The sequence below is a fragment of the Triticum aestivum genome, chromosome 6A (genome assembly GCF_018294505.1).
Source record: "Triticum aestivum cultivar Chinese Spring chromosome 6A, IWGSC CS RefSeq v2.1, whole genome shotgun sequence".
Taxonomy (NCBI): domain Eukaryota; kingdom Viridiplantae; phylum Streptophyta; class Magnoliopsida; order Poales; family Poaceae; genus Triticum; species Triticum aestivum.
In genome coordinates this window covers 598,959,749-599,102,597 of record NC_057809.1, presented here as the reverse complement: position 1 = coordinate 599,102,597, position 142,849 = coordinate 598,959,749, and the positions used below count along the sequence as shown (strand labels likewise).

At 44.6% G+C, this 142,849-nt stretch overlaps 5 protein-coding genes, 17 non-coding genes and 3 pseudogenes across 34 annotated transcripts; 22 read left to right on the top strand and 3 right to left on the bottom strand.

Moving 5' to 3' along the window:
- Nucleotides 1-88,170: 88,170 nt before the first annotated feature.
- LOC123129784 (poly [ADP-ribose] polymerase 2-like) lies at nt 88,171-95,108 on the top strand. Its single transcript, XM_044549811.1, has 16 exons — nt 88,171-88,530; nt 88,628-88,697; nt 89,057-89,286; nt 89,376-89,502; nt 92,114-92,169; nt 92,442-92,515; nt 92,678-92,724; nt 92,792-92,841; nt 93,131-93,193; nt 93,272-93,352; nt 93,555-93,665; nt 93,769-93,844; nt 93,935-94,077; nt 94,206-94,279; nt 94,503-94,608; nt 94,733-95,108. The coding sequence occupies exons 1-16, from the start codon at nt 88,171-88,173 to the stop codon at nt 94,823-94,825; spliced, it is 1,761 nt and encodes a 586-aa protein (XP_044405746.1). The 3' UTR covers nt 94,826-95,108.
- A 1,001-nt stretch (nt 95,109-96,109) lies between these two features.
- LOC123128861 (uncharacterized) lies at nt 96,110-103,366 on the bottom strand. Of its 13 annotated transcripts, none has more exons than XR_006463478.1 (15): nt 100,229-100,333; nt 99,421-99,566; nt 99,158-99,299; nt 98,968-99,060; nt 98,539-98,602; nt 98,310-98,414; nt 98,071-98,234; nt 97,912-97,969; nt 97,699-97,829; nt 97,460-97,518; nt 97,268-97,307; nt 97,079-97,170; nt 96,918-96,987; nt 96,572-96,811; nt 96,110-96,454 (listed from the first exon to the last, which is right to left on the bottom strand). XR_006463478.1 is itself a non-coding variant. In XM_044548970.1 (14 exons), the coding sequence occupies exons 7-14, from the start codon at nt 98,073-98,075 to the stop codon at nt 96,772-96,774; spliced, it is 495 nt and encodes a 164-aa protein (XP_044404905.1). In that variant the 5' UTR covers nt 98,076-98,234; nt 98,310-98,414; nt 98,539-98,602; nt 98,968-99,060; nt 99,158-99,299; nt 99,421-99,566; nt 100,229-100,333; the 3' UTR covers nt 96,110-96,771. The 13 variants fall into 13 exon arrangements, 3 of the variants coding, with proteins under 3 accessions (XP_044404905.1, XP_044404906.1, XP_044404908.1); XR_006463477.1 differs by having other exon boundaries at nt 96,599-96,811; XM_044548970.1 differs by having other exon boundaries at nt 96,110-96,811.
- A 2,703-nt stretch (nt 103,367-106,069) lies between these two features.
- On the bottom strand, nt 106,070-108,982 carry LOC123128859 (18S rRNA (guanine-N(7))-methyltransferase RID2). The gene is made up of 9 exons (XM_044548968.1): nt 108,705-108,982; nt 108,527-108,602; nt 108,311-108,394; nt 108,160-108,215; nt 107,623-107,679; nt 107,479-107,528; nt 107,249-107,401; nt 107,012-107,153; nt 106,070-106,508 (listed from the first exon to the last, which is right to left on the bottom strand). The coding sequence occupies exons 1-9, from the start codon at nt 108,798-108,800 to the stop codon at nt 106,341-106,343; spliced, it is 882 nt and encodes a 293-aa protein (XP_044404903.1). The 5' UTR covers nt 108,801-108,982; the 3' UTR covers nt 106,070-106,340.
- An 18-nt stretch (nt 108,983-109,000) lies between these two features.
- LOC123128860 (40S ribosomal protein S30) lies at nt 109,001-109,571 on the top strand. The gene is made up of 2 exons (XM_044548969.1): nt 109,001-109,132; nt 109,231-109,571. Exons 1-2 carry the CDS (start codon nt 109,129-109,131, stop codon nt 109,413-109,415), a joined length of 189 nt encoding a protein of 62 aa, XP_044404904.1. The 5' UTR covers nt 109,001-109,128; the 3' UTR covers nt 109,416-109,571.
- A 259-nt stretch (nt 109,572-109,830) lies between these two features.
- Nucleotides 109,831-109,935, top strand: LOC123132846 (small nucleolar RNA Z107/R87). The gene has a single exon (XR_006465074.1). It is a non-coding gene; the product is annotated as a small nucleolar RNA Z107/R87 (small nucleolar RNA).
- Nucleotides 109,936-110,068: 133 nt separating this feature from the next.
- On the top strand, nt 110,069-110,165 carry LOC123132845 (small nucleolar RNA snoR31/Z110/Z27). Its single transcript, XR_006465073.1, has one exon. It is a non-coding gene; the product is annotated as a small nucleolar RNA snoR31/Z110/Z27 (small nucleolar RNA).
- Nucleotides 110,166-110,361: 196 nt separating this feature from the next.
- On the top strand, nt 110,362-110,500 carry LOC123132858 (small nucleolar RNA snoR2/U65). Its single transcript, XR_006465085.1, has one exon. It is a non-coding gene; the product is annotated as a small nucleolar RNA snoR2/U65 (small nucleolar RNA).
- Nucleotides 110,501-110,538: 38 nt separating this feature from the next.
- LOC123132700 (small nucleolar RNA SNORD14) lies at nt 110,539-110,659 on the top strand. Its single transcript, XR_006464982.1, has one exon. It is a non-coding gene; the product is annotated as a small nucleolar RNA SNORD14 (small nucleolar RNA).
- Nucleotides 110,660-110,803: 144 nt separating this feature from the next.
- LOC123132696 (small nucleolar RNA SNORD14) lies at nt 110,804-110,924 on the top strand. Its single transcript, XR_006464978.1, has one exon. It is a non-coding gene; the product is annotated as a small nucleolar RNA SNORD14 (small nucleolar RNA).
- A 43-nt stretch (nt 110,925-110,967) lies between these two features.
- Nucleotides 110,968-111,087, top strand: LOC123132704 (small nucleolar RNA SNORD14). Its single transcript, XR_006464986.1, has one exon. It is a non-coding gene; the product is annotated as a small nucleolar RNA SNORD14 (small nucleolar RNA).
- A 184-nt stretch (nt 111,088-111,271) lies between these two features.
- On the top strand, nt 111,272-111,363 carry LOC123132722 (small nucleolar RNA SNORD96 family). Its single transcript, XR_006464994.1, has one exon. It is a non-coding gene; the product is annotated as a small nucleolar RNA SNORD96 family (small nucleolar RNA).
- A 101-nt stretch (nt 111,364-111,464) lies between these two features.
- On the top strand, nt 111,465-111,561 carry LOC123132724 (small nucleolar RNA SNORD96 family). Its single transcript, XR_006464996.1, has one exon. It is a non-coding gene; the product is annotated as a small nucleolar RNA SNORD96 family (small nucleolar RNA).
- Nucleotides 111,562-111,774: 213 nt separating this feature from the next.
- On the top strand, nt 111,775-111,846 carry LOC123132773 (small nucleolar RNA R66). Its single transcript, XR_006465035.1, has one exon. It is a non-coding gene; the product is annotated as a small nucleolar RNA R66 (small nucleolar RNA).
- A 112-nt stretch (nt 111,847-111,958) lies between these two features.
- On the top strand, nt 111,959-112,046 carry LOC123132866 (small nucleolar RNA snoR118). The gene has a single exon (XR_006465093.1). It is a non-coding gene; the product is annotated as a small nucleolar RNA snoR118 (small nucleolar RNA).
- A 627-nt stretch (nt 112,047-112,673) lies between these two features.
- Nucleotides 112,674-112,761, top strand: LOC123132792 (small nucleolar RNA R16). Its single transcript, XR_006465056.1, has one exon. It is a non-coding gene; the product is annotated as a small nucleolar RNA R16 (small nucleolar RNA).
- A 56-nt stretch (nt 112,762-112,817) lies between these two features.
- Nucleotides 112,818-112,901, top strand: LOC123132789 (small nucleolar RNA R16). The gene has a single exon (XR_006465052.1). It is a non-coding gene; the product is annotated as a small nucleolar RNA R16 (small nucleolar RNA).
- A 78-nt stretch (nt 112,902-112,979) lies between these two features.
- On the top strand, nt 112,980-113,064 carry LOC123132862 (small nucleolar RNA U36a). Its single transcript, XR_006465089.1, has one exon. It is a non-coding gene; the product is annotated as a small nucleolar RNA U36a (small nucleolar RNA).
- Nucleotides 113,065-113,117: 53 nt separating this feature from the next.
- LOC123132742 (small nucleolar RNA Z223) lies at nt 113,118-113,212 on the top strand. The gene has a single exon (XR_006465012.1). It is a non-coding gene; the product is annotated as a small nucleolar RNA Z223 (small nucleolar RNA).
- Nucleotides 113,213-113,303: 91 nt separating this feature from the next.
- On the top strand, nt 113,304-113,394 carry LOC123132762 (uncharacterized; annotated as a pseudogene).
- A 119-nt stretch (nt 113,395-113,513) lies between these two features.
- Nucleotides 113,514-113,612, top strand: LOC123132744 (uncharacterized; annotated as a pseudogene).
- Nucleotides 113,613-113,697: 85 nt separating this feature from the next.
- LOC123132761 (uncharacterized) lies at nt 113,698-113,788 on the top strand (annotated as a pseudogene).
- A 73-nt stretch (nt 113,789-113,861) lies between these two features.
- On the top strand, nt 113,862-114,007 carry LOC123132874 (small nucleolar RNA snoR137). Its single transcript, XR_006465100.1, has one exon. It is a non-coding gene; the product is annotated as a small nucleolar RNA snoR137 (small nucleolar RNA).
- A 130-nt stretch (nt 114,008-114,137) lies between these two features.
- Nucleotides 114,138-114,236, top strand: LOC123132759 (small nucleolar RNA Z103). The gene has a single exon (XR_006465026.1). It is a non-coding gene; the product is annotated as a small nucleolar RNA Z103 (small nucleolar RNA).
- An 87-nt stretch (nt 114,237-114,323) lies between these two features.
- LOC123132760 (small nucleolar RNA Z103) lies at nt 114,324-114,421 on the top strand. The gene has a single exon (XR_006465027.1). It is a non-coding gene; the product is annotated as a small nucleolar RNA Z103 (small nucleolar RNA).
- A 26,651-nt stretch (nt 114,422-141,072) lies between these two features.
- On the bottom strand, nt 141,073-142,363 carry LOC123128858 (thioredoxin-like protein CDSP32, chloroplastic). The gene has a single exon (XM_044548967.1). The coding sequence runs from the start codon at nt 142,232-142,234 to the stop codon at nt 141,338-141,340; it is 897 nt and encodes a 298-aa protein (XP_044404902.1). The 5' UTR covers nt 142,235-142,363; the 3' UTR covers nt 141,073-141,337.
- Nucleotides 142,364-142,849: the final 486 nt, after the last annotated feature.

Genomic DNA, 142,849 nt, shown 5'->3' with positions numbered 1-142,849 from the left:
ACAAAGTGGTATCTTGTCATCATCTCGAAAATAGCGATACATGCAAGTCTCGAATACTTGCAACTACAACGTCATCCATCTAAACAAAGGTATACGTGAGAAGAGCTGTCACTATGAGTGAGAGCGGAACTATGCAGTACATGAGGTGGCAGTTATGAGTCCTCTCTCGCGCTAGCGTGAACCTCAAGTAACTAGCTTCTCCTTCTTGTCTGCTTTTGAAGCCTTTATGGCTGGCGCCCGAGAACCCATTCACCTGCGCCTGACACTCATGTCACTCGGTGTACACCCCCGGAACCTTCCCTTTGTACACGACATAGCACTTCCATCTCACCATCAAGAAACTAGGTACCCGTTAGAGATGCATGTTCATGAAGAGGATGTACAATCATATATATGCAGCAAAATATACCAGAGCAACACCGAAAAAGAAAGGGTTAGCAACTAGATGCAACATACAATACGCAAATTAATTAACTAGAGGTACGCAGGTCATCGTACGCAAACTAACAAAGTAGCGTTACGCAAGTTCGGCAGGGACCGTGGACATCACAAAGTTTCATCGCTACAAAAAGTATACAAGTTCAACCGACACATATCATCATCATCGGCATCATAAATCACTAGAAGTTCCATCCTTCCATATCATCGAGGATGGACCCTAGCTTCTTGAACGGCGTGAGGTCTAGACGTTGCATGCCTATGCGAGTTCGGACGTCAGCTCGCGATATAGGGCCGTGGTGGAACATCCCCTTCTCATCGACGACTTCTTTCATGATGATCGTCGCAATGTCGCTTTGGATGCGAAAGAAGTCATCTCTAAGTTTATAATCCGCTTCTCCATGAGATTCTAGCCACTTGTGGATATGATCATCATTTCTGCTTCTCATGCGAAGCTTTTGGTGATCCGTGTTGAACTGAATCATGAGATGGACGATGTAGAATCCATCCTTCTTGCTTGGTTTTGGGACATGGATGCAGGAGAAGTTAGTTTTATGCGCGAAACCCATCTTCTTGTTCCTTTGTTTCCTGATCTGCATGTGGCCACCTCTAATGCTGAAGCCTTGGAGAGCATCATCTAGAATATTCATTATGTGGGTGTAGTCTTTTTTCTCGTAGTCTTTGGAAGGGTCAAAATACACGGCGTGGGAGACTTGCGGGTAAAGAACGATAAGGACGGCGCGCCCGTTGCTGCAGGGAAAAGACACCTCAAATTATTCCCCATAGAGAGAGAAGGAATGATTGAAATGTATGAAAGGGTTGTCCGGAACTGACTTACTTTGGATGATAAGGCACGAGGACAATTTCCCGGTCCTTATTCTGTACCATGAAGTTTTGGAGGTACTCCCTAGCAGTTTCACGCTCAAAGTCGCCGAGACTCAAGAAAGACTCGTGCATGTAGTACGGATCCGCCACACAGATTTGCGAGACTTCTTCACTCTTCATGACGGAGCTCATATGTAGCGCAAAAAGGCGGACGATTGTAAAATCGAGCCGCCTTGTCAGAAACATCTCAAAGATATGGTCAAACCGCAGGAAGAACACCTCCGCGGGCCGTGTCTCGACGTAGCACTTCCCCTCAGGCACACGAGCCGCGTATGTCGGATATCCTGGATCCTTTGAGGCTAGTAGGCTTTTCTCAGTCGACAGCACATGGTCGTGCAGTCTCCTGAGATCCCCTGATAGTGCCTCCAGCGGTTTCGGCGGTAGCATCGGCTCGCCCGTGAGATGGAACATGGCCGCACCTTTCACGGGTACACGCTCTTCAGAATGCATCGTCTGGCTGCTATGTGCTCTGGCTTGTTTGGAGGCAGCTATCTTCCCCGATCTCTTTCTCTCCTTTTTCTTGGGCACACCTTCTAGACCCTTCCTTAACCCCTGCCCCAGTGTTCCCGGGCTAAGTACTGTACGACCCTCGCGCCCGGCTAGTTGAGCCTGTGTTGAGGCGGCATCTTCAGGCGTGTCCTGTGAGGATTTCATGAAGAGAGACTTTTGCAATCCCTGCTACGACCTTCCTGCCCGGGCATATCATCCATATCCTCATTAGCAAGCTGATAGCCTGATTCGTCATATGGTTGACTAATCAATTCTATGTCACAGTCATACGCGTTTGTATTGAGGAAATCCATAGGGTCGACCTCCGTCTCATCATCCATTCTCTGTTCTACAGGACAAATTACATCAGCCAGTACTATTGCACCCCCTTCATCATGTCGTCCGCCGCTCTCACCCGGCACTACAGGAGCTGGTAATTGCGTAGGCGGGGTGGTGGTCTCCGCACATGCTTGTTGATGTGTAGTTATTGGTGTGCTCACGGCCGGCTCCAGACGAATAAGATTCTTCGGCCATAGCAGCACCCAACCCTTGCAGCTTCCAATCCGCGGCGGGGTCTCGTCGTCCGCTCCCACATGCTGTACTGGAGGAGGCAAATCCTCGTGCCCCGATTTCACACTGGACAAGCTAACCCTTAAGTGCCCAGCGGGGATTGGCTGGTTGTGGAACGTGGGTTGCAAGGGGTCCATTATCATCCCCTTTCCCATGTCCACCTTCTGGCCTTTGATCAAGTAGAATATGATGCACGGGGTTTCTTTCGCCTGCAAACACATATGTCAGTGGCGTAAAACATCCGAAAGGCAACAAAAATGGAATATTATATATATATATGTTGGTGCGACATGTAATTACCGTGATGGCGTCGAGCTCAGCCAAAGACGAAGGCCCACCGAGCGCGCCAGAGACTGAGGACGGGCTGCTATGAGCGGGAGCGGCTGCGAGAGGAGGCCCAGTTGTGTGGGCAAGTGATGGTGCGATGGTGTTGTTGTTCATGGAGTTGCTCCCGATGAAACTGGGCAACGGGAAATCATGTACCGTCTTGTCTGGATTTTCCTTCGTCCAGTTGATGATAACTGGAACCAAGTTAGTAGCGAAATCATTTCTGCAGGCAGTTACAACTGCATTGACTGCCTGCTGTAGCAAATCATATTTGTCCTCGGCTACTTTTTTCGTGTCCTCAACTGCTTTTTTCTCGACCGCAAGCTTCACCTTCGCGTCGATGTCCGCCTGACTAAACTTCTTTTTCTGCTTCTTGGCCTCCGGGCCCTCGTTGTAAAACACCTTCCACATGGCGCCGTCTCCAGCACCATGCACACGACCATATTGTGGCCGCTGGCCCAAAGGGAGTCCCTTAAGTTCGTTCAAGGCCCGGTTGAGAGGGGTGTCCCACTTGGGCCTCATTGGAGAAGTAGGGCTTTCGGCTGCAAGCTGGTGTTGCTTCTCCAGTAGTCTAATCAATTTCCTCGTGATCTGGTCCGTGTAAAAAACCTTTTTCTCCTTGTCCCACTTGTAGCGGGCCCTGATGAAGTCACGCTCCAAGGGGTTGGTGAACTTTGCGAAGGGGTCTGGGAGACCCGCGGCTTCACGTTCCGCGTCCTCCTTATCCCATATGGGCCTTTTACCGAGGTAGCCACGGCTTCTGAGGCGATGCTTCCCCGTGTTCCTTTGCTGAAGGCTCTTGAATTTCGCAGCCTTAGCCTTGGCGTCCTCGGTAGCGCAAGTGTCCTTGAACTTTTTGAACTCCTCTTCCGTAAGTGTCGGATTTTCCTCCATAATCTTGGCCAGGGGTTCCTCAGCCTCAATAGCTCGTTTCACCCTCCCTTTCCAGGAGGCCAAATCATTGCTGAACATGCCCATGGCGTGATTGTTAATCTTTTTCATCTTCGGATCATCCCACGGTTGTTCGATGTTATCATCCCGGTCGGGGAACTTGAATCTCTTGTGCAACTTCGTTAGGAGCAACTGCGTCAAATGTTCTTTACTCCTTAAGTCATCGTCGTTGATGCTCACGCATTCCCGTAGGATGCATCCTACTTGGTTCCCATAGCACTTGCGAGGTTCTTCCGGCTCTAACAGCTCAAACTTGCCAGGTGCCATCTTTGTGATCACAAGTCGTCCAATCCCTAGTTTGTTAGGTTTTCGTATCCTCTGCTTCTTATGCTTCCTCTTTTCGGTAGCGGCATCGGCGTCGGTACCTTCCCCGCTGGTATCTTCCCTGCCGGTACCTTCCCCACCGGTCTCGGCGCCGCCATCGGTGTCGGCGCCGTCGGTGTCGATGTCGGCGTCAGTACCATCATCAAGGCGGACCTGCAAACCTTGCTTAGCAGTCAAAAAGTCGAGGTAGTCTTGTTCACCCTGATAATCCATCTCGTATGCATCTTGGTCAGAAGGCCCAGTTTATTCGTTGTTTGACATGTTTCCTATGATTAAGTGTCCTCATTTATTTCTAGAAGTATGAATAAATGAGAAATGACATAAAAAAGAAATCTATGTGCCAGCACTCGATATGCCAACTATGTAGCAAAAATCGTGTCTTTATTCACGGGAAATTTCGGCATGACCTTTGCTAAAAAAATGGACATATCGAGCGCCTGAAATTCACCGGAACGGAAATGAATCAACATTCTGGCGTAACATAGGCCACTCGGATCATTTACCAAAACATGACATGTCCAAAACATGACATATCCACATATCACATGTCCAGTTCAAATTTGCATATAAATTCAGCTAATTTTGAAACCTATCTAAATTCATAACTAAATAGATAACCTAATTAACATAACTAAACCTAAGTAAATTAACCGAAGAACCCTAGCTAGCAGAGAGAGGGCGGTGGTTTACAGAGGGTGCAGGGGCGAGGAGGCAAGCCCGACGACGGCCGTGGTTGGGAGGGGAGGAAGCAGAGGAGGGAGGCGAGGGCCGACGGGTCGGGGGCGAGCGCGCCGGGGTCGGGGGCGAGCGCCGGCGCCGGAGGCGAGCGCCTGGGTCGGGGGCGAGCGTCGGGGCCGGGTCGGGCGCGGCGGTGCGACAGGGGGAAGAGAGTGGAGATTTGGGGGAAAAGAGGCGGGATGAAGCAGGGAGAGTGAGAATTTTGGGTTAAGTGGACGTAGCAGTAGCGCGTTTAGACAAAACACGCTACTACTATTAAAGGCAGCTATAGCGGTTTTATACAGAAACCGCTACTGCTACCTTGACTAGCTGTAGCTCTTTTTCAGAAAAGCGCTACTGCTATAACCAGTTTCCCTTTTTCTTTTCCTTTATTTTTCTCACTTTTTTTTTCCGAGAGCAGTGAATGAAGGGAAGGCGATATATATTGCATCATTTGATGGTTAAATATGTATGCAAAATAGGAACATATATATATGCGATAGCGTTCACGCTAGCGCTCTTGGCGTCGGGTATAGTCATGGTAGTGAAAATCCGGTTTTCTATTTCGACATTCTTAGCCCATCTGACACGGAACATCGTCGTGTTGTGCAGTCCAGAGTAGTCAAGCTCCCAGATCTCCTCGACCCTTCCATAGAATCGTTCAGTTGTGCCGTTGTCGCTGCCAGTCATGCATTCCATCGTCACCCCTGAGTTCTGATCATCACTGTCCATATCTTTGGCCTCCGTGTAGAACGTGTATCCATTGATATCATATGCCTGATAGGTTACGAGGTTGGGCGAGGGGCCATGTGCTAAGGCGTATATGAGCAATCCATCCTTGGAGCCCTCCTCCGAGGGATTAGCAATAATATGCTCTTTGAACCAATGCAGGAAAGTGGAGTTGTGCTCTCTAGTAACTTCGGCGTCTGTCTTGCATACCCCCCGGTCACGATACTTCTTTGCGATAATTTCTTTGTGCAGTGCCACGAAAGGATCTACCTCGTCTAGATGTTGTAGCAGTACCAAGTTTGCTCTGTCAAAGTCGCTGCGTCGATCTGAGTATGCCACATGCAATTCCCTGCGACCGTTGCAGTGACCTTCTCCTTCGAGCCTCCCATCGTGCTTGTTAACGGGCAAACCAACACTAACACCAGGCGGCTGGTCTGCGCCATATAGAAAATTCTCACAGAAAGAGATGCACTCTTGTGTCAAATAGCCCTGGACGATGCTTCCATCCGGACGGGACATGTTACGAATGAATCCTTTGATGATCCCATTCATCCTCTCAAACGGCATCATGTTGTGCAGGAATGACGGCCCCAGGTCTATTATGTCATCCACAATATGGACACACAGATGCACCATGACGTCAAAGAACGCGGGCAGGAAGTACATCTCAAGCTCATTCAGTATCACAACAATCTCTTCCTGTAGCCTTCGGAGCTGCTTCACACTGATCGACTTTCGAGAGATGACGTCGAAAAAGTTGCAGAGACCAATAAGCGTGTTACGGACGTGCTTGTCCATTATCCCTCTAAGGGCAACAGGTAGTATCTGCATCATCATCACATGACAGTCATGGGACTTCATCCCGTTGAACCTTTTCTTGTCCGTGTCTAGATATTTGCTTATCTTGCCACAGTAACCGAAACTAACTTTGACTCTAGTAAGGCACTTAAAGAATTGATGGATCTCAGCCTGACTTAAGGTGAAGCAAGAAGGGGGCAATAATCATCTTTCTTTATTTTCTTGCCCTTCTTCTCCCGTGCCTCTGTCTCCGTCTCTGTCTCGTCTAACATTTTACGGGGCGGCATGTGCAGATCTTCCCTGATTTTCAAATCTTGCAAGTCTTTTCTTGCCTTCGGCCCATCCTTGGTCTTATCCGGCATGTTCATCAATGTTGCGAGCAAGCTCTCAAGGACATTCTTATAGATATGCATTTGATCAAGGCAATGAGGTGTATCGAGTTTGTGCCAGTACTCCAAGTCCCAGAACACAGACCTCGTCTTCCATACCTTTAGCAGCGGCTCCGGCGCCTTTCTCATCGCCTTTCCCGACGCGGGGCACTCCTTCCAGTTTTTCAACAGCTCATCGATTTCAGCACCGCTCCGCTTACGTGGAGGTCCTCGATGCTCAGCGTGACCATTGAATAGATCTCCACGGTTTCTCCACGGGTCGTCTTGTTCGAGCCATCTTCGATGCCCCATGTACACGATTTTCCCAGACCCGCCATCTTTCCTTGACGTTAGCTGCTGAGACATCGTATCATCCATGCACCACGTGCATTTGCAATATCCATGGCGCATCTGGCCTGCCACATATCCGTAACCGAGGTAGTCCTGCACTGTCGTGATCAGCGCGGCTCTCATGTTGAAATACTCGCCTTTGCTGGCGTCCCATGTCTTGGCCGGTGTTTTCCATAACGTGTCTAACTCCTCTTGAAGTAGCCCCAGATACAAATTAATATTATTTCCTGGTTGTTTCGGCCCTTGAATAAGCATACTCATGTGAATATACTTCGATTTCATGCACAACCAGGGGAAGGTTGTACATCCATACAAACACTGGCCATGTGCTATGGTTGGTTTTATGATTGCCAAACGGATTCATGCCATCGGTACACGCGCCGAGCACGATGTTCCTTGCATCACATCCAAAATACCGATAGAAGCTGTTCAACGCTCTCCACTGGCTTCCATCCTTGACGTGTCTCAGCTTCGGATCATCTCCATCGTCGGGCTTCTTCCTCTCCGCGTGCCAGCGCATTAGCTTTGCTTCCTTGGGATCTACAAAATACCTCTGGAGATGGGAGTGATCGGTTAGTACCATACCACTTTCTGGGGACATTTCTTCCCAGCCTTCTTGTATCGAGAAGCATTGCACACCGGACAGCTTGTTTTTTCCGCGTGCTCCTACCGATAAATTATGCAATCATTGATGCATGCATGGTATCTAACGTGTGGCAGATCAAGAGGGCACACGATCTTCTTGGCCTCATCAAAACTACTAGGACATAGATTACCCGCGGGAAGAACATCCTTTAGGTACTTGAGATACTCATCGAGGCTAGTGTTGGTCCATTTGTTTTTAGCCTTCGTCTTAAGGAGTTGGAGCGTGAAACTCAAGCGGGTCACCTCAGGATTGCAACCATTATACAATGGAGTGTTCGAGTCTACCACCAGTTGCTCCAGCTTAGCCTCCTCTCTAGAAGCAGCTCTCTCAGTACTCGTCTCCTTGCGAAGCAATGCTTGAACATGAGGGTCCCGCACGATTAAACTTAGTACCGACGAACTCTGCCGCATGGAGTCCATGTCATTCTCTCCGCCGCCATGTCCGGCCCCTTCTCTGCTGCCATGTCCGGCCTCTTCCCCGCCGCCATTATCGATCATCTCTTCGTCTTGCCCCGTGTCATCATTGCCTGCCCCGTCGGCATCCTCAACATTGTCATCCTCATCTTCAATTATCCACCGAGTATAGCCATCCATGAAACCAGTCATGAGCAGGTGCGCTTCGACACGACCATCGTCATGGGGGTTGAGCCAAACTATTCCTTTGCATTTTCGACACGGACATAAAACCTATGTCAGGTTATTTTCCTTCATGTCCTGCACCGCCGACCGCAACCACCTGTCCACCATCGTTCCACTGACCATCGTCAACTCTATACGGTAATAATAAACAAATTGATTATTGCTACTTCTCGAGCTAGCGTTGGTTTTCCCCGAAGAGGCGGGGGTGATGCAGCACAGTAGCGTAAGTATTTCCCTCAGTTTTTGAGAACCAAGGTATCAATCCAGTAGGAGGTCACGCGCAAGTCCCTCGTACCTGCACAAAACGGTAGCAACTCGCAACCAACACTTAGGGGTTGTCAATCCCTTCACGGTCACTTACGAGAGTGGGATCTGATAGAGATAATATTTTTGGTATTTTTGATATAAAGATGCAAAGTAAAAAGTAAAAGCAAAACAAGTAAAATAAAGTAATGGAGATTGATATGATGAGAATAGACCCGGGGGCCATAGGTTTCACTAGTGGCTTCTCTCAAGAGCATAGATATTCTACGGTGGGTGAACAAATTACTGTTGAGCAATTGATAGAATTGAGCATAGGTATGAGGTTATCTAGGTATGATCATGTATATAGGCATCACGTCCGTGACAAGTAGACCGACTCCTGCCTGCATCTACTACTATTACTCCACTCATCGACCGCTATCCAGCATGCATCTAGAGTATTAAGTTAAAAACAGAGTAACGCCTTAAGCAAGATGACATGATGTAGAGGAATAAATTCATGCAATATGATAAATACCCCATCTTGTTATCCTCAATGGAAACAATACAATACGTGCCTTGCAACTCTTTCTGTCACTGAGTAAGGACACCGCAAGATTGAACCCAAAGCTAAGCACTTCTCCCATTGCAAGAACTACCAATCTAGTTGGCCAAACCAAACGGATAATTCGAAGAGACTTGCAAAGGTAACTCAATCATACATAAAAGAATTCAGAGAAGATTCAAATATTATTCATAGATAAGTTGGATCATAAACCCACAATTCATCGATCTCAACAAACACACCGCAAAAAGAAGATTACATCGAATAGATCTCCATGAGAGAGGGGGAGAACATTGTATTGAGATCCAAAAAGAGAGAAGAAGCCATCTAGCTACTAGCTATGGACCCGAAGGTCTGAAGTAAACTACTCACACTTCATCGGATAGGCTATGGTGTTGATGTAGAAGCCCTCCGTGATGGATGCCCTCTCCGGCGGAGCTCCGGAACAGGCCCCAAGATGGGATCTCGTGGATACAGGAAGTTGCGGCGGTGGAATTAGGTTTTTTGGCTCCCCCAGGTCTAATGGGGGTATGTAGGTATATATAGGAGGAAGGAGCACGTCGGTGGAGCTCCGAGGGGCCCACGAGGCAGGGGGCGCGCCCTCCACCCTCGTGACCTCCCTAGAAACTTCTTGGAGTAGGGTCCAAGTCTCCTGGATCACGTTCAGTGAGAAGATCACGTTCCCGAAGGTTTCATTCCGTTTGGACTCCGTTTGATATTCTGTTTCCTCGAAATACTGAAACAGGCAAAAAAACAGCAATTCTGGGCTGGGCCTCCGGTTAATAGGTTAGTCCCAAAAATAATATAAAACTGGAAAATAAAGCCCAATGTAGTCCAAAACAGTAGATAAAGTAGCATGGAGCAATCAAAAATTATAGATACGTTGGAGACGTATCAGGCATCCCCAAGCTTAATTCATGCTCGTCCTCGAGTAGGCAAATGATAAAAAGAGAATTTTTGATGCGGACTGATACTTTGGCATAATTTCAATGTAAATCTTTTTAATCATGGTATGAATATTCAGATCCGAAAGGTTCAAGACAAAAGTTCATATTGACATAAAAATGATAATACTTCAAGCATACTAATCAAACAATTATGTCATCTCAAAATAACATGGCCAAAGGAAGTTCATCCCTACAAAATCATATAGTTAGGCTATGCTTCATTTTCATCACACAAAGATGTTCCCAACTTCTATACCCCCGATGACAAGCCAAGCAATTGTTTCATACTCAAATAATCTCAAACTTTTTCAACCTTCACGCAATACATGAGCGCGAGCCATGGACATAGCACTATGGGTGGTATAGAATATGATGATGGGGATTGTGTGGAGAAGACAAAAAGGAGAAAGTCTCACATCAACGAGGCTAATCAATGAGCTATGGAGATGCCCATCAATTGATGTTAATGCAAGGAGTAGGGATTGCCATGCAACGGATGCACTAGAGCTAAGAATGCTCAACAAAAGAAAACTAGTGGGTGTGCATCCAACTTGCTTGCTCATGAAGACCTAGGGCATTTTGAGGAAGCCCATCGTTGGAATATACAAGCCAAGTTCTGTAATGAAAAATTGCCACTAGTATGAACAAGACAACTTATGAGACTCACTATATGAAATCATGGTGCTACTTTGAAGCACAATATATGAGACTCACTACATGAAGAACAAGGTGCTACTTTGAAGCACAAGTGTGGAAAAAGAGATAGTAGCATTGCCCTTTTTATTTTCTCCTTCTTTTTTTGGGCCTTTCTTTTTTTCTTTTGGGCCTTTCTCTCTCTTTTTTTTGATTGGGCAATGCTCTAATAATGATGATCATCACACTTCTATTGATTACAACATAATGATTACAACTCGATACTAGAACAAGATATGACTCTATATGAATGCCTTCGGTGGTGTACCGGGATGGTGCAATGAATCAAGAGTGACATGTATGAAAAATAATGCATGGTGGCTTTGCCACAAATACGATGTCAACTACAAGATCATGCAATGGCAATATGACAAAAGTAAAGCATGTCATGATGATGATGATGATGATGATGGAAGTTGCATGGCAATATATCTCGGAATGGCTATGGAAATGCCATGATAGGTAGGTATGGTGGCTGTTTTGAGGAAGATATAGGGAGGTTTATGTGTGAAAGAGCGTATCTTATCACGGGGTTTGGATGCACCGGCAAAGTTTGCACCAACTCTCAATGTGAGAAAGGGCAATGCACGGTACCGAAGAGGCTAGCAAATGGCGGAAAGGTAAAAGTGCGTATAATCCATGGACTCAACATTAGTCAAAAGAACTCATATACTTATTGCAAAAAGAAGTCATCAAAAAATCAAGTACTACGCGCATGCTCCTAGGGGGATAGATTGGTAGGAAAAGACCATCGCTCGTCCCCGACCGCCACTCATAAGGATGCACAAGCCAGGTACACTTCATGTTTCAAATTTGTTACACAACTTTAACCATACGTGCAAGCTACGGGACTTGCTAACTTCAACACAAGTATTTCTCAAATTCACAACTACTCAACTAGCACGACTATGATATTATCACCTCCATATCTCAAAACAATTATCAAGCATCAAACTTATCTTAGTATTCAACCCACTAAAAAGAAAGTTTCACATATCTTGAATACCAAGTATATTAACATTAAGAAAATTACCATGCTATTAACGACTCTCAAAATAATCTAAGTGAAGCATGAGAGATCAAGTTTCTTTAAAACAAACCACCACCGTGCTCTAAAAGATCTAAGTGAAGCACTAGAGAAAAAATTATCACGCTCAAAAATATATAAGTGAAGCACATAGAGTAAACTATCAAACTCAAAAGATATAAGTGAAGCACATAGAGTATTCTAACAAATTTCAATTCATACATGGCTCTCTCAAAAGGTGTGTACAGCAAGGATGATTGTGGTAGACTAACAATCAAAGACACAAATAATACAAGACGCTCCAAGCAAAACACATATCATGTGGTGAATAAAAATATAGCTCCAAGTAAATTACCGATGGAAGTGGACGAAAGAGGGGATGCCTTCCGGGGCATCCCCAAGCTTTGACTTTTTGGTGTCCTTGGATTATCTTGGGGGTGCCATGGGCATCCCCAAGCTTAGGCTCTTGCCACTCCTTGTTCCATAATCCATCAAAAGAGTTCACCCAAAACTTGAAAACTTCACAACACAAAACTCAATAGAAATCTCGTGAGCTCCGTTAGAGAAAGAAAACAAAAGACTACTTTAAGGTACTTTAGTGAACTTGTTCTTTATTTGTATTTGTGTTAAACCTACTGTATTTCAACTTCTCTATGGTTTATAAACTATTTTACTAGCCATAGATTCATCAAAATAAGCAAACAACACACGCAAAACAGAATCTGTCAAAAACAGAACAGTCTGTAGTAATCTGTTACTAACGCAAACTTCTGGAACCCAAACAATTATAACAAAATTAGAAGACCTGGGAAATATTTCTATTGATCAGCAGCAATTTGAATCACTATTTTATCACGTTCTGGTGATTTTTGACAATTCGGGCACTGAGTGCAAAGATTCTGGAAATTACAGCAAGATCAAATAACTATCTTCCAAGAAGATCTAATAGGTTTAACTTGGCACAAACACTAATTAAAAGATAAAACCACATCTAAACAGAATCTAGATGGATTATTTATTCCTAAACAGAACCAAAAACAAAAACACAAAATAAAATTGGGTTGCCTCCCAACAAGCGCTATCGTTTAACGCCCCTAGCTAGGCATAAAAGCAAGGATAGATCTAGGTATTGCCATCTTTAGTAGGCAATCCATAAGTGGCTCTCATGATAGATTCATATGGTAATTTTATTTTCATTCCAGGAAAGTGTTCCATGCCCTTCTTTAAGGGAAATTGGAATTTAATACTCCCTTCCTTCATATCAATAATTGCACCAATCGTTCTAAGGAAAGGTCTACCAAGAATAATAGGACATGAAGGATTGCAATCTATATCAAGAACGATAAAATCTATGGGCACATAATTCCTATTTGCAACAATAGAAAAATCATTAATTCTTCCCATAGGCTTTTTAATAGTGGAATCCGCAAGATGCAAGTTTAGAGAGCAATCATCAAAGTCACGGAAATCTAGCAAATCACACAAAGCTTTGGGGATAGTAGAGACACTAGCACCCAAATCACACAAAGCATAAAACTCGTAATTTTTAATTTTAATCTTAATTGTAGGTTCCCACTCATCATGGAGTTATCTAGGGATAGAAACTTTCAACTCAAGCTTTTCTTCTAAGATTGCATTAAGGCGTCAACAATGTGTTCGGTAAAGGCCTTATTTCGACTATAAGCATGAGGAGAATTTAACATGGATTGCAACAAGGAAATACAATCAATTAAAGAGCAATTTTCATAGTTAAATTCCTTGAGATCCAAAATAGTGGGTTTAGCAATATCTAGATTTTTATTTCTTTCAATCCCTTTTTTATCAATTTCATCATCAGGATCTAAAAACTTAGAATTCTTAGAACGCCTTCTAGGTAAGGGAAGATCATAATCAGATTCATCAAGATTCATATTGCAAAACAAAGATTTAATAGGGGACACATCAATAACTTTTAGATCTTCATCTTGATTATCATAGGATTTAGAAGAACACGCTTTAATAAAGGCATCTTTGTAAGCACGCATCCTAGTGGTTCTTTCTTTGCACTCATCAATGGAAATTCTCATGGCTTTGAGAGACTCATTGATATCATGCTTAGGAGGAATAGATCTAAGCTTTAAAGAATCAACCTCAAGAGAAATTCTATCAACGTTCCTAGCCAAATCATCAACTTTAAGCAATTTCTCTTCAAGCAAAGCATTGAAATTCTTTTGTGAATTCATAAACTCTTTAACACTACTCTCAAATAGAGAGGGCATCTTGTTAAAATTTCCATAAGAGTTGTTGTAGGAATTTCCATAATTATTAGAAGGATTACTAGGATAAGGCCTAGAATTAAAATTCCCTCTATACGCGCTGTTACCAAAACTATTCCTACCAACAAAATTCACATCCATAGATTCATTATTATTCTCAAGCAAAGTAGATAAAGGCATATTATTGGGATCAGAAGAAACACTCTTAACAAATAAATTCCTAAGTTCATCCATCTTTTCACTCAAAACATTGATTTCTTCTATAGCATGCACTTTTTTATTAGTAGATCTTTCAGTATGCCATTGAGAATAATTGACCATAATATTATCTAGGAGTTTAGTAGCATCTCCTAAAGTGATTTCCATAAAAGTGCCTCCCGCGGCCGAATCTAAAAGATTTCTAGAAGCAAAATTCAATCCAGCATAAAAAATTTGTATCATCATCCATAAGTTCAAACCATGAGTAGGACAATTACGTAGCATTAATTTCATTCTCTCCCAAGCTTGTGCAACATGTTCATGATCAAGTTGCTTAAAATTCATAATATTGTTCCTAAGAGAGATAATCTTAGCGGGAGGAAAATACTTAGAGATAAAAGCATATTTGCACTTGTTCCAAGAATCAATACTACTTTTAGGCAAAGATGAAAACCAAGCTTTAGCACGATCTCTAAGCGAAAAAGGAAATAGCTTCAATTTAACGACATCATTATCGACATCCTTTTTCTTTTGCATATCACTTAAATCAACAAAGCCATTTAGATGAGTAGCGGCATCTTCACTAGGAAGGCCGGCGAATTGATCTTTTATAACAAGATTCAACAAAGCAGTATTGATTTCATAAGATTCAGTATTGGCAAGAGGAGCAATCGGAGTGCTAAGGAAATCATTGTTATTGGTATTGGTGAAGTCACACAATTTGGTAGCATCTTGGGCCATCACGACAAGCAAGCAAACTAACACACGAGCAAACAAAAGGCAAAGGGAAAGAGAGGGCGAATAAAACGGCAAGGATGAAGTGGGGGAGAGGAACACGGGAGGCAAATGGCAAATAATGTAATGCGAGAGATAGAGATTGTGATGGGTACTTGGTATGTTGACTTTTGCGTAGGCTTCCCCGGCAACGGCGCCAGAAATGGCTCGTTGATGGGAGAGTAAATCTTGACTTGACTTGGCGTAGGCCTCCCCGACAACGGCGCCAGAAATGGCTCGTTGACGGGAGAGTAAATCTTGACTTGACTTGGCGCAGGCCTCCCCGGCAACGGCGCCAGAAATCCTTCTTGCTACGTCTCGAGCTAGCATTGGTTTTCCCTGAAGAGGAGGGGGTGATGCAGCACAGTAGCGTAAGTATTCCCCTCAGTTTTTGAGAACCAAGGTATCAATCCAGTAGGAGGTCACGCGCAAGTCCCTCGTACCTGCACAAAACGGTAGCAACTCGCAACCAACGCTTAGGGGTTGTCAATTCCTTCACGGTCACTTACGAGAGTGAGATCTGATAGAGATAATATTTTTGGTATGTTTGGTATAAAGATGCAAAGTAAAAAGTAAAAGCAAAACAAGTAAAATAAAGTAATGGAGATTGATATGATGAGAATAGACCCGGGGGCCATAGGTTTCACTACTGGCTTATCTCAAGACCATAGATATTCTATGGTGGGTGAACAAATTACTATTGAGCAATTGATAGAATTGAGCATAGTTATGAGGTTATCTTGGTATGATCATGTATATAGGCATCACGTCCGTCACAAGTAGACCGACTCCTGCCTGCATCTACTACTATTACTCCACTCATCGACCGCTATCCAGCATGCATCTAGAGTATTAAGTTAAAAACAGAGTAACGCCTTAAGCAAGATGACATGATGTAGAGGAATAAATTCATGCAATATGATAAATACCCCGTCTTGTTATCCTTGATGGCAACAATACAATACGTGCCTTGCAACTCTTTCTGTCACTGAGTAAGGACACCGCAAGATTGAACCCAAAGCTAAGCACTTCTCCCATTGCAAGAACTACCAATCTAGTTGGCCAAACCAAATGGATAATTCGAAGAGACTTGCAAAGATAACTCAATCATACATAAAAGAATTCAGAGAAGATTCAAATATTATTCATAGATAAGTTGGATCATAAACCCACAATTCATCGGTCTCAACAAACACACCGCAAAAAGAAGATTACATCGAATAGATCTCCACGAGAGAGGGGTAGAACATTGTATTGAGATCCAAAAAGAGAGAAGAAGCCATCTAGCTACTAGCCATGGACCCGAAGGTCTGAAGTAAACTACTCACACTTCATCAGAAGGGCTATGGTGTTGATGTAGAAGCCCTCCGTGATGGATGCCCTCTCCGGCGGAGCTCCGGAACAGGCCCCAAGATGGGATCTCATGGATACAGGAAGTTGCGGCGGTGAAATTAGGTTTTTTGGCTCCCCCTGGTCTAATGGGGGTACGTAGGTATATATAGGAGGAAGGAGCACGTCGGTGGAGCTCCGAGGGGCCCACGAGGCAGGGGGGCACGCCCAGGGGGGGCGCGCCCTCCACCCTCGTGACCTCCCCGGAAACTTCTTGGAGTAGGGTCCAAGTCTCCTAGATCACGTTCGGTGAGAAGATCATGTTCCCAAAGGTTTCATTCCGTTTGGACTCCGTTTGATATTTTGTTTCCTCGAAATACTGAAATAGGCAAAAAAACAGCAATTCTGGGCTGGGCCTCCGGTTAATAGGTTAGTCCCAAAAATAATATAAAAGTGGAAAATAAAGCCCAATATAGTCCAAAACAGTAGATAAAGTAGCATGGAGCAATCAAAAATTATAGATATGTTGGAGACGTATCAATTATAAAAATGCATGCATTCATCAAAGTCAAACAAAAATTCGGCATGACCTTCCTTAAAAATAGGACATATATAGATCTAGAGTTTGCCCGGAATTCGCCGAAACGGAAATAAATCGACATTTCGGAAAAACATAGGAAACTCAAAAGCACAATTTGGCGTCAACTCATGCCACACACAAAATTTCCATAAACATATCACACACACATAAACATATTTCCATTTTGCAAAAGCATGAAATTTTAATCACCTCTATCTCGAGATCGAGCACACGTTGGAGATGATGTAGTAGGGAGATCAAAAGTGCACAAATCTCTTCTTGACAAAGATAGATCTAGTTAGGGGCAAATAGGTCACTTAACTAAATGCTACATCTACCTAGCTACGTAATTTGGGAGGAGACAACTTCAAATAGTGGAGGGGGAAGGAAAAAGAGAAAGGAGATGCATTAATGGAGGTGGTGTAGTTATAGCTAGGAGTAATGAAGAGAGAGAAAGGTAGGTAGAAGAGGGAGAGTAATGGGGGAGAAGTATTGAGGAAGAAAAAGAGCGAGAGAGGGAGGATGTGGGAGGTAGGGGAAAGGGAGGAGAGGGGATGGGGAGGGGGAGGTGGAAAAAGGTGGTGGGTGCTACGTCTTAGCAGTAGCGCGGGAGCAAAAGTGCGCTGCTGCTAAGAGTGTAGCAGCAGCGCACTTTCCTATCACGCGCTACTGCTAAACAGGCCAACCGTGTGGACAATTTCAAAATTAGCAGCAACGACGTGACTAAAAAGAGCGCTACTACTATGGCATTAGCAGCAGCGCGCTTCCTGACGCCACGCTACTGGTAAACATAGGTCGTTGTGTATTGTCAGTGGATTTTTGTAGCAGCGCGGTTTAAACATCACACGCTTTCCGTAACCGCGCTGCTACTAATTAGCAGCAGCGCCTCTTTTTATGCCACGCTACTGCTAAGATTCTGTGTATAAGGTTTTCCCTAGTAGTGACACCAAAACGATTATGCATCTACTGCTATTACTCCACTCATCGACCGCTATCCAGCATGCATCTAGAGTATTAAGTTAAAAACAGAGTAACGCCTTAAGCAAGATGACATGATGTAGAGAGAAATTCATGCAATATGAAATAAACCCCATCTTGTTATCCTCGATGGCAATGATACAATACGTGCCTTTCTGCCCCTTCTGTCACTGGGTAAGGACACCGCAAGATCGAACCCAAAGCTAAGCACTTCTCCCATGGCAAAAACTACCAATCTAGTTGGCCAAACCAAATGGATAATTCAAAGAGACTTGCAAAGAAAATCAATCATACATAAAAGAATTCAGAGAAGATTCAAATATTATTCATAGATAGACTTGATCATAAACCCACAACTCATCGGTCTCAACAAACACACCGCAAAAAGAAGATTACATCGAATAGATCTCCACAAGAGAGGGGGAGAAATTTGTATTGAGATCCAAAAAGAGAGAAGAAGCCATCTAGCTACTAACTATGGACCCGAAGGTCTGAGGTAAACTACTCACACTTCATCGGAGGGGCTAGGATGATGTAGAAGCCCTCCATGATGACGACCCTCTTCCGGCGGAGCTCCGGAACAGGCCCCAAGATGGGATCTCGTGGATACATAAAGTTGCGGCGGTGGAATTAGGTTTTTGGCTCCTGTTCTGATCGTTTGGGGGTACGTAGGTATATATAGGAGGAAGGAGTACGTCGGTGGAGCACCGAGGGGCCCATGAGGAAGGGGGCGCGCCCTAGGGGGGCGCCTCCCACCCTCGTAACCTCCTCTTTGACACCCTGGAGTAGGGTCCAAGTCTCCTGGATCACGTTCGGTGAGAAAATCACGTTCCCGAAGATTTTATTCCGTTTGGACTCCGTTTGATAGTCTGTTCCTCCGAAACACTGAAATAGGCAAAAAACAGCAATTCTGGGCTGGGCCTCCGGTTAATAGGTTAGTCCCAAAAATAATATAAAAGTGGAAAATAAAGCCCAATATAGTCCAAAACAGTAGATAATATAGCATGGAGCAATCAAAAATTATAGATATGTTGGAGACGTATCAGGCATCCCCAAGCTTAATTCCTGCTCGTCCTCGAGTAGGTAAATGATAAAAAGAGATTTTTTGATGCGGAGTGCTACTTGGCATAATTTCAATGCAAATCTTCTTAATTGTGGTATGAATATTTAGATTAGAAAGATTCAAGACAAAAGTTTATATTGACATAAAAATAATAATACTTCAAGCATACTAACAAAGCAATTATGTCTTCTCAAAATAACATGGCTAAAGAAAGTTATCCCTACAAAATCATATAGTCTGGCTATGCTCCATCTTCACCACACAAAGTATTTAAATCATGCACAACCCCGATGACAAGCCAAGCAATTGTTTCATACTCTTAACTTTTTCAAAACTTTTTCAATCTTCACGCAATACATGAGCGTGAGCCATGGATATAGCACTATAGGTGGAATAGAATGGTGGTTGTGGAGAAGACAAAAAGGTGGGGAAGATAGTCTCACATCAACTAGGTGTATCAACGGGCTATGGAGATGCACATCAATAGATATCAATGTGAGTGAGTAGGGATTGCCATGCAACGGATGCACTAGAGCTATAAATGTATGAAAGCTCAACAAAAGAAACTAGTGGGTGTGCATCCAACTTGCTTGCTCACGAAGACCCGGGACACTTGAGGAGGCCCATCATTGGAATATACAAGCCAAGTTCTATAATGTAAAATTCCCACTAGTATATGAAAGTGACAACATATGAGACTCTCTATATGAAGAACATGGTGCTACTTTGTAGCACAAGTGTGGAAAAAAGGATAGTAGCATTGCCCCTTTTTATTTTTTTTATTTTTTGGGCCTTCTTTTTTTCTTTGGCCTTTCTCCCTTTTTTGACTTTTTTTGGGACAATGCTCTATTGAATGATGATCATAACACTTTTATTTATTTACAACTCGATTCTAAAACGAAGTATGACTCTATATGGATGCCTCCGGCGGTGTACCGGGATATGCAATGAATCAAGAGTGACAAGTATGAAAAAAAATTATGAGCGGTGGCTTTGCCACAAATACTATGTCAACTACATGATCATGCTAAGCAATATGATAATGATGAATGTGTCATGATGAACTAGATGGTGGAAAGTTGCATGGCAATATATCTCAGAATGGCTATGGAAATGCCATAATAGGTAGGTATGGTGGTTGTTTTGAGGAAGGTATATGGTAGGTGTATGATACCGGCAAAAGGTGCGCGGTATTAGAGAGGCTAGCAAAGGTGGAAGGGTGAGAGTGCGTATAATCCATGGACTCAACATTAGTCATAACGAACTCATATACTTAGTGCAAAAATCTAGAAGTTATCAAAGCAAAGTATTACGTGCATGCTCCTAGGGGGATAGATTGGTAGGAAAAGACCATCGCTCGTCCCCGACCGCCACTCATAAGGAAGACAATCAATAAATAAATCATGCTCCGACTTCATCACATAACGGTTCACCATACGTGCATGCTACGGGAATCACAAACTTTAACACAAGTATTCTTTAAATTCACAACTACTCAACTAGCATGACTTTAATATTATCACCTCCATATCTCAAAACAATTATCATGCTTCAGTCTTTTCTTAGTATTCAACACACTCAAAAGAAAGTTTCACAAATCTTGAACACCAAGCATATTATTATTAAGCAAATTACCATGCTATTAAGAGACTCTCAAAATAATTTAAGTGAAGCATGAGAGATCAATAGTTTCTTTAAAACAAATCCACCACCGTGCTCTAAAAGATCTAAGTGAAGCACATAGAGCAAAATTATAACGCTCAAAAGATATAAGTGAAGCACATAGAGAAAAATTAACTAGCTCAAAAGATATAAGTGAAGCACATAGAGCAAAACTAAGCTCAAAAGATATAAGTGAAGCACATAGAGCAAAACTACATAGCTCAAAAGATATAAGTGAAGCACATAGAGTATTCTATCAAATTTTAATTCATGTATGGCTCTTTCAAAAGGTGTGTACAACAAGGATGATTGTGGCATACTAAGACACAAAGACACAAATAATACAAGACGCTCCAAGCAAAACACATATCATGTTGGTGAATAAAAAATATAGCTCCAAGCAAATTACCGATGGAAGTGGACGAAAGAGGGGATGCCTTCCGGGGCATCCCCAAGCTTTGACTTTTTGGTGTCCTTGGATTATCTTGGGGGTGACATGGGAATCCCCAAGCTTAGGCTCTTGCCACTCCTTGTTCCATGAACCATCAAAAGAATTCACCCAAAACTTGAAAACTTCACAACACAAAACTCAAAATAGAAAACTCGTGAGCTCCGTTAGCGAAAGAAAACAAAAGACCACTTCAAGGTACTGTAATGAAATCATTATTTATTTATATTGGTGTTAAACCTACTTTATTCCAACTTCTCTATCGATTACAAACTATTTTACTAGCCATAGATTCATCAAAATAAGCAAACAACACACAAAAAACAGAATCTGTCAAAAACAGAACAGTCTGTAGTAATCTGTAGCTAGCGCAAGATATGGAACCCCAAAAATTTTAAAATAAATTTCTGGACGTGAGTAATTTATCTATTAATCATCTGCAAAAATAATTAACTAAATAGCACTCTTCAAATATAAATGAGAGCATTTCTCGTGAGCACTAAAGTTTCTGTTTTTTACAGCAAGTTCAACAAGACTTTCCCCAAGTCTTCCCAACGGTTCTACTTGGCACAAACACTAATTAAACACAAATAACACAACCAAAACAGAGGCTAAATAATTTATTTATTACTAAACAGGAGCAAAAGGCAAGGAATAAAAATAAAATTGGGTTGCCTCCCAACAAGCGCTATCGTTTAACGCCCCTAGCTAGGCATAAAAGCGAGGATAGATCTAGGTATTGCCATCTTTGGTAGGCAATCCATAAGTGGCTCTCATGATAGTTTCATATGGTAATTTTATTTTCTTTCCTGGAAAGTGTTCCATGCCCTTTTTTAATGGAAATTTAAATCTAATATTCACTTCCTTCATATCAATAATCGCACCAACCGTTCTAAGGAAAGGTCTACCAAGAATAATAGGGCAAGAAGGATTGCAAACTATATCAAGAACAATCAAATCTACGGGCACATAATTCCTATTTGCAACAATAAGAACATCATTAATCCTTCCCATAGGTTTCTTAATAGTGGAATCCGCAAGATGCAAGTTTGGAGAGCAATCATCAAAATCGCAGAAATCTAGCAAATCACACAAAGTCTTGGGAATAGTAGAGACACTAGCACCCAGATCACACAAAGCATAAAACTCATGATCTTTAATTTTAATTTTAATAGTTGGTTCCCACTCATCATAGAGTTTTCTAGGGATAGAAACTTTAAACTCAAGTTTTTCTTCATAAGATTGCATCAAGGCATCAACAATATGTTTGGTGAAGGCTTTATTTTGACTATAAGCATGTGGAGACTTTAGCACGGATTGCAACAAGGAAATACAATCAATTAAAGAGCAACTTTCATAATTAAATTCCTTGAAATCTAATATAGTGGGTTTAGCAACATCTAGATTTTTATTTCTTTCAATCCCACTTTCATCAATTTTATCATTAAGATCTAAATACTCCGAATTTTTAGAACGCCTTCTAGGTAAAGGAAGATCATATTCAGTTTCATCAAGATTCATATTGCAAAACAAAGATTTAATAGGGGACACATCAATAACTTTTAGATCTTCATCTTGATTTTCATAGGAATTGGAGGAACACGCTTTAATAAAGGCATCTTTGGAAGCACGCATCCTAGCGGTTCTTTCCTTGCACTCATCAATGGAAATTCTCATGGCTTTGAGAGACTCATTGATATCATGTTTATGAGGAATAGATCTAAGCTTTAAAGAATCAACCTCAAGAGAAATTCTATCAACGTTTCTAGCCAAATCATCAACTTTAAGCAATTTCTCCTCAAGCAAAGCATTAAAATTCTTTTGTGAATTCATAAACTCTTTAACACTATTCTCAAATTCAGAGGGAATCTTATTATAATTTCCATAAGAGTTGTTGTAGGAATTCCCATAATTATTAGAAGGATTACTAGGATATGTCCTAGGATTAAAATTCCCTCTATAAGCGTTGTTACCAAAATTATTCCTACCAACAAAATTCACATCCATAGATTCATTGTTATTCTCAATCAAAGTAGACAAAGGCATATCATTAGGATCAAAAGAAACACTCTTAGTAGCAAATAATTTCATAAGTTCATCCATCTTTCCACTCAAAACATTGATTTCTTCTATCGCATGCACTTTTTTATTAGAAGATCTTTCAGTATGCCATTGAGAATAATTAACCATAATATTATCTAGGAGTTTAGTAGCATCTTCTAAAGTGATTTCCATAAAAGTGCCTCCCGCGGCCAAATTAAAAGATTTCTAGAAGCAAAATTCAATCCGGCATAAAAATTTTGTATGATCATCCACAAATTCAAACCATGAGTAGGGCAATTACGTATCATTAATTTCATTCTCTCCCAAGCTTGTGCAACATGTTCATGATCAAGTTGCTTAAAATTCATAATATTGTTTCTAAGAGAGATGATCTTAGCGGGAGGAAAATACTTAGAGATAAAAGCATCTTTGCACTTGTTCCATGAATCAATACTATTCTTAGGCAAAGACGAAAACCAAGCTTTAGCACGATCTCTAAGCGAAAAAGGAAATAGCTTCAATTTAACGACATCATTATTGACATCTTTTTTCTTTTGCATATCACATAAATCAACGAAGCTATTCAGATGAGTAGCGACATCTTCACTAGGAAGGCCGGCGAATTGATCTTTCATAAGAAGATTCAACAAAGCAGTATTAATTTCACAAGATTCAGCATCGGTAAGAGGAGCAATCGGAGTGCTAAGGAAATCATTATTATTGGTATTGGTGAAGTCACACGATTTAGTATTATCTTGAGCCATCGCGACAAACAAGCAATCTAACACACAAGCAAACAAAAAGGAAAGCGGGCAAAAAGATGCAAATAGAGAGGGAGGATAGAGAGAGAGAGGGCGAATAAAATGGCAAGGGTGAATTGGGGGGAGAGGAAAACGAGAGGCAAATGGCAAATAATGTAATGCGAGAGATAGGGATTGCGATGCATACTTGGTATGTTGACTTTTTGCGTAGACTCCCCGGCAACGGCGCCAGAAATGGCTCGTTGTCGGGAGTCAAATCTTGACTTGCGCGAACCTTCCCGGCAACGGCGCCAGAAATCCTTCTTGCTACGTCTTGAGCTTGCGTTGGTTTTCCCCGAAGAGGAAGGGATGATGCAGCAAAGTAGCGTAAGTATTTCCCTCAGTTTTTGAGAACCAAGGTATCAATCCAGTAGGAGGCCACACTCAAGTCCCTCGTACCTGCACAAAATGATAGCTACTCGCAACTAACGCGATTAGGGGTTGTTAATCCCTTCACGGTCACTTACGAGAGTGAGATCTGATAGATATAATATTTTTGGTATTTTTGGTATAAAGATGCAAAGTAAAAAGTAAAAGCAAAGTAAAAAAGCAAAGCAAGATTAAAGTGATGGAGATTGATATGATGAGAATAGACCCGGGGGCCATAGGTTTCACTAGTGGCTTCTCTCAAGAGCATAAGTATTCTACGGTGGGTGAACAAATTACTGTTGAGCAATTGACAGAATTGAGCATAGTTATGAGAATATCTAGGCATGATCATGTATATAGGCATCACGTCCATGACAAGTAGACCGAAACGATTCTGCATCTACTACTATTACTCCACTCATCGACCGCTATCCAGCATGCATCTAGAGTATTAAGTTAAAAACAGAGTAACGCCTTAAGCAAGATGACATGATGTAGAGAGATAAATTCATGCAATATAAAATAAACCCCATCTTGTTATCCTCGATGGCAACGATACAATGCGTGCCTTGCTGCCCCTTCTGTCACTTGGTAAGGACACCGCAAGGTCGAACCCAAAGCTAAGCACTTCTCCCATGGCAAGAACTACCAATCTAGTTGGCCAAACCAAACGGATAATTCAAAGAGACTTGCAAAGATAACCAATCATACATAAAAGAATTCAGAGAAGATTCAAATATTATTCATAGATAGACTTGATCATAAACCCACAATTCATCGGTCTCAGCAAACACACCGCAAAAAGAAGATTACATCGAATAGATCTCCACAAGAGAGGGCGAGAACTTTGTATTGAGATCGAAAAAGAGAGAAGAAGCCATCTAGCTACTAACTATGGACCCGAAGGTCTAAGGTAAACTACTCACACTTCATCGGAGGGGCTAGGATGATGTAGAAGCCCTCCGTGATGACGACCCTCTTCCGGCGGAGCTCCGGAACAGGCCCCAAGATGGGATCTCGTGGATACAGAAAGTTGCGGCGGTGGAATTAGGTTTTTGGCTCTTGTTCTGATCGTTTGGGGGTACGTAGGTATATATAGGAGGAAGGAGTATCTGAGTGGAGCACCGAGGGGCCCACGAGGCAGGGGGCGCGCCCTAGGGGGGTGCCCCCCACCCTCGTGACCTCCTCTTTGACTCCCTGGAGTAGGGTCCAAGTCTCCTGGATCACGTCCGGTGAGAAAATCACGTTCCCGAAGATTTTATTTCGTTTGGACTCCGTTTGATATTATGTTTCTCCGAAACACTGAAATAGGCAAAAAAAACAGCAATTCTGGGCTGGGCCTCTGGTTAATAGGTTAGTCCCAAAAATAATATAAAAGTGGGAAATAAAGCCCAATATAGTCCAAAACAGTAGATAATATAGCATGGAGCAATCAAAAATTATAGATACGTTGGAGACGTATCACTAAGTATAGGCCATTACGGATTGCCGCTGTCTCCACTGAGTCAACAGTGCTAACCTGAGGTATGTACCAAGTTGCAGCAGCAATAAACTTCCCTCGACTGTCGCGGGCGATCGCATCTGTTGCTCCTGACAAAGTTTGATCTTGGAAGGCCGCATCGACTTTGATTTTAGTCACATCACTGAGCGGACGCTTCCACATGTGATCATGGCTTCTACCTGGCTGCTTGTTCGTGTATGCTCTAATGAAATTTGTAGCTAACTCTGATCGATGTAGCAGCTCTGTCCGTAGTTTGGATCGCTTCCCCCTTCACGTGTTGGCAGCGCTGCCACCACAAGTACTAAGCAGCCACCATAATAAATTCTGCAGTGGGTAGACCCCCCTGACTGTTTTAATTTGTCTAAGAACCTCGACTGTAATCAAACCTGAGAGATCCTGGGCAACTACATCCGAGATGATTTCCTGCAAACCCAATTCAGTCCATACTTCCTTCGTCGTTTGCATGTAAACAAGCAATCTTGGATGTCTTCGTCGAGAAAGAAATTTCTGTGCGGGTGGACCCCACCCATCCCTGGTCTAAAGAGTAAATTGCAGAAAACCACTAGTTTGAAGGTTAGGTTTGCGAAAAACACTACAATACTTTTTTCCGGAAAACACCATGTCTTCAGTAATCTTTTTGCAAATAACACTGATCGGCAGATTTGGCTCCACTGAGGACGCTTATGACAGTTGGGGCCCTTTTTGCCTACTTGGCGTAACATTTCATGCCAGATCACTTTTATTCTGAATTTACAAACTAGCCCTTAGTTTTTACACTGAAACCCCTGAAACAAAAAGAAAAAACGCAATTAGCCCACTCCCTTCGCTCCCTTCAATCCCCATCTCTCCCGCCAGATCCTCCCTCCGGCGCCGACACACAGGAGCCCGGGCAGCCGCTCCCTCGCCTGAGACACCACATCTTCCTCTATCTCCTTCTCCGTCTTCGGTGGCCGCGGAGCGCAGCCTCCTCTCTCCATCTCCCTCCTTGAAGCGCGTCGGCGGGGAGCAGAGCAGGGCGGCGGCGCGGCTGGCAGGGCGGCGGGCACGGGCGGAAGCAGACGCGGGCGGAGCAGGGCAGTGGTGGCGTGGCTAGCATGGCGGCGGGCGCGGCCGGGCAGAGGAGGGAGCGCTGCAGGGCAGGGAGGTGAGCACAGCGGCGGTTGGCACGGCCGAGCAGAGGCGGGCGCGGCCGGGCACAGTCGGGAGCGCTGCAGGGCAGGGAGGTGAGCACGACGGCGGTTGGCGCGTGGTTGTGACCGGCGCCATCGAGGCCGAGGAAGGCGGCAGCCGGCATGCAGTTCACTGGCTTTGTCTTCTCCTAGCAACCCTTGCCCGGAGGAGGGAGGTGGCGGCACTGAGAGAGAGAGAGGGGGGAGGAGGAGGAGGAAGAGGAGGGCAGGCGAGGTCGAGGGTTGGAGTTTCGGCGGGCTGCTACGTGCGATGGCACGCGGGATGGCGGCTCCTCTCCTATGGCGGCTCACTATGATGGCAGGACTAGGAAGGGCTCGGGCAGCACAGGGGAAAAAACTTGCGAGTGTTTTCGTTTTTTTACACGTTTAGCGCTGTCTTTGGTAAAACGTTATGCCATGTCAGCGAAAAATAGGACCCATCTATCATACTCTCACTTAACAAAGCAGGATCCGTCGATCAGTTGTCTTTGCAAAAAAGATTACACAAGATGTGGTGTTTTCTAAAGAAGAAAATGTAACGTAGTATTTTCTGCAAACCTAATCTTTAAAGAAAACTTGGCCCTCATCAAATCTGGCGTGCACCCAGAATCTCCTTTCAACCCGATCCCTTGTTCCATTATCTCGATCCTGCCTTACTAGATTTTGTCCCTAAAAAAGAATCAACTTACTAGATTTTGAGCAGGAAATTGAGGAATTATTATTACTCCGATCTTGCCATGGCATCCTGAATTCCTAATGTGTGTGATGCGAGCATGCTGCATGCATGCATCAAGATCAAGCAGATCATGGCCTCTTTGCCTGGCCCCTGTAGGTATACACTAATAGAAAAAGGGTCAAATGTTTAGCTCATTAGTCTTAGTTTGTATTTGAGCCGACACTAATATAACCAATAATGTCGGTTCCAACGGTTAGGTGGGCGGCGCTCATTAGTACTGATTTGTGATGAACCTTTAGTAGCGGTTCGTGCCACAAACCGGTACTAAAGAGGTGGTGGCCTTTAATACGGGTTGGTGGCTCCAACCGGCACTAAAGACCCCCCTTTTAGTACCGGTTGGAGCCACCAACCGGTACTAAAGGTGGTGGCCTTTAGTACGGGTTGGTGGCTCCAACCGGTACTAAAGACCCTCCCTTTAGTATCGGTTGGAGCCACCAACCGGTATTAAAGGTGGTGCGCTGCCACCCGCAGTGCACAATGTTTAGTCCCACATCGCTAGTTGAGAGGAGTTCGCACCGGTTTATAAGCCCCGCCGCGGTTACCGTGTCGAGCTCCTCTCTAAGCAGGCCTTTGTGGGCCTATTGCAAGTCTTCTACCCTGTGGGGCCTACTGGGCCGTACGGGCCTGCATCCTGGCCCAACTAGAGGTTGGGTTTCTAGTCATATGCAGGCCGTGCCGGCCCAGTAGGCAGGTTGTTTTACTTTATTTCAAAAAAATAAAAAAAAACGGGACTAAAGATCCCCAGACCACGGCGCGCCTCGCGCCACGGGCTTTGGTCCCGGTTCATGTTGAACCGGGACTAAGGGGGACCTTTTTAGTCCCCACCCTTTAATGCCGGTTCCAGAGCCGATACTAAAGGTCCTTATGAACCGATACTTACTAAAAGTAATTTTTCTACTAGTGGTAGCTCCATCTGGTCCGTATACGTAATTACGTATAGGTGTGTCTGGTAAGCACGCCTCAACGATGACCGCGCATCTCCATGCGATCCTGCGCACGATGCTCAGGTGCCGCCTGACTCTGCACCCCGGCACCGTCCCGCAGATGAGGAGCCCCCCTCCTCCTACTCATCATGCCAGCTTCTTCATGCCGGCACGGGGGCTCTCCACGAGAGCGAGCAAGATGAATAAGGACGCCGCTGCTACCATAGGCGTCACGCCGCTCCCGACGGCCCCTGATGCCGCGAGAGTCGACGGCGACGGTGATGGGAAGAAGGCCAAGGAGGCGAAGATGGTGACGACCATGAAGAAGGGTGCAGCGGTGCTCACTAGTAGAAAAAGGGTCAAACGTGAAGCACATTAGTGCCGGTTTGTATTTGAGATGGCACTAATGTATACATTAGTGCCGGTTCCAACGGCTAGCTGGGCCGCTTTCATTAGTACCGGTTCGTGGCGAACCTTTAGCACCGGTTCGTGCCACGAACCGGTACTAATGTGAGTGGTGGCAGGATGTTGTCAGACTGGGGCCCCTCCAGCCCCTTTAGTACCGGTTCTTGACACGAACCGGTACTAAAGGTCGTCCTACATAAACCCTTCATCCACCCGAGCTCGCTCTGTTCTTCCCCTTTCCCCTCTCCTCTCTGTTCTTCCCCTCTTCCTCTCGAGCTCATCACACATTTTGCCCAAAATTTGTCAAGATTTGAAGGCCCCCATCCATTCAAATGATCACAAAGGTTAGCAACTTTGTCCTTTCATCTCTCATTGCTAGATTAGCTCTTGCAATGCTTTATATAGTGATTAATTTGTGAGTTTAGTAATTTGGGAGGATATATATATGTGCTAGTATTTGATTTATATGCAATTTGAGGTCAAAAATAACACTTAGTTTGCATATGTAGGTGTGGTTTACTTAGTGCCTTCTAAATCTCCGTCGTAACCACCGTCGATCGCCCGCACCGTCCCGTCGCCGGCACCACCTTGTGGTGAGCCTCTTGTTCATGAAATTTTATATAAAAATTGATGTTTGTGTGATTTGGATATATAGTTACTCGTATAATTATCTTACCCGTACGTTGTTTGTTATACATATAGTGCCATGGTTTTGATATCCGTCCCTGTCGGTCCTCGTCCTTGTTATGATTCGGATGTGGTATATATACTCTCTTTTAAAACTAGTTGCATTTCGTGTTTATGACAAATTATGCCCATCAAGTTGACATAGAAATTTTTTCTAGGAGGTATGTGAACCGGAAATTCCAACCGACCCTATTGTCGAGAGGTTAAATTTAGTTGAAAGAGAAAACGAGTACTTGAAAGAAAAATTGAAAAGAATTGAGGGGGAGAAGATGGAATTGGAGTTGCATGTTGCCGATGTCGTCGATGATCACAAGATCAAGATGGAGAAAATGCGCTTGAAGATTAGAAAGATTAGAAAATATGCCATCGATAGTGAGGCTTGGTATCATTATGCTGTTGGATCCATTGTTACCTTAGTTGTGATCTTGATCGTATTTGTTGTTGCATTTAAATGCTTTAGCTAGAGAGTTATTTGTTTGTTGCATTTAAGTGTTGTATGAACTTGTATTAATTTGGTCTATTCGGTGTTGTGTAATGAAGATGAGCCGGCAATGGATGTACGATGACCGATGCTCTCCCCAGTTCGTTGAGGGCGTGCATACTTTTCTGCTTGCGGCTGAGGCAAACAAGCGGGCGGATGGTTTTATGCCTTGTCCATGTGCTCGCTGTAAGAATGGTCACAATTACTCTACGTCAAGAACCATTCACGTCCACCTGTTTAAGTCCGGTTTCATGCCCCACTATAATGTTTGGACCAAGCACGGAGAAAGAGGGGTTATGATGGAAGACAATGAAGAAGAAGAGGACGACGACAGCTATCCTGGCCATGGGTTCCCTGAATACGATGATACAACAATGGGGGAAGAAGCTGAGCCGGTAATGCGGGAAGAAGCTGAGCCGGCAATGCGGGAAGAAGCTGAAGAAGAGGCATCAGATGAGCCCGTTGATGATCTAGGTCGGGCCATTGCCGATGCAAAGAGAAACTGCGCAAGTGATTTGGAGAAGAAGAAGTTGCAGCGCATGTTAGAGGATCACAAAAAATTGTTGTACCCGAATTGCGTAGGTGACAAGAAAAAGCTGGGCACCACACTGGAATTGCTGCAATGGAAGGCAGAGAATGGTGTATCTGACAAGGGATTTGGAAAGTTGCTGGTAATGATAAAGGATATGCTTCCAAAGGACAACGAATTGCCCGAGAGTACGTACGAAGCAAAGAAGGCTGTCTGCCCTCTAGGGTTAGAGGTGCAGAAGATACATGCATGCCCTAATGATTGCATCCTCTACCGCGGTGAGTACGAGGATTTGAACGCTTGCCCGGTATGTGGTGCATTGCGCTATAAGATCAGCCGCGATGACCCTGGTGATGTCGAGGGCGAGCGCCCCAGGAAGAAGATTCCTGCCAAGGTGATGTGGTATGCTCCTATAATACCACGGTTGAAACGTTTGTTCCAAAACAAAGAGCATGCCAAGGCGATGCGATGGCACAGAGAAGACCGTAAGAAAGACGGAAAGTTGAGAGTACCCGCTGACGGGTCGCAGTGGAGAAAAATCGAAAGAAAGTACGGGAAGGAGTTTGCAGATGACGCAAGGAGCGTATGGTTTGGTCTAAGCGCAGATGGCATTAATCCTTTTGGGGAGCAGAGCAGCAACCATAGCACCTGGCCTGTGACTCTATGTTTGTATAACCTTCCTCCTTGGTTGTGCATGAAGCGGAAGTTCATTATGATGCCAGTGCTCATCCAAGGCCCTAAGCAACCCGGCAACGACATTGATGTGTACCTAAGGCCATTAGTTGAAGAACTCTTACAACTATGGAATGGAACAGGTGTACGTGCGTGGGATGAGCACATGGGGGAAGAATTTGACCTAAAGGCGTTGCTGTTCGTGACCATCAATGATTGGCCTGCTCTCAGTAACCTTTCAGGACAGACAAACAAGGGATACCGCGCATGCACGCACTGTTTGGACGATACCGACAGTATATATTTGGATAATTGTAAGAAGAATGTGTACCTGGGACATCGTCGATTTCTTCCGAGCAGGCATCCCGTAAGAAAGAAAGGCAAGCATTTCAAAGGTGAGGCGGATCACCGGACGAAGCCTCGCCACCGTACTGGTGCTGATGTACATGATATGGTCAAGGATTTGAAGGTGGTCTTTGGAAAGGGTCCTGGTGGACAACCTGTTCCGAATGACGCTGACGGACGCGCACCCATGTGGAAGAAGAAATCTATATTTTGGGACCTGCCCTATTGGAAAGACCTAGAGGTCCGCTCCGCAATCGACGTGATGCACGTGACGAAGAATCTTTGTGTGACCCTGCTTGGCTTCTTGGGCGTGTATGGGAAGACAAAAGATACACCTGAGGCACGAGAGGACCAGCAACGTATGCACGGAAAAGACGGCATACATCAGGGTCATGCAAGCTACGCTCTTACCAAAGAAGAGAAGGAAATCTTCTTTGAATGCCTGCTCAGTATTAAGGTACCGTCTGGCTTCTCGTCGAATATAAAGGGAATAATAAACATGGCAGAGAAAAATTCCAGAACCTAAAGTCTCATGGCTGCCACGTGATTATGACGCAACTGCTTCCGGTTGCATTGAGGGGGCTTCTACCGGAAAACGTTCGATTAGCCATTGTGAAGCTATGTGCATTTCTCAATGCAATCTCTCAGAAGGTAATCGATCCAGAAATCATACCAAGGTTAGAGAATGATTTGGTGCAATGTCTTGTCAGTTTCGAGTTGGTGTTCCCACCATCCTTCTTCAACATCATGACGCACGTCCTAGTTCACCTATGCGAAGAGATTAACGTTTTGGGTCCTGTATTTCTACACAATATGTTCCCCTTTGAGAGGTTCATGGGAGTCTTAAAGAAATATGTTCATAACCGTGCTAGGCCAGAAGGAAGCATCTCCAAGGGCCGTCAAAATGAGGAGGTCATTGAGTTTTGTATTGACTTTATTCCTGACCTTAAGCCGATTGGTGTTCCTGAATCGCGGCATAAGGGCAGACTGGATGGAAAAGGCACGCTAGGAGGGGAACAAATAATATGTATGGACGGACATTCTCTCACTGAAGCACACTACACAGTTCTACAGAATTCCGCCTTGGTGGCTCCGTATATGGATGAACACAAGAATTTGCTACGCTCCAAACACCCGGAGCGGTCTGATGACTGGATTACACGTGAACAAACCAGGAGTTTCGCCAGCTGGTTGCAGACACGTACCATGCATGACACCTCTATTGAAGATGACCTGTACTTGCTGTCCCAGTTACCATCTTCGAATATAATGACTTTCAAAGGGTACGAGATAAATGGTAATACATTTTACACGATCGCCCAAGATAAGAAGAGCACCAACCAAAACAGTGGTGTCCGCTTTGATGCAGAAACCAAGACGGGAAAGGAAACATATTATGGTTATATACAGGACATATGGGAACTTGACTATCGACGTGGTTTGAAGGTCCCTTTGTTTCGGTGCAAATGGGTCAATATGACACGAGGCGGGGTAACGGAAGACCCGCAGTACGGAATGACAACAGTGGATCTCAACAATCTTGCGTATGCAGACGAACCATTCGTCCTAGCCAATGATGTGGCACAGGTTTTCTATGTGAAGGACATGTCTACCAAGCCAAGAAAAAGAAAAGATAAGGAAGCGAATGCATCGTACGATGAGCCAAAGCGGCACATAGTTCTTTCTGGGAAGAGAAACATCGTGGGAGTGGATGACAAGACAGACAAGTCAGAAGATTATGAAAAGTTTGATGAAATTGCTCCATTCACAGTGAATATTGACCCGAGCATCCCGTTAAATGATGAAGATTTTCCATGGTTACGGCGCAAAGGGACACACGCGAAGAAAAAGTTTCACACCCAAAGATCTGGGATGTGATCGGCTTCACTATCATCACTTTCTTCTGTGTTTCACACCCAGAAGGGAATCTCTGTAATAGTTAGGGTAGTTAATTATGTGTTTTGGCATTTGAAACGCGAAGAAATTTTATGTGCAAACAAATTCTTTCATGCCTTTACTGATTTTTAAAGTTAAGTTATTCACAAACTAGTGATTCACACTAATTTCAAATAATTCAAAATTTAAACTATTCAAATTTGAAAACTACGGGCACTAACAGAAAGTTTGTAATTTTTTGTACCTAAAGCAAAAATATTCACAAAGAAACTCTAAATACACAAAAAAACAACTCAAAAATAAATAAAGCAAAAAAATAAAAAAAGCCCGCCTACTAGGCCAAAGCGGCCGGCATACGACTAGAAACCCAACCTGTTGTTGGGCCAGGATGCAGGCCCGCAAAGGCCCAGTAGGCCAACAGGGCAGCACAGAACATGTAGGCCCAGTAGGCCTGCTTTGGAGAGGAGCTCGAGAGAGCTACCGCACGGGGGTTTATAAACCAGTGCGGTCGCCCCTCGGCTAGCGAGGTGGGACTAAACTTGCCGCACCGCACCTGCGCCAGCGCACCCCCTTTAGTACCGGGTCGTGGCACCAACCGGTACTAAAGGGGGGGCCTTTAGTACCGGTTGGAGCCACCACCCGGTACTAAAGGGGGTCGCTTCCCGCCGCTTGGCCTGGCCAAAACAGGCCTTTAGTACTGGTTGGTGGCTCCAACCGGTACTAAAGGCCCTTCCTATATAAACAACACTTACGAAAATTTCAGTTCCTCATCTGCTTCTTCCCCTCTGCACCGTCACCCGCCGCCCCCGTACGTCTCCATCCCTCGTCGCCGCCCCGTCCCCGTCGTCGCCGCCCCGTCATCCCCGTCCCCGTCGTCCCCGTCGTCACCGCCGCCCCGTCCCGGCCCGTCCCGCGTCGTCCCCGTCCTCGTCGTCGCCGCCCCGTACGTCCCCTCGTCGTCGCCGCCCCGGCCCGTACGTTCACGTCCCCGTCATCGCCACCCCGTCCCTGTCCCCGTCGTCGTCATCCCCGTCGTCGCCGCGCCCGTCGCCGTCCCCGTCGCCGCCCCCCGTCGCCTCTCACCTCGCCGGTGAGCGCGCGCACACACACACATACATTTTTTGTTTTTTAGTTATAAAAATAGTTAGAAATTTTTCTGTTTTTTAGAAATTGTTAGAAATTTTTCTGTTTTTTAGAAATAGTTAGAAACGTTAGAATTGTTAGAATAGTTAGAAATGTTATAATTGTTAGAATAGTTAGAAATGTTAGAATTGTTAGAAATTTTTCTGTTTTTTAGTTATAGAAATAGTTATAAAAAAAGTTAGAATTGTTAGAAATTTTTCTGTTTTTTAGAAATTGTTAGAATGTTAGAGTTGTTAGAAATTTTTCTGTTTTTTAGTTATAGAAATAGTTATAAAGAAGTTAGAATTGTTAGAAATTTTTCTGTTTTTTAGTTATAGAAATAGTTATAAAAAAGTTAGAAATTTTTCTTTTTTTTTAGTTCTAGAAATATTAGAAATGTTATAGAAATGTTAGTTATATAGAAATGTTAGAAATTTTAGTTATCAAAATCCAATCATTAAAAAAATATTACTTTTTGCGGGCATATAGCTAGTATTTGTTCTCGACGATGCCCGGCCCGCATCCTCGCCGTCGACCCGTCCGCGACGACGTCCGACTGACCCATGTCCGGGACTGGGCTCCGCCGGGCTGGCACTGGGAGGTGCTGCCTGGAGGGGCGCGCCGCTTGATGAGGAACCCGGCCCCGGGTCCCGTCGTCGACCCTGATCTCATTTGGTGGCGTTCGCGTGGGCCAGTTTCGGTGCGGAGGGAGCCGGCCCCGCCGGAGGTGGTACGTCGCCGTGTCAGGGAGGAGGACGAGCACGTCCATCGCTACATGGTTGCGTTAGAGGGCGGCAGGTTCTCCAATACCTGGCAGTTTCTTCAGGGATCTCACTTCAGCTATGATCCTGTGAGGGTTCCTTCTCTTTGGGTGTCCACCGCCCGCGCCGCAGGAACCGCGAGTGTCCTAGATTCTTCTGTAGTATTCGATCTTTATTAGCTACCTAGCCAGTGATGTACTCGATATATAATATTCAAGACGATGTATTCGAGATTATATATTATTCGAGACGATGTATTCGAGATTATATCTATTATTCGAGACGATGTATTCGAGATTATATCTATTATTCGAGACGATGTATTCGAGATTATATCTATTATTCGAGACGATGTAATTTGAATACTAAATTGTTTTATATTTCTTTTGGCATAGTTAAATAAAAGCTATGGCGGACAATACCGACAGAGAGGGAGAACAGACCATGTTCGATATAATACGCGGGCCAGATGATGATCAGAATGAAGAAGATTATGACGGCTCCGAATTTCTAAACAACACCGGAGAGGGTGATATGATATTCGATCGCGACGACCGAATTGATGAAGTCATGAACTACGATTATGACAACACCGGAGAGGTATATATATTTATATAAGCAGGCATCTGGTGATCATCACATGTTTTAAATGAGTTGAAGATATATTAACGAATCGATCTTTCTTCTTTCAGCCATCCGGATCGAGCAAATCTTCAGGCAACAGGACGAAACGAGGCCCGAACAAAAAGTTGAAGGAGGGCGTAAAGTATAATATCGAGGCAATCAAACCTAATGGCGAACCATTAGCGCCTAAGAAGATTGCGGACAAGTTCGTTCGTCAGTGCGCAGTTCTTGTGAAGGACCAACTCCCGATCTCCCTTCAAGAATGGAGAGAGCCAGCAAAGCCACGTCCAGATCTTACTTTTGTCGACGACAGACAAAAAAGTCTGCTTTGGGATACTCTCATGGAACATTTCACCCTACCAGATCATTTCACAGAAGCAGATGTGCAGAAAGTCAAGGACGCTGCTCTTAGGAAGATGGCGGTTGCATTCAAGAACCACAAGAATCGTGAATGGGACAAGTACGTCAAGGGAGGAAGGAAGACTCCAGTATTCGAGGGAACACTAGAGAATCAAAGTGCTCATTGGGACGATTTCGTGAAATTCAAGGATTCAGAATTATCTAAGGAACGGTCAAGAATAAACAAGGCCAATGCCGCAAAAAAGGATAAGTTCCATAAGCTGGGGCCAGGTGGCTATGCGGTGGGAATGCCTAAGTGGGATAAGTCTGAGAAAGAGATGCTGGATGCAAGTGTCACTCCAGAAACATTGAGCTGGCCCCCCAGGTGCAGGACTTGGTTCTATGCGCATGGGGGGAGTTGGACCCGAAGACAGGCAAAGTTTCCAAGAAGGCATGTCTGGACGGAGCCGAAGATAAGCTACTTGTTGCAATAGAAGAGGCTCGATCCGGGTTGTTCGAGCCCAACAGAGAGAACGACGAGCTTACGCGTGCCCTGGGAAATCCTGAACACCCGGGAAGAACACGAGGCATGGGCGCTATTCCGTGGTATGAGGGGTTTTCGGACTGGAACGCCGACTACAGAACCCGTGCGAGAAAGAAGATTGCGGAGGAGAAGAAGAGGAAGATGGAGGAGGAGCAGAGGAAGCTCGACTATGAACGCCTTCAAGGCCTAGAATCAGCGCACGCGGACTTGGCAATCAAATTCCAGCGGCAGCAGGAGCAGATCGACTCACTTAGCCAGCAAAGGGGGTCTCAGCAGCTGCAGCAGCTAGCGGATGATCCAGCATTGGATACCACCGCCCCATCCATGCCGAGAAGCAGCATGGGTTCCGCCCCGTTTGACGCAATGCTGGATAGATACCCCGTGGATGATATCGCGGAGAACACTAACTGCGAGCTACACTTCAAAATTAAGAACATATCCTTGAAGGTGGCGGACGGCGTTGCTTATACAAATTCCCCGATGCAACCTTCCATTGCAACCCGATTCCAGCAGGCTATGCTCGTGTCGTGGTTGATGAGGTGGTGGACCAATATTCGGGGCTAGAGCTTGACATTCCTGGAGGTGACGAGGAGCACACACTCGGAGATGCCAAACATCGTATCATCCTATGGAGAAAGGATTGCATCATCTTTCGAAGGCCACCGACACCGCGTCACCCGACTCCTCGTCGAAGTCCGCCACCGAGTCAGCAGACTCCCGCTCCTCCAAGTCCACCAACGCGTGAGGCCACTCCTCCTCCTCCAAGTCCGGCAAAGTGTCAGGCCACTCCTCCTCCAAGTCCGACACAGCGTCAGACGTCCACTCCTCCTCCAAGTCCGGCACAACCTCAGGCCACTGCAAGTCCGACACAGCTTCAGGCCACTCCTCCTCGTCCAACTCAGCCCCGTCAGCCGTCTCCGCCGCCTCAGCAATCGCAGAAGAGACACCCCGCAGCTATGGTGCGTAGCGGTACGAGTCGAGGTCATAGTACAGGAAGTACAGGCGGAGGCAAGCGATATAAATATGGTCCAAACCTCACTACTCCTCTTCCTGAGAGGGCTTACGACAGGACCGAGGAGCAAACCAATGCCATAGTGCGAGCACAAGTCGACGCCCATTTTGGACCGAAACCGCCACCGCCGCCAAGGGTGAAAGTGCCTGTGGAAGTAGTTGGCCACTTCATTCATATGGTTCAACCACCAGCTCCTAAGCCTGTTGACACAGACTATGAGCGCCACATCAGGAAGTTACATCGACAACGTCTACAGAAGAAGGCGAGCTCGAGCTCGAGCAAACAACAAGCAGCTGTCAAAAAATGCGGGAAAACCGTTGCCCAGCTGGGAGAACAGGCGGCGCAATCGACCCCCCCCCCGCTTGTTGTGCCGCGAATAACACGTGACAGTACGTGCACCCAATATTATTGTGGGCAAACAGTTTACGTTCCTGAGGTGGGCGATGTGGTAATAACCCAGGAGCATATAATGCAGGCTGAAACTCTCAACATCACTGTTGGACAACTCCTCGAGATCGAGGGCATGCCTGTGCTTACAGAGGAGGAAATAAAACGGAAATATGCCCGGGGCCAACCTTTGGTCAAGCCAGAAGAGGTCAAGAAGCTCCCAACGAGAATGTATGAATTGCATCAATGGTACATGGACATTACCAAGAGATCCGATCGAGAGTCCCTCATGGTGCAAGTCAAGAAGGATCATTACTACCATGAGAATGTTGTGACCGTTGAGTATTCTGAACTGTTTCAGTTATACAATCAAGACGCACTCGACAAATCTATCGTCAGTTGCTATTGTCTGTAAGTGATTTCTTTCTGTAATTTAAGTCTCAAGCTAGCTGTAGTGATCCTTTTGATCAATCATTACCTGTAATTATCCTCACTATATTCTTTTCTGTGGTATTATGCAGGATGAAGATGTATGAAATGAGAAAAGGTGGACGCTATGGCATTGGGTTCATTGACCCAAACACCGTTAATGAATACACATGGAAAATAAACAAGCATTATGAAAAGCAGGTAGAGGACAGCATGCTAGAGTTCTTGAAGCGCCTCAAATACAATGAAGATATACTACTTCCTTACAACTTCCAGTGAGTCACACTTTCTTGTACTACAAATTCTCTGTTTTTGCCTACTAGCTAGCTACATGTTTTTGCTTACATATGCCCGCTTAATTAAGACATGCAAACGTGTGTGCATGCAGATTTCACTGGATCTTGTGTATCATTAAAGTTGACGCCGGAACAGTTCAAATACTGGACTCACTACTCAAAGCAAATAGTGACTATAACATCTTGTTTGGGATAGTCAACAGGTAATTTCAATCATTATTAACTATATATCTCGGCCTATTTAGTTCGTCATTTCATGATATGAACTATTTAATAACCCCTTTATTCATTTTCTTTGTCGGCGGGCAGGGCTTGGGCAAGGTTCATCAGCGTCACGGAAGGCGAATGGAAACGACAGCTGAAATGGTTTCGACCCAAGGTAAGTAATTAAGTAGTACTAGCTAGCTAGCTAGCTGCCATCTCTTTAATTATCATGCTTGATTAATTATTATCTGATCAAATTAAATTCCATTCTCGTAATAAAGGCCCTGAAGCAGGCGCAGGGGACTGATCTGTGTGCATTCTGCGTTTGCGAGAACATTCGCATGATGGCGTCCGAAAGGAGCAGATCTCAAAGACAGGAATGGGTACGCTTGTCAGAACACTATTCACAATTTTTACACCATTATCGATATCTAGTCACACAACTAATACACATGCATATTGATCTCCTTCTTAACAGTTCAAAGAGGTGCGGGACAAGCTCCTAGAAACGGAGCGCGTAGAAGCACTTCAAGAGGAAATAGCGGGATTTTTGCTCGACCAGGTCATAAATTCGAAGGAAGAATACTATTACCCGCTACCGCCCCCATCGACCAGGTCATGAACCACTTCCAATTGTCATTGTGCTCCGAAGGCATCAATTAGGCTAATGCCACTGACTCCGAAGGCAACATGCATATGTAGGAGAAATTGTATATAGCTATACATGTGTGTATGTGTGAATTAATATGGTGGTTTGTGAGACATTGATGATATATATATATATATATATATATATATATATATATATATATATATATATATATACATATATATATATATATATATATATGATTGGTTCTACTAGAAATTCTATATATATAACGTGTACAATGTGTAGTATCGTAAAATACCAGCAAACGAAAAAGAATTAAAATGAAAAACATAAAATTAAATAAAAAAGAAATCATAAAACCAAAAAACCCCCAAACATTTTAGTACCGGTTGGTGTTACCAACCGGTACTAAAGGGCTCCCGGCCCCCGGAGCTGCCTTGTGCCACGTGGTTGCCCTTTAGCACCGGTTCGTGCTGAACCGGTACTAAAGGGGGGGGGGGGGTTAGTGACCACACTTTAGTGCCGGTTATGGAACCGGCACTAAAGGGCCTTACGAACCGGTGCTATTGCACATCCCCGACGACATGAAGGAGTCCTGGCACGTCCTGCAACTGGTACGCATCCATCATGCATCCTGCTTGAGCTTGGAGCAGAAGCATGTACCGAACCATGAACATACGTATGCTACTACTTCTGTTGCACGCAGGAAGATGAGATCTACGATGCGACCTTGAACCAAACAAACGTTGGAGCCAACAACAATAAGTTCTTCATCATCCAAGCCTTAGATTTGTTTTCTCCTCCTGCCTGCAACTCCATGCATGTTTTTATTTTTGCTTCCTCTTGTTTTCTTTGAAAATGTCCTCCGAGTTTCAATTTTTAAGCTATATGTTCTTTAGTTTAACAGGGGCACAAGTCCACTACGCACGTGCACAAATTTGAGTTTATATGAATTTATGTACTTTCTTGATATGTTGGATCGCATTCGGGTTTATATGAATTTGATCCACAAGAATGTCATCCTTTCTTGGACACTACACTACTCTTTGCTATCATGTTTGTGAAGCTGTTTTTGCATGCTGTCATGTAATTCAGTGCTATCTTTTTGAAACATACCTACATCGAGTTAATGTACCTTCCCCAACTCAGCTTCCTGTGCTCGGTTTACGATTGGTCGCCAATTCTTAATATACTAAATCTGGCCAGGTTTGATTTACCTGCTTTTTTTGACTTTTTTCAATCAGTAAAAAACCTGACCAATGGGGTGATGACACATTAATTAGTGGGGGATCTGGGCATGTAGACATTGGGGTGGATCTAGCGATTCAGTAGGAGTATACAGCATTCTCTTTGCTGTGTCAGTTTGTACATGTTTGATTTGACCACGTCTCTTGGTTGGAAAAAATCTGCATGCCCAGCTCTTGTGATTTGCGTGGCTTTTGTTGGCACGTGGTTGTTCTCCTACGTACGTGTCCATCTTCTAATTTTGACAGCGTAATTTGTGTGGTATTCTTTTTTTTAGCATCAGTACAGACATAAGCGCTCATATACACGCGCATACATTCATCCCTATGAACGCACACACGCACACCCTACCCCTATAAGCACCTCCGAGAGACTGAGCCGGCATATCATCTTGAGATTTACGAAGTCACCGTAGGCGCCTCGTCGTCGACGGGAACGTCTCCTCCCACTGAAAGTGCATCGCCGGAAATCCTGAAATAAATCCAGGAATAATGCGAGCACCAAGATTTGAACCCTGATGGGTTGGGGATACCACTGTCCACCTAACCAACTCAACCCATCGCTTTACTTTCCAACTCTCGATTCCCAATGCAGCGCCGCCTTGCCGCCCTCGATGGAGCCCTCTTGAAGGCATGGAAAGAAGGTTCCCGTCAGATCCTCCACCGCCTTTATACACCTATAAAAAGCCCCCTGCCTTCGATCAAGGGCATTCGGCGCGCCTCCATTGATGCAGCTGCATCTCGATCTTTCTCAATTCTCCACCAGTTCCACCAGCAACAATTTGCCGAGAGCGACAGCGGGATGGGCAGGGTGCAGGCCAAGCAGCAAGAGTTCGGTGGCGGCATGTACGTACTGGTCGTGTCGTCCAGCCAGGCGCGCCCGAACGCGGAGACGATGGCGCCGTGGTGCTCGGCGGTGTTGACGGCGACGCAACACGTAAGAAGCTCCTCGAGGACCCGTGACGACGCCCGGACGTTGTCCTTGTCGTCCTTCGCCGCGATTATCTCTGCCATGCTTTCCAGAATTGTCCTCCTCTCGGTCCGCCGATCGACTCCATCACCACCAGGCCGCTCTCCCGCAGCCAGCGACGCCGCCTCTGTAGCATGGTGGTCGCCATCGGAGGCTGCTCCTACGCTGTCCTTCTTCCCTTTAGCCAGCCGCTCGGCTTCACCTGTAGCAGTGCAGTGGTCGTCGCTGTCACGTCCTGGCCGTCAACGACGCGCTGCCGCTGCTCGAGGCCTCCTTCTCCCCATCGACCTTCTTTGGGGCGCCGGTCGGGGCCTGGACGCTTGGTATGGATCGGCCGTAGCTTCAGCCCATGGAGCCGGTCGGCTGCGGCCCTAGGCTTCGATGGTGGGGTGGATTCCGAGCGCGGGCCACAGTGGTGGCTGGCTTCGTGGTCGTGGAAGCTACGACCTCCACCTTCAGCCGGCGATGGAAGATGCAAGCACATGCGCCCTAGCGCGCGAGGCAGCCTACCATGGTGCCGTGGACGGCGTCCTCCTTGGTCCTCGCCTCCTCGGTCGGTTAATCGGCCAAGCTCATCATTGATACATGTGAGGCTACGTCCAGTCTCCAGTGTTGCCGCCCTGAGGAGCTGCAGTGCAGGCCCCCTCAGGCGCGAACGTCCACGGCGGATGAAACCAGCTTGCTTGCTGGCGGGCATCCGATGCGATAGTGGACGACGCGCGCAGCCTTGCAAGACGGCGGTGGTTTGTGGGACGAATCCGATGGCGAGTGGGCGATGTGCGCCAGCGCGGCGGCAGCGATTTTAGGGAGGGAGGTTGGGAAGGTACTTTCGGAGGACGTGCCGTGGATGGCGCGGCTCGCCGTCGTCGCCTGCATGGTGGAGGAGCTCCCGATGTGCTTCGCTATGAGTATGACCATCGCCTCCGAGCGCGCGGTGCACGCGTTAGCTGGGCGACTACTTTGGCGTGGCTATCTACATCATCACCAGCACGCAAGTGTGCGGGGCCCGTGACATGGCAGATGCCAGCCTCCTCGCGGTGGCTACGGCAACGGCAACGGGATTGGTGGTGAACGCCTCCCTGCCCAACGCCGACCGCCTCGCCTCCGACCTGCGTTCCATCGCCGCAAGAACGTCAACCGCTGGTGGAACAAGGTCTTCCAGCTGGAGGCCTGGGCGTACGTTAAGAACCTGCAGCGCCCGCCGAAGTCCGACGCGGCGCAGAACCACCACCAGTCGCGGTCCGGCGAGCAACAGCAACGACTACCAGCGCGGCCAGTACACCGACACGAGAGACGGCAGCAACAACAACAACAACAAGCACAGCGACGACCAACGGAGCTGGTCGGGCAACGTGCGGTACTGATTGATGACGAGTGAGAGCTTGGAACTGAGAACGCACTGATGGGCGCATGTTGTGTGCTTCTTTTGTGGCTGCAGGGGTTTAGAAGTGCGAGTCCGCAGCCTACATGTGTGATGGCATGTGTAATTATCCCAATTACTGGTATATATGCTGCGTAAGTTTCCTCTGTGCATTGAGCGGTTATTGTTTTGTGCATGCATGGAGTGCGGACGGTTGTTCTTGCTCCTTTCGTCATTTAATTCGCTCTTTCTCGACCTCGAATGGATTCTCTGCTAGACAAGATTCTGTTGATAACTCAAATAGCTGCTAATTACTACTCCCTTCGTCCGGAAATACTTGTTGTAGAAATTGATGAAAATGGATGCATCTAAAACAAAAATACATCTAGATACATCCATCTCCCCAACAAGTATTTTCGGACGGAGGGAGTAATTAGTAACTTGGACCCATCCTTTTTGGGCTTCCTATTCGGCGAGTAGGCATAGGTAGGCATCCCTTTGCAGCATCCTTCCTGGCTCCATGCTTAACTATCTTGTATGTTCAGTAACAACACTTCACTCTTGCAAGGTCAGTTCAAATTGAAAGGTCAGCAAGGCTCCAGTCTCAATTTATCGAAATTTAGCTATATATATTCAATTAGTTGGATATATGTAGTAAATGCTCAGATATATGTGTGTACGTTTTTCTTCTATCTATTGTTTGACATGATTTAGTATTTCTAAGCTGGGAATTAAACAGGTGTCACGGGTTTTAGCCAAGATCTAATATGTCGGAATTATGATTTTTTGGTTAGTCAGCAATCACAAGATTTTGAACATGGCATGTAGGAATGTGCCACCGCCAATGCAGAATTTCAGCATAACAAATGGACACGGATATTTCTACTATTCAATTTCAACTGATGATCTATGAGAAGAAAACCAGCCGAGTAGCAATTATTAAGAGTGTATTTTCATGACAACAACTGATTGAACTTTTTCTATCAGACAAGGTTACGTTTTATAGATACCGACACCAGAAAAGAAGCCATGCTTTCCATATTTTTTATACTGTATTTTGGCATCAAACGTAACATATCCATGCTTAACAATGAATCCAATACTTCTCTTGATTCGCCTGCATTCCTTCCAGCCAGCAATGTCCTCCCCTCTGCGTATTCCTTCAACTAGGCTTGGGCTATCCAAACCTGAAAAGTTCAATGAAGAGTCGAGGTACATGTAGATTACCATTATGTACCCGATATGGTGGGGTTCAGTGCATCAATCTGGCCGATGCTGTTATCCTCGACCGTCGGTCGCCGACTCTACCGCGAACCCCTACGCCGCCCCAAACACGCCATGGCCCTCCCCGTTGGCTACGACTTCTCACGGTTTGGGCAGGGCAGCGGAGACTACGACGGGAGGGTTAGAGGTGGCGGTGGCGGTTGAGAGGCTAAATCAATGTCTCGTTGCTTAATCCATCTATTTTTTTCCACGCTGGTTGCTACCGCTCTCGTGGTAGAGGAAGCGGGAAAGGGAAGGATGGGCTGGGCCGGGCATGCCTTAGAATGTATCTGTGCCGAAAATCCTACACTTACGGATAGAAAGACATGGAGGGAATGCACGGGATTACGTGTCCCGACTAATTTACCTCCCCTTCCCCCTGTTTTCAACTGTGGACCCCTCTGATTTCCAATGAAATGTCGCCAGGTCAGCTCGTAGGTTGTCATCCGTGAATTTGTATCAGTAAGTCTAGCAAAACTCTATCTGTGCAGATTATAATGTTTCCATCAATGACCATAATTACTATGCTCTTGAAGTTACAAAGGAAAGACTATTCACAGCCAGAGAAAACGCAGAAGCAAAGCAATGGCTATCAATATGGCCCGTCAGCAAGTAGCTACACAGCAAAACGAGTTTACAAGACAAACGCTGATTCTAGCAGAAATGTGCAACAACTTTTTTGATATATTGTCACTCCGTATGTACCCTCAGCGCCCAGACAGCGATGATCCTATCATCACGTACACAGGCGCGTATCCTCGTGTTGGACGTGTGTAAGAATTTACAGAAGCTCTATACCACTTCATCACCGGCACCAATCCTGTAGGTGGATACACCAGGATGATCTAATCCATCACAGACTGCTTCTAGCTTACTTATATGTAACGCCCTCGATGCGGCTATATCTCCCACGTGTCGAAGCACGACTTAGAGGCATAATCGCATTGAAAGCAATGTCGCAAGTGAGGTAATCTTCACACAACTCATGTAATACAATAGGGGGAAAAGATACATAGTTGGCTTACAATCGCCACTTCACACAATTACATAAATAAAACATTACATCATCCAGATACAATCAAGGTCCGACTACGGAACCAAAATAAAAGAATAACCCCAAATGCGACAAGGTCCCCGATCGACCCCAACTGGGCTCCACTACTGATCAACTAGAACGAAACAACACAAAGGACAAGATCTTCATTGAGCTCCTCCTGAGCTTGGTTGTGTCATCTGCACGGTCTCATCGGCACCTGCAAGCTGGTTTTGGAAGTATCTGTGAGCCACGGGGACTCAGCAATCTCGCACCCTCGCGATCAAGACTATTTAAACTTATGGGTAAGGTAAAGGTATGAGGTGGTGTTGCAGCAAGCGACTAGCATATATGGTGGCTAACATACGCAAATGAGAGCGAGAAGAGAAGGCAAAGCACAGTCGATAAAAGTATGATCAAGAAGTGATCCCATAGCAACCTACGTCAAGCATAACTCCAACAACCGTGTTCACTTCCCGGACTCCACCGGAAAGAGACCATCACGGTTACACACGCTGTTGATATATTTTAATTAAGGTCAACTTCAGGTTTTCTACAACCGGGCGTTAACAAATTCCCATCTGCCCATAACCGCGGGCACGGCTTTCGAAAGTTCAAATCCCTGCAGGGGTGTCCCAACTTAGCCCATCACAAGCTCTCACGGTCAACGAAGGAATAGACCTTCTAGCGAGAAGACCCGATCAGACTCGGAATCCCGGTTACAAGACATTTCGACAGGGTAAAACTGAACCAGCAACACCGCCCGAATGTGCCGACAAATCCCGATAGGAGCTGCACATATCTCTTTCTCAGGGCACACTCAGATTGTCTTAGGTACGGGTAGGCCAGCCCAGAGTTGCCCCTGGTGGCCACCGGCAGCTGACAGGTGGACCAACACTCAGAGGAGCACTGGCCCGGGGGGGTAAATAATGATGACCCTTGGGCGCGCGACCCCCAAGGGAAAAGAAAAGGCTAGGCGGCGAATGGTAAAACCAATGTTGGGCATTGCTGGAAGAGTTTTACTCAAGGCGAACTGTCAAGGGGTTCCCATTATTATCCAACCGCGTAAGGAACGCAAAATCCGGGAACATAACACCGATATGACGGAAACTAGGGCGGCAAGAGTGGAACAAAGCACCAGGCATAAGGCCGAGCCTTCCATCCTTTACCAAGTATATAGATGCATTAATTAAATAAGATATATAGTGATATCCCAACAAGTAAACCTGTTCCAACAAGGAACAACAACTCCATGTTCCAACAAGGAACATACTTCAATCTTTACCTGCAACTAACAACACTATAAGAGGGGCTGAGCAAAGCGGTAACATAGCCAATCAACGGTTTGCTAGGACAAGGTGGGTTAGGGGCTTGATTCAACAATATGGGAGGCATGATAAGCAAGTGATAGGTATCGCAACATAGGCATAGCAAAAGAACGAGCAACTAGCAAGCAAAGATAGAAGTGATTTCGAGGGTATGGTCATCTTGCCTGAAATCCCGCAAGGAAGAAGAACGAGTCCATGAAGAAGAACAAACGGACGTAGTCGAACGGATCCTCACAAATGCGACGTTACCGGAACCAACCCGAAGAAACAAACACCGGAAAGAAGCACACAACATAGTAAACAACCAACACATGAACATGGGATGATATGCGGGATGCGGTATGCGATGCATATGCATGATTCGACAAGGAATGCATGAACCTGGCCTCAACTTGGAAATCCAAGTGTGCCACTGGAAAGGTGAGATGAAATCGCTTGAAAACGATATAAAGATCACCGGAATCGGAGTTACGGTTTGAAAATGGCAAGCAATTCAAATATGACACCGGTCTGCGATATACAGCAAGTAGCCATCTAAATACAACAAGATGAGCATGCTACGGCACTCAAACATGACAACAAAATACATGGAAGGGATCCATTCAAGATGCTTAACAAAAGTCTAGCACTGAGCTACGGCCAAATCATCCATTAACAGGTTCAAACAAGCATGGCAAAAATGCATATGGTAAACAAATTTCAGACTTAGTGAAATTAACACTTGTCTGAAATTTCAGATCAGATAGCACTCTTTGAAGCAAGAAAACTATATGCTACAGGAACTTAACATGGAAAAGAAAAGCATGGCATGGAGCTACTCAAAGAGCTTAACAAAAACCCCTTAGTGACCTTGAGCCAAAAGAGATCAGAAAATACAATTGCAAACATGTGAACATGGCAAAAACATAATCAGTTCTCAGACTTAGTGAAAACTGGAGCATGCTGAAAACAGATATCAAGTAGGCATGTTTACGAGCTCGATGCACTCACTATAGAGCAAGTCATGACAATTTAAGCATACAACCATCAAGAATACACATAATACAAGCTAGACATGGCAAAAACAATAACATGGCACGCACGGATCAACTACAACATCCTCGGCAAAATTGCTAACAAGTAGACAATCTGCCCAGATTCACGAAATAGCAAAAGTAGAGATCGATTGACTCAAGCTAGGGTGCTCCATAATTGCAAACAAAGACATGGATGGATAGAGCACTACAAGATTAACAAAACATCCTTACTGATCATTCTTAAAAGAGGCACGGATCACTAGAAAACAACATGAACATATGGCAATATAAGATAAACAGGTCAAGGACTTAGTGGAAATGCTAAGTCCCTGAAATCAGCATTACCAAGTGCCTCACTTTGCAAGCTTGTGCTAGTCACCATACACATCACAAAAATACATAGGTTGCACCTCTGGAAAGATGGCAAAACCCTTAATAAAACATATGGTAGAGCTCATGGGCATAATATGCACACAATAATCATGGCAAAAATGACAAATATCCAATTGGAGTAGCAGATCTGACCATTAACTCAAATAGCACTCTTCTAACAGCATTTCGAACATCAAGATGAACTCAAATGAAAATGATGCAATGGAATGAAATGATGTGCTCTCTGAGGCGAACATTTTGATATGCTATATGCTTAAAACGGAGCTACGGATGAGGAGTTACGATGCGATGAACATGAGCATATGAATCTGGGAATTTCGAGGACTTAGTAGAAATTTTAACCTCGCAAAAGTCAACCCGGGATGAGGAGAAGCGGGACGAGGTGGATCCGGTTCGGGATGGTCGTTTGGTTCATCTCCCGGTGGATCTCATCCACCGGGGCAGATCTGGCCGGGATGAGCTCCGACGAACCTCCGGCGAGGCGCGGAAGCCGAGGCGAGGCACGAACGGCGAGGCGAGGCGGTGCGGCGAGGCAGCACTCTTCGCGGGCGGCGGCGCACGGGGAAACGGGGCGGCGGCGGCCGAACGGCGCGGCGGCGCGGAGCCGCGCCGGCGAGGCGGCGAACTTCGGTGGGCGGCGGAGCATCCCAGCGGCGCGGAGCCGCGCTGGCGAGGCGGCAAACTCCGGTGGGCGGCGGAGCATCCCAGCGGTGGCGGCGCGCGGAGAGGCAGGCGGGCGGCGGTCGAACAGGCGGCGGCGCGAGGGAACGGGCCTCGCGGGCCGGTGGAAGGCGAGGGTGGCGGGGCGCCAAGTGGCATGGCGCAATTGGGCGTGGGAGCGGCGGCGTTGAGGTGGCGCTCCCTCATTGGACGGGGTGAGGTGGCCGGCTGGATGGACGCGTCCGGCCGCCGGGCGGACATGTCCGGCGGCGCGAAGAGAGGTAAGATCTAGGGTTCATCCGCGAATTTCGGGATGGGAGCACCTATTTATAGGTAGAGGGAGCTAGGAGAGTCCAGATGAGGTGCGGTTTTCGGCCACGCGATCGTGATCGAACGATCGAGAGGATGGAAGGGGTTTAGTGGGTTTTGGGCCACTTTGGAAGGGTGTTGGGCTGCAACACACATGAGGCCTTTTCGGTCCCTCAGTTAACCGTTGGAGCATCAAACGAAGTCCAAACGGTACGAAACTTGACAGGCGGTTTACGGGTAGTAAACCAAGGCTGCTTGGCAAGTCTCGGTCCAATCCAGAAATGTTTAATCCCCACATATGAAAGAAAGGTAGAAATGATCACCGAAGGAGAACGGAGCGCCGGATTGCAAAACGGACAACGGGGAAAATGCTCGGATGCGTGAGATGAATATGTATGCAAATAAAATGCACATGATGACATAATATGCAATGCATGACACGCAAGCAATGACAAGACAACAACAGCAAATAACTGAACGACACTTGGCACATCGGTCACGGGGCGTTACATTATACAGCGTGGTTGTGTCTCTATATACAATTCACCACGTAGAGTGGACTGCATATAGTTTGAAAATTTAGTTTATCTTAGAAGCGTGCCACTTCTAAATACTCTCTTTGTATCCACGCATTTGGAAGATTTTAATAACTTCACATGTCCAGTGTCTTCAATGGCTCTATATATCCTTCTGACTTGCTTGAATTAAAAAGTAAATGAGTATGCATTGATTTATTCTGAAATCAATAGACTACATATATTCGCAAGTAATCACCAAGCGCGGCGTGCCGCCGCGCGGGTTAGGCTAGTCCTAATCTATGGCCGGCCATTTAGTAGTGGCCCATCCGGCCAGAAACACAAAGCACGCACACACAACAAGCAATCGGCCATGGCCAGTGGTGGCTCTATACACACACACAATGCTAGGTGTAAGAGAAGATGGCATTTTGTGATTTTTGTAGGATTTAATCCATGCATCAAAAGGATTTGGTCCAGTGGAATAAAATGGAGTTTGTCAAGTATACTTTCTACTCATATTATTTTTAGTCATGTTAATAACTGTTTAACCGCAGTTTAGGGACTGTCTAGGGGGTTACTCATTGTGGAAACACAAAAGCTAGCCAGCGTAGCTATAGTACTAAGCAGAGCGTTTGCAGTGGCGTGGCGTGCGCGAGGCAGTGCACCAACACCGCGACGCGAGCGAGCGGCCCACGTACGTAGCAAGCGCGCGACGCCAGGGGTGGCCAAGGCGCGAACGCGGGCGGGCGCAAGGGAAGGCGCGGGGCCGCCGACGCAAGGGAGCGGCGTCGGGCGGCGCGAGCGGCGGCAGGCGCTGCTGCTGTTCGAGCACGCGCACGCGTGCAGCAGTGACAACAGCAGCATAGCAAGCGAGCAGCACGGGCAGAGGCGGCATCAGTGGCAGAGACAACAGGGCAGCAGCGGCATCGGCAGCCCACGGCGGCGACGGCAGCAAGCAGCGACGGGCAGTAGAGCTACACTTAGCGGCCACAGCAAGTAGAGCAGCAGGCGGACGGCTCGCGGAGCGTAGGTAGCAGCAGTAGCAGTGGCTATCGGCGGGAGCAACACCAGCAACGGCAAACGGCGAGCAGGGCGACGGCGGGGCTGCGGGATGAGACGGACGGACGGTGCGAGCGGCTCAGGGTCCGGGGGCTAGCAGGGCGGCCGGGAGCGGGGCAACGCGTCCGGTCGAGGCGCGACCCGTCGTGGGGCGCGGCGCAAGCAGCAGCAAAATGGCAGAAGCGAGGCCACGAGCGCGCGGGGGTTCACGGGGGTGCGGCCACGGCCGGGGTGAGCACGACGCGGGCAAAAGCAAAAGCAACAGCAACGGTGGCGCGGCGAGATGCGGGGACGGAGATGCGTGGGGAAGAGAGGGGTTTCAACGAAGAGCTCACCTAGAAGGCTCAAGGGGGCCCGGCGAAAGCTTAGTAGCAGCAGGGCAGACGGGATCGAAGAAGATCCCCGACGGGCAGAGGAAGAGGACGACGACGATGCGCTCGTTGTTGGGGATCCCAACTCGACCTGGTGGGAGTAGACGACGTAGCAGACGATGCCGGTTCTTCTGGACAAGGTCCTAGGGCCCGAGGTTGACGGTGGGTGCGTGAATTCGTCGACGGCCATGGTGACGGTGGCTCGGGCGTCGAAGAAATCGAAAGGAGCGAGAGAGGGAGGTGAGGAGTGGCGGCTAGGGTTCGACCAAGGAAGAGAGGGGGGCTTGGGGGTTGCCCTTGTAGCCATCGGGGAGGCGGTGGATGGCCTCCACGCATGGCATGGCCGGCGCGGATGGGCGCCACGATCCCCTGTTGTCTCCTGTAGCGAGAGGAACGGGATGAATCGGTGGAGGTGGGCTGCTGGGCCACCAGGCCAACTGGGCCATGTGGTCCAGGGGGAGGGGAGGGGCCTTTCGTTATGTTTTGTTTATTTTTCTTTTTTTATTTTAGGTTTTATAAAACACAAACTTAGTCCCTAAATTAGTATTAATAGTTAGACCACTGCCACAATTATTTTGGCACCCTAAAAAATAGTTTTGTATTTGTTTATTAACTAAAGCCATTAAATAATTGTGTTAGCCACTGTTTTAAATAGTTTAGGGCATGAAGCAACTTTGAAAAAAATGTTGGTCCACCACCATAATTAGTTATGGAATATTTTCAACCCTTTGAACATTTTAATTTTGCATGTTTGAAACTTTTGTTGTTTGCCTCTAATTCAATTTGAATTTGAATCGTTTTTAGAATGAACGCGGGATTATCGACTGTAACCGAGGTGACGTGGCATCTTTAGCAGAGGTTTATTGTAGCTTGATTATCCGGACGTCACAATTCTCCTCCACTATAAGAAATCTCGTCCCGAGATTTAAGAGGTGTGGTAAGGATGAAAGTTCTGGTTACGAAATTCTAATGAGTCTTCTCGAAGAAGTTGATCCCTTTCATTGGTGTCTTCATTTTTCCACTTTTGTTCATCATGATGAAGCCGACATCCTTTCTTCGGGATCTCCATCGTACTTATGGAAAAGATAAGGGGGGAGACTCGGGAAGGACGGAGCTCAACACATGTTAGGTACCTGGGGCTATCACAGTGAATGAGGTATAGAGGCATCTTTCAAGTTGAAATTCCAGAAAGTCATCGAGAGAAAGGTAAGAAGGTGCAATAAGAAATTTCAAGCGGATAGGCAATCGTTCATTGCCTGTAACAGTGTGTGAAAGGGTTCAAAGCGATGGGAATAAGTATTGTGTCTGATGCCAGAATAGATCATCTCTAGAAAGGTGGCTCGTGAATTATGTACGAGGCCAAGTGCGAGGAATTAACTTTGGAAACCGGGGGTGTATAGGAGAGTCAGGTTTCGATCCTGTGGAACTGTGGGTTATGGGCTCACCATGTGGTTAAAGTAGGAAGAGCGTTGACATCTTGCATGGTCATGATAGCAAGACATGTCAGAGGGTAGCCTATCAGTTATGTCGGCAAGAATGTCGGTACCAAGGGCGAGGGACGAAGAGAACCATTTTCCTGCTCGTTGAACGAGACGGACCAATAGGCAAAGTTCTCGTCCATCGGTGGTTACCGGAATGTCAACAACAATAGTAGCAGGGTCTTAATGACATAATTGTACACCGAGGTGATTACATAAGCAAGAGAAAATTACTGCTTAGATCACATAGGTCACAAGAAATATCAAACCAACCAATGGGAAGGAAAATATGATTATCATATTAAACAGAATAATTGAAAGGAAAATGTGTTTAAACACATATTTCTGGGGTATATCCTTCCCAAGGGCAAGCAGAGCATGATATCCATGATGGGGTATAACGTAGAAGACCCTTTAGGTAAGGGGAGAGGAATTTCATGACATTATCCAAACAACAGTGTTTGAATAATTGATAAGAAAATTTAGCATTGTGCTCCAAATGTTCTTATTGAAAATCGGAGTACCACATACATGCTTCGAGATAGCATTGACATGGTTATCAAGTAAGGGTTGGAATTTGGATGCACAAAGGATCCATCAGGAACAACTTATAGAATAAGTCTTACAATTTCCTCATGGAAGAATGGTTAAACTTGCTAAACAGGAATCTATAACAACAAGTCCTCTGGCCAGGGGTGATAGGCATGACATCACCTTACCGATATATAAGGATCAATGTTATAACTCTTGGAAATATGTCCCAACCATCATATCCGACCAAGATTCAGATTTGATTGATGTTAGGAATCGGGATACCTCAGACTTAGGATGCCTGAGAAGAGAAGGTGCGACACAAATTGACGATATGACATTGTAAGATTCTCGAGAAATGAACTATGGAAGTGAGTTCTGAAACAAGAATTCATCATTAAACCAAGGAGATGAGGGGGTGGCTGATAGACTCAGCGACAATTCCTCGAGATTTCCAAAATATGGATTTCCACAACTATGTGAACAAGGAGATAACATTTGTCAGATCAGATGACATAATGAGGTATTCTCGAGGAAAACATACACAATTAAACATTGGTTGAAAAGTGCACCCGAACTATGGGGTTAGGTTGCATGATCAACGCTAGAATGGTGATTCAATAACCAATAGTCTAAGAATGAACTATCGACCATTAACTTCAAAGCAATAGGGTTGCTAGAAGTTTTGAATTCGCACGTCATAGTTCAATTGTGGGTTTTCCAGTTAGATACAACACAGGGACCAAGGAACGAACGAAGATGGCAAGAGGTGGTGAAATTCTCATGACATTCCTGACATCAAAGATGGAAATACTCCAATGTAAAGAAGAACAAAGGCTGGATAGCAAGGAACTCAAGGTACAACACAAACCGTGAACCAGTCTTGTGTTGCGGAAATGCAAGAATGTTGTCGATGTTAATACAATCATCATGGGGGCAAGGATGGTATTTCCCATCATGAATTCGATTAATATCCTAGAAGAGCTCAGAATGTTGATGATGATCATCACACAATTGTCTAGAGATTTCATGAAGGTGTAATCGATCGGCGATGACATCAAATCAAAGGAATGATGAAGCGAAAGGTTATTAGAACCACGGGTACGTCAAAAACTCAGAATCAAGCTTTTTGTTCAATGTGAAACGATATGACGAGGAAAGTCGATGTATGCTTAGCTCATCGTCAAAAATTGTGCTCCGGGAAGATGGACCGGGTAGCCCAGTTAAAAATTGCATGATAATGATATGGCCGATGAGGCTAGGAATAACTTGAAGGGTTAATAGACTCATAAGCAACGAAGATTACTTAGAGTTATTGAATCGGAGTGCGGAATTGATCACTTATCGGTGTCCTTGAGTGTCTAACAACCCAGAACCCGTGGAAAATTTGATCGGTGAGAAATAATACTTGAAGAAGAACTCATAAGAAGTAATGTGGTTCTGCGATATTATCAAGATACCACGGTGTAATACTCGACGGTAGATCAAAGTAAAGGTTGGACGGGTGTATTGATTCATAGAAGACAAGTGCTTAAACTTGCCCTTGAAATGGGATCAGAGAAGAACATATGGTCGGAAACACGATTGCAAAGGATAATTTCACCGATATCAGATGATACTATACCAAGGAAGTAGTTATTATTACAAGAAGCTTCCATGATAGGATCTACATCGTGTCTATGGGCATGAACGCAAAGTTCAAGGTCGACTCCCACTTCTCCAATGCATAACCTTTCATTCACTTCACATTTTCAAAGAAGTTGTAGTGTTGAAATTTTATCTAGTGAAGCACTAGGAGAGTATGACTCGTGAAAACTTTCGAGTTCACACAGTTTAGAAAAAGGCATAGATTCAACCCATCAGGGTATCTTAGAAACATATACCACAAGCTTCAAGAGTAAATATCACCAGCTCGAAAGTAGAGCAAGGTTGAGAAAGTAGAGGATACGATTTACCAAAGGCATTATGTATCCGAGGGAAGGCTCACAAGGTTATTGGATATGAAGGACACTGTCTGATAAAATCAATTAAAGGATCTGCCGATCCATAATAGAGCTAATGCGACCATCGGCACACAACCAGAGGAAGTAACAATGCAGAGGCATTGGATTATAGAAACAACTAACTAATACAGAGCTTAAATGCAAAGGAATTGTGATTTTCAAATCAAGGGATCAGAAACAATGTTTTGATTAGGGATGGATAAGTTGAATAGCCTTAGGGGTACAATCGACGGCAATTGGATTGGTTGAGAACCAGCTCAGCCTGAGCCGGAAAGATAATTTAACAGGATCAACTGATGATTGCGTGCATTCGCACTCATGTTGAATCAATGGGATCAAAATCACGGTGTCTAAGGATACTAACGAATATTACCAGACATATGGAAAGCATCCATAATGCAAGCAGACAAGTATTGCAGAGCAATAAGCTACTGAGGAATTTTTGGGAGATCAAATAGTATTTCGAAGACTTTGGTGAAACACATGAACAATTGGGGATGAATGGATACTCAGTAAGTGCAAGAATTATCCGTAGGGGTGTTCAGGTGGCTTAGAACTGCAAGGCAGTAGGCACAAAGTTTTCTCGGAGCAATAGAGAGAATATCAGGGTATCTTGTAATAACAAGATCAATTCGGAGTAATAGTATAAACAACAAGTGCATGTCGTTATCCATATGAATATATCGGTATTAGGGAATTGAAAAATCAGAGGGCACAAGGGTCTCGGGAATGATCGAAGAGTATCTTCAATATCCTCTGGGAAAGCAGTCGATCATCTGCAACGAAGGGGATCTTCGGGTGGATGTGATCGCGAGATCCTAAAGTTAGATTTTTAGCAAAATCATTTAACCCGAATAGTAGAGAGATCAGATTCCCAGAGCATAGATCAAGGAGTAAAAGATCCTAATACCACCCAATGACGAAGTGGGCCCCTAAGCCGCACAGCCATGTTAGTAAAAACTTTTTCAATGACTAGACCCGACTTCGGCCAAGGAGTTGGAAAGGGGGATTCCTACAGGCAGTCGGCTCTGATACCAACTTGTGACGTCCTCGATAAAATCGTACACTAATCATACACGCAAACGTGTACGATCAAGATCAGGGACTCACGGGAAGATATCACAACACAACTCTAAAAATAAAATAAGTCATACAAGCATCATATTACAAGTCAGGGCCTCGAGGGCTCGAATACAAGAGCTCGATCATAGACGAGTCAGCGGAAGCAACAAAATCTGAGTACAGACAAAATTAAACAAGTTTGCCTTCAGAAGGCTAGCACAAACTGGGATACAGATCGAAAGAGGCGCAGGCCTCCTGCCTGGGATCCTCCTAAACTACTCCTGGTCGTCATCAGCGGGCTGCACGTAGTAGTAGGCACCTCCTGAGTAGTAGTAGTCGTCATCGACAGTGGCGTCTGGCTCCTGGACTCCAACGTCTGGTCGCAGCAATCGAGTAGAGAAAGGGAAAAAGGGGGAAGCAAAGCAACCGTGAGTACTCATCCAAAGTACTCGCAAGCAAGGAGCTACACTACATATGTATGCAATGGTATCAAATGGAAAAAGGGTATCATAGGTGGACTAAACTGCAGAATGCCGGAATAAGGGGGATAGCTAGTCCTTTCGAAGACTACGCTTCTGATAACCTCCATCTTGCAGCAGGAGAAGAGAGTAGATGGTAAGTTCACCAAGTAGCATCGCATAGCATAATCCTAACCTTGATCCTCCCCTCGTCGCCCTGTGAGAGTGTAACGCCCGGGTAATCAAGCTACAGTAAAACTCTCCTGATGATGCCATGTCATCTACGATTACTGTTACTAATCTCGGGATAATTCGAAACCGCGTCAAATTCAAACTTAAAATTAAAGTCGACAATAAAAGTTTTCAAAATTGAAACAAAAATGTTCGGTGGACGCCAAATATTACAAAGGTAATTATGGTGCAGAAAACACATTTTTAGTAAAAGACTAAATACTTTAAAATGAAATAAAACAGAAAAGAAAAAAAATAAAGAAAAGAAAGAAAGAAAGAGAAAGGAAAACCCCCCAAACCCCCCCTGGGCCATCTGGCCCAGCTAGCCCAACCGGCCCAGCTGGCCACTTCCGCCGGCCCGGTCGAACCGGCCGAACCGGCCACCCCTTATCCCCACGACCAAACCCTAACCCCACCCCGTCGCCCCACTCGCCCCCCCCCCACTCGCGCTCCCCCTCCTCCCTGATCCAGATCGGATCGAGGGGAGCGAACCACTGACGCCACACGCCGGCGCCCGGAGCTTGGCGACCCCGCCACCAGGAGCCCTCCCCACCGGCCTGCTTCCTCCTCTCCGCCGGCCTGCCTCCTCCTCGTCGACACCGTCCCCGCCACCCTCCACCACGGTCCTCCTCGACCTCCTCCTCGAGCACCGCTGCCCGAACCCCTGCAACCCCTTGTGAGCCCCCTCCTTCTCCTCTGCCCGCAGCCCGCCGTCCGCCACCCGCACGCGCCTACCGCCGCGCTGCTGCAGACCGGCCGCAGCCTCCGCTCGCAGACCCTGCCGCCCACCACTGCCAGCGCCGCCCTATCCCCTTGCCTTGCCTCGCCGCGTCGCGGCTGCGGCCACGGCCACGGGCCACACGCCGGCCCTGCTCCCTCCCCCCTGCCGATGCACCCTCCCCATGCGCAGCTCGCGCCCGTCCGCGCTCCTGCTTGCTGGCCGCGTCCGTCCCAGGTCCTGCTCGACCACGCCCCGCGAGCCTCCTCCCTGCGCGCCCCGTGCCGCTATTCCCGCCGGCCACGGCCCGCGCGCCCACGCCCTCCCACTGCTGCAGCTACCGTGGCCTCGCCCCTCACGCCAGCCCGTCCGCGCGGCCCCACTCCGGCGGCGCCTCCTGCTGCCGCCGCGGCCACGCCGGCGCCGTCCCTTGCCCGCAGCCGCTGCTCCACTCGAAGCAGCGCCTCTGCCGAGCCCACCCACCATTCCAGCCATCGCCGGAGATGGCCGCGCCGGCTTGCCCCGCTCGGGTGCCCACCCGCGCCCGTGTGCCCGCAAGGCCCTGGACCACTTACACGCGGGCCCCAGCGCCCAGAACGTTTATAAAAAAATTAATTAAAAAAACTAAAACTAAATAAAAATAAAAATATTAATTAATTAATTAACTTAATTAATCCTAATGAGATTAGCCTAATTAACTAGTTTCACCTAATTAACTTTGATTAATTAACATAACTAATCTGATTAACTAAACTAATAAACCTGGTTAATTAGATAACAGACAATGACATGTGGGTCCCACTGGACCCACATGTCTGTTTGACTGGTCAACCGACCAGTTGACCTGCTGACATCACTCTGATGTCATGCTTGCATCATCATTCATTGTTCTGGATAATGTTGGGTTTAAATAAATAATTAAAATCAGAAAATGATTTAAATCTTTAGAAAATCATATCTATTAATCCATAATTCGGATGGAAATACTTTATACATGAAAGTTGCTCAGAACGACGAGACGAATTTGAATACGCAGCCCGTTTATCCGCCACGCATCCCTAGCATAGCGAACACGCAACTTTCCCCCTCGGTTCGTTTGTCCGAAAACGCGAAACACTGGGGATACTTTCCCGGATGTTATCCCCCTTCACTGGTATCACCTAATACCGCGTTAGGGCACCCCTAGCACCGTTACTTGTCTTGTCATGCATCGTTATGCATCTGTTTGCATTATATTCATTGTTTCTTCCCCCCTCTTCTTCCGCTAGACACTGAGACCGACGCCGCTGCTACCCAGTACGACTACGGAGTTGACGACCCCTCTCTCTTGCCAGAGCAACCAGGCAAGCCCCCCCTTTGATCACCAGATATCGCCTACTCTTCTCTATACTGCTTGCATTAGAGTAGTGTAGCATGTTACTGCTTTCCGTTAATCCTATTCTGATGCATAGCCTGTCCTTGCTACTACTGTTGTTACCATTACCTGCTATCCTAATGCTTAGTATAGGATGCTAGTGTTCCATCAGTGGCCCTACACTCTTGTCCGTCTGCCATGCTATACTACTGGGCCGTGATCACTTCGGGAGGTGATCACGGGCATATACAATATACTTTACACAGTTACATTACCTGTGATACTGTTCGGAGATGGGGGCTGAAGGGGCAGGTGGCTCCATCCCGGTAGAGGTGGGCCTGGGTTCCCGACGGCCCCCGACTGTTACTTTGAGGTGGAGCGACAGGTCAGGTTGAGACCACCTAGGAGAGAGGTGGTCCTGGCCCTGGTCGGCGTTCGCGGATACTTAACACGTTTAACGAGATCTTGGTATTTGATCTGAGTCTGGCTATTGACCTATACGCACTAACCATCTACGCGGGGACAGTTATGGGCACTCGACGTCGTGGTATCAGCCGAAGCCTTCGTGACATCAGCAATGGAGCGGCGCGCGCTGGATTGGACTGGAACGCCTACTAGGCTAGGTCTGCTTCTGGCCGCCCACGCAACGTGCAGGTGTGCTAAGGGCGATGGGCCCAAACCCCTGGGCGCTTAGGTTTAGACCGGCGTGCTGACCTCTCTGTTGGTCTAGGTGGGGTTGCGACGTGTTGATCTTCCGAGGCCGGGCATGACCCAGGAAAGTGTGTCCGGCCAAATGGGATCGAGCGTGTTGGGTTATGTGGTGCACCCCTGCAGGGAAGTTAATCTATTCGAATAGCCATGATCTTCGGTAACAGGACGACTTGGAGTTGTACGTTGACCTTATGACAACTAGAACCGGATACTTAATAAAACACACCCTTCCAAGTGCCAGATACAACCGGTGATCGCTCTCTCACAGGGCGACGAGGGGAGGATCATCGGTTAGGATTATGCTATGTGATGCTACTTGGTGAACTTACCATCTACTCTCTTCTTCTGCTGCAAGATGGAGGTTACCAGAAGCGTAGTCTTCGATAGGACTAGCTATCCCCCTCTTATTCTGGCATTCTGCAGTTCAGTCCACATATGATACCCTTATTCCATTTGATACCAATGCATACATATGTAGTGTAGCTCCTTGCTTGCGAGTACTTTGGATGAGTACTCACGGTTGCTTTCTCCTTCTTTTCCCCTATCCCTTCTACCTGGTTGTCGCAACCAGATGTTGGAGCCCAGGAGCCAGACGCCACCGTCGATGACGACTCCTACTACACCGGAGGTGCCTACTACTACGTGATGTCCGCTAACGACGACCAGGAGTAGTTAGGAGGATCCCAGGCAGGAGGCCTGCGCCTCTTTCGATCTGTATCCCAGTTTGTGCTAGCCATCTTATGGCAACCTGTTTAACTTATGTCTGTACTCAGATATTGTTGCTACCGCTGACTCGTCTATGATCGAGCTCTTGTATTCGAGCCCTCGAGGCCCCTGGCTTGTAATATGATGCTTGTATGACTTATTTTATTTGTAGAGTTGTGTTGTGATATCTTCCCATGAGTCCCTGATCTTGATCGTACACGTTTGCGTGTATGATTAGTGTATGATTGAATCGGGGGCGTCACAGAGAGAGCGACCACCGGTTGTATCTGGCACTTGGAAGGGTGTGTTTTATTAAGTATCCGGTTCTAGTTGTCATAAGGTCAAGGTACAACTCCAAGTCGTCCTGTTACCGAAGATCACGGCTATTCGAATAGATAAACTTCCTTGCAGGGGTGCACCACATAACCCAACACGCTCGATCCCCTTTGGCCGGACACACTTTCTTGGGTCATGCCCGGCCTCGGAAGATCAACACGTCGCAACCCTACCTAGGCACAACAGAGAGGTTAGCACGCCGGTCTAAATCCTATGGCGCAGGGGTCTGGGCTCATTGCCCATTGCACACCTGCACGTTGTGTACGCGGCCGGCGAGCAGACCTAGCCTCCCTTATACAAGAGTAGGCGTTCCAGTCCAACCCGACGCGCGCCGCTCAGTCGCTGACGTCACGAAAGCTTCGGCTGATACCACGACGTCAAGTGCCCATAACTGTCCCCGCGTAGATGGTTAGTGCGTATAGGCCAGTAGCCAGACTCAGATCAAATACCAAGATCTCGTTAAGCATGTTAAGTATCCGCGAACGCCGACCAGGGCCAGGCCCACCTCTCTCTTAGGTGGTCTCAACCTGCCCTGTCGCTCCGCCTCAAAGTAACAGTCGGGGGCCGTCGGGAACCCAGGCCCACCTCTACCGAGATGGAGCCACCTGCCCCTTCAGCCCCCATCTCCGAACAGTATCACAGGTAATGTAACAGTGTAAAGTATATAGTATATGCCCGTGATCACCTCCCGAAGTGATCACGGCCCAGTAGTATAGCATGGCAGACGGACAAGAGTGTAGGGCCACTGATGGAACACTAGTATCCTATACTAAGCAGTAGGATAGCAGGTAAAGGTAACAACAGTAGTAGCAAGGACAGGCTATGCAGCAGTATAGGATTAACTGAAAGCAGTAACATGCTACACTAATCTAATGCAAGCAGTAGAGAGAAGAATATGCGATATCTGGTGATCAAAGGGGGGGGCTTGCCTGGTTGCTCTGGCAAGAGAGAGCGGTCCTCAACACCGTAGTCGTACTGGGTAGCAGCGGCGTCGGTCTCGGTGTCTAGCGAGAGTAAAAGGGGAAGAAACAATAAATATAGTGCAAACAAACGCATAACGATGCATGACATGACAAAGCGTGATGCTAGGTGTGCCCTAACGCGGTACGATGTGGTACCGGTGAAGGGGAAAACTTTCGGGAAATTATCCCCGGTGTTTCGCGTTTTCGGACAGATGAATCGGAGGGGGAAAGCTGTGTGTTCGCTATGCTAGGGATGTGAGGCGGACGAACGGGTTGCGTATTCGAATTCGTCTCGTCGTTCTGAGCAACTTTCCCGTGTGCGCCGCGCCGGCGGTCGCCTTTCTGCTGTGGATTCGTCGTCGGCGATGGCTGCCGTTGATGGGTTTGCCCGGCCAGCTGCAGTTGATTCGGGTTGTCGCCGTCGGTCTGCTACTCGCCGGCCATCGCCGTTTCGTTCTTCTCGGCCTGGTCAGTTCCTTTGCCTTTCTCTGTTTGTGCCTTTTTTTGTTTTGATTTTGTGCTTCTTCGTCTAGGTTGTCGTCGTTTTAATTGCTTGATTCATGCTGTAGGTGACCACCGACTTGACCCGCGGCAATATGTTAATGTGGACGTTGATAGTCGCCGTCGGGAGATTTCGTTAGGGAAGCGACCTGTAGATTGTACTGTTGGTAAGTGCGTTCAATTATTTCTACATGTATGTCAATGGATGTCCGTGTTTTTGATTGTTTCCTTGCTTTTCTTCTTGTTGTTGTTGGTGTTGTGGGTACTGATTTCTTGTTTTTTTTTTCTGTAGGTTCTGCTATTAGTGTGGGTTCTTCTTCAGCGGTCGACAGGATTGCTTCGGCTGTCCGGCCTGTCAGTGTGCGACCTGGTTGGTTTTTTGTTCTATCAGTTTGTGGTGCTGCTTAATCTAGCTGTTCAATGTCATGCTCATTTTCAGGATCCTAATGTGATCCGTCCAATGTTTGATTCAGATAGTTGGCCTGTCGAAGTTTTCGACGGCTCGACTGTTTGTTCTTCCGGTTTTTCTGCTGGTGTTCATCCTGATGGTTCTTTGATTGGCAGTACGTCTTTCCGCTGTCGTCCGAGAGTTGTGCCCTTATGTGCTGCCGGTGCGTTCGGTCGGCCTACTCCTCTTGGTAAGTTCAGTTTTGTAAATATGCCTGTGCTTTTCTTGGGTTTTGTGGCCCTCTTTCAAAATTGGTTCTAATTTGTGTACGTGTTTCCATTTGAGTGTTGCCTACTCCTGTAATGGAGCACTTCCGTGTTTTGGATGGCCGTCGTAAGCGGACGTTGGTGCGACGTACTGGTCGGGTCGGAAAAGAGGTGTTCTTCATGCTTTACTTTTTTCCAGCTGTTGATGTATGTGTTCATGTATTTTCTCCTTTTGTTTCCAGTATGTGGGATGCAGCCTCCTTTTCCTAAGGATTATATTCAACTTCTTAAGGGTCAGTGTACATAGTGTATGGTTTATGGGCACATCTTGTTTTCTATCTGTCTTGCCAACTCGGTGTTCTGTTTTGCAGCTACTTCTAGGGGGCGTTCATATTATGGCGGGCCAGATTTGTGTTGTCGTTACTGTGGGGCTTTCTTTTGGTTCCGTGAAGGATCTATTCATCATGCCGACGCGACTTCTCGTTCTCCTATTTACACGGGTTGCTGTCGGGCGGGCAGGATTTCGTTGCCAAAATTTGGTGATTGGCCTTTTCCTTTGGACAGGCTGATGCGTTTTGATGGAGACACGGTTTCCTCTTGGTTCATGCGATTAATACGGCAGTATAATTCTATGTTCTGTTTTACGTCGTTGGGTGCACAAGTTGACCACACTATCAATGTTGGAGGTGCTCCATACGTTTTCAAGATGAACGGGGTTGTCTATCATCGTATTGGTTCATTGCTGCCGGCTGAGGGTGCAACTCCCAAGTTCGCGCAATTGTACATGGTAGACTCTGCTGACGAGTTGGACTGCAGGTTGAATGTGTTTGACAGAGAAGAAACTTCTTCGCTTGATCCCGATCCTGAGATTGTTTCTTCATTGATAGCCTGATCCTGAGATCGTTTCAACTATGGTCTACATAGTTGTGATTTACCAATAGGCGCGGCGTGCCGCCGCGCGGGTAAAGCTAGTATTATTATATGAACCACTAACCGGTGCCTGTTAATTTTAGAATCTGACGATGGTCGAAGCTTCCGGGTTTACTGTAGATTTGGGAGAGTAGGTTCCCGAGGTCGGACCGAGCTACTCGGCCCCATGCCACGGCACGAAGCGATTCGTGCATTTAAATTCAAGTTTTGGCAGAAAACTAATAATGAATAGTCCAATCGCAAGAACTTCAGGTGTCACTCAAAGAAATACACCTGGCTTGAAATGAACCATGGTAGAGGTGACAAGGAAACAATAAGATATATTCACTAACTTAAGTTCACATCTCAGTGACTTCATTGCAATTAATTTAGCACCTTCCTAAATCTTCTTAATGCTTTGGTCTTGTATTTTTTAATTCTTTTCAGAAGAAAGAATTTGTTGCCAATCAAGAGAAAAAGCTAGAGACTCGAACTGCGCATTCCATATTTGTCATCCGCGATATTAGCATGATGAAGCAGCAAATGGTGGAAACCGGTAAGCTACTTACTTCATGTCGCTTTTTCAACTGATTTGAGCATCATAGTATTAGCATATTCAAAGTCTACGCGTGGATTTTGTGAGCATTTTGAAATAAAATTTAATTTGAAAAACACAAAAGGTCTTTTGTGCACATGTAATATGTGTGAATTATATTTGTTGTGTCCTGCAAAAAAATACAAGAATTAAGAGTGTCTATAGCAACTTTATGTGTGCCATTTTTGTTTTTGCATAGAAGTACACCCAGTATTCAAACATGAACATGGATGAAGTTTTTTAAATAAACTGAAATGCAATATTTTGATATAGAGATCGTATAATGTGGTTATTGTGGGACTTAATTATATAAGGAAATTGAGACTACACCAAGGGACTGAACATAGTTCATGGCCAAAGAGGCAGATACTCACGATCTGCTCAAATAAAGAACTTGGATTAAGTCACTTCAAAAGTATATTTAGATTGTTTAGTGCTATCCTACGGGTTCTTTTTGTAAATTCCTGTTGACTACTCATGTATCATTTACTTTTGTACTAATTCATTCATCTTTGGCTATCAATTAGGTTATGATGCTGATAAACTTCATCTTGGAAAGATAAGCAAATCTACCATACTAAAGGTGAGTTATGTTGGCGCTTCTCTGTTGAGGCTTATTTATCTAGCAAGCTAGCAAACAATTTACGCTGCATTTTACTCTGCAATCTAAAAGTTATGTTGGATGCATATCCAGTTTTTATGCAGTTAAAGCTTGGATATCGAGGTTTTGGTTTCATATTCCATTCGTCCTATCTTTCTCTCTTATGATGATGACTTTTCTATCTTTCCATAGGGCTATGACATTTTAAAGAGGATTTCTAATGCTATTTCAAAGGGTGAAAGTCACAGGATACAGCTAGAACAATTGAGTGGGTGAGTCCAAACTTTTCCTTTTATGTGCCTTCGAATATAGTTTTACTTGCTGGGATATTCCTCGATTACTCGGTTTCAGGGAATTCTACACTGTGATTCCTCACAACTTTGGTTTCAAAAAGATGCGTAAGTTTCAAACTTTCTGCTTAATTCACCCCACAGTCATGATCTTCTAACAAAATTTATCTGGCAGGTGAATTTATCATCGACACTCCTGAGAAACTAAAAGCTAAGCTAGAAATGGTAATAGGCTACTATCTTTGGATTTACTGTAGCGCTGATATGTTATGAAATTGTGTACGTGAAAGGGAATACTAGCTTTTGTCCACTGATCTTTGGCAAAATGGCAAGGATAATGTAGAACAATGATTGTTCTGAAGAGATTCAGAACCAGAGTCTCCTTTTGTCCAGTGTAATATGTGCTTGTCCTTCCTATAAAAGTTTGAAGTGCATTGAATATTCACATTTTTTTCAAGAACATTCATATCCATAATTTCATATTCCCTGTACTAATTCACCTTCATAATTTCATATTGCCTGTACTAATTCCACCTTCATATCTAATATTACCACTTGTCTTGCTCTTTCGAAGGTCGAAGCCCTTGGTAAGATTGAGACTGCGACCAGGCTTTTGGAAGACGATTCAAACGATTAGCAAGACATCGGTAAAGAAATGTGGTGTACACACATGAAAACTCTGGACTTATAAGTTTGTTTCATTTTGTGATCCAAGGACGATCTTTTTTATGCTCGATACAAGCAGCAGCTTCGGCATGGGAGATTTGGTGCGAGAGAAATGCCCGGGTCTTTAGAAATTGTTCATCCATGTCGTTCAATTTTAGAAAAAAAAATCAGCACCAACCGAAATCATCGAAAATCAGTGCATCTGAGTGATTTCAGTTTGTATTTTGGGCAAAGGGCCGAAATATTCACTTGAATTCAATTAAATATTTAAGTTTTGAATACTATCTGAATTCATGTGTATTACTGAAATTGTTGAAATATTTTGGACAAAAGGTAAATATTTCATTATCTACTGATATTACTAAATTCAATGAATTCCATTAAAATCTCATTGAAAGTGAAAAACATTGGTGTTTAATACGATCAAAGAAAGGCTCTTTTTTGGGAGAAGGCATGGGCCAAATGCTTAGGATCTTTGATGCCGCGAGATCAGTTCATTGTAGCGTCGGGCCATTTGGTCGATTATTACCTATAAACTCTTCTTAATTAATGCGACGAGGCAAAAATTTTGCCTCCATTTCAAAAAAAAATTGATTCCCAAGCGCACCCCTGCCAAAAATCAGATGTAATTCTGCTAATGCGTCAAATACTCACAAATAGACATGTTGGTACCAATGGCTCATGTCCAATTTGTTACCAGGACGCGGAAGATATACGTCATTTGCTTTTTGACTGTACACATGCAAAGGAATTGTGGCTCTGACTGGTATACTGGACATTGTTGAAGAAGCGAAGTTAATTGATCGCTCTGGTTCAATCATACTCGACCTGATCCTAGCAGATTCCAGACCGATCCCTATAAAGTCTAATTTGGATGTCAAACAGGTGGTACTTATGGTGGGTGCGCCGTGAGCTCAACCATGATGGATCACCGCCACCTCCCTCGAGATGGCCTATTTCGGTCCTGGAAATTGCAAACAATTTTCATCAAGCCAACTTAAAAATTTGTGGTGTACAGGAACATAAATGGAGCAAGCCGGAACCCAAGTTTGTGAAGCTAAACGTGAATGCCTCTTTCCATATGGATGAGGGAGCAGGAGCCATTGCAGCTGTTCTTAGAGACAGTAATGGTAATTTTTTGGCAGCACAATGTCGATTTATATCTTACGCAGCTGATGTGGTGACAACGAAGGCTATGGCTATGCGCGATGGAGTAATCTCTGCAAACTCTCTGGGGTTCCCTCGAGTGGAAGCTGAGTCTGACTCCTTGACGGTAATTGATTATTGTATGGTGGGATGTTGCGGCGGCGATCTTTGCAGAATGTGTGGACTTGTCTTCGTCAATCGGGAAGGTCAAATTTAAACATTGTTATCGTTCTTCTAATCAAGCGGCGCATGTGCTAACTAATCATGATTTTTATAATAAGATTTCTAGTAGTTGGACGGGGGAGCCTCCGAGCTACCTAGTTCCAAACCTTGTGGATGATATAATCACTGTTTAATTTTAATAAAACTAGCTATGATGACCTTCTTAAAAAAAGACCCAAAACTGATACAGCCAGCCGCACGAAGATGAACGGGTGGGCGTACGTGTTCTGGGACTCCATTTTCTTCACTGAAAACGATTGGTGCTGTGTGGCAGTGTGGCCCCTGTACAAAATAAATACTGAAATATAGTGCCAACCGATTCTAGTCACGGATGAAATCTTTTTCAGCAAAAAAAACAAAAAAGGAATTCAGCCGTCTACTGCCAAGCCACTTTTGCGCCTGTATTTTTTTCTCGAATATGCATGAGTGTGCATATTATATATTAAAGAAGAAAGACAAAGAATGTCTCCACCATATTTACAAGGGTCACATTACAACACTACTACTCCTCACTACTCGCCCACCGTTCAAGCCGAAGGGAGAAGGGGTCCATGTTCCCTATAAACTTGCCGGCAATAGACCACATTCTTCCTTCCGACCTGATTCTACCTAGGAGTACACCTAACGAAGGAGATGCCCTATTAAAGACAATAGCATTTCGATGCTTCCACAACTCCCACGTTGTTAGTAAGAAAACCGTATGAAGATCCTTCTTGTGCCCGTCGTTGATTCCATGCTTTCCCTCCAGCCACAGGGCTAGGGAATCCTGTGCAGTCGGCGTCCAATCGAGCTTGCCCAGAGCATCGCAAACTACGGCCCATGCTGACCTGGCAAAGACACACGTCAGTAGCACATGATCAACAGTTTCGTCCTCTTGGTCACACAAGGGGCATGCCTCTTGGTGTGGGAGGCCTCTTCTTGCCAGTCGGTCTGAGGTCCAACACCTGTTTCTTAAGGCAAGCCAAGCAAACAACTTGCAGGTAGATGGGGCCCGAGACTTCCACGTCAGCTCAGCCAATGGCTCCACCGTCCGGCCCCAGAACTTTGTCGTGTATGCTGAACGCACCGAGAAGCGGCCATTGGTCTCCCATGACCAAGAGACCAAGTCCGACACATCCACTTGTGGCTCCCACGTGCTCACTTTCATCCAAAGCTCCAGGTATTCCTGCAGTGCGGCCACACCGATATTCGGGCCAACATCTATTGCCCAAGACCCATGCTCCACGGCCTGAGCGACTGATCTCGTCGATCTGATCCGCCTCGGGATCATGTCATATATCGTTGGAGCAATCTCTTGCACCCGCATACCGTCGATCCAACGATCCTCCCAGAAAAGCGTATGAAGACCACAATGTGCTTCACTCCTCGTAGCCGCCTGGACAAATAGCTTAGCTTCTTTTGGGATCTTTATTTTAAACTCGCTGCAAGGTCTACTCGTGTCCACTCTTGCGAGCCATGACCACCTGGCTTGCATGGCCACATTCAGCCATCTGAGGTTAGGTATCCCTAGGCCACCAGCCCATTTCGGCGCACACACCGAATCCCAAGATACCGCAGAGTTGCCTCCGTTTGCTTCCACTCTTCTGCACCATAAGAATCATCTGCACACCTTGTTCATCGCCGCTATCGTCTTCTTTGGTAGGTTAAGCGCCATCATGGCATGGATGGGCATGGCACAGAGCACAGACTGCACCAGTGTAAGGCGTCCACTCTTCGGCATTAGAGCCGCTTTCCACTTTGGCAGACAATTTGCCATCTGATCTACTAGGAACTGCAACTGTGCCGCTGACTGCTTCCTCAAGGACAACGACAGTCCAAGGTACTTGATTGGGAAGTCCCCTCTCGGGCATCCCAGCCCCTCAGACACCATAGCTGCTTCCTGATCATTGCATCTTATCGGTAGTGCCGCCGATTTGACCATGTTTATCCGCAAGCCCGAAGCCTCACCAAACATTTCCAGTATGTTCTTGCATATGTGTAGCTCCATATGCTTTGGTTTGATGAACACCACCACGTCATCCGCAAAGATGGATAGACTCTGCCGCATACCTATATGTGCCAAAGGCTCCAACACGCCTCTAGCCGTGACTCGCTCAAACAACCTCTGCAACGGTTCCATAGTAAGAATGAATAGCATCGGCAATATCGGATCCCCTTGTCGTAGCCCCTTGCAATTATATATAGTATCTCCGGGGTCTCCATTCACCATGACTTTGGTGTTGGATGTCGCAAGGATTCCACAGATCCAAGATCTCCAGTGAGGTCCAAACCCCATTTGTTGCATCACCTCAAGCAGGAACGGCCACTATACAGAGTCGAACGCCTTTGAAATATCTAGCTTTAATAGCACCGTGGGCATCCTCAGGGTGTTCAGCCTTCGAGCCATACTTTGAACCAGCATGAAATTGTCATGTAACGATCGGCCTTTCACGAAGGCGCTCTGGTGGTTTCCAACCAACAGCGGAAGTTGCACCACCAAGTGGCAAGCAAGAACCTTCTCAAATATTTTGATAGCCCCATGCACAAGGTTGATCGGCCTAAAGTCGCCCACCTCCAAGGCACCATCCATCTTGGGCAATAATGTGGCCAAAGATTTATTGATAGCAGCCATGCCCCTTGATACGTCTCCAACATATCTATAATTTTTGATTGCTCCATGCTACTTTATCTACTGTTTTGGACTATATTGGGCTTTATTTTCCACTTTTATATTATTTTTGGGACTAACCTATTAACCGGAGGCCCAGCCCAGAATTGCTGTTTTTTTGCCTATTTCTGTATTTTGAGGAAAAAAATATCAAACGGAGTCCAAACGGAATGAAACCTTCGGGAACGTGATCTTCTCACCGAACGTGATCCAGGAGACTTGGACCCTACTCCAAGAAGTTTCCGGGGAGGTCACGAGGGTGGAGGGCGCCCCCCCCCCCTGGGCGCGCCCCCCTGCCTCGTGGGCCCCTCGGAGCTCCACCGACGTGCTCCTTCCGCCTATATATCTCCATATACCCTAAAAACATCAGAGAGCAACATAGATCGGGAGTTCCGCCGCCAGAAGCCTCCGTAGCCACCGAAAGCCAATCTAGACCCGTTCCGGCACCCTGCCGGAGGGGGCAATCCCTCTCCGGTGTCCATCTTCATCATCCCGGTGCTCTCCATGACGAGAAGGGAGTAGTTCTCCTTCGGGGCTGAGGGTATGTACCAGTAGCTATGTGTTTGATCTCTCTCTCTCGTGTTCTTGAGATGATACAATCTTGATGTATCGCGAGCTTTGCTATTATATTTGGATCCTATGATGTTTCTTCCCCCCTCTACTCTCTTGTAATGAATTGAGTTTCCCCTTTGAAGTTATCTTATCGGATTGAGTCTTTAAAGATTTGAGAACACTTGATGTATGTCTTGCCGTGGATATCTGTGGTGACAATGGGATATCACGTGATTCACTTGATGTATGTTTTGGTGATCAACTTGTGGGTTCCACCCATGAACCTATTGAAGGAAATATGCCCTAGAGGCAATAATAAAGTTATTATTTATTTCCTTATAATCATGATAAAAGGTTTATTATTCATGCTAGAATTGTATTAACCGGAAACATAATACATGTGTGAATACATAGACAAACAAAGTGTCACTAGTATGCCTCTACTTGACTAGCTCGTTAATCAAAGATGGTTATGTTTCCTAACCATGAACAATGAGTTGTTATTTGATTAACGGGATCACATCATTAAGAGAATGATCTGATTGACATGACCCATTCCATTAGCTTAGCACCCGATCGTTTAGTATGTTGCTATTGCTTTCTTCATGACTTATACATGTTCCTGTAACTACGAGATTATGCAACTCCCGTTTACCGGAGGAACACTTTGGGTACTACCAAACGTCACAACGTAACTGGGTGATTATAAAGGAGTACTAGAGGTGTCTCCAAAGGTACATGTTGGGTTGGCGTATTTCGAGATTAGGTTTTGTCACTCCGATTGTCGGAGAGGTATCTCTGGGCCCTCTCGGTAATGCACATCACATAAGCCTTGCAAGCATTGCAACTAATGAGTTAGTTGCGGGATGATGTATTACAGAACGAGTAAAGAGACTTGCCGGTAACAAGATTGAACTAGGTATTGGATACCGACGATCGAATCTCAGGCAAGTAACATACTGATGACAAAGGGAACAACGTATGTTGTTATGCGGTCTGACCGATAAAGATCTTCATAGAATATGTAGGAGCCAATATGGGCATCCAGGTCCCGCTATTGGTTATTGACCGGAGACATGTCTCGGTCATGTCTACATTGTTCTCGAACCCGTAGGGTCCGCACGCTTAAGGTTACGATGACAGTTATATTATGAGTTTATGAATTTTGATGTACCAAAGGTTGTTCGGAGTCCCGGATGTGATCACGGACATGACGAGGAGTCTCGAAATGGTCGAGACGTAAAGATTGATATATTGGAAGCCTATGTTTGGATATCGGAAGTGTTCCGGGTGAAATCGGGATTTTACCGGAGTACCGGGAAGGTTACCGGAACCCCCCGGGAGCTAAATGGGCCATGATGGGCCTTAGTGGAAAAGAGAAGAGGCAGCCCTACATGGGCTACACGCCTCCCCCTTCCCCTAGTCCTATTAGGACTAGGAGAGGTGGCCGGCCCCCTCTCTCTCTTTTCCCCCTCCGCGAATCCTATTCCAACTAGGATTGGGGGGGGGGGGAATCCTACTCCCAGAGGGAGTAGGACTCTCCTGGCGCGCCACACCTTGGCCGGCCAGCCTCCCCCCCTCTAGTCCTTTATATACTGAGGCAGAGGCACGGCACCCTAGAACACACAAGTTGATCCACGTGATCTATTCCTTAGCCGTGTGCGGTGCCCCCAGCCACCATAGTCCTCAATAATACTGTAGCGGAGTTTAGGTGAAGCCCTGCTGCTGTAGTACATCAAGATCGTCACCACGCTGTCGTGCTGACGGAACTCTTCCCCGACACTTTGCTGGATCGGAGTCCGGGGATCGTCATCGAGCTGAACATGTGCTCGAACTCGGAGGTGCCGTAGTTTCGGTGCTAGATCGATTGGATCATGAAGACATACGACTACTTCCTCTACGTTGTGTCAACGCTTCCGCAGTCGGTCTGCGTGGGTACGTAGACAACACTCTCCCCTCTCGTTGCTATGCATCACATGATCTTGCGTCTGCGTAGGAAATTTTTTGAAATTACTACGAAACCCAACAGTGGCATCCGAGCCTAGGTTATTTATGTTGATGTTATATGCACGAGTAGAACACAAGTGAGTTGTGGGCGATATAAGTCATACTGCCTACCAGCATGTCATACTTTGGTTCGGCGGCATTGTTGGACGAGACGACCTGGACCAACATTACGTGTACGCTTACGCGAGACCGGTTCCCCCGACGTGCTTTGCACACAGGTGGCTTGCGGGCGACTGTCTCTCCAACTTTAGTTGAACCAAGTGTGGCTACACCCGGTCCTTGCGAAGGTTAAAACGGAGTCTATTTGACAAACTATCGTTGTGGTTTTGATGCGTAGGTGAGATTGGTTCTTGCTTAAGCCCGTAGCAGCCACGTAAAACTTGCAACAACAAAGTAGAGGACGTCTAACTTGTTTTTGCAGTGCATGTTGTGATGTGATATGGTCAAGACATGATGCTGAATTTTATTGTATGAGATGATCATGTTTTGTAACCGAGTTATCGGCAACTGGCAGGAGCCATATGGTTGTCGCTTTGTTGTATGCAATGCAATCGCGATGTAATGCTTTACTTTATTACTAAGCGGTAGTGATAGTCGTAGAAGCATAAGCTTGGCGAGACGACAACGATGCTACGATGGTGATCACGACGGTGCTTCGGAGATGGAGATCACAAGCACAAGATGATGATGGCCATATCATATCACTTATATTGATTGCATGTGATGTTTATCCTTTTATGCATCTTATCTTGCTTTGATTGACGGTAGCATTATAAGATGATCTCTCACTAAATTATCAAGAAGTGTTCTCCCTGAGTATGCACCGTTGCGAAAGTTCTTCGTGCTGAGACACCACGTGATGATCGGGTGTGATAGGTTCTACGTTCAAATACAACGGGTGCAAAACAGTTGCACACGCGGAATACTCAGGTTATACTTGACGAGCCAAGCATATACAGATATGGCCTCGGAACACAGAGACCGAAAGGTCGAGCGTGAATCATATACTCCCTCTGTTCACTTTTATAAGTCCTTGAAGACATTTCAGACAACATGCAAAGCAGCCTATTTTCAGTTGTCTGAAATGACTTATAAAAGTGAACGGAGGGAGTAGTAGATATGATCAACATAACGATGTTCACCATTGAAAACTACTCCATCTCACGTGATGATCGGTTATGGTTTAGTTAATTTGGATCACGTAATCACTTAGAGGATTAGAGGGATGTCTATCTAAGTGGGAGTTCTTTAATTAATTTGATTAACTGAACTTAAAATTTATCATGAAACTTAGTACCTGATTAGTATCTTGCTTGTTTATGTTTGATTGTAGATACATGGCTCGTGCTGTTGTTCCGTTGAATTTTAATGCGTTCCTTGAGAAAGCAAAGTTGAAAGATGATGGTAGCAATTACACGGACTGGGTCCGTAACTTGAGGATTATCCTCATTGCTGCATAGAAGAATTATGTCCTGGAAGCACCGCTGGGTGCCAGGCCTGCTGCAGGAGCAACGCCGGATGTTATGAACGTCTGGCAGAGCAAAGCTGATGACTACTCGATAGTTCAGTGTGCCATGCTTTACGGCTTAGAATCGGGACTTCGACGACGTTTTGAACGTCATGGAGCATATGAGATGTTCCAGGAGTTGAAGTTAATATTTCAAGCAAATGCCCGGATTGAGAGATATGAAGTCTCCAATAAGTTCTATAGCTGCAAGATGGAGGAGAATAGTTCTGTCAGTGAGCATATACTCAAAATGTCTGGGTATAATAATCACTTGATTCAATTGGGAGTTAATCTTCCAGATGATTGCGTCATTGACAGAATTCTTCAATCACTGCCACCAAGCTACAAGAGCTTCGTGATGAACTATAATATGCAAGGGATGAACAAGACTATTCCCGAGCTCTTCGCAATGCTGAAAGCTGCGGAGGTAGAAATCAAGAAGGAGCATCAAGTGTTGATGGTCAACAAGACCACTAGTTTCAAGAAAAAGGGTAAAGGGAAGAAGAAGGGGAACTTCAAAAAGAACGGCAAGCAAGTTGCTACTCAAGAGAAGAAACCCAAACCTGGACCTAAGCCTGAAACTGAGTGCTTCTATTTCAAGCAAACTGGTCACTGGAAGCGGAACTGCCCCAAGTATTTGGCGGATAAGAAGGATGGCAAGGTGAACAAAGATATATGTGATATACATGTTATTGATGTGTACCTTACTAATGCTCGCAGTAGCACCTGGGTATTTGATACTGGTTCTGTTGCTAATATTTGCAACTCGAAACAGGGACTACAGATTAAGCGAAGATTGGTTAAGGACGCGGTGACGATGCGCGTGGGAAACGGTTCCAAAGTCGATGTGATCGCAGTCGGCACGCTACCTCTACATCTACCTTCGGGATTAGTATTAGACCTAAATAATTGTTATTTGGTGCCAACGTTAAGCATGAACATTATATCTGGATCTTGTTTGATGCGAGACGGTTATTCATTTAAATTAGAGAATAATGGTTGTTCTATTTATATGAGTAATATCTTTTATGGTCATGCACCCTTGAAGAGTGGTCTATTCTTGTTGAATCTCGATAGTAGTAACACACATATTCATAATGTTGAAGCCAAAAGATGCAGAGTTGATAATGAGAGTGCAACTTGTTTGTGGCACTGCCGTTTAGGTCATATCGGTGTAAAGCGCATGAAGAAACTCCATTCTGATGGACTTTTGGAACCACTTGATTATGAATCAGGTACTTGCGAACCGTGCCTCATGGGCAAGATGACCAAAACACCGTTCTCCGGTACTATGGAGAGAGCAACAGATTTGTTGGAAATCATACATACAGATGTATGTGGTCCGATGAATATTGAAGCTCGTGGCGGATATCGTTATTTTCTCACCTTCACAGATGATTTAAGCAGATATGGGTATATCTACTTAATGACATAAGTCTGAAACATTTGAAAAGTTCAAGGAATTTCAGAGTGAAGTTGAAGATCATCGTAACAAGAAAATAAAGTTTTTACGATCTGATCGTGGAGGAGAATATTTGAGTTACAAGTTTGGTGTACATTTGAAAAATTGTGGAATAGTTTCACAACTCACGCCACCCGGAACACCACAGCGTAATGGTGTGTCCGAACGTCGTAATCGTACTTTACTAGATATGGTGCGATCTATGATGTCTCTTACTGATTTACCGCTATCGTTTTGGGGATACGCTCTAGAGACAGCCGCATTCACGTTAAATAGGGCACCATCAAAATCCGTTGAGACAACGCCTTATGAACTGTAGTTTGGCAAGAAACCAAAGTTGTCGTTTCTGAAAGTTTGGGGCTGCGATGCTTATGTGAAAAATCTTCAACCTGATAAGCTCGAACCCAAATCGGAGAAATGTGTCTTCATAGGATATCCAAAGGAAACTATTGGATACACCTTCTATCACAGATCCGAAGGCAAGACTTTTGTTGCTAAATTCGGAAACTTTCTAGAGAAGGAGTTTCTCTCGAAAGAAGTGAGTGGGAGGAAAGTAGAACTTGACAAGGTAACTGTACTTGGTCCCTTATTGGAAAGTAGTACATCACAGAAAACTATTTCAGTGACACCTACACCAGATAGGGAGGAAGCTAATGATAATGATCATGAAACTTCAGATCAAGATACTACTGAACCTCATAGATCAACCAGAGTGAGATCCGCACCAGAGTGGTACGGTAATCCTGTTCTGGAAGTCATGCTACTAGATCATGATGAACCTACGAACTATGAAGAAGTGATGGTGAGCCCAGATTCCGCAAAATGGCTTGAAGCCATGAAATCTGAGATGGGATCCATGTATGAGAACAAAGTATGGACTTTGGTTGACTTGCCCGATGATCGGCAAGCAATTGAGAATAAATGGATCTTCAAGAAGAAGACTGACGCTGACGGTAATGTTATTGTCTACAAAGCTTGACTTGTCGCAAAAGGTTTTCGACAAGTTCAAGGGGTTGACTACGATGAGACCTTCTCACCCGTAGCGATGCTTAAGTCTGTCCGAATCATGTTAGCAATTGCCGCATTTTATGATTATGAAATTTGGCAGATGGATGTCAAAACTGCATTCCTGAATGGATTTCTGGAAGAAGAGTTATATATGATGCAACCAGAAGGTTTTGTCGATCCAAAGGGAGCTAACAAAGTGTGCAAGATCCAGCGATCCATTTATGGACTGGTGCAAGCCTCTCGGAGTTGGAATAAACGCTTTGATAGTGTGATCAAAGCATTTAGTTTTATACAGACTTTCGGAGAAGCCTGTATTTACAAGAAAGTGAGTGGGAGCTCTGTAGCATTTCTAATATTATATGTGGATGACATATTACTAATTGGAAATGATATAGAATTTCTGGATAGCATAAAGGGATACTTGAATAAGAGTTTTTCAATGAAAGACCTCGGTGAAGCTGCTTACATATTAGGCATAAAGATCTATAGAGATAGATCAAAACGCTTAATTGGATTTTCACAAACAACATACCTTGACAAAATTTTGAAGAAGTTCAAAATGGATCAAGCAAAGAAAGGATTATTGCCTGTGTTACAAGGTATGAAATTGAGTAAGACTCAATGCCCGACCACTGCAGAAGATAGAGAGAATATGAAAGATGTTCCCTATGCATCAGCGATAGGATCTATCATGTATGCAATGCTGTGTACCAGACATGATGTGTGCCTTGCTATAAGTCTAGCAGGGAGGTACCAAAGTAATCCAGGAGTGGATCACTGGACAGCGGTCAAGAACATCCTGAAATACCTGAAAAGGACTAAGGATATGTTTCTCGTATATGGAGGTGACAAAGAGCTCGTCGTAAATGGTTACGTTGATGCAAGCTTTGACACTGATCCGGGCGATTCTAAATCGCAAACCGGATACGTGTTTACATTAAACGGTGGAGTTGTCAGTTGGTGCAGTTCTAAACAAAGCGTCGTAGCAGGATCTACATGTGAAGCGGAGTACATAGCTGCTTCGGAAGCAACGAACGAAGGAGTCTGGATGAAGGAGTTCATATCCGATCTAGGTGTCATACCTAGTGCATCGGGTCCAATGAAAATCTTTTGTGATAATACTGGTGCAATTGCCTTGGCAAAGGAATCCAGATTTCACAAGAGAACCAAGCACATCAAGAGACGCTTCAATTCCATCCGGTATCTAGTCCAGGTGGGAGACATAGAGATTTGCAAGATACATACGGATCTGAATGTTGCAGACCTGTTGACTAAGCCTCTACCACGAGCAAAACATGATCAGCACCAAGGCTCCATGGGTGTTAGAATCATTACGGTGTAATCTAGATTATTGACTCTAGTGCAAGTGGGAGACTGAAGGAAATATGCCCTAGAGGCAATAATAAAGTTATTATTTATTTCCTTATAATCATGATAAAAGGTTTATTATTCATGCTAGAATTGTATTAACCGGAAACATAATACATGTGTGAATACATAGACAAACAAAGTGTCACTAGTATGCCTCTACTTGACTAGCTCGTTAATCAAAGATGGTTATGTTTCCTAACCATGAACAATGAGTTGTTATTTGATTAACGGGATCACATCATTAAGAGAATGATCTGATTGACATGACCCATTCCATTAGCTTAGCACCCGATCGTTTAGTATGTTGCTATTGCTTTCTTCATGACTTATACATGTTCCTGTAACTATGAGATTATGCAACTCCCGTTTACCGGAGGAACACTTTGGGTACTACCAAACGTCACAACGTAACTGGGTGATTATAAAGGAGTACTAAAGGTGTCTCCAAAGGTACATGTTGGGTTGGCGTATTTCGAGATTAGGTTTTGTCACTCCGATTGTCGGAGAGGTATCTTTGGGCCCTCTCGGTAATGCACATCACATAAGCCTTGCAAGCATTGCAACTAATGAGTTAGTTGCGGGATGATGTATTACAGAACGAGTAAAGAGACTTGCCGGTAACAATATTGAACTAGGTATTGGATACCGACGATCGAATCTCGGGCAAGTAACATACCGATGACAAAGGGAACAACGTATGTTGTTATGCGGTCTGACCGATAAAGATCTTCGTAGAATATGTAGGAGCCAATATGGGCATCCAGGTCCCGCTATTGGTTATTGACCGGAGACATGTCTCGGTCATGTCTACATTGTTCTCGAACCCGTAGGGTCCGCACGCTTAAGGTTACGATGACAGTTATATTATGAGTTTATGCATTTTGATGTACCGAAGGTTGTTCGGAGTCCCGGATGTGATCACGGACATGAGGAGGAGTCTCGAAATGGTCGAGACATAAAGATTGATATATTGGAAGCCTATGTTTGGATATCGGAAGTGTTCCGGGTGAAATCGGGATTTTACCGGAGTACCGGGAAGGTTACCGGAACCCCCCGGGAGCTAAATGGGCCATGATGGGCCTTAGTGGAAAAGAGAAGAGGCAGCCCTACATGGGCTAAGCGCCTCCCCCTTCCCCTAGTCCTATTAGGACTAGGAGAGGTGGCCGGCCCCCTCTCTCTCTCTTTTCCCCCTCCGCAAATCCTATTCCAACTAGGATTGGGGGGGATCCTACTCCCAAAGGGAGTAGGACTCTCCTGGCGCGCCACACCTTGGCTGGCCAGCCTCCCCCCCTCTAGTCCTTTATATACTGAGGCAGAGGCACCGTAGAACACACAAGTTGATCCACGTGATCTATTCCTTAGCCGTGTGCGGTGCCCCCAGCCACCATAGTCCTCAATAATACTGTAGCGGAGTTTAGGTGAAGCCCTGCTGCTGTAGTACATCAAGATCGTCACCACGCCGTCGTGCTGACGGAACTCTTCCCCGACACTTTGCTGGATCGGAGTCCGGGGATCGTCATCGAGCTGAACGTGTGCTCGAACTCGGAGGTGCCGTAGTTTCGGTGCTAGATCGGTTGGATCGTGAAGACGTACGACTACTTCCTCTACGTTGTGTCAACGCTTCCGCAGTCGGTCTGCGTGGGTACGTAGACAACACTCTCCCCTCTCGTTGCTATGCATCACATGATCTTGCGTGTGCGTAGGAAATTTTTTGAAATTACTATGAAACCCAACACCTATGCATAGGGGTTGGCACACGTTTTCGTCGTGATTCTCCGGTAGAACTTTGAGGCACTCTTTGAGGTCCTTTGTGTTGGTTGAATAGATGAATCTGAGATTGTGTGACGCATATCGTATAATCATGCCCACGGATACTTGAGGTGACATTGGAGTATCTAGGTGACATTAGGGTTTTGGTTGATGTGTGTCTTAAGGTGTTATTCTAGTACGAACTCTAGGGCTGTTTGTGACACTTATAGGAATAGCCCAACGGATTGATTGGAAAGAATAACTTTGAGGTGGTTTCGTACCCTACCATAATCTCTTCGTTCGTTCTCCGCTATTAGTGACTTTGGAGTGACTCTTTGTTGCATGTTGAGGGATAGTTATGTGATCCAATTATGTTAGTATTGTTGAGGGAACTTACACTAGCGAAAGTATGAACCCTAGGCCTTGTTTACCATCATTGCAATACCGTTTACGCTCACTTTTATCACTTGCTACCTTGCTGTTTTTATTATTTCAGATTTCAAAAACCATTATCTACTATCCATATTGCACTTGTATCACCATCTCTTCGCCGAACTAGTGCACCTATACAATTTACCATTGTATTGGGTGTGTTGGGGACACAAGAGAATCTTTGTTATTTGGTTGCAGGGTTGCTTGAGAGAGACCATCTTCATCCTATGCCTCCTACGGATTGATAAATCTTAGGTCATCCACTTGAGGGAAATTTGCTACTGTCCTACAAACCTCTGCACTCGGAGGCCCAACAACGTCTACAAGAAGAAGGTTGTGTAGTAGACATCAAGCTCTTTTCTGGCGCCGTTGCCAGGGAGGCTAGGTAAGTGAAGGTATATCTTTAGATCTTGCAATTGAATCTTTTTGTTTCTTGTTTTAGCACTAGTCTAGTTTATAAAAGAAAACTACCAAAAAAATGGAATTGAGTTTGTCTCATACGCTTCACCTTTTTAATATCTTTTGTGAGCATGATGGAAAGGATAATTGTGCTCAAGTGCTAGAAGAAGAAACCTCTAAATTGTTTGGCACTAAATATGTGAATGATGAGCATGATTGCAATGTTGTTAGTATGAATTCCTTGAATATCCATGATGCTAATGATATGCAAAGCCACAAGCTTGGGGAAGCTATGTTTGATGAAGATGATATTTTTTGTCCCCCAAGCTTTGATGAGCAAATTTACTATGATGAAAGAATGCGTCCTATCTATGATGATTATTGTGATGACACGTATGCTATAAAGAATAATGATAACCATGAAACTTGTCATCTTGATCTTAATTTTCAATCACATGATAGCTATTTTGTTGAGTTTGCTCCCACTATTATTCATGAGAAGAATTTTGCTTATGTGGAGAGTAATAAATTTTCTATGCTTGTAGATCATGAAAATAATGCTTTAGGTGTTGGTTACATTGTTGAATTCATTCATGATGCTACTGAAAATTATTATGAGGGAGGAACATATGCTTGTAGGAATTGCAATAATGTCAAGTTTCCTCTCTATGTGCTTGAAATTTTGAAGTTATGCTTGTTTTACCTTCCTATGCAAGTTGATTCTTGTCCCCATAAGTTGTTTGCTCACAAAATCCCTATGCATTGGAATCATGTTAGACTTAAATGTGCTAGTCATATTCTTCATGATGCTCTCTTTCAAAGTCTTATTCTTTAGGTGAGCATCATTGAAATCATCGTGCCTAGCTAGGGGCATTAAACGATAAGCGCTTGTTGGGAGGCAACCCAATTTTATTTTTGTTTCTTGCTTTTTGGTTCTGTTTAGGAATAAATAATCCATCTATATTCTGTTTAGATGTGGTTTTATCTTTTAATTAGTGTTTGTGCCAAGTTAAACCTATTAGATCTTCTTAGAAGATAGTTATTTGATCTTGCTGTAATTTCCAGAATCTTTGCGCTCAGTGCCCGAATTGTCAAAAATCACCAGAACATGATAAAAGTGATTCCAATTTCTGCTCATCAATAAACAAATTGCCCAGGTTGTCTAATTTTGGTAGAATTTTTTGGGTTCCAGAAATTTGCGTTAGTAACAGATTACTACAGACTGTTCTGTTTTTGACAGATTCTGTTTTGCGTGTGTTGTTTGCTTATTTTGATGAATCTATGGCTAGTAAAATAGTTTATAAACCATAGAGAAGTTGGAATACATTAGGTTTAACACCAATACAAATAAAAAACAAGTTCACTACAGTACCTTAAAGTAGTCTTTTGTTTTCTTTCTCTAACGGAGCTCACGAGATTTCTATTGAGTTTTGTGTTGTGAAGTTTTCAAGTTTTGGGTGAATTCTTTTGATGGATTATGGAACAAGGAGTGGCAAGAGCCTAAGCTTGGGGATGCCCATGGCACCCCCAAGATAATCCAAGGACACCAAAAAGTCAAAGCTTGGGGATGCCCCGGAAGGCATCCTCTCTTTCGTCCACTTCCATCAGTAATTTACTTTGAGCTATATTTTTATTCACCACATTATATGTGTTTTGCTTGGAGCGTCTTGTATTATTTGTGTCTTTGCTTGTTAGTCTACCACAATCATCCTTGCTGTACACACCTTTTGAGAGAGTCATGCATGAATTGAAATTTGTTAGAATACTCTATGTGCTTCGCTTATATCTTTTGAGCTTGATATTTTTGCTCTAGTGCTTCACTTAGATCTTTTAGAGCACGGTGGTGGTTTGTTTTAAAGAAGCTTGATCTCTCATGCTTCACTTAGATTATTTTGAGAGTCGTTAATAGCATGGTAATTTGCTTAATGTTAATATACTTGGTATTCAAGATATGTGAAACTTTCTTTTTAGTGGGTTGAATACTAAGATAAGTTTGATGCTTGATAATTGTTTTGAGATATGGAGGTGATAATATCATAGTCGTGCTAGTTGAGTAGTTGTGAATTTGAGAAATACTTATGTTGAAGTTAGCAAGTCCCGTAGCATGCACGTATGGTTAAAGTTGTGTAACAAATTTGAAACATGAAGTGTACCTGGCTTGTGCATCCTTATGAGTGGCGGTCGGGGACGGGCGATGATCTTTTTCTACCAATCTATCCCCCTAGGAGCATGCGCATAGTACTTGATTTTTGATGACTTCTAAATTTTTGCAATAAGTATATGAGTTATTTTGACTAATGTTGAGTCCATGGATTATACGCACTTTTACCTTTCCGCCATTTGCTAGCCTCTTCGGTACCGTGCATTGCGCTTTCTCACATTGAGAGTTGGTGCAAACTTCGCCGGTGCATCCAAATCCCGTGATATGATACGCTCTTTCACACATAAACCTCCCTATATCTTCCTCAAAACAGCCACTATACCTACCTATCATGGCATTTCCATAGCCATTCCGAGATATATTGCCATGCAACTTCCATCATAATCATCATCATCATGACATGCTTTACTTTTGTCATATTGCCATTGCATGATCTTGTAGTTGACATCGTATTTGTGGCAAAGCCACTATGCATTATTTTTCATACATGTCACTCCTGACTCATTGCACCATCCCGGTACACCGCCGGAGGCATTCATATAGAGTCATATCTTGTTCTAGTATCGAGTTGTAATCATTATGTTGTAATCAATAGAAGTGTGATGATCATCATTATTAGAGCATTGCCCAATCAAAAAAAAAGAGAAAGGCCAAAAAGAAAAAAAGAAAGGCCCAAAAAAAGAAGGAGAAAATAAAAAGGGCAATGCTACTATCTCTTTTTCCACACTTATGCTTCAAAGTAGAACCTTGTTCTTCATGTAGTGAGTCTCATATATTGTGCTTCAAAGTAGCACCATGATTTTCATATAGTGAGTCTCATAAGTTGTCTTGTTCATACTAGTGGGAATTTTTCATTATAGAACTTGGCTTGTATATTCCAACGATGGGCTTCCTCAAAATGCCCTAAGTCTTCATGAGCAAGCAAGTTGGATGCACACCCACTAGTTTTCTTTTGTTGAGCATTCTTAGCTCTAGTGCATCCGTTGCATGGCAATCCCTACTCCTTGCATTAACATCAATTGATGGGCATCTTCATAGCTCATTGATTAGCCTCGTTGATGTGAGACTTTCTCCTTTTTTGTCTTCTCCACACAATCCCATCATCATATTCTATACCACCCATAGTGCTATGTCCATGGCTCGCGCTCATGTATTGCGTGAAGGTTGAAAAAGTTTGAGATTATTTGAGTATGAAACAATTGCTTGGCTTGTCATCGGGGGTATAGAAGTTGGGAACATCTTTGTGTGACGAAAATGAAGCATAGCCTAACTATATGATTTTGTAGGGATGAACTTCCTTTGGCCATGTTATTTTGAGATGACATAATTGTTTGATTAGTATGCTTGAAGTATTATCATTTTTATGTCAATATGAACTTTTGTCTTGAACCTTTCGGATCTGAATATTCATACCATGATTAAGAAGATTTACATTGAAATTATGCCAAAGTATTACTCCGCATCAAAAATTCTCTTTTTATCATTTACCTACTCGAGGACGAGCAGGAATTAAGCTTGGGGATGCCTGATACGTCTCCAACGTATCTATAATTTTTGATTGCTCCATGCTACTTTATCTATTGTTTTGGACTATATTGGGCTTTATTTTCCACTTTTATATTATTTTTGGGACTAACCTATTAACCGGAGGCCCAGCCCAGAATTGCTGTTTTTTTGCCTATTTCAGTATTTCGACGAAACAGAATATCAAACGGAGTCCAAACGGAATGAAACCTTCGGGAACGTGATCTTCTCACCGAACGTGATCCAGGAGACTTGGACCCTACTCCAAGAAGTTTCCGAGGAGGTCACGAGGGTGGAGGGCGCCCACCCCCCCCCCTGGGCGCGCCCCCTGCCTCGTGGGCCCCTCGGAGCTCCACCGACGTGCTCCTTCCGCCTATATATCTCCATATACCCTAAAAACATCAGAGAGCAACATAGATCGGGAGTTCCGACGCCAGAAGCCTCCGTAGCCACCGAAAGCCAATCTAGACCCGTTCCGGCACCCTGCCGGAGGGGGCAATCCCTCTCCGGTGTCCATCTTCATCATCCTGGTGCTCTCCATGACGAGGAGGGAGTAGTTCTCCCTCGGGGCTGAGGGTATGTACCAGTAGCTATGTGTTTGATCTCTCTCTCTCTCTCTCTCGTGTTCTTGAGATGATACAATCTTGATGTATCGCGAGCTTTGCTATTATATTTGGATCCTATGATATTTCTTCCCCCTCTACTCTCTTGTAATGAATTGAGTTTCCCCTTTGAAGTTATCTTATCGGATTGAGTCTTTAAAGATTTGAGAACACTTGATGTATGTCTTGCCGTGGATATCTGTGGTGACAATGGGATATCACGTGATTCACTTGATGTATGTTTTGGTGATCAACTTGCGGGTTCCACCCATGAACCTATGCATGGGGGTTGGCACACATTTTCATCGTGATTCTCCGGTAGAACTTTGGGGCACTCTTTGAGGTCCTTTGTGTTGGTTGAATAGATGAATCTGAGATTGTGTGACGCATATCGTATAATCATACCCACGGATACTTGAGGTGACATTGGAGTATCTAGGTGACATTAGGGTTTTGGTTGATGTGTGTCTTAAGGTGTTATTCTAGTACGAACTCTAGGGTTGTTTGTGACACTTATAGGAATAGCCCAACGGATTGATTGAAAAGAATAACTTTGAGGTGGTTTCGTACCCTACCATAATCTCTTCGTTCGTTCTCCGCTATTAGTGACTTTGGAGTGACTCTTTGTTGCATGTTGAGGGATAGTTATGTGATCCAATTATGTTAGTATTGTTGAGGGAACTAACACTAGCGAAAGTATGAACCCTAGGCCTTGTTTACCATCATTGCAATACCGTTTACGCTCACTTTTATCACTTGCTACCTTGCTGTTTTTATTATTTCAGATTTCAAAAACCATTATCTACTATCCATATTGCACTTGTATCACCATCTCTTCGCCAAACTAGTGCACCTATACAATTTACCATTGTATTGGGTGTGTTGGGGACACAAGAGACTCTTTATTATTTGGTTGCAGGGTTGCTTGAGAGAGACTATCTTCATCCTACGCCTCCTACGGATTGATAAACCTTAGGTCATCCACTTGAGGGAAATTTGCTACTGTCCTACAAACCTCTGCACTTGGAGGCCCAACAACGTCTACAAGAAGAAGGTTGTGTAATAGACATCACCCCTCATGTCTCCCTTGTAGAAGCAATCCATGGCCTTCATGAAATCTACCTTTATGATGCTCCAACACGTGGCATAGAATCGGCCCGTGACCCATCCGGCCCCGGCGCCTTATCCGGTGGCATATCCTTAATCACGCTTTTCACTTCCTCCATAATGAAGAGCTCCTCCAACTGTGATAGGTCTAGATGTGGCAGATCTAGCTCATGGAGATTTAGAGTGTAGCTCCATGGCTCCACGGTGCCAAAAGCCCTGCCGTAGTGCGTATATCCACCGCCGACGCCACCTCTTCCTGGCCTGAGTAAATGCTCCCGTTGTATTTCACCGATCTAAGGACATTCTTTCTCTACCTGTGGCTCGCTTGTTGATGGAAAAGCCTCGTGCTCCCATCTCCTTCCCGGAGCTGTAGTAGCCTGGAGCGTTGCCTTGCGATAGTTCTCTCTAAGGAGCACAGTCCTAGCAGCTTCCTCTCAGGGCATCGCCTCAGATCACGCTCCGCATTTGATAGCTGCCTCGACTCCATGGCGATGTCCAGTTGCTTTATCACCTCCAATGCAATAGAGTTGCTTTATCACGTCCCGTTGCGCCTACATATTGAAAAAAACAAAATGACCCTTGAACAAAGAAACTTCTCTGCGGGCGGACCCCACCCATGCTGGTCTGAAGGAAAGTTTGCCCTCGAATCTGACTGGCGTGCAACCAGCAGAATCTCTTTTCAAACCGATCGATCTACTTCCATTATCCCGACCCTTGCTTGTTATTACCGAAAAAGGGTTTCCCCCCGCTTTGTATTCCAAAGCAACCAACACCAATACAAGGATCGCTGAGGCGAATAGCACATCAAGCCCAAAAGAAAAAGAAAAAAAGAAGAAACAAATGCCAACAACGGCAGCTCGACAAAGCGCGGATGACCCGCCACCGCTACGCCCTCCAGAAACAAACCACCACAACCCGAGGCTCCGAACCGCCGCGTACCAAGCAGCACCTCCAAGAAAGAATGCGACGCCGACGACGCTGCTGCCTGGACATGTCCTAGAGTTTCCCCCGGCACGCGGAGGGGGGTAGGGGATGGATATCACCGACACCCTCCAGGAAGGAATGGTGGCACCCGCAGGTGTCACCGCATCGGAGCCGAAGAACCGGCAAGGATTTCTCCCGCACTACACCCCCACCGCCCAACGGACCGTAGCCGCAGCCAGACTGCCGCCCACCACCATGCGTCGTCGCGGTTGCGCCCCCACCCACGCCGCCTCACTGCGGACACCAACACGAGGCCAAGAGGACCGGAGAGAAGCGCCCCGCGGAGGGAGAAGCAACACCGAAGCCGAACGAGAGGGAACCACCTCCACCGCCATCGTGCGGGAGGCCAAAACCTCCGGCACAGTCGTGGTAGCCGTCCGGATGTGGCAGCAAGGCATTGCCAGGCCACCCCTGGCCCGGCCAGGCCCGAAACGGGCCCGCTAAGCCCCGCCGTCACACTGCAGCAAGCCGGCGATGGCGCCGCCAGCACCCTGCCGCTCTTCACCTCTCCCCGCCTCCTGAAGGACGCGCCGCAGCCGCACCCCACCATGATAGAGGCCAGCAGGGGCTGTGGGTGTAACAATGGTATTGATGTCCTCATCACACCGCCAGCCCGCCCGGGCCCAGATGGGGCCTGAAGGGCCCAGATCTGGGCCGAGCAGGCGCCGCCAGACCGCGCCGCCGCGCTACCCCGCCGCCAACGGCGACGCCACCACCCAGCCATCCGCCCGCGCAGCGCCAGGACCCCGCCGCCACACACCGGACCGCCGCCGCCTAGGGACACCCCCCATCCCGCTCCGTCCCGCGCCAGAGGAGAGCCGAGAGGGGAATTGCGAGGGGGCCGCCGCCCCCAGCGTCGCCCAGGCCAGGCCCGGCGGCGAGCGCCGACGACGGCGGCGGGGAGGGAAGGAGGGGGGAGGGGGGCTGGAGAAGAGGGTCACGGCGCGGCCAGTCGCCCGCGGGGGCGACGGCGATCGTGGGCGCCCCTTCTGGTTTGTGTCCCTTGCTTGCTATTTTGAGCATGCTATTTTCAAGAGATCAAGTGCATCCATCCGCAGATTCTGCCTGCCAGCCGGCCCCCGCAGTTCTGTCTGATACGTAGGTCTGCGCGAAGCTCAGCGATGGCCGCCCATCTCCATGCCATCCTGCGCGCCACGCTCGGCTGCCGCCTGGCTCTGCACCCCCGCGTCGGCACCGGCACCGGCACCAACTTCTTCACACTGCACACAGGGAGGCCCAAGCCCCCTCCTCCCCCTCTTCATCATGACCGTGCCAGCTTCTTCGTGCCGGCGCGGGGGCTCGTGGCGAGAGCGAGCAAGAAGAAGGACGCTGCTGCTGCCGCCATTGCAGCGAAAGGTGGCAACGATGCGAAGAAGGCCGACGCTGCGGCGGCGAAGATGGTGACGGCCACGAAGAAGGGAACGGCGGTGCTGGACCCGCAAATCCCCGACCACATGAAGGAGTCCTGGCACGTCCTGCAAGTGGTACGCATACTACTGTTAGTTGGGTTCAGAGCAGAAACACGTACGCCGTAGGGTATTGGTAACATATGCTATTTTTGTTGCGCACAGGGTAAAGATCTACGACGCCACCTTGAACCAGACCAACGTCGGGGGCAACAACAAGTTCTTCATCATCCAGGCATTAGGTTTGTTTCTCCTCCTGCCATTTAATTACTACCTCCTTGTGTGTGTTCTTTTCCTTGAAAATTATACTATTTCTCAATCGATCGATTCAGAAATAGCTCTTCCAATATTTGTGCTAGATGTTCTTTTAGTTGCGACTGAGGCGCAAGTCCACGACACACACACACACACACACACACACACACACACACACACACACACACACACACACAACATCTAGTACCTTACTGCTATATATCTTCTCAAAACATTCATACGGCATACATCGAATTTTCCCAATTAAGGTTCCTGTGCTCAGTTTATGAGTGATCACTAATAGTAGCATTACATAAAACACCTAACTGATGTGTGTTCACTGTAGAATCTGATGGTGGTGCAAGCTGGATGGTCTACTGGAGATATGGGAGAGTAGGCCACCAAGGCCGGAGCGAGCTGCGCGGTCCCATGCCACGGGACCAAGCGGTCGATCTATTTGAATTCAAATTTAAGGATAAAACCGGCAATGATTGGTCCTATCGCAAGAAACTCAGCTGCCGCCCAGACTACTACACCTGGCTTGAAATGGACTATGGTAAAGGTGACGACGAAACGGTAAGGCTTGCCTCAAGTTTTCACTAGTGATAACTCAAAATTTTGCACCTTTCTAGTTTTAACGCTTTGGTCTTGTAAAAAAAATTCAGGGTAAGACTCAGAAGAAATACTCCATTGCCGATCAGATAAGAGAGACAAAGCTTGAGACTCAGACTGCACGTTTCATATCCGTGATCTGCGATATTAGCATGATGAAGCAGCAAATGATGGAAATTGGTAGGTTGTTCGATTGACGTTGCTCTTTGAACGCATTAGAGCATCATAATAATAGCCTATTTGCAGTATGCACATGGATTCGGTGAGCCCGGTAGATCCTATAATGTGTGTGTTAAAACTACACGGATTAATTTTATGAAAGAATATATACTAAAACAAGGGTCTGAACATAGTTCATGGCCAAAGAGGCAAATACTGACGATCTAGTCAGGGACGGAGCTCCCATGTAGCCACTGGTGTCAAATGACACCAGTGCCTCTGTCTTTTGAGCTAATAAGTATTAAACAAAAATACATCTGACCCCAGCCCAAAAATTCCATTGACCCCAGCCCATCAGCAGAGCAGTTAATCCCTAAAGCCTTAGCCCATAACATCCATGAGGTTATAAAAAAAATCAACAGCCTGCGGCAGCAAACAATGACATAAGGCCAGGCTCAATGCGTACACACGTCTCTATGTATATCAATTAATCGATGTACACTAGTCGGCTGTCGTACGCCTGTACCTGTACGCGAACAGACGGACACCCTCGTCTCTTCGCCTCCTCATCTCGATCCCTAATTCTGCCGCCGCCGCAGCGAATCAGCGACGAACAACGGGTGAACTCGACGCCATTTCATCGGGTGAATGTTGACATCGGCCGACCGTCTGTCAGTGCATAATCTTTAATTTGCAAGTGTTGGCTCCTCCCATCCCAGGTAATCTGCACCCTCTCTAGATTGTCTAGAATTCTACATGTGCTTTGATTTTTTCTCATGATGGCTATTGGCTAGGTAACTTTTTGAGTCTCTTTTCTTTGATTTGCCAAGGACCAGAAGGATATGGATAATTTTTTTGTTGAAAGGGAAACGACCAACACCAGATAGTAATGTGGCAGGGACTTCAAGGCCAGTTAGACCAAGACAAGATCTTGCATCAAATATTGGTACTACTCCTCCGCCTCCGGCAGAAATTAATTTAGATGCACTTCCTCATGATCCAGCTGATCTTGCTAATATTTTCATAGATGAATATTGGTCATGAACTTTGGATTTTCATAGACAATGTCCGAGCGGACCAAAGATTTGCCAATTTGGATGGCATTGCTGATCTTGCTAAAGTGTTGGTGGAAACTAAATTGCATCTTGCTTTTCCTTTGGTGTATCAACTTCTCAAGTTGGTGCTAATTTTGTGAGTTGCCACAGTGTCAGTGGAGAAATGCTGTTCGGCAATGAATATCGTCAAGAGTGTTTTGCAGAACAAAATGGGTGATGAGTTCATGAGTGATAGCCTGATTTGCTATGTGGAGAAAGACATATTTTCTACAATAACAAACGATGATGTGATTGATATATTTAAGAATAGTGCCGTACCTAGAAAATCAGAGGCCCGGAGCGAATCAAAATTTAGGCCCTGACATTTGAAAGGGCGGATTAAAATGTATAGTGTGTTCTCATTGCAGCAATATAATGTTCATATAGAATTACACCACCAGATGCACAGGTTCAAGAAAGAATTACACCACTGGATGTACTAGTCTACTTATAAACTAATAAAAGAATAGGGTGCCGAGAACTGCCACAGCCTTACCAGGACTCTGTAGGTTTTGATCATAGGAGACTGCAAATGAAGCTCGGATGGTTCATTGTAGGTCAGCCACAAAGCAGTGCAAGGGGCAACTCCAATCGCTACAGGGCCCCAAAAATGGTGTACAAGAGCATATGAGAATTGAGAGGAAAGCTCCCCAATATATAGAAGATTGGAGTACATGACCACGCCAGTTTGCTGCCACTAATGCCTTTCTTTTGGGAAATCGTGAAGCATTAGTCCCGAGGAGAATTGGAAAAGAATCAAGATGGGGAGGAAACGATGGGTCCATGAGTTAATTTGGGGCCTGTGAAATTGATTTTTTGGAATAGCTGCAACGCATTTGGAGAGAGAGAGAGGTGATGGATTGGAGGGAGAAGCAGCTGCCTTGGGGTCCGACATTTCCATTATTTTTTACTCCAATTAATGCTCTGTTTAACACCTTAATTACCTGCAGCCGGGGGCCCTCCAATTTTTGGGGCCCTGTTCAACCGCTCCGGTTGCACCTGCTGACATACGGCCCTGTTTAAGAAGATGAAAGATCCAGAAGGGAAGTTATAAAATGTGAGTCTTCGTATCACTTTATTTTTTCCTTAATGATACTTATTTTCTGCATTATTTGTTTCTTACTATTGTTGTGAATATAATATGTTCTTTTGTTCATCCTTTTCAGAAAGTTACAAATGAAACGTTCCAAAGTCATCTTTTTGCCTATTATTTCCGGAATATGTAAAGAAGTGTTACTTTATGACTTCGCTCAGCCAATACTCGCTACTCGGTATGATTTTTTTTATGTAACAATAATATCACCAGCTCGTTCCATATTGTTGCTCTTTATATCGCTCTCGGCCATTATCCATGTTGTTGCACTACTATAATTTCTGCTAGAGGTTTAGCGTGGGCAGCGGTTGACACCAGTGCCCATTTTTTCTAGCTTCGTCCCTGCGATCTACTCAAATACAGGAGTATTGTTTTTAAAGTAGATTTCTATTGATTATTCATGAAGCATATGCTTTTACTAATCCATTCATCTTTGACTAACTAGGTTATAATGCTGAAAAACTTCCTCTTGGAAAGATAAGCAAATCTACAATACGTAAGGTGAGCTTTTCTTTGTTGGGGATTATCAATTCAGCATGGACACAAGATTACATGTTGAATAACAATATGCATAAACAACTTGGACCTAATTATCTCCCAAGGTAGCCAAAAAAACTTACATAAGGTTGCATTTTATCATACTTTCAAGTAAATGACTTAAAACCTGTAAAAAATTAAATGACTTAAATACACTATGCACTCTAAAAGATCTATTGGGTGCACATCCAGTCTTGCATGCAGTAAAAGCGTATCTTTCTCCAAACTTTCCACAGGGTTATTCTATTTTGAAGCGGATCTCTAGTGCTCTTCCAAAGGCTGACCCGATACAGCTGGAAGAATTGACTGGGTGAGTCATGATTTCCTTTTTACTTTCATAAATAGCGTAACGAAGCATGATGATAGTTGTGGAATGCATAATGGCATCCACCATCAGTGTTACACTTGTACTTTCTGACCTTTGAATATGTTGAAACTTAACGAATATTCCTGTACAACCACTTGGCTTCAGGGAATTCTACACTGTGATTCCTCACGACTTTGGTTTCAAAAAGATGCGTAAGTTTCAAACTTCCTGCTTGGTTCATTCTACAGTCAGGATCTTCTAACAAAATTTATCTCGCAGGTGAATTTATCATTGACACTCCTGAGAAACTGAAAGCTAAGCTGGAGATGGCAATAGGCCACTATCTTTTGCTTTATTATAGCTTTGATCTATTATGAGATCTTGTATGCATTAATTTTCAAGGATAATTTAGAACATTGGTTCTTCTGAAGAGATTCAGAACCAGAGCCTCTTTTGGCCCTTTGTAAATATGTACCTGCCATTCTTATCAAAGTTTGAAATGAATTGTAACTTAATATTAGTACATTTTTTCAAGAACACTCATATTCATAATTTGAAATTTCATGTACTAATTCCAGCTTCATATCTAATATCATCACTTGTTCTGCTCTTTCGAAGGTTGAAGCCCTTGGTGAGATTGAGATTGCGACCAGGCTTCTGGAAGACAATCAAAGCGATCGGGTAAGACATTTGTAAAGAAATATGATGCGCACACATGAGCACTCTGGATTTATAAGTTCGTTTCATTTTGCCATCTAGGACGATCCTTTGTATGCTCGATACAAGCAGCTTCATTGTGACTTTACACCTCTGGAAGTTGATTCGGAAGAATACTCCATGGTAATATTTCTACCAAGAATCTAGGCCTTTATAACAACTTCATTATGGGAAATGGGAATACCATTTATTTTCTTCATTAAAAAGATGTCAAATTCTTATGATCAAGAACTGACTTGGCATGGTTGGATGAGTTATGTTCCACTCTTCTTCACTTACGCGATTTTCATGACTTTTACATTGTATGAACATTTCTGCTGTCCAGATAAAAACATATTTGACGAACACGCATGCCAAAAGGCAATCCGGTTATACGGTCAACATCGAGCAGGTATTTAAGGTGACATGGCAGGGCGAAACAGAGCGGTTTCAGAAGGTAAGTGGATCTTCCTAATCAGCTATGTGGCGCCCAAAAAAAAAACTGCAGTACTTACTGCAATGAAATTGTCAAATGACTGACTCTGAAAGTGTTCTTGCAGTTCATCGGCGCTGGGAACAGGATGCTTCTATGGCATGGTTCTCGGTTGACCAACTGGACCGGGATATTTTCTTGGGGTACTATACACTGGAAACATCAAACTAATGTTGGGTCTGACTAGATAGGACAATGCTAGTTTTAAGTTCAACACTGATCTTTTCTCCCAGGTTTGCGAATTGCTCCTCCTGAAGCGCCTAGCACCGGCTACATGTTTGGGAAAGGGGTTTACTTTGCTGACATGTTCTCCAAGAGTGCAAACTACTGCTATCCTTCACAAGCATCTAGATCTGGAGTGCTGCTTCTATGCGAGGTCTGTTTTGCCAAGCTATCAAATGTTCACCACATACCTTTACATGAAGTGCTGTAGTCTCCGCTCAAGTGTGTTTTTCTCCATTTATGGTGTCATATTGAGTTGTTTGCTGTAACTTACCATCTCAGGTTGCGCTAGGCGAGATGAACGAGCTACTAGATGGCGATATAAATGCTAATAACCTGCCCGAGGGTAAACTAAGGTCGGGTGGTGATGCACTGATGCAAGCCCTTTCTATAAAAGCCCTACACCCACTTACTGATTCAAAAGTAACCCTGAACCATCATTCTCTTGAACTATATGTTGTTTTGATATGGTGTTGGCAGCAGCAGCAGCAGCAGCAGTAGTAGACTAGTAGTAGCAGTTGTTGTAAACAGCACAAAGAGTAAATACTTATCATTGCAAAATTATATATGTTGGTGCAGCACGAAGGGGGTTGGGAAGACGGCACCAGACATGGCAGAGTCCAAGATCACCGATGACGGCATGGTTGTTCCGCTCGGGAAACCTAAGAAGGCGTCCCGCGATAACGTATGCGCGGTCCAATTCAACCCTTTATAGTTTTTCAGGCTTTTCTGCCTATTGATTTCCTGTTTGTGTGCTTTGCGTGCCATCTTGCCGTTCTCTTTCTAATACAACAAGGCATGCATTGCAGGGCGTCCTTTACTACAACGAGTACATAGTGTACAACTTGGACCAGATCAGGATGCGGTATGTCCTCCATGTTTCCTTCAACTACAAACAGTAGTAAATGGTCTCGTGCCGAGGGTGAACAAGTGCCAAGATCCTGACATTTCCTTTGTGGAATCCAATCTCCTCCCATGGCACATTATTAGCAGCAAATTAATGTGGAGGAAATTGGAGTTTTGGTCCAGTTTGTGGAGAAAGTTTGAATATCTCAAGGTAGCATTAGGCAGTGCAGATTCGTAGGGAGATCAAGTATTATCATGTTTCCACATAATAATACTCTGTTATTTGTAATATTAGTGATATAAGTATTTCTGGTTTTGCACTTCCTTTTTATGCGTGCAGTCAGGTTACAATTTACACAAACAAGATGAAACCAATCATGTCAATCATGTTGTATTGCAAACATGATAGCATTGTCACATATATATAAGCTTAATATGAGAAAATATATAGAGCAGATCACTCTTGCTGCTTGTGACAAGCTACAACAAAATCACGGGCAAACAACACTTGTCAGTAGCGGCTGTGGTTTAACATTTGCCTGAGCAAACGGAGGCGGTGGCGGTGGCGGCGACGGCGACTTTGGAAACACGGCATGATGACCATGGCCTGGGCCCCGGTGGCTTCAGTTGCACAACACGCTGTCTGCCGACACACACTCTGAGGTATGGCGGTCTTGGAGTGGCCATGGCTGCAGAGGAGCTTCAAGAGGAAGAGGGGGCAAGGCGGATGAACAGAAGGGCAATTCAGCCTTTTGCATTTTGGCTGATGGAAATGATAAACGTGATGTTTTAGTTCTGTACTTGGCAGCAAATCAGCTGTTCGGAGTCAGGGTGTTATAGTGTAGATAAGCAGCATTGTTTTTTTTTTTTTTGAGAAACCGATAAGCAGCATTGTTAGGACCTAACCAGTACTCGGGCCTGTCAGTGAACCTACACATGGGCCTGGCCCGAAACCATCACAACTACAAGTAAGTAACCCGAAGCAGACAACAAGCTCTCCATCCAGTAGATAAGGAAACAGGCACCCGGCTCTCACCTACTCCCTAACCTGTTCTTCCTCTCGCCAGAAATTCCCCGATTCGTCTAGTCCAATTTGTATCGCTACTAAATCAAATCAGCCACTGCTACAAATCGTGTGAGAGAATACTAGATCAAGTATCTTACATCCAATTTCCCATGGCACATTATTAGCAACAAATAAATGTGAAGGAAATTGGAGTTCTGGTCCAGTTTGTGGAGAGAATTTGAATATCTCAAGGTAGCATTAGGCAGTGCAGACCCTTATGGAGATCAAGTATTATCTTGTTTCTGCCTAATATTGTACTCTAATAAAAGTGGTATATTTCTGTGGTTTTCACTTCTTTTTTATGCGCGCAGTCAGGTTACAAATTTACACAGACAACATGAAACCAACCATGTCATCATAGGGTAGTATTACAAAAATAGAGCAGCTCACTCTTGCTGCTTCTGACAAGCTACAACAAAACCACAGGCAAACAACACTTGTCAGCAGCATCGGGAGAGAGTAGCTCCAGCACTCACCTCCGACCAGAGGCTCCCTTGTCACCATCGTGGTCACTGTCAGTGTTGTCACCATCGTGGCCCTGATGTTTTTCGATGGCAATTCCAGTCACGCAAGGATAGCAAATTCCGGTGACACGCGGCAAGTTTCTGTCAAAAATAAACTGAAGCGCGAAAGTTGTCATCCTCACGTAACTAAACTTGCCATGTGCCCATACCTGACGTGTGGCACTTAAAAGGGTCCCTAAGCCCAAATGATAAGTGCCACAGATAAACTCTACCTTCAAGATGGGGAAACAAAAGCACACCTGGCACCATCTTGTGTGGTGGATGTGATTTAATCTTGGCAGAGCAAACGGAGGCGGTGGCGTTGAGTTTGGAAACAAGGCACGATGACCATGGCCTGAGCCCCGGTGGCTTCAGTTGCACAACATGGTGGCTGCTGCTCCATGTAGAACTTTTAGTCCTTTTTTGGAAGATTTCACGTCCTTCTTGCGCTTCCTCTTCCTCTTGCTCGCGTTCTGCAAATCGGAGAGGGAAAAAGGGTTCAGGTCCATTGAGTCGGTGTTTGCTTCTAGTTCAACAGCTACATGAAACCGCCCGTACGAAACATAAAGACGTACATACCTCCGCCACCATGTCGCTGAAGTCTTCCTTCTGGTTCCGTAGCTTCTCCTCCTCCCGGGCTTCTTCGTACCTGTTTCATAGTTTTAGAGGGAAGGTGTTAATGTTTCAACTCGTGGATTGACAGGCAAGGCTTGACAGACGCGATGGAGAAGTGCTCTTACTTGGCTGCCAGAACATCGTCCATAACTTCGAGCTCCTCAGGATGTATGGTGACATCCACTTTTTCAGACTTTTGATTCTTGAGAAGATCAACCTGCAAACGAGAACCACAAAGATGTGTCAATGAATCATCAGAGCATGCACGCTATGGGAATACTTGTATACTTGGTGCAAGGAATGTAAAAGCTCACCCTTTTAACCCCAGCTTTATCCTGTGCCCCAACCACATACCTGCAAAAACAGCAAGATGCAAAATGAGTTCTCCATATGATTGAAACAGGAATCCATCAGAGATTATATATAATGAGTTCTCCGTATGGTTGAAACAGAAATCCATCGGAAAAATATTGTAGAGATGACTAGGTTGTATTAGAGTTGCATACGTATGGCTTGACCCATAGAGGGTTCAAGGTGAGATTTTCTCCTCCTTCTGCTCAAGAACCTTCAGATGAAAAAGAACAAATTGTTGGTTATGAACTGCAATAAGCCAAACTAAAGCTCCATAACAATACTTGGCCTGAAATGCCACAAAACTGAAGCTATTAACAGAACAAGAAGAGGCGTCATAACATAGTTCCTTAGAGAAGAACCTAAGCTAGTCATCAAATAATTATTACAGAACCTTGACATGGTGTAGACAGACTGCATGCCAGCTTCCATGTCTTCATCTTCCATTAGTTCCTCTTCCTCTTCCTCCTCTTCCTCTTCCTCCTCCAAGTCTCCCCAATGCTTGCTGCGGTCAACAGATTCCTCCTGGAATACAATGCACCACAACAGTCAGCTGACTGGTAGAGCTGCAGTTCAATTTCAAGGAAAATTAGGCAATCAAACATACATCATAAGTAGGTTCATCCAGCTGTAGGATACCAAAAACATCTCCGTAGAGGTCCATGCTTTTAGCCAAAACAAATAAGTAGAACAGAAAAAAAAATCATTACAGAAGCCGCATTTAACTACAGCCGAGCCCACGAAAACCATATTTGTTGTAAATTACCTCATCCACAGGAGGCTTTCGCCTTTCCCCTTTCCCCATTCCCCAGGCCGGTAACCAAAAGTAGCACCAGGAGGAATTGGGGCATTCAGACTAGGAATCTTCAGTGAAGGATAAGAGGGAGCAGGACCATATCTCGGCCAAAATTATTTGATGTCAGTTGATAGCTGGCCAATAAAAAGAGATCAGTCAACCAGAAGACCAGCTGCCTGGAGTTTTTTTCTTCTTAAAAAGAACAATACCTGCATGTTTATAAGCCATGGGGGCGGTGCACCTTCTGGCATACCAAGTGCTTCTTTAAGTTCTTGGGACAGCATACCTGGCTTCATTTCCCTAAGTTTGACCTGCTGAGTTCATACATGTATTATGCTCGGTGAGCCAGGTTTGAGAACACAGACATATGGATTTTCCAAACAATTATCAGTTACCTCTCTTTCTGACATTAAGAAGAGAGCGAAGCAAAAGAAGTACCTCAAATTATTTCCTTCGTAGTAAAGGTCACCATGACTAGTCAATTTTGGTTTCCGTGTAAAACCTGCACACAAACAAAATTACGGTGAGGCTTGCTTTCCTGCACATTCAGAAGTTCACTCATGTCTAAAATTTGAACATATAGAAGAAACACATCGTACTTATCAGCTATGATATTTTCACACATGTACATCAGCAGTATTAGTGCCTAAGTGGCAGGTAACAGAACACCTGGCAAACCAGATATGCATGTAGAGAAGTATATCACAAGGAGAAAACGCAGGCATGTGTTATTCATCACCTAAGTAAAATCAGCTGGAAAATAAATAGTGCTCTATATCCATCTTGCCCATTATGGAGAAAACACAAATATATATGGCATGTGCTTCTATGTGCAACTCGGATTGGCCTCAACAGGAATTAACTGACCTGATAATCTATATCCATCTTGCCCATTTTTGGCTGCATACGCTCCCGCTGCTTCTGCTTCAACTTTTTGCTATCCTCTTTCTCGATATATGCCTGAAAATGCATTTGGAAAGCTACTTACAATTTGTCCGTCTTGCCCATTTGTGGAATAAAAATTAAAGTGCCAATAAAACAAAACTCCCAAAGTTACCAAGTTGACAAGGGAGAAACAATGTCTCCATAGCATTGCTACAAAGGACCAAGATATTAAGATACTGTCTTATTTTTTCTATTCCACTTGCAGCAATGAAGTCAGGAAGTTGGAATGGTTGTTTTTCGATACCTTTCTTGCCCTGAAAGAAATAACATGGTGGTGTAAAATCTATTCGACAAGATGTAGATAATATGAAGCAAAGCATAATTTCATGTTTTGAAGATATAAAAAAGTTGCAAAGGCCTGGACAAATGATATACTTGTATAAGCAAGCAAAGGAGGGCCGAGGATCAAGATCCTAGATGGACCTAAATGTCTTTCAAGGGAATGCCTAGCATGAATCAACTAGATCAAACACTCAAGTACAGTACCACCAAGACCTTGCTCCCAGGAAATTGCAGCATCCCTGCAAGAATTATATATCTGTATAAGAGGGAGGGGAAAAACCTTATCAACTTTATGTTCCCTCCCCCCTTCGAATAACACCCACCCAGGCACTGCCATAACACTTTGTAATGAGTTACACTAGCTTATGCATGCTGGACCGAACAGTCGCGGTTATGGGCTTACACTTTTCAATGATGCAAGGACAAAACCCAAGTGTGCTCGGCATTAAGTGAATTTGGGCCTGGCATGGTCTGTCCCTTGGCCCTTGTGTTGTTTCTCTTTCCTGCTCTGCATAGCTTTTTTGGTCTTGTTTGGTTTTCTGTCTGTTTTTGGTCGGCTTGTATCTGGTTGTTGTAATCATGGTGCTCTATTTTACAAGTGAGTTATTTTTAATACAAAATGAGACGCATTTAGATGCAGGCCCATGGGAAAAACAAACTTCTGTAACAATACATGAAAGCATGCAGTATTAGTTAGATGACAGATATTAATTGAGGGAGATGCTCCAACACTTTTACAAGTGGAGTTCAAAGAAACTGGTGATCTGTTTGCATCTGCCTACCAACTCCACTACTAACAACACTATTTTCTGATTGTGCAGTTTATTTCTCAGAGGTGCATCCAAGTACTCGTTACGAAATTATGCATAACAAGATTATTCATGGTACATGTATAACAAACCTGCAAGAATTTCCTCTTTTGAGACCAGTGCCTTGGGACGGGTACTGTGTTCCTGTAAGACTTCAGATAGACAAGTAACTTGGGTTCTGATGCAGTCGCATCCCAAACCTGGCAGGAAGAGCATAATTGCATCAGTTGAAGCTAATTCATAATCAACTTTACACTGCTAATAGCAATGAGTTAAAGAAGATGGCACACAACAAAGCGTGTATAAAGAAGATGTCTGCAAAGCGTATATAAACATACTGCATGTAAGAGCATTACACCTCAAAACATTAAGCACTAAGCACATGAATGGATATCATAATCATATTTTCCAGGCTTCCAGTAAATTCATGACTTGTAAAATATATTACCTCGCTGACGAGATTTCAGTGGATATAACTGCAGCAAAATCATACATGTCACTTATACTGCCTTTCCCTCAAGGTTTTCTGATTTAATACAGAAAAGGCCAGTACATGTGGTTTTATTCCCCTGTCTACCATTTCTTCAAAAAGATCTTGTGCCTTCTCTATTTCGCCCTGGCTGCAATATCCACATATCAGAGCTGCGTATACATGTTGATCAGGAGTCAGCCCTTTCTGCAACACTTCATCAAATTCTCCCCGGGCTTTCTCAAAATCACCGGCTTTGCAGTACCCATCTATCAATACGGTGTAAAAGGGTACATCAGGTTTGATTTCCATTTTTTTCATAGAGCTGAGCAACCTGTTCTGCTTTGTTCTAAGAACATAGATCCTTCTCTCCTTACTAACGCCCTGCCAGCACCGCTGCAGGTACTCTTTTAGGTGACCATCCAGTAGCATGGTATATGCAATTACGTCAGGCTTAATACCTAAACTTGTCATCTGATCAAACAATTTGCAAGCTTCTTCCATCTGGCCAACCTTGCAGTAACCATTCATTAGTACAGTGTATACAATAACATCAACAGAAAGTCCTCGCTGAACCATATCATGAAACCATAAGAGAGCATTGTGCATATCTCCTGTCTGACAATAGGCTGATATGAGTTTGCTATATGAAATTACATCAGGAATAACATTATTTTCTAACATCATGCTGCAAACTGTTGAAGCTCCCTGGGCATTTCCATCCCTACAAAGGTCATTCATCAACTTTGAACATGAGAAATGATCCACAAATTTTCCTTGCTTAGCAACCCTAAGAAAAAGCATGTAAGCATGATCAGTCCAGCCTGAATGCAAATAGCCACAAACCATTGAACTGTACAATACTTCGATGCGTTCGATTCCTTTCTCTTCTACTATATTAAATAACACCTCAGCTTCACTAAGGTTGCCACTTCTGCAAAACCCATCAATTATTATACCATAAGTGAGTGAATTAGGCTCTAACCCTTGATCCGCCATATGGTCTAGAAGGTCAAACACCTCCGTAACAAGACCATTCTTGCAAAATCCACTGGCCAATATGTTATATGTAACTACATCTGGCTTTACATTGGCCTTCAGCATCACTTCAAATGCTTGACGTGCATTTGGTACATCTCCCTTCAAGCAATAACCCTTGATCACGCATGTATAGTGAAATCTGTCAGGTGTCAGACCCTCAGCCTTCATTTCTCTCAGTAGCTTAACCGCCTCATCCATGTTCCCATCCTTGCAATAAGCATCAATGGCAATGTTATACAGAACGCCATCTAGATGGAGTCCCGAATCTCTGAGTTTCTGGAAATGCTCTGTAACTTGAGATGTCATGCCTAACTTCATAAAGCATTGTAGAAGATAACTCACAATGTGGCAGTTTGTTTCGAAACCATGGGATACCATGGCTTGATAATGGTCCAACACCTTGAGTAGGTTGCCCGCTTTGCCATAACTCCGAATGAGATAGCTATAACCATATATATCTGGTGTGAGCCCTTGTCTGGTCTTGTTCTCCAAGAGCATTTCAGCCTCCTGCAGTCTCATTTCCTTGCATAGCCCATCCATTACTGTGTTATAAGCCATGTCCTCAACTTGAATCCCCTCTCTGTTGATCTCTTGCAGAATCGCATAAGCCAAATCAACCTTTCCGCAATCACACAGACCAGTTATAAATGATGAGTATGCAATTACATCTGGTTTCACCCCCATTTCAATCATCTCAACCCACATTTGGAATGCTTTGTCTGCCTTCTTTTCTCGAAAGAGAGACCTAGTGATGAGGACTAACGCGTGAGCATCCAAAGTCAATCCAAATTCCTTGATTTGATCATAAGCCGATACAACAACCTCCGAGTCACCGCCCTCGGCTGCAAATTTGAGAAGTATGTTGCAAGTCCAAGCTGCCGGGACGATTCCAAGCCTGCAGAGGTCACCAAACAGCCCTATTGTGTCCTCTGCACTGCAACAAGTGGTGCATGTTTTGATCAAGCAGTCTGTCGCAAACAAGAGAGCATACGAAGTAGTGCATGTGCTTCTGAGCTGATCCATGAGCGGCACGATCTCAGGGCCGCCGCCGCCGCCATCGGCCGGCGAGAGGATGTCACTGAACAAGGAGAACAGAATCCTCCCCTGGCCCTTATGTGACAGGACGCGGATGATCTCGGCGTAGGTGGCAAGGTCATGGCGAAAGCCGATGCTCTCGGTGTCCTTGAAGTAGGCGAACGCGATGGCAGGCTTCCTCTCCAGGCGCTGGAGCGTCCTGACGACCCCGGCAGAGCTCAGGCTCGGAGCAGAGCTCCTCCTCCGGGGATTCTCGCCGGGAGCGCAGCCCCTTCTCCAGATAACCTCACGGGGAGGAGCGCAGCTGGGCCTCTCCTCGCCGCTGGAGGTGGAGTCGTCGTCCGGCTGGTGCGCCCAGGCGGCGAGCACGGAGAGGCGGCGGCGGCAGCGGCGAGGGGGTGGGGACGGTTGCGCCGCGGGCGGGGCCCCGGCGTGCCTGCAGCACTCGGCGACGCATTTGCGGCGCCACAGGAGCATGGGGATCTAAGCGGCGCGCATCGTGGAGTGGGATTGAGCAGGAGGGTCGCCGGACGGAGGCGACCTAGCTCGCACCTCGAGGCTCGGCGGCCAGAGACCGCGGGCGGGGCGGGGACGGCAGGAGCGCGCCGCGCGATGGCCCAGGGAGGAAGGGCGGGACGGAGGCGGCCGCGGGGGAGTTTGGGGGTGGGGGGAGGGGAGGGGAGGGGATTGGGTCGTCGGCGGCGACGACAGATTAACGGAACGGAACGGCACGGCGGCGGGGCGGAACGTGGGGCTAGGGCTTTGGGGAGATTTTAGACAGTCTTTTTTTCCACCACCAATTCATCCATTCGTTATGTAGTTAACCCCCCAAAAATGAAATGTCTAGTGAAATTCAGTGATGATACAAGAACTTGTCCCGGGCGACCGCTTTAGTTCACGGACTCGTAAAATGGAATTTTGTCATGCTAAATGTATCCTACGTGTTCATTTTGGTCGAAATCGTTTGGAAGCAAGGTCGTGACGATTAAAATTTGCCGCCCCCCTCGATGACACCACTTGTAGATCCGGCGATGGGGAGGGGTCTTTGACCGCGCTCCCCAGGAGACATGACTACATCGATTGAATTCCGGTGTCCTCTTCAACTCAGACCATGGACTTCATTGAACAAATTCGTCTCACCCGGTGAACATCTTTCAAATTTTTCACACAGGCCGACTCCTCAGCTCGTAGACATCTTTGACAAGCCCCAAGATGTCGTTTGGGGCGAGCGGTTTTCACGTCAACATGCGATCAACAAGCGGAGGTAGCGACCTGGCAAGGAGTAGGCGTGGGAGGGCTAGGTCTGTCTGGATTTGGTTGTGGTGTCTCGTTGGTAGGCTTTCGAATGTGTGGTGTATGTGGCTTGGGATGTGGATCCGGGCGAAAGTCTTGTCTCCGGTCATTACCAGAGTCGACGATGATGATGCTTTTCAGTGTTGTTTCCTTCTTGTTGGCGTTGTCAAGGTGATACGTCTAGCCACAATCTTTTGTGGCTTCATGGGAAACTCTAGATTTGTGTTATCGGGCATTGGTGGCTCACGGGGGGCAGCAGTGGGGAACCTTGGACGATGGGCAAAAGCTTGTCCAGCAATATCGCGTGAGTGAAGAAGAGCAATGCCGCTTGTAAAGCTCTTTCGTCGAGTATACGATCGTGATAGGACTCAAGGAAGAAGCCCTGGCGAGAAAGGTGAAACACATGGTGTCTACATCGGTTTTTCCCCTTCTTATCTCCCAGTGGACGTGTGACATCCCATCTCAAAGCCACGCGCGGGCGGCTCGCCGTGGTCCCTCATTCCCTCCACCTTCCTCACTCCTCTAATACAGCATCACCTTCTTTGCCCACCATCTATTGTCGTCCTCCACTATGGAGTGTTTGAGGGTAGTTTATTTGCGCGGAGATCGGGTCAACAACCGGAGACCAGGAGGAGGGAAGCGGGAGGTTACTCACCCAGACAGCGGGTGACGCTCCCATTCTTCCAACATCATGGGAAGGAGTTATGCGCTCGCCGCGGTGAGAGGCATCGGCGTCCACTCATGTAAGGGGGGTCGTGTGGTACATTTTGCATCTTTAGTCCCAATCAGTAGTTCAATGCAATTTCCATGGTTTTATTAGGTCGGGCTTCAGTGGGAGTGTCATCAAGTAGGGATGCGAGGAGATAGTAGTAGTGTACTGTATACGATAGAGAATCTAGTATGCGGTACTAGATATAGGTCAGGGGTTACATCGGAGGAGGTGTAGGGGGAGCTATGCTCGGTAGGATGGCTAGGGGTGAGGTATAGGGGGGGAGGTATGTCCGACGTGACGACCAGATGGTGGGGCTAAGGGGTGTGTGCTATGCCCGGCAGGGCGGCCGCCGGAGGTGGTTTTTTGGGGGGGGGGGGGTGTCTAGCTCGATAGCCGGCTCGCAGAGGCAGCAGGGGGGATCTATGTGTCTTAGGAAAATTGTCAATAGGGGGGTTGTGTGTTTAAAACTTAAAATCCCTAAAAAAAATCCCTCCAGAAATTACTTCAGGAAAAAAATCCCTACAAGCAAGCTATGCACCAAAGGAATACAAGAAGTATTTCATACTTCAGTATATACAAGAAGGGAAGGAAAAATAATAAATACCCACTTGGAAGCCCCACACCACAAAATTCAACTAGTTTTCGGTTCTTGCAAGGGCAACTAATTGAACACATAAAAGGTGTTTTCTTTTTATGCGACAATGTGCATTATGAGCAATGTATGATATATATTATGATGTCACTACTTAAAGTTTATTAGACATCAGAAGATTAAAATAGTTAGCATTGTGGTAAATGATGATCCGTGATGTGTTCGATGTTGTGCTGATGATGAGGTTGTCTCGATCTGAATCTCTCACGAACGAGGTTAGTTAGATGGATTTGCATACATGATACACCGAGTCATTTCTTTCTTGAAACGGGTGCAAAAGAAGAGAATTGCCCAGGTAATTAACGAAAAACCGAGAGAGACCGCCACAAACCGCAGAATGGCACACACAACATACTCCACACACAATACCACAGCGAAGAGGCCTCAACGAGGTAGCACACTGACGTCATTGTCACCACTTCTCCCTCGAGCAAGCATCATCACAAACACATCTCCATGAGCAAGGACTCCGAATTCACCGCAGGCGAGTGCCGACCCGACCCATGTTATAGAGGATGCGCAAAGTACCATGAAGGTCAAGCGCAACGCGGCATCATAGCTCTGATTGTGACGTATACCATGCATGATTTTGTATTCCATGGAAAACAGCCCGTCCATACAATGTAATACACAGAAACAGAAATTTTTATGTTGCGCTTGTTTTTGCGCCTAGTGCGCAGTCTAAGAAAATAATCTCCAAACCATTTTGTTTCAACATCTACACCACATGCTTACAAATAACCAAGGGTATATCATCGCGATTACTGCAAGATACAAAATTGTGCATACTTTCACAAATCAATGCAAACACAAAACAACCAACAATGTCATCATTACATATATCCTCACAAACATGACACTACTAGCATTTGCCAAAACTGCTGCATATCTTAAGAATAGCTCTCGGTGGTATACAATGGAAGCACGATACAGCCAACTCTTCAGACATAAACACTCTTGCTGCTTCTGACAAGCTAAGCTAAATGACTGCTGAAAACCGACTTAGAAGCGGGTTTTCCGCTTCCGCCCTGTGTATTTCGTGTCGGCGGGGACGTCGCGGCCTCTTTTCCTCATCTGCTCCTTTTTCCTCAGCAGCCAATCCTTGCCCCTGCCGTTCTTCTTGTTCACCTTCTGCCTCTTGTTCGACCTGTTCCGTCCATATGTGCCAACCTGCATTGGAAAAATCACATTATTACCATGTATCACTGCCAATAGAGCACCAAGGCTTCATCACATGGGAGGACAATCAACGATGGACTATTAAGTGAGAGAACAGAATAAGATAAGTATGATGCAAGTTGATTCTTGATCAAGCACAGACAGTTAGCTCATTCCGTTCAAGATAGCAACAGTTTTCAGATAAAGTAAACATCTGGAAATTATTGGGTAGAACTGAAGATGCTAGCAGTTGACACAGGGAATATTACACAGACAGGTAGAAAGATCACCTTAAAAGTAACAAACATTTCCATCCCATAATAAGAGAGTAATGGCCTATTTGGTCATGTCATTAACAACATTTCTTATGCAACTGGTTTGTGTACACAGCAACTGGGTCACATATAGTTCCATTGATCAAGGTGGAATGAAGCAGTAGACAAAACACAGAGATTAAAGGCAATCAAGCTCAAAATGTATAAACAGGAAACATATCTTGTTAAGAGTGAGCTTACTGTTTGGTCATCGTTGCTCTCATCATCATCACCGTCATCATCACTGCTGCACATCTCACCGTTTTCACCTTTCCCCTTTGGAAGAGATGCGACAGAAGATGTACCACAAGTGAGGACAAGGTAGGACTTCTTTGCTTTCGAACTGTCAGAGGAAAGGCATCCACATAAGTCCACGGCAGACAAGAAATCCATAAGAGCGTTCATACAACCATGGCTCCGAGGCAATGAAATCCTTACCTATGAGGCCAGTCAATAACCACTCCACCAGCAAATCCAGCTTTCATGGCAAAAGACACGAGCATTTCGGTTTGTTTCACATTATCAGCATAAAACTGTAGAACAGCCCTTGCTCCCCTTGCTAAGCATCTATATAGTGATCCAAAGAAAGCCCTGGAAATTATGCACATCAAGGTTAAGAATTGGTTGCAGATAACCCAAGGGATACGTTACAAAATAGTTTCACGTACTTTAACCGCAATCTTGGTTCATGAGAAGACTTGTCCGCATTGCATAACCACTGCACAACATTGTCAACAAAGGGCATAGTTATGAACAAATCACTAAACACGACAAGCTAGTTGCAGAAACAAAACAAAAACTTGAAGAATCACCTGGACTGCTGAAATACTAATTGCACCATCCATAACTCCTGGGCGCAAGCCTAAGCCCTGGAAGATGCGTTATTATAACATATCAGCTCAAGTAACAGCAAACTGTGGTTGCACAGATGTGAAAAGGTCGACGCAGATGTATGAAGCGAAGATTGGAAATCATGGTAATTTCTTAATCTTCATAGGAACTTCGGTTCAGCATGTGCAATAGAAGATACCATTCGGCAACCATACAATTATTCTAGAGAAAAAGGCAGTACTGAAATGTTCAGGTTCTTTGGATTCATACTCATATCTTCCCACCAGACATAGGTTCGAAGGCCCATTTACTTTTACAGTGTCAATCAGGTCTGACCTCGAGATCATGTTGAACACAAGTCATGCACATTATTATCATTAGCAAGGATACCTTCTAACAGTTAATAACACATAAAACTCAACTATAACAAGAAGAATTGCATAGGACAAGCTGTGACCCAAACATAGCATCTGGAACAAAAATTCTCGGCTAATCCAATGCCGTAGCAGGCATTTTACCTCGCCCATGTCTGCAAGCAGGAGGTCTCCCTCCGTCTCCCGCTCCAAAGCAACATCTGCAAGGGGGAAACAAAACTGAAGCTCTCAAACAGAAACCTAAGTGACACACCAACATGTCCATAAGAGCAACAAACAAAGGCGAGTTCCTCACCAAGCATGGACTGTGAGATATCGCAGCCGATCCAGTGGTGCCCGTGCTCCGTCAGCGTCTCACCGCTAAGCCCGGAGCCGCACCCTGCGATTCACAGCACACAGGACCACGATTGTAAACGCCAGCAATTCACCAAGACACATGGTTTCTCTGTCGAAGCAACGGAGAATCGAGTAGTTCTATGGTACTGTGGGTGAGCGTATAGAGGAAGCTCACCGATGTCGAGCAGCATCTTGGGGACGCCGTCGTCCGGGAGCGCCAGCAGCTCCAGCGCCCTCTCGGAGATCCTCGCCTGCGAAGACGAAGAAGAAGGAGATAACCCGGGTCAGCCTCACCAGGAACCACCTGAGCTCCCCACACAACACGCGACGAGAGGGGGGCTTGGGTTGCTTGCCTGGATTTCGATGATGCGGGAGGAGGTGGTGTACTTGCGCGCCTCCGACTCGTTGTAGAATATCTCCGGCGGGGCCTGCACCTCCGGCCGCGGCATCTCGCCCCCTCTCTCCTCCGCCGCCGGTGAGCTCGCTCCTGTGCCCGCGCGCCGCCGCCGCCGCTTCTGCGAGGGTTCTGTTCTCTCGGGGGTGGAGGAGGAGGGAGGAGGTCTCCACTCCCCACCTCTTTTACGGGCCCCTAACGGGCCACGGGCTCTCGGCCCAGCTCCCACGGGCCCCTCAGCCCACGGCCCGCATAACAACGGAGCCCTCCCCTCTATAAAATCTCCCACCCGTCTAGGGCACACCTCCCATCAGCAGAAGCCGCCGCCGCCCGAGCACTCCGTCTCCTCGCCGAAGCGCCGCCGCTCCACCGCCGCAGCCGCCATGGGTAACGCTCTGCTCCCCCTCTTCCCCCCGCTAGATCCCTATCCTACTGTTGCCGTGGTTCTTCTTGGTGCTGACCCGGCGGTGCCTGCCTGCCTTCAGGTAAGGTGCACGGATCGCTGGCCCGAGCCGGGAAGGTGCGGGGCCAGACGCCCAAGGTGGCGAAGCAGGACAAGAAGAAGCAGCCGCGCGGCCGCGCCCACAAGCGCATCCAGTACAACCGCCGCTTCGTCACCGCCGTCGTCGGCTTCGGCAAGAAGCGCGGCCCCAACTCGTCCGAGAAGTAGATCTAGGTGGTCTCGCGCCAGCCCTCCTTTTTTTTGTTTCCCGTCAGTAGCTGTGATCCGTTCCGGTATGCATGCTAAGAAGTAAGAAGACCTAATCAAGTATCTGTAATTTTCTGTGATGTTGGTAATGGAAATCTCACTGCATTGTCCAGTTAATATTTGCCATATGCCTATTTTATCTCATATTATCCTGCTTGTGGCAACCTGCTTCTGTTATTTTATATGGTCTGTAAGCTACAATAGCTGTATACCAGAGTACTGATTAGTGGTTGGAACGAATCCTTAGCTGAATGACCCAGCAATAGTGTACCAGCCAGTTTTTTTGGGTCTTGTTGCTGATGCTTTGTCTGGATTTGAAAACTTCTGTACTTCCTTCTTTTTTAAATTTGGATTTGCTTCTTTTCCAGTTTGTGCTGATGGCAGTGAGGATATGCAAATATTCAAGCTCAACAGACCAAATCACAGGTCGTCTCTTTTGAGATTGATTTGTATGCCGATTATCCCACTGAACCGAGCCATCACTTTGAAGTTCCATTTTTTTCTTTTGAAAACGGTTGGTTTTCTTTTGAAAAATGGTGTATCGTTGTGCGTGTTTTTCCGAGCCTTCTCTGCCGTGTTGTGGTAACAGCTCTCTTTTTCGATTGATTGTTTCCAGTATCAGGTGATGAAACCTTGAAACAATCTTAGGACACCTTCTGACACAGTGCTGTTTTCCTGTGAATGAGAAGTCATTTATTTTCTGATGATACACAACTGGCTCACGTTGTGCTCATTGCATATATTTATCCCTCTTTAATTTTTTAGTTACAGGTTTTCAATTGAAATTTTATGCAGCTTTCTGAGCTTTTTGTCAGTTTAAACATTTTTTTCTGTCCCATTTGACTTTTGTTGGTCTGTCTTTGTTGGAAACTCCATTTCATTGTTGTATCTACCGTAATCTAACTTGGGCCCAATGGTCCTTCTCTGGTAGCTCCAGGCATTGACCAGGGGATCTATAATTGGGCCAAGAATCAGTTTTCACTCATTGATAGGAACCTGGAACTTCATTTTGTTAGTCTGCGGAGCCTATTATTGTGATTAAATTGGCTACCTAATATAGTTGAGTTGATTTGCTTGTAATTTACGGCAATGATGATAAATTTAAGGCTTGTTTCTCAGAACATTCGCAGTTGCCGCATAAGAGCTTTCGCCATGCCAGGCTTGAGAGCAGATGCTGTTAATTCCTTCCTTGGATGTCTGAGCCTTGTTATTTTTTCAGCTCAATATAACTGAGATATATAGTCCTCCCTTAGTAAACTTTTATAATATATTTTAGATCACTAAAGTAGCTATCTAAAAGATCTTATAAAAGTTTATACAAATGTAATATATTGAAAATGTTGCTGCATTGCAAATGATGATAAAATCAAGGCTTGTTTCTCAAAACATTCGCAGTTGCCGCCTAAGAGCTTTCGCCCTGCCAGGCTTGAGAGCTAGTGCTGTTCGATCCTTCCTTGGATGTCTGATGCAATGCTGGTCATATATTTGCTTTAGTTGTTTGGTGTTAATGTAAGCCTGGCGATGATTAGTTTAAGGCTTGTTTCTCAAACATTCGCAGTTGTTGCCTAAGAGTTTTCGCCCAGCCAGGCTTGAGAGCTAATGCTGTTCGATCCTTCCTTGGATGTCTGCGGGCATAATGTCTGCTGATGTCTGAGGGCTTGAGAGCTAATGCTGTTAGATCCTCCTGTCTTCTTTTGTCAGAATTTGTTTTCTGTAGTAATTTAAGTTCTGTTTTGTCTTCTTTTGTCAGAATTTGTTTTCTGTAGTAATTTAAGTTCTGTTTTGTTGACCTGTTTGTTTGTGTTTCTGTTTCTGTTTGTCCGGTGATGAAAAACCTATTAATCATACCATCTTTCGGGACTGATTGGTCGCTGTGCGCCCATGCTGTCATTCTGCAATTCTGAGGACAAATTGAACAGCTTAGCATAATTTGTCTGAGTACTTCTGAACATATGTGTCATCTACTTTTCAGTTTTTTTAATTGTTGTTTACTATTTATAGAATACGACTGGACAATGATGAAAACCATGAACAAAACACACCATCTTTCGGGACTGATAGGTGCACTCTGTGTGCCATGCTGTGAAAATCTGCAATTCTGATGTCCACATAGTTATGGCATAATTTTGGAGACTGAATTTTATGGCGAAATGTTAGTTGGGCTAGAAATTTTCAAATTTGCTATACTTTGGGTCGATCTTGCTTTCTTACTGCTACTTGTGAGGTGAGGTGAATGACATTCTCCAAAAGTTGCTCATGCTATTCTTATCGTTTTATGACTTTTTAGTTTGCCATGTTCTCTGCAGTTCATTTCTGTGAGTCCAGTGATGGCACATCTTTGAGACCTGAGATTTCTTCCTTGATGAAAATCATAAGCATAATCCCAGAGGGCTACTGATTGGATCTTCTGTTGTTCCTGGTCCACTGATTTTATTTCCATTGTTCGTTGATTCTCTTCCTTCACTTTTGCTCTGCTATTGTTTGGTTGTATATGTCTTGATGTCATGGATGATGATATGCACTGGGCTCCGAGCAGCGAACATTGCTGCAGTCTGATGGAGATGCATTTGCCTAGAAAGCATTGTCTGACGGCTCAACCGTTCGTTATGAAACTCTTTAAATATTCTTGTTTGAACTGAGGAATCTGTGTAGCGTTTCTGGTTGATTTTTCTTTCCTAATTGGAGATTGTTGTCTGTGGATCCCGGTGATGACTTGTGATGTTAAAAAGTAGTGGCCTGAATCATACATTGATGAGATCTATATTATCACTCTGAGGGATCTGACCAAACAACATATTATACTTTTTTTATATTTGTGGTTTTTTGTGATATTTTTCTGTTATCTGGACACAAATGTGCATAGATTTTTTATTTGCTTTGATCGTTGTTGTTAATTTTTGGTTTAAAATCTTTCTCTATGAAGAGTTTCAAGCAGACGGGCGGTCTGAACTGATGCCATGTTGATATGTCTGCATCATCTGTGCTACCCTTGTGGTTGGCATCTGAGAGAAAAAATGTCCGTCTTTATTCTTCTGCTTTTTGTCATGTTTGCGCTTAGCTTCTAGTGTCCCTCTTAGTTGCACTCGGATCTGAGGGGGCTGTAGCAGGCCCGGATAGAGAAATGGTTTACTTACCAACCCTTTGCAGCGTTTGCCCTTGCTCTTGGGTCAAATGGTCTAACCAAGATTTTCTACTCAGATATTGTTCTTGGATTTTCGAGCTGGCAAGTGATGATCTGATATCCTACACTCTCAATGGAAAATTCCATGTGTGGATTATTAATCTCATCTTATTATCTGATGCCTTGCACAAAGCGCTCTATTTGTCTTCCTTGTTTTTTCCAAGAAAGACTATCAAACCCAGGGTGGCAAATGATGTTAAATATTATATGCTAAGCACTGAATCATTCATATGTTTACAAAACTCCGCTTATTATCTGATGTCACCCATCAACGTCAAATGACTTTTATCATGTTATCTTGTCTGCACATATGCCCATCTCATATGTGGACTTCTTTTGATTAGTGGCAGTGATTTGAATCTTACCCGCGCTTCTGATTAGTTCTTGAAGGACAAGGGGAAACATGGTTGAATTTCTTAATATGAGCCAAAAAGACCAACTCTCACTATTGTCATTCTTTTAGATTTATGTGTTCTGGTTGACCATGGCTGTGATGATAAACACTTTCAGCAAACATGCCAGTTCTGCTTCTGAAAATTCATGACTGCAAAACCTGTAAAACTAATCTGAGCCTTTGCATCTTCTTTTAGATTTATGTGTTGATAAACACTTTCATCAAACATTGTTCTGCTTCTTTTGTTTTTGTGCTTTTTTTATGATGGTGGAAGCTGTCTGACGATGATCAAACTAAATACTTTCGTTCTTCTGATGCACTAAGGTGCGATGTGGAAGCAATTTGGAGACCTGAACTGAGGATTATTGTTCATCCGCCCGAACTCGATTTTTAGTTTTTTCTGCTTGAGTGCTGAACAAATTTTGTGTTTGGTGCTTCACAACTGGAAGGATGGCATGTTGTTTACAGTTGGTCATCCTGTAGACGGAAGCATGGATGAGCGGAAACACCCGCCAGCATACATGCCAGTTCTGCTTCTGAAAATTCATGACTGAAAAACCTGTTAAACAAATCTGAGCCTTTGCATCTTTATGTGTTGATAAATACTGTCATCAAACATGCTAGTTCTTTTTCTTTTGTTTTTGTGCTTTTTTATCTGATGTTGGAAGCTGTCCGATGATGATCAAACTAAATACTTTCGTTCTTCTGATGCACTATGGTGCGATGCGGAAGCAATTTGGAGACCTGAACTGAGGATTATTGTTGATCATATTGTTCATCCGCTAGAACTGGATTTTTTGTTTTTTCTGCTTGATTGCTGAACAAATGTTGTGTTGCTTCACAACTGGAAGGATGGCCTGTTGTTTATGGTTTGGTCATCCTGTAGAGGGGAGCATAGATGAGCGGAAACACCGGCCAGCATTTAACAGCACGGGGCTTTATGGAACCGCCCCGTGTTATCTGTCTTCTGTTACATTTTGTAACATTAGATATTGTGCATATTTCTCCAGATTGAATCTTTCAATGGGTTGATGTCCTGTGATGGCTGTCCTAAACTATTTGGAGTGGTTTGCCGAGTTTCTTGTCGGAGATTGCTTTTTTGGTTAAGATGGAAGTGAGGATTCTTTCCCCAGCTGATCGACTATGATTATACTGTGCGCAAATGAAATCCTTTATCAGAGGATTCCAAGCCAGAAATCTGATCCATTGTCCAACAATCTCTATCCCTCTCTTCTCTCTATGTTTGTACCGTTGGTATTTTACTTATGTTTTTCTGCTCTGATTTGTAAATTCAATGGAAGTGAAGATCCTTTCCCCAAATGATCGACTATGATTATAATGTGCGCACATCAAATCCTTATCAGAGGGTTCCAAGCCAGAAATCTGATCCATTCTAACTTTGTTCTCTTTTAGCGCTCTGTTTTTACCCTTTTTTCTTGTGCATAACCCTTATGTATTGTTCTTTTTATTGTGTTATTGAAATCGTGCGTGTGATACAGTTATGTGTTTATAAAAAATTGGTTTTGGACATTCTTTCCAACATGAGCACTGTCCAGGTTTCTTGAGGTGATCATAGATGAGTGAATTGTGTCAGTTGTAAGATCTTCCTGGCCAAGCTGTCGTGGCCACTGGTCGCATAGATTGATGCTACTTTAATTCTACACAAACCTAGCTATACATTGTTGAGGACCATATTTCATCTAATTGGATAGATATTTCTGTATTTGAGCCTTTTGTGAATGTATTTTGTGCTAGTGCTACATTCTATTCGGCTTCTGCTTCAGACTGTTCTTACGGTGTAATGGGTAATGTGTATTTGTTTGTGTTGAAATAGTAAATTCTGTCAATGTAATCAGTATAAATGGTTTTAGTAATTATATCATTGAGATTTTTGCATCACAGCAGAAAGTTGTTATGCCCCAACCTCTTGATGCTCTTATGTATCTATCCATGGCTAAGAGGCCCCTACCGGGCGGTGAGCAAACCCACCAAAAGCCACATCCCCTCGTGTGTTTTCTGTTAAGATTAAATTATAATCTGTAATTAAGGGAAATCTCTCCTTGCCCATCGAATGAGCGGTTGCGCCCGCACGGACGCCCCTCGTGTGTCTGTCGCAACCGTCGCCTCTCCAGTCCTCCTAGAACAGATGCATCTCTTCAGGATTGTCGCATCTCTTCAGGGGATATATATACTTGCTGTAACCATCGATCAATCATTTTCGATTTAAAACATGTTATCAGCCCGTAGAACAACCAGCGAGGGCAAAAGGCAACAGAGAAAGGAGAAGAGAGGAAGCACTCGCCGTCGGTGAGATGACAGGCCTTGTCTCCTTCCTCTGTCTGATCCACGAGGATGGTCGCCGCTACCGCCTCATTGCCCTTCGCCGCCATGGAGTTGGTGGCCACCACCGTTTTCGTCGCCGGATGCAAGCCATCCGTCGATTCGGCCGTAGCGTCGCTGGACGTGGTGCTCCTGGCCGCCATCGCGCCGCTGGACGCGCCCCCTGCGGTGCTCCCCTCGCCCCTGGACGCGCCCATAATGGTGCCCCGTGCGCCCGTGGCCAGGCGCCTATGGGGTTCGACCACTGGCTAGTGGCCGGCCCGAGCGCCTCCATGGTGCACAGGGCTGCAGTCGCGCCTGCACCGCCCCCTGGATCTCCGCCTCCACCATCTCGTCCGTCGGCCGCGTGGCTCGCGCCGACGAACGCCCGCTGCCGAGGCCGCCGGCCCGCCCGGATACTGCCCCGTGCCGATGCACGCCGTCGTGAACGAGGAGGAGGCGCTCACCTTCGTCTTCGTGCCGTCCGATGCCTCTGGAGTCGTCCGCCTTGGAGCAGGCATGGAGGACGGTGCCGCCACAGCCACGCCTCAACAGGAGACGGCCGCACTGAGCAGCGCTTCGGCCGCCTATTCGGGCGGGCCGTCGCAGCCCTTGACTGCCGTCCCGCCCGCCGCGCCGGCTCGTGGGCTCCGGCGAGCCTCAGACTCGCCAGCGCCGCACCAGGGACAGCTCGCCCGGATCACGTCGTCGTCGACTCTTCTTCGGACGAGGAGGGGTCGTCGGTGCTACGTCGATGACCATCGGAATCGCGATATAACTCTCATCCGTGAAATATAACTCTCATCAGATATTCATGATATTGAATTGATTCAGTATTATCAGAATGCAAGCCCTACCCTTGAATTTACAAGATACCCCTTTTTCCTCTCCATGGGATTACATCCCGAGTTATTGTGAAAATAAAAAATAAAGAGGTTATGGAAGTCAATATTCTCGCATTTATTGCTACTGCACTGTGCGGCGGCCCCTCTTCCCGCCGGCGCCGCCGTGTGACAGTGGGGATCGAGCAGAGGTGGTGGTGCGGGGTTCGGATACTCTGACCCTTATCCGATCCGCCCGCTCCCCCCTGTCTTGTGCGGTGCGGCGACGTGTGGGCCGGCCAAAGGCCCAGGCCCAGGCGCTCACGGCTTCCCCCCCCCTTGCAGTGCTGTGGCGGGTGGGCCGGCCAGAAAGTGTGGATTTTTTTTCCTTTTTCTCTGTTTTCTTAACATTAGTACTAATTATTGTATTTGTGCAATTTTAGTCTATGTTTAGTATTGTTTAGTACTTAGGTTGACTACTACTTACATTTTAGTCCTGTTCTAGATTTATTCTATGTTAGGACTTGTGTAATTATTAGTAGGTGTGTTTATATTATGTAATGGATTGATAATATAAATAAAGTACCAGATTTCATCTGGGAAGAATGACATGTTCCATGTGTTTACCACATCTCATTTTTATCGAACATGTCTTTGCGATTGAGATCTTCTCTCGCATATCAAACTTGCAAATTTTTGAATGTTTCTCTCTCATTTTATTTGGAATCACAAGGTAATGAGTTGTGATCTACTGCTTATTTGCAGACTGTCCTCTCTTACTGTGAGGTCTACGCTTTGTCATTCTCGACAAACGATTACCTCCAACGTGTATTCCTTATATTTGAATTGTAGCATACACAAGGTAATGGCGATGTAGCCTATTACTGTGAGATCTAAGTGATCTTCAAAGTGTTATGTTTACACAATTGAGGTTGAGAATTTTTCAAGTTTACACTTGAGTATCAAATTTTTGCATTCTTATTACACAACCATGATGGTTTCTAATTTACCACCCGTAAATTAATTATCTCTGGTTCTCCCATGTAGGCGAAGATGACTGCCAAAGAGTTTGAGGAGCTTGCCCTCAATGGCCACAATTACCCTACATGGGCTATGGACATCAAGATCAGTCTTGCGTCCCGTGGGATAGCGCGTGCAATACAACCCTCGGAGACTCCTCTCCCGGATGGGGCCACGCCGCTGACAGAACAGCAGAATTATGCTGCTTTATTCATCATAAGGCGCCATATTCATCCAGATCTCAAGTCTGAGTATTTACAGGAGGAATCTCCTAGTACTCTGTTTCTGGCCCTCAAAACGAGGTATGAACAGCAGAAGGCAGTAGTCCTGCCAGAAGCACTCCATGATTGGACTCATCTCCGTCTTCAGGATTTCAAGTCCATCGGTGAGTACAATCATGCTGTTCATAAGATATGTTCCAAATTGCGTTTTTGTGAGAAGGAACCTACTGAGGGGGACAAGATAGAGAAAACTTTGTCTACTATGCTCCCTTCAGATAGGATCCTCCAACAGCAATAGCGTGCTCGTAACTACACTGTCTATTCCGAGCTTATTCACATGTTACTTCAGGTTGAAAAGCATGATGAGCTACTCGCTAAGAATGGCTCTCAGCGCCCAGTTGGGGCACAACCTTTACCTGAAGTCCATCTGAATGTTGCAAATAGACAGAAGTTTAATGGTACCCCTCGGGGTAAACAATCCAATTTCGAGCATAAGCGAAAGCGCAATGGGAACAGGAGATCTAGATACCCAGACAAGGGAAAAGGCACTTCAAAGCTCAGGTTTGATAAATCTAAGCTTTGCAACAAGTGTGGATGCTCCACGCATTCTACTGAAAAGTGCACAATGCCCAAGCATCTGGTTATGCTGTACCAGCAATCTCAGGGACGCAAAGCACCTCAAGGGAAAAGGTTTGAAGCCAACTTCAACCTTCATCCGGATAGCGCAAAAGGAGCTGGTGGTTCGCACGATGTTCCTCCTGGACCGAGCAACGCCGTGATTCCTTATCTGCCTGAGGCTACTGCTGAAATGGAGAACACGTTGATTGAGTACACCGCAAACGACGTGTTTGACGACTTCGACTAGTCCCTCAATCTCCTAGTGATCTACTTAATTATGTCCATTTGTGATGATTGTAATAAGAACATAAGTTTGTTGTTGTCTTTATATTGTATTGTATCAGCACATTTGATATAATAAAGATTGTATTCTATATATTACTATGAGGTTTTCTTATTGAAAATTCTTTGTTTTATATATTTTTCTACGGGGACAATCCAATGGAAGAGGAATTATGCCTTGTGGACAGTGGTGCCACAAACTCCATACCGAGGGAGATGAAATATTTCCAAACTCTGAAAAAGACAAATGGAGATATTCTAACTATCGCTGGACGTGATATTGTGATTGTTGGTCATGGACGTGCCATATTCACCCTCCCAAGTGGTACATATGTGACAATTTAGGATGCTTTACTGTATCCCGATTCTGCACGTACCCTGATCAGTTATCGAGATATCCGTAAAAATGGTTTTCATATTGAAACCCATAAAGACAACAAAGAGGAGTATCTACTCTTTACTAAAGATGACGGATATGGCAAAAAGGTACATGAGAAAATTCCTTCTCTATCATCTGGTTTGTACTATACGTACATCAAACCCGTGGAACATGTTGCATACAAAGTAATTTTTTAGAATGTTAATGCATTCCAAACCTGGCATGATCGCCTAGGCCATCCTGGAATAGGGATGATGAGAAAAATTACTAGCAATTCCATTGGTCATAATTTGCTTGAGTCAAAATTTCCTCAATCCTCTGATTTTGTGTGCACATCTTGTGCCACGGGAAAGCTAATTTTGAGGCCCTCACACCTCAAAATACAAGCTGAACCACTTCAGTTCCTTGAACATATTCAAGGAGACATTTGTGGTCCCATTCAACCATTATCTGGACCTTTCCGGTATTTCATGGTTCTGATTGACACATCTACATGATGGTCACATGTGTGTCTTCTATCCACACGAAACCATGCATTTGCCAAGATAATGAGGCAAGTCATTAAGTTGCAAGCCCATTATCCTGAAAGTCGAATTAAGTCAATTCGAATGGATAATGCTGCAGAATTCTCCTCACGTGCTTTCAATGATTATTGCATGGCTTTGGGGATTGAAGTTCAGCACTCTGTTCCATATGTCCATGCACAAAATGGTTTGGCTGAAGCATTGATTAAGAGGATCAAACTCATTGCAAGACCTTTGTTGATGAATTGCAACTTGCCAACCTCTTGTTGGGGTCACGCTGTTTTACACGCTGCTGACTTGATACAATTGAGGCCAACTGCATATCACAGTTCTTCCCCTCTAGAATTGGTACGTGGAAATCCTCCAAGCATTTCCCATCTGCGTAAGTTCGGATGTGCTGCATACATCCCGATCTCACCACCACATCGGACATCTATGGGCCCACACAGGAAGTTGGGGATCTATGTGGGGTACAAATCACCGTCGATTATTAAGTACCTGGAACCCCTGACTGGGGATCTGTTCACAGCCCGTCATGCTGATTGCATATTTAATGAGGAACATTTTCCGGCATTAGGGGGAGATTTCAAGTACCAGAAAGAATGCCCGGAAATTGATTGGAATGCTCATTCCATTTCATTCTCTGATCCATGTACCCATGAGACCGAACTTCAAGTTCGGAAGATCATTAATTTGCAACATCTTGCAAATAATCTGCCAGATTCATTTACTGATTTGAAAGGTGTTACAAAATCCTTAAACCCGGCCAGAAACACGCCAGAAAGAGTGGAGGTACCAATAAAAACCACTCAACTCCCTATTCCTAAAAAGAGGGGGAGTAGTACGGCCTCTGACCTGGAGCATGCTTCTAGCAAGAAGCAAAGGAAATCGAGGAGAAAAACCTCGGAGTCAGTAAATGCAGGTCAACTCAACGTTGACAAACACCTGATGGGTAGTATACACCCAGTGGAAGGGCAACCTCCACAACCCAGTTCTAGTATGCACAAGCTGACTGGGACATCAGAACACCCAGACTCGATCGTATTGGGAAATCACGAAGAGTCACTAGGGGTGCAGGAAATTTCCATCAACTATGTTGATTCTGGAGAATTATTTGACCGTAAGACTACGACTGTCAACATATATTTTGCTGAAAAGATTGCAGATACCCTTCTCACTGATCATGATCCAAGGTCTATCGTTGAGTACCAAAAGCGCTCCGACTGGCCTAAATGGAAGGATGCAATCCAAGCAGAAATTGCCTCGCTTAACAAAAGAAAGGTATTCACTGAAGCAATACCTACACCTCCCAGTGTTTTCCCTGTGAGATTCAAATGGGTTTTTCTCCGGAAACGGAATGAGAACAATGAGGTGGTGAGATATAAAGCAAGGCTCGTAGCACAAGGTTTCACGTAGAAACCCGACATTGATTTCACTGAAACATATTCTCCAGTAATGAGTGCAACCACTTTCTGATATCTTATATCTTTGGCAGTGCAAAATCGTCTATCTATGCAGTTGATGGATGTCATGACCGCATATCTTTACGGGTCACTAGATTCGGACATATATATATATATATATGAAGGTTAGTGATGGAATCTCTGTCCCGAATAAAAATGCAAAATGCAACATGTTTTGTGTAAAGCTGAATAAGTCACTATATGGCTTAAGGCAGTCGGGACGGATGTGGTACAACCGACTCAGTGAGTTCCTTCTTCAGAAAGGTTACTCCAATAGTGCTGATTGCCCATGTGTTTTCATCAAGAAGTCCTCTACAGGATTTTGCATCATTTATGTGTATGTTGATGATCTCAACATCATCGACAACACACCAGACATTGATAAAGCACACAATCACCTAAAGTTGGAATTTGAGATGAAGGATTTGGGTAAAACCAAATTTTGCTTAGGTATTCAACTTGAGCATCTTTCCTCAGGAATCATGGTACACCAATCTGCCTATATCCAGAAAATATTGGAAAAATTCAATATGGACAAATCCTATCCATCTAAAACTCCCATGGTGGTTCGATCTCTAGACGTAGAGAAAGATCCGTTCAGACCAAGGGATGATGGAGAAGAGGTGTTGGGACCTGAAGTTCCATACCTTAGTGCTGTTGGAGCGCTTATGTATCTTGCAAATTGCACAAGACCTGATATTGCATTTGCAGTGAATCTACTTGCTAGACATAGCACAACTCCCACCAAACGTCATTGGTCTGGAGTGAAGAATATCTTTAGATATCTCCAAGGCACAAAGGATCTTGGCCTAGTTTTTCAGTTCCGGAAAAATCAGGACTATGATGTGATTGGATATGTAGATGCCGGCTATTTGTCTGATCCCCATAATGCCAGATCTCAGACCGGCTTTGTGTTCCTACATGGTGGCACTGCTATATCATGGAAGTCTCGAAACAGACTCTGGTGGCAACATCTACCAATCATTCTGAAATAGTTTCATTATTTGAAGCAACATGCGAATGTGTATGGCTTCGCAGAATGATAAACCACATAAAACAATCATGTGGAATGGGTTCGATAAAATCACCTACCATTATCTATGAAGATAATGCAGCCTGTGTTGCGCAGATGCAAACAGGATACATCAAGAGTAATATCACCAAGCATATTTCTCCTAAATGGTTTTTCCCCCATAATCTTCAGAAAAGCGGGGAAATAAGCATTCTGCAAGTCAAATCATGCAACAACCTTGCTGATTTATTTACCAAGTCTCTACCAAATTCTACGTTCCAGAAATGTGTTCATGGAATTGGTATGCGGAGACTTAGGGACTTACAGGTGTCAGGGGGAGTCTCTTCTTGAGATATCCTTATTTTAATGACATCACATTATGATGTCTTTCTTTATGAGTATATGTTTCAGGATCTCATCAAAGATTTTATGAAGAACTTTTTGAAGGAGAATCTTTTGAGATGATAGAGCTTCAAAGACAATCGTGAAGATGATTCTACATGGTCAAGCGTAGATTAGGGGGAGTGTTAAGATTAAACTATAATCTGTAATTAAGGGAAATCTCCCCTTGCCCATCGAACGAGCGGTTGCGCCCGCACGGACGCCTATGTCCATCGCAACCGTCGCCTCTCTCCCGTCCTCCTGGAACCGATGCATCTCTTCGGGATCGTCGCATCTCTCCAAGGGATATATATAATCTCTGTAACCATCAATCAATCGACCAATCACTTTCGATTTATAACATTTTTGATTAACTTTCGCAATCATGCCTGTCCATAACAAAGTCTACTGCTCATTGGTGCCGGTTGAACGCTGCTCACATTGACATGAGGTGCTGCGGTGTCTCCTTCGGCTCCACCCGTCTGTCATGTAAAAACTGGTTCCCCAGCCATAGTCATTGTCATTCACCTTCGAGCCCTCTTCGCACCTCTCCCATGGATCTCTCCCCCGTCAAAGCTCTTTGGAAGTCTGTCGCCCACCTTTGAGGCACCTCTCCCACCATCGATCTCTCCCAGCCAAAGCTCGGAGGACGATGATGTCCCAATGCAGGACGTCGTCGTCGACGAACCGGCGAAGGCTCGTGCCCATTACATGAACATGGTGCAGGAGGAGCGGTTCTAGGAGACATAGGCCGGCGCCGCCGATAACCACCACTTCCTGAGCACGTGCAGGCGAAGGAGCAGCTCGTCGCTGGTAGGGTTGTCGCGCCGGTCGCGCACCTGGCGTTGCTCGAGTCTTACCGCTTCGCTCGTGAGATCTGCCACGCGCGGTGGCGGCACCGCCGGCGGGTGGTGGAGGTGGAAGCCTCCTACAAGGAGAGCGACAACTCGGGCGAGGCGGTGTTCGGTGAGACCGACGACGAGGAGCACATCGCCGAGTCCATGCCCCGCCACGACGAGCACGAAACTGACACGCCCGCAGGCATAGCAGACAGAAAGGAAGAGAAGTGCCGGTCTTCCCCTCCCGCCGACGTCAAAGTTTTTGAATTTTTTACACAGTATTACTATGCAAATTGTTTATTTTGTACTAATTTTTTAGAATTTTTTGAGTTACAAAAGTATATGTACCATTCACAGACTGTAGCCCCATTAACTCGAGAGCCATAGAATTGTGATAGCGTACTGTGGGTAATGTTTGATTATAATTATACAATAATGTTACAGCAAGACATGACGGTTAAGTTTTTTGTGGATGTAGTGTTTGAAAATCGAGGAGGTATCGATATAAGAAGAATAAGGAGAGGCAAGAGTTCAAGCTTAGGTACCCAGTAAATATTCAAGGAGGCGTCTAAGCAGGATGTCCCGGAAGGCATCCCATCTTTCTTCTTCGATAATTATCGGTATGTCTCAGTTTTTGTTTTGTTCACATGATATGCGTAAATTCTTCGAGCATTATGTGTTTTTTTCTTTTTCTTTTAGTAATGCACCATGCTGGCATGTGATAGTCCTTGGTTAATTTCTAGAATGCTGTTTGCACTTCACTTATACCTTTTGAGTATGGCCTTATAGAGAATGCTTCATGTGCTTCATTTATATCATTTGAAGTTTGGATGCATGTTTCTCTACATATAGAAAGCTTCACTTATATTTATTAGAGCGTGGTCTTTTGTAGAAAGAGTTGAACTCTCATGTTTCACTTATATAGAGAATCAACAGGAATTGGTCATTCCCATGGTTAGTCATAAAATTCTACATGAAACTTGTAGATCACTTAATATGATATTTCTGATTCCTTGCAATAGTTTTGCAACATTAAGATGTTGATATGTGGGAGGTACTATTGAATGATTGTGGTTTAGTAAGAATATTGGTGTTAAGGACTGTGATTCTCGAAGCATGCACGCATAGTCTCTAGTTATGCGATGAAGTTGGAACATGATTTATTATTGAGTGTCTTATGAGTGGTGGTCGGGGATGAGCGGTGATCTTTTCCTACTAATCTATCCCCCCAAGAGCATGCGTAGTAGTACTTTACTTCGAGGGGTAATAAACTTTGGCAATAAGTATGTGAGTTCTTTATGACTAATAATGTGAATCCATGGATTATACACTCTTACCTTTTCGCCATTTACTAGACTCTTCGGTAACATGCATTGCCCTTTCTCACCTCGAGAGTTGGTGCAAACTTGACCGGTGCATCCAAAACCTCATGATATGATACGCTCTATCATCCAAACCACATTGCCCTTATATCTTTCTCAAAACAACCATCATTACTACCTATCATTCCATCTCCATAGCCATTCTGAGATATATTGCCATGCAACTTCCACCGTTCTGCTATTATGACATACATTTTCATTGTCATATTGCTTTACGTGATCATATAGCTTACATAGTATTTGTGGCTCAGCCACCGTTCATCATTATCATACATGTTACACTAGATCATTGCAAGAACAGAAAGTTTATTATCCCACCAATTCACGCAAGGCAATAAACACTGGCATGTATAGTAGTACACTGCCAGAGACATTCATATAGAGTCATATTGTTCTAGATATCGAGTTGTAATATTGAGTTATAAATAAATAAAAGTGTCATGATTATGATTACTAGAGCATTGTCCTAGTGAGGAAAGGATGATGGAGAATATGATTCTCCCACAAGTTGGGACGAGGAACCGGACAAAAAATAAAAGAAAAAGAAAAAAAGAGAGGCCAAAAAGAGCCCCAAAAAAGAGAGAAAAAGGGAGAAGAGGCAATGTTACTATCCTTTTACCACTCTTGTGCTTCAGAGTAGCACCATATTTTTCATATGGAGTCTCCTATGTACTCACTTTCATATACTAGTGGGAATTTTTCATTAAAGAACTTGGCTTGTATATTTTGATGATGGGCTTTCTCGAATGCCCGTGGTCTTCATGAGCAAGAAAGTTGGATACACACCTACTTAGTTGTCAGTTGAGCTTTCATACACTTATAGCTCTTAGTGCATCTATTGCTTAGCAATCCCTACTCCTCGCATTGATATCGATTGATAGTCATTTCCATAGCCCATTGATCCGCCTAGTTGATGTGAGACTTTCTCCATTTTTCACTTCTCCTTATCGATCTCTATCATCGCATTCTATTCCACCCATAGTGCCATATCCATGGTTCATGCTCATGTATTGCGTGTAAGTTGAAAAAGATGAAGCGTGTTAGAAAGTATGAACCAATTACTCGGCTTGTCATCGGGGTTGTACATGATTAATACTTTGTGTTAGAAAGATCGAGCATGACAAGATTATATGATTTTATAGGGATAGTGTTTTTTAGCATTTTTATTGTGAAAGGCATGATTGTTTATTGGTATGCATGAGTATTGATGTCTTTATTATATCAAATGGTAGACTATTGCCTTGAATCACTCGTATGTTAATATTCATGCTATGATTAGATCATATGATCAAAATTATGTTACGTAGCATTCCACATTAAAAAAATTATCTTTTTATCATTTACCTACTCGAGTACGAGCAGGAACTAAGCTTGGGGATGCTAATACGTCTCCGTTTGTATCTATAATTTTTGATTTTTTCATGACAATATTATACAACTTTCATATACTTTTGACAACATTTTATATTATTTTTGGGACTAACATATTGATCCAGTGCCCAACGTCAGTTCTTGTTTGTTGCATGTTTTTTCTTTCGCTGAAAGTCCATATCAAACAAAGTCCAAACGCGATATAATTTTATGGAGAATTATTTTGGAATATATGTGATTTTTGGGAGGTGGAATCAACGCAAACGGAGGCCCACGACCTTCATAAGGCGTGAGGGCGCCACCACCCCCTGGCCGCGCGGGGTTGCCGTGTGGGCACCTCGTAAGTCGGTTGGGGTCCTTCTTCGGCCGCAAGGAAGCTTATATCGAGAGAAAAAAACGTGTTAAAATTTTAGCCCGATCAAAGTTATGAATCTCCGAATATTTAAGAAATAGTTTTCGGCCAGAAAATAGGAACACAAAACAGAAGAGAACAAAGGGAGAGAGATCCAATCTCGGAGGGGCTCCTGACCTCCGAGAGCCATGGTGGTCATGGACCAGAGGGTAAAATCTCCTCCCATCTAGGGGAAGCAAGAAGGAGGGGCTCTCTCTCCCCTCTCTTCTGGTGGCGCCGAAGCGCCGCTTGGGGAACCGTCAACACCAACTCTCTCCCCTTTATGCAGCGGTGTAACACCTCTTCTACCCGCTGTAATCTCTAATTAAACATGGTGATTAATGCTACATATTATTATCCAATGACGTGTTGCCATCCCTTTTAGCAAGGAATTGATAAGAGGTTTAGTAAGGTATTCTCTGCAAGTGCTGTAAGTAGTAGTAATGTATAGTTTGATAGCAAGATAATTTGTAGCAAGTAGCAATAGTAACAAAGTGGCCCAATCCCTTTTATAGCAAAGGACAAGTCGGAAGTACTTCTTATAGTGAGCAAAGCGTTCTTGAGGACACATGAAAATTTCACCAGTCATGTCCATTATGTTTAGTTGATTAGCATTCACTACTTTGATAACTAGGTAATTACCCCGCGCGTTGCTGCGGAAATATAAAGATTAATTACAGACGACTTACATATGAAGGAAAAGATCTAAATCAAAAGCTACTAATTTTATTATATAAATATTCCGTACTTGCATTATGTGTAAATCAGGGCATTTCATAACCTTTTGGAAGTAAATAAATTAAATAATTATCTAATCTACTACATATGGCCAGTGACAAAAATAAACATATTGGTATGGTTTGCGTGGGCTGAAAAATATATTAGATTATGGTGGAGTGGGATGCTTGCATGTTGAGAGAATTAATGATAATGAAATAAGGTTTGCACGGGCTGAAAATATTGTTAGTGGATGCTGATGCGGCACACTTGGTGAGGTGGATGGCATGCATGTTGAGATAATTAGAAGTATTGCATGGGCTGAAAAATATTGTTAGTGGATGCTGACGTGGCACACTTGGTGAGGTGAATGGCTTGCATGTTGAGAGAATTAGAAGTAGTGGGGATCAACTATTTAAGTATTATAGATTATAGATTTGATATGTGGGTGGACCGGTGCTAGACTGCTGTTACCACTTATGGTTACCCCCTCTAGCAAGCATCCAAAACTACGAAAAAAGAATTAAGATAAATCTAAGCATGGCATGAAACATATAGATTCAAATCTGCCCTTTACGGAATAGCACATAAACTAGGCTTTAAACTTTTGTCACTCTCACAACCCATCATATACTTACTACTCCCCAATGCCTTCCCCTAGGACCAACTATGGTAATGTGTCGTGTAATCGACATTTTACATAACACCACCAAAGGACGAACAACATACATATCATCAAAATATTAAATGAATACCAACTTCACATGATTACTTATAATAAGACTTCTCCCATGTCCTCAAGAACAAACGGAACTACTCATAAATCATATACATGTTCAAGATCATAGGAGAATATTTTTTTGATTAATAATGTGAACATATGATCTTCCACCAAATAAACCAACTAGCATCAACTACAAATAAATAATCAACACTACTAGCCACCCAAATGTACCAATCTGAGATTTTGAGGCAAAGATTGAATACAGAAGATGAACTAGGGTTTGAGATGAGATGGTGCTGGTGAAAATGCTGATGAAGATTTGTCCTCCCATGATGAGAGGATCGTTGTAATGTCGATGGCTTCGATTTCCCCCTCCCGAAGGGAAGTATCCCCAGCGGAATTGCTCCGCTGGAGAGCAAACATGCTCCTGCCCAGGTTCCACCTCGAGACGGCGGTGCTTCATTCCAAAAGTCTTCTCTTATTTGTTTTTTGAGGGAAAATGACCTCATATGGCAGAAGGGGGGCACCGGAGGCCTTCTGTGGGCCCCACAAGGGGCAAGGCACGCCCCTTGCCTTGTGGGCCCACCATTTATCTTCTTCGGTGGTGTTTTCTTATAGTATTTTCTATATATTCCAAAATAAATCTCCATATTTTTAGGTCATTTGGAGCTTCGAAGAATAGCTATATCTGATGTAGCTCTTTTTGGTCAGAATTCCAGCTAGCGGCAATTTCCCTCTTCATGTATATCTTGCATATTAAGAGAGAAAAGGCATTAGAATTGCATCATAAAGTGAAATAATGATCGAAAACATTATAAATAATAGTAGGAAAATATGATGCAAAATGGACGTATCAACTCCCCCAAGCTTATACCTCACTTGTCCTTAAGCGAATGCCAAACTCGTTAATCATGACCACATGTTTATAGAGAGGGGTGTCGATAAAACAAAATACAGAACTAGAAGCATCATGACCATTATTATAACAACAATTATCCATCATAAAACTTCTCATGATCAAGTAACAGTTCATCCACAAGCTGAAGTATAAACAATAAACTTTCTTGAAAACTAACAAATTATGTTCTCAATCATCAAAGCAATTACAATTCATCATACTTACGGGAAGAGTCTATGTAAGAGCTTTTGGTTTAGCAAATTACACATACTCAACTATCATATAGTCTCCCATGATTGCTGACACTCAAAACATATTTTTAGAACAAACAGTTCAATCAGACACACATGAAGATGGGGGTTTAATGTTTCACCTCCCTACTCGTTTACCTTAGGGATAATGTCAACAATAATAACTCTGATCACCTACATCCAACTGGATATATGTGCCTGAATCTTTCCCTACCACATGATGATTTCCAAGTGTAGAATAATTGAAATCGGAATATGAATGAATACTATTGACTCTTGCATAAATGTTAAAACTAAAAAGTAAAAGATAGACCCTTTACAGAGAGAAGCAGATGTTGTCATATGCTTTTTCATTTGGGTTACCCCTTAATGCAAGAGTCAATAGTAGAGATACCACTTGTGTATCTCTACTAAAAAGTGATGCTCATTTGCATTAAGGGCCTATCATTTGCATTATATTGCCCCTTGTGGTAGCGACATTTATTATGCAGTATGTCGCTTTTACTTCTTCACCATCACAAGTTCGTACAAAACTTATTTTTCCTTACAATAAAACATCATGCATATTTAGGAGTAATATTTTATTGCTTTGCATCGATGACACCTTACTTGAAGGATCTTATTCAATCCATAGGTAGATTTGGTGGACTCTCATGACAAGAAACTGGGTTTAAGGGTATTTGGATGCATAAGTAGTATCTCTACCCACTACAAAATTTTGGCTAGCAAAATATTATGAGCAAGCACCACATGTTAGAGGATCCATGACAGTATAACTTCTGTGTAAATATAAGCAAACATAACTCATTACGTTCTCTTCCTTGTCCAACATCAACTATTTGATCAAGCTTGAAAATAATTAATGGGGCTTACAATCATAAAAGATGTCCAAGATAGTGTATTTATATGTGAAATATCTATTCCTTTATTATTCTTTCATGAATGGCATCAATGACCAATGCTATGTTTGTCAACTTCCAATAAATTTTATCAACTATACTTCTTGTATGTGAAGTCATTACTCCCCATGGGATTAGCACATGATCTTTTTATTTTCATGCTATGATTGATGCAAGAAAGTAAAGTAACAAAACTCAAACTAATTTTTATTATATAATTCTCACTCATGATTAGATAGATAGATAGGACGATCACAAAACAATCACTCGAAAACTACTTCATACTAAAACTTTTATTCTTCTAAATCACGAAGTAACTAAAGATCGAACTAAAATAAATAATGATAATAAAAGTGATGGTGATATGATACCGGGGCACCTCCCCCAAGCTTGGAATAAGCTAAGGGTGGTGCCCATACCCGTTTCTTTCTTCGGTGGTGGCAATGAAGTGGTGGCCTTGTCCTTCCATGCTGCCAACTCATTCATCTTTCTGATGATCTCACAAAGTGCACAGTTATGTTCCTCGAATGCAATAACCTCTTGAGCGAGCGCCATATTTTGAGCACAGATTGCCTCAACGGCCTTTAATGCATTAATATCAAATAAAGAAACATCAGGATAAAGCTGAGAATAGAAAGTGTCTCCCTTTTCCATGGCCTTGAAGGGGAGACCGAGTTGTCTTCTCCTCCCTTGAGAATTTTTAGTAGTTTCATTTTCTTTAGCTTGAGCAATATGAGAATCCAATAATTCACCAAGTGGAACAATATTATGAAGCAAAGTAGAAGCATCATCATAAGTATCATCAATAGCAAAATCAGTGCCTATAGTGTGTAACATATGAGTATGTAAAGTATGTGGTGGTGTCACAAGTTGACTTAAAACAGAGGGCGAATCGACAGTAGAGCTAATTGGAAGTTCCTTACCTCCTCTCTTTTTCAGAGGGCATGATCTTAGTTTTGGAATCCCTGAGATTCTTCACAGTAAAGATACAGTGCAACGAATAATTAACTCCTAAGTGAACTTAATAAACAAAGTTATGCTCCTCGGCACACACTCCAGAAAATAGTTTTGATGACCAACAAGTATAGGGAATTGCAACAGTCACTGAGGCTAGTATTTCAACCCAAATTTATTGATTCGACACAAGTGGAGCCAAATAATATTTATAAGCTTTAACAGTTGAGTTATCAATTCAACCACACTTGAGAGATTCCCTCCCGCCGGCTCAAAGTGGGGGCGGAGGGGGGGGGGACGGGCACCCTATGTCCCGAACCTTCCTACACCGGCTCAAAATGGACCACATTATTAAAAACATTTTTTACATGAAAATCTGGTTATGGAAAAATAGGCGATGTAAGCCGAGTGCCGTTTATCGGGGCGCTCGGCTTACAGCAGGCGTCATGACGCTGCCGTTGATAACCCACAAGTATAGGGGATCGCAACAACTTTCGAGGGTAGAGTATTCAACCCAAATTTATTGATTCGACACAAGGGGAGCCAAAGAATATTCTCAAGTATTAGCAGCTGAGTTGTCAATTCAACCACACCTGGAAACTTAGTATCTGCAGCAAAGTGTTTAGTAGCAAAGTCATATGATAGTGGTGGTAGCGGCAACAAAGGTAAAGACAACAAAAGTAATGTTTTTGGTATTTTGTAGTGATTGTAACAGTAGCAGCGGGAAAGTAAATAAGCGAGAACTAGTATATGGAAAACTCGTAGGCACTGGATCAGTGATGGATAATTATGCCAGATGCGGTTCATCATGTAACAGTTATAACATAGGGTGACACAGAACTAGCTCCAATTCATCAATGTAATGTAGGCATGTATTCCGTATATAGTCATACTTGCTTATGGAAAAGAACTTGCATGACATCTTTTGTCCTACCCTCCCGCGGCAGCGGGGTCCTATTGGAAACTAAGGGATATTAAGGCCTCCTTTTAATAGAGAACTGGAACAAAGCATTAGCACATAGTGAATACATGAACTCCTCAAACTATGATCATCACCGGGAGTGGTCCCAATTATTGTCACTTCGGGGTTGCCGGATCGTAACACATAGTAGGTGACTATAGACTTGCTAGATATGATCAAGAACTCACATATATTCATGAAAACACAATAGGTTCAGATCTGAAATCATGGCACTCGGGCCCTAGTGACAAGCATTAAGCATAGCAAAGTTATAGCAACATCAATCTCAGAACATAGTGGATACTAGGGATCAAACCCTAAAAAAACTAACTCAATTACATGATAAATCTCATCCAACCCATCACCGTCCAGCAAGCCTATGATGGAATTACTCACGCACGGCGGTGAGCATCATGAAATTGGTGATGGAGGATGGTTGGTGATGACGACGGCGACGAATCCCCCTCTCTGGAGCCCCGAACGGACTCCAGATCATCCCTCCCGAGAGGTTTTAGGGCTTGGCGGCATCTCCGTATCGTAAAACGCGATGATTTCTTCTCTCTCATTTTTTCTCTCTGAAAGCAAATATATAGAGTTGGAGTTGGCGTCGGAGGGCATCCAGGGGGCCCACGAGGTAGGGGCGCGCCCTAGGGGGGGGGCACCCTCGTGAGAAGGGTGTGGGCCCCCTGGTCTTCATCTTTGGCGAGGATTTTTATTATTTTTTCTAAGATGTTCCGTGGAGTTTCAGATCATTCCGAGAATATTTGTTTTCTGCACATAAAACAACATCATGGTAATTCTGCTGAAAACAGCGTCAGTCCGGGTTAGTTCCATTCAAATCATACAAGTTAGAGTCCAAAACAAGGGCAAAAGTGTTTGGAAAAGTAGATACGACGGAGACGTATCAACTCCCCCAAGCTTAAACCCTTGCTTGTCCTCAAGCAATTCAGTTGACAAACTGAAAGAAAGAAAGAAAAACTTTTACAAACTCTGTTTGCTCTTGTTGTTGTAACTATGTCAAGCCAGCATTCAAGTTCTCAGCATAGATCATAACTAACCACATTTGCAATAATTCTCAGGTCTCACAATTACTCATATCAATAGCATAATCAACTAGCAAGTCATAATAATAAATCTCGAATGACAACACTTTCTCAAAACAATCATAATATGGTATAACAAGATGGTATCTCGCTAGCCCTTTCTGAGACCGCAAAACATAAATGCAGAGCACCTTTAAAGATCAAGGACGGACTAGACATTGTAATTCATGATGAAAGAGATCCAATCATAGTCATACCCAATATAAATTAACAATGATGAATGCAAATGACGGCTGTGCTCTCCAGCTAGTGCTTTTTAATAAGAGGGTGATGACTCAAGATAAAAGTAAATGGATAGGCCCTTCATAGAGGGAACCAGGGATTTGTAGAGGTGCCAGAGCTCGGTTTTGAAATAGAGATAAATTGTATTTTGAGCGGTATACTTTCATTGTCAATGTAGCAACTAAGAGATGGAGATATCTTCCATGCTAAACACATTATAGGCAGTTCCCAAACAGAATGGTAAAGTTTATACTCCCCCTCCACCAACAAGCATCAATCCATGGCTTGCTTGAAACAACGAGTGCCTCCAATATACATCAGGTCCCAGGGGGAGTTTTGTTTGCAATTAATTTTGATTTAGTTTGCATAAAGCATGGGACTGGGCATCCCGGTGACCAGCCATTTTCTCGTGAGTGAGGAGCAGAGTCCACTCCTCTTGAGAATAACCCGCCTAACACGGAAGATAAGGACAGCCTTGGTTGATACATGAGCTATTCGAGCATACAAAACAAAATGATTATTTGAAGGTTTAGAGTTTGGCACATACAAATTTACTTGGAACGGCAGGTAGATACCGCATATAGGAAGGTATGGTGGACTCATCTGGAATAACTTTGGGGTTTAAGGGATTGGATGCACAAGCAGTATTCTCGCTTAGTACAAGTGAAGGCTAGCAAAAGACTAGGAAGCGACCAACTAGAGAGCGACAACAGCCATGTACATGCATTAAAATTAATAAACATTGGATGCAAGCATGGGTAGGATATAATCTACCATGAACATAAATATCATGAAGGCTATGTTGATTTTGTTTCAACTACATGTGTGAACATGTGCCAAGTCAAGTCACTTAAATCATTCAAAAGAGGATACCACCCCATCATACCACATCATAATCATCTCAATAGCATGTTGGCACACAAGGTAAACCATTATAACTCATAGCTAATCAAGCATGGCACAAGCAACTATGATCTCTAATTGTCATTGCAAACATGTTTATTCATAATAAGCTGAATTAAGAACGAGGGACTCATCATATTTACAAAAACAAAAGAGGTCGAGTTCATACCAGCTTTTCTCATCTCAGTCAGTCCATCATATATCATCATAATTGTCTTTCACTTGCACGAGCGAACGGTGTGAATAATAATAAGAGTGCACGTGCATTGGACTAAGTTGGAACCTGCGAGCATTCAATAAACAGGAGAAGACAAGGCAATATGGGCTCTTGGTTAAATCAAAATGCATATAAGAGCCACTTCAACAATTTAATTATGGTCTTCTCCTACGGACCCCCAAAGAAAAGAAAAGAAATAAAACTATTTACACGGGAAAGCTCCCAACAAGCAAAAAGAAGAACGGGAAATATTTTTGGGTTTTCTTTTTAGTTATTACTACTACAACAGAAAAATAAACTACTACTATTTTTTTTGTTTTTTTGTTAAGTTTTAGCAAACACACAAGAAGAAAGCAGGAACAAGAAAATAAACTAGCATGGATATTACAGTGAAAAAGTATGAGCACCGACATCTAGCAATGAGTGTGTGTGAACATAAATGTAATGTCGGTGAGAAATACGTACTCCCCCAAGCTTAGGCTTTTGGCCTAAGTTGGTCTATGGCCACGGCTGGCCTGGCAGATATCCATAATAATAATTGTTGGGGTCGTACTGTGATGAGGAAGAATAGTTGGGATCATACTGATGTGCAGCGGTTATCGCCTGCTGAGCTGCAGCGTGGAGTCGAGCTGCCTCCGCTCTCCTCTCATACTCTTCTGCCTCCTCTCTGGTAATAACATATCTTCCTTTTGTCTATGAATCAAAGAAGGCGGGAGCAGGGAGAGTAATATGGAAAACACGTCATTTATCAAAAATTAAACGATATAAGAGAAGTGATTCAGGCCTCTCGACGAACTAGTGCGAAGCCATAGAGTCATAATCTAAATATGCAGGAGGCAACTCCATATCACCCTCACGAATGTCTATCTCAAGAAAATGAGCTAAGCGGGTTGCATAAATTCCTCCAAAGAAATCTCCATTATGTCTATTATGATGCAACCTACGAGCTACAATGGCTCCCATATGATAAGATTGGTCTCCTAACACAGCACTCCTAAGAATGCTAAGATCAGGGACACACATGTGACATGCTTCATCCTTAGCATTTATGCATCTACCGACGAAGAGAGCAGAATAATGTATAGCAGGAAAGTGAATGCTCCCTATGGTAGCCTGCGTTATATCTCTAGATTCCCCCACAATTATATTAGCAAGAAAGTTTCTAAATTCAGATTTAGGGGGATCCCTAACACTACCCCATGATGGAAGTTTGCAAGCAGAAGTGAAATCCTCTAAGTCCATGGTATAAGATTTGTCATAGAGATCAAACATGACTGAAGGAGAATTACGCGAAGATGAATACTCAAACCTCCTCACAAATGAACTTGTGAGATCATGATACTGGGGGCATTTGTCAGCCTCAAAATCCTCAAGACCGGCATTGCACAAATACACTTTGAATTCTTCTTTAATTCCCGCACGGTCCATAAAATTTTCCGACGGCCATTCGCAAGGCCGTACTGGAGCATCTCTTGGTGGATCCTCGTCAGCATCGCGCATAGCAATCCTGAGTCCTTGCTTCTTAGAGGAACCACCTTGGAACATCTTCCTAAGCATATTGTTTTTCTCTGAAAAATTCTAAAATTTTTAGTAACTTCAAACAAAAGTGGACCAACTTCAATAAAACTGATAGGAACTACTCCTACAAGTGCCTAGAGCCTATATCAAGCATTAGAACTACTTAGAACCATATAAATTTGACATGTAAGCTCAAGAACATGGTCACCTATGCAGCACAAATTTGCAAAGAATAAAGCACTAGAACAAAAACTAATTGGACCAATGGAGGAGTCACATACCAAGGAACAATCTCCCCAAGCAGTTTTGCGAGAGGTGCTTTGAGCAAGGAGATCGAAAATCACAACAAAAGTGGCTGGAACTCGTGCTTGAGTTGGTTTTTTGGGTTTGTGTGAGACAGAGGAAGAAGATGGGTACTAGGATAAGTGGAGGAGGGCCACCGTGGGCCCACGAGGCAGGGGGCGCGCCCACCACCCTCGTGGCCAGGTGGCAGCTCCTCCCGCGGTAATTTTTGCACAACAAATCCTCAAATATTCTCGAAAAAATAATATTAAATTGGCATGTCATTCTGAGGACTTTTATTTTCGGGATATTTTTATATTGCACGGATAAGTAAGGAAACAGACAGAAAATACTATTTTTACTTTATTTAATATACATAACAGAAAGTATAGAGAGGGTACAGAAGTTTGTGCTTCTAGTTTCATCCATCTCATGCTCATCAAAAAGAATCCACTAACAAGGTTGATCAAGTCTTGTTAACAAACTCATTCCGATAATCATGAAACCAGAGAAATTTCGAATAGCACTAAGTTACCTCAACGGGGATATGCACATCCCCAATAATAAGTATATCATATTTCTTTTTGACAGTTGGTAGAGAAAATTCAAAACCTCCAATTATAATCGATGGAATTTTTCCAATGGAGTTGATACTATGAACTTGAGGTTGTTTCCTCAGGAAGTGTACCGTATGCTCATTACCATTAACATGAAAAGTGACATTGCCTTTGTTGCAATCAATAACAGCCCCTGCAGTATTAAGAAAAGGTCTTCCAAGAATAATAGACATACTATCATCCTCGGGAATATCAAGAATAGCAAAGTCCGTTAAAATAGTAACGTTTGCAACCACAACAGGCACATCCTCACACATACCGACAGGTATAGCAGTTGATTTATCAGCCATTTGTAAAGATATTTCAGTAGGTGTCAACTTATTCAAGTCAAGTCTACGATATAAAGAGAGAGGCATAACTCTAACACCGGCTCCAAGATCACATAAAATAGTTTTAATATAATTTCTTTTAATGGAGCAAGGTATAGTAGGTACTTCGGGGTCTCCAAGTTTCTTTGGTATTCCACCCTTAAAAGTATAATTAGCAAGCATGGTGGAAATTTCAGCTTCCGGTATCTTTCTTTTATTAGTAATGATATCCTTCATATATTTAGCATAAGGATTTGTTTTAAGCACATCAGTTAATCGCATACGCAAAAAGATAGGCCTAATCATTTCAGCAAAGTGCTCAAAATCCTCGTCATCCTTTTTCTTGGATGGTTTCGGAGGATAAGGCATGGGTTTCTGAACCCAAGGTTCCCTTTCTTTACCATGTTTCCTAGCAACAAAGTCTCTTTTATCATAACGTTGATTCTTTGATTGTGGGTTATCAAGATCAACAGCAGGTTCAATTTCTACATCATTATCATTACTAGGTTGAGCATCATCATGAACATCATCATTAATATTTTTACTTGGTTCATGTTCATTACCAGATTGTGTTTTAGCATCAGACATAGATATATCATTTGGATTATCAGGTGGTTCAGCAATAGGTTCACTAGAAGTTTGGACAGTTCTATCATTTTTCTTCTTCTTCTTTTTAGAAGAACTAGGAACATCAATATTATTTCTTTGAGAATCTTGCTCGATTCTCTTAGGGTGGCCTTCAGGATACAAAGGTTCCTGAGTCATTCTACCAGTTCTAGTAGCCACTCTAACAGCATAATCATTTTTCTTACTATTCATTTCATCAAGCACTTCTTTTTGAGCCTTAAGTACTTGTTCTACTTGAGTGGTAACCATAGAAGCATGTTTGCTAACAAGTTTAAGTTCACCTTTAATATTATCCATATAATCACCCAAGCGTCTAATCATATAAGCATTTTCTTTTCATTGTCTACCAAAATAAGCATTGAAGTCGTCTTGCTTAAACATAAAGTTATCAAACTCATCCAAGCACTGACTAGCAATTTTAGTAGGAGGGACTTCAGCTTTATCATATTTATAGAGAGAATTTACCTTTACTACATGTGTCGGGATATCGGGATCAGGAGGTTCTTCAGTAAATAAAGAATTAAGATCATATGTTTCTTCAACAGGCGGTGAATTAAGACCATGTATTTCTTCAATAGGAGGTAAATTCTTAACGTCTTCAGCTTTAATACATTTTTCTTTCATAGATTTCTTTGCCTCTTGCATATCTTCGGGACTGAGAAATAAAATACCTCTCTTCTTCGGAGTTGGTTTAGGAACAGGTTCAGTAATTGGAGCAGGAGATGGCTCAGGAGGTGCCCAATTATTTTCATTTGTCAACATATTATTCAATAGCATTTTAGCTTCATCCGGTGTTCTTTCCCTGAAAAGAGAACCAGCACAACTATCCAGGTAATCTCTGGAAGCATCGGTTAGTCCATTATAAAAGATATCAAGTATTTCAGATTTCTTAAGAGGATGATCAGGCAAAGCATTAAGTAGCTTGAGAAGCCTCCCCCAAGCTTGTGGGAGACTCTCTTCTTTAATTTGCACGAAGTTGTATATTTCCCTCAAAGCAGCTTGTTTCTTATGAGCAGGGAAATATTTAGCAGAGAAGTAATAAATCATATCCTGGGGACTACGCACACAACTAGGATCAAGAGAATTAAACCATATCTTAGCATCACCCTTTAATGAGAACGGAAATATTTTGAGTATATAGAAGTAACGCGATCTCTCATCATTAGTAAATTGGGCAGCTATATCATTTAACTTAGTAAGATGTGCCACAACAGTTTCAGATTCATAGCCATAAAACGGATCAGATTCAACCAAAGTAATTATATCAGGATCAACAGAGAATTCATAATCCTTGTCAGGAACACATATGGGTGAAGTAGCAAAAGCAGGGTCGGGTTTCATTTTATCTCTAAGTGATTCTTTGTTCCATTTAATTAATAACCTCTTAAGCTCATATTTATCTTTGCAAGATAAAATAGCGGCAGAAGATTCCATATCAAAAAGATAACCCTCAGGAATAACAGGCATATTTTCATCATCACTATCATCATCGTATTCAGATTCAATAATTTCTTTTTCTCTAGCCCTAGCAATTTGTTCATCAAGAAATTCACCAAGGGGCACAGTAGTATAAGGCATAGAAGCAGTTTCATCATAAGTATCATGCATAGCAGAAGTGGCATCATCAATAACATGCGACATATCAGAACGAATAGCAGAAGCAGGTGTAGGTGTCGCAAACTTACTCATAACAGAAGGTGAATCAAGTGCAGAGTTAGATGGCAGTTCTTTACCTTCCCTCGTAGTTGAGGGATAGATCTTGGTTTTGGATCTCTCAAGTTCTTCATAGTGTCCAGTAGATATAAATCCCAAGTGACTCAAAGAATAGAGGTATGCTCCCCGGCAACGGCGCTAAAAATTGGTTTTGATAACCCACAAGTATAGGGGATCGCAACAGCTTTCGAGGGTAGAGTATTCAACCCAAATTTATTGATTCGACACAAGGGGAGCCAAAGAATATTCTCAAGTATTAGCAGCTGAGTTGTCAATTCAACCACACCTGGAAACTTAGTATCTGTAGCAAAGTGTTTAGTAGCAAAGTAATATGATAGTGGTGGTAGCGACAACAAAAGTAAAGACAACAAAAGTAATGTTTTTGGTATTTTGTAGTGATTGTAACAGTAGCAGCGGGAAAGTAAATAAGCGAGAACCAGTATATGGAAAACTCGTAGGCACCGGATCAGTGATGGATAATTATGCCGGATGCGGTTCATCATGTAACAGTATAACATAGGGTGACACAGAACTAGCTCCAATTCATCAATGTAATGTAGGCATGTATTCCGTATATAGTCATACGTGCTTATGGAAAATAACTTGCATGACATCTTTTGTCCTACCCTCCCGTGGCAGCGAGGTCCTATTGGAAACTAAGGGATATTAAGACCTCCTTTTAATAGAGAACCGGAACAAAGCATTAGCACATAGTGAATACATGAACTCCTCAAACTATGGTCATCACCGGGAGTGGTCCCGATTATTGTCACTTCGGGGTTGCCGGATCGTAACACATAGTAGGTGACTATAGACTTGCAAGATAGGATCAAGAACTCACATATATTCATGAAAACATAATAGGTTCAGATCTGAAATCATGGCACTCGGGCCCTAGTGACAAGCATTAAGCATAGCAAAATTATAGCAACATCAATCTCAGAACATAGTGGATACTAGGGATCAAACCCTAACATAACTAACTTGATTACATGATAAATCTCATCCAACCCATCACCGTCCAGCAAGCCTACGATGGAATTACTCACGCACGGCGGTGAGCATCATGAAATTGGTGAAGGAGAATGGTTGATAATGACGACGGCGATGAATCCCCCTCTTCGAAGCCCCGAACGGACTCCAGATCGGCCCTCCCGAGAGGTTTTAGGGCTTGGCGGCGGCTCCGTATCGTAAAACGCAATGATTTCTTCTCTCTCATTTTTCTCTCCCCGAAAGCAAATATATAGAGTTGGAGTTGGCGTGGAGGGCATCCAGGGGGCCCATGAGGTAGGGGGGCGCGCCCTGGGGGGGGGGGGGCGCCCCCCACCCTCGTGAGAAGGGTGTGGGCCACATGGTCTTCATCTTTGGCGAGGATTTTTTTATTTTTTCTAAGTTGTTCCGTGGAGTTTTAGGTCATTCCGATAATATTTGTTTTCTACACATAAAACAACATCATGGCAATTCTGCTGAAAACAGCGTCAGTCCGGGTTAGTTCCATTCAAATCATAAAAGTTAGAGTCCAAAATAAGGGCAAAAGTGTTTGGAAAAGTAGATACGACGGAGACGTATCAGCCGTCTGCAACTCCCATGATCGCCATGTGCCGACAAACTTTGTCGAGGATTGGCTGTAAGCCCAGTAACTCCGTACAGTATGCCGAGTCTTATATGTAAGCCGAAGGCTTTTTAGAGGGCTCACCCGGTTTACTCAGCCATAAGCCGAGTCACTCTTTTTTGCCACGAGTTTTTCCTTGCCTTGACGAATACCCGTGTTTTGACACCCGGCTTACATGTTAATACTCGACAGCGTGAGTGGCGGTTGGAGCAGGCTGCTACAGAGGTTTTTTCCCAACATGAGTGGCAGCATAACCTCCGGATTGATCCACCATCACTTTCGACGTAGGCATAGTGTTGGTCTATAGGACTCTACCGATGTTGTCGTTTTGTTGGTTTAGTTTCATTTCTTTTTGCCGGACTTTTCGGGATTGGCTGTATGCATCTTAGTTATGCAGAGGTCGGGTGTTATTCATAATGCTTTGTATCGCTTGATGCTACATTTGAGATAATAAAATACGCCCTTCTATAAAAAAAAGTAGGATGGCAAAGCTATGATAATATCACAATAAAACCATTATAAACTTATTACAATTTGCACTCCAAAATTCTATTACTGCTATAACGTATGTGATTGGCGCCCAATACCAGATAATTAAGAGCATAAAAATGTCTAAATATGAACCTATGTATAGCATCGATTGATGCCGCATGCATGCAGTAAACAGGAGTAATTCTATCTGCACTCCTTTCGTTTGGCCGAATTCACAAGTATCGTTGTTGTACTACGTACATAAAGCATTGCTGGTGGCTTGCTGGTTTAGTATGTGACCCTGACGCCCTGGTACCGGAGGATCTCGCCGATGAGCTCCCCCTTGCCGGAGCCGACGTAGCGGCCGACGATTTTCTTGTCCCTGATGAAGAGGAAGGTAGGCACCTCGACGACCTCCATGTCCTTGAGGAACTGCATGCATGCGTCGTTCTCGTCGCCGTTCATGCGCGCGAAGACGGCGGTGTCGGCCATGGAGCGGGAGAGCTTGACGACGGTGGGGTAGACCTTGACGCAGGGCCCGCAGTGCTTGAGCCCGACGTCCAGCACCAACAGCTTCCCGTCCTCGCCGCTGTTCTCTGCCATGAGCGCCTCCACGTCCGTCCGGCTGTGCAGCTGCACGACGCCGGCGTGGTTGTCGCCGTAGTAGAGCACGTCGCCGGCGAGCTGGTCGGGGCCGATGCCCTCCTCCTCGTGCACCTTCTCGGTGCCCTTGTAGAAGGAGAAGTGCGGCACCTGGGTGATGCCCTCCCGCTTGCAGAGCTCCCGCGTGGCCTCCGACTCGTCGCCCATGACCAGGAGGAAGTCGACGTCGCCGCAGGTGCGGCTGAGGTCCACCATGCACGGGTAGATGCGCTTGCTGTTCACGCTGTGGCTCGCCGCGAACTCCACCACCACCAGCCGGTTCTTGGCCTTCTGGAGCGCGCTGTCGAACTCCTCCGCGCTGTGCACCTGCACCACGCGCTCGTCCTCCTTGCCGGCCGGCTTGGCCTTCTCCTTCTCCGCGCCGGACACCGCCGCCCGCGGCCGCGCCACCACGCGCCGCCTCTGCGCCTTCGCCGGCAGGAACCTGACCTTGCTGCTGCCGCCGCCCACAGGCGTGACGCTAAGGCTGGCTGTGGTGGTGGAGCCGGCGAGGTGGCCGAGAAGCTGGGCGGTGGACGCCATTGATGCACTATCTGTGCTTAATCGAGTTAGCTCGTGATGATGGCAGCGAGGGAGTACTCCTGCTGACTGGCTGCTGCTATGCTAGAGAAGGGGGGAGAAGGCTTGAAGAATAGGATGAGGCTTCCAATCAAAACCCATCCACTCAAGATGGTTTGTGGCTGGTGTTTCATTCAGCTCAGATTTTTCAATGATTTGCACTTGCAATTTTGTCGGTTTCTTCGCGAGACCACACACCTCAATCTGATTTTTTGCCCCACTTAGCCATGGCCACAACTAATTTGCTTTGAACTCTCGGGTGATCTGGGGTATACTGGCAGGTTTCGATATTTTGATTGACTGAGATTTGGGTAGGACGAACATAAAACAATTTCGAAAATATCACCGATCGAGATGCCGAACTCCACCAAACACCTGTCAAAACTCAACTAGGGATCTCTGAAAGCGTCACAAGCGCCTGCGAAATATCAGCGGCAGAATCTGCTTCCTGTCCACCAGTTCACACTTTGCAGTGACCATCTGACGCTGATTTACCATTGTAAGGCCATATGCAGTAATGCAGTACCATTTCAAATATAGACCATTCCATTCATATCCAGAATATCATACACACACTGT

Excerpts from the sequence above, each read along its gene's own strand:
- LOC123129784 (XM_044549811.1), top strand. The coding sequence starts at position 88,171 with ATGGCCGCCCATCTCCATGCCATCCTGCGCGCCACGCTCGGCTGCCGC. Across the intron at positions 93,353-93,554 it reads ATTCGGAAGAATACTCCATG|ATAAAAACATATTTGACGAA; the intron begins GTAATATTTCTA and ends TCTGCTGTCCAG. Across the intron at positions 94,280-94,502 it reads CTGCCCGAGGGTAAACTAAG|CACGAAGGGGGTTGGGAAGA; the intron begins GTCGGGTGGTGA and ends ATGTTGGTGCAG.
- LOC123128861 (XM_044548970.1), bottom strand. Across the intron at positions 97,171-97,267 it reads ATAAAGCTGGGGTTAAAAGG|GTTGATCTTCTCAAGAATCA; the intron begins GTGAGCTTTTAC and ends TCTCGTTTGCAG. Across the intron at positions 96,812-96,917 it reads TCAGCGACATGGTGGCGGAG|AACGCGAGCAAGAGGAAGAG; the intron begins GTATGTACGTCT and ends TCCGATTTGCAG.
- LOC123128859 (XM_044548968.1), bottom strand. The coding sequence starts at position 108,800 with ATGCCGCGGCCGGAGGTGCAGGCCCCGCCGGAGATATTCTACAACGAG. Across the intron at positions 108,603-108,704 it reads CCCGCATCATCGAAATCCAG|GCGAGGATCTCCGAGAGGGC; the intron begins GCAAGCAACCCA and ends TCGTCTTCGCAG. Across the intron at positions 107,529-107,622 it reads TTAGTATTTCAGCAGTCCAG|TGGTTATGCAATGCGGACAA; the intron begins GTGATTCTTCAA and ends AATGTTGTGCAG.
- LOC123128858 (XM_044548967.1), bottom strand. The coding sequence starts at position 142,234 with ATGGCGTCCACCGCCCAGCTTCTCGGCCACCTCGCCGGCTCCACCACC.